Source organism: Anser brachyrhynchus (genome assembly GCF_964034855.1).
Source record: "Anser brachyrhynchus genome assembly, chromosome: 2".
NCBI classification, from domain to species: domain Eukaryota; kingdom Metazoa; phylum Chordata; class Aves; order Anseriformes; family Anatidae; genus Anser; species Anser brachyrhynchus.
Window position 1 is genome coordinate 119451551 of NC_137695.1, and position 127334 is coordinate 119578884.

The 127334-nt window shown below is 38.6% G+C and overlaps 1 protein-coding gene across 9 annotated transcripts; it reads right to left on the reverse strand.

The window, feature by feature from the left end:
* Positions 1 to 19707: 19707 nt before the first annotated feature.
* On the reverse strand, positions 19708 to 86857 carry ALKAL1 (ALK and LTK ligand 1). Of its 9 annotated transcripts, none has more exons than XM_080578731.1 (9): positions 85426 to 86857; positions 84093 to 84277; positions 67549 to 75794; positions 59672 to 66207; positions 58531 to 58835; positions 29290 to 29343; positions 25644 to 25724; positions 23288 to 23364; positions 19708 to 20344 (listed from the first exon to the last, which is right to left on the reverse strand). In XM_080578731.1, the coding sequence occupies exons 5-8, from the start codon at positions 58823 to 58825 to the stop codon at positions 23300 to 23302; spliced, it is 495 nt and encodes a 164-aa protein (XP_080434857.1). In that variant the 5' UTR covers positions 58826 to 58835; positions 59672 to 66207; positions 67549 to 75794; positions 84093 to 84277; positions 85426 to 86857; the 3' UTR covers positions 19708 to 20344; positions 23288 to 23299. The 9 variants fall into 9 exon arrangements, with proteins under 9 accessions (XP_080434857.1, XP_080434862.1, XP_080434860.1 ...); XM_080578736.1 differs by having other exon boundaries at positions 67549 to 67732; positions 84048 to 84277; XM_080578734.1 differs by having other exon boundaries at positions 67549 to 69548; positions 84048 to 84277.
* Between the last annotated feature and the right edge of the window lie 40477 nt (positions 86858 to 127334).

Here is a 127334-nt window from a genome sequence, read left to right on the forward strand (position 1 = left end):
ATCCATGCTACACTATTTTGTTCTGACTATCTACCTGTTCTTGCAGTTTTATGAGGTGTTAATAAGCTTCATAAAGCTTAGCAATCTACACTGATGACCCAGAGCACTGAAGTTATCTGTGTAACTGGAGTAACTCATTTTCAAATCACATCCATGCTACAGAATGCGTTTTCCTAAATGATTATCTATATAATTATTCTTAAGATCAAATGGTGAAGATAAATGCATTATTATTGCAGAATAAGTCTGTCACATCAAACATGGTGGACAAGAGCTGTTGAATGCCAGATGGCATAAACATAATGCTAATGAGATCTTCTGCATATAACCGTAACTTCACATTCTTTGAAGACACACACCACTGATGTGAATTAGTGCAAAACTGCCCCCTGCAGTCACAAGGCTTTTCTGAACATGGATGGTCTTTCCTCATGTCTTATATCAGCTGATCCTTGTCATGACTCAGATATACAAAGGATATATGGAGCAGATATCTGGCATTCACAGACTGAGATCTGGCCAAATGGGAAATAGGCCATGCAGGACACAGAGAGAAGGTCACTTTCATCACAAGCCAAGACTGTGGGAACTGTTCTAGACATTAGCAGACCTTTATGTAGAAATTCAGCATGGAAGAAGATGCATAGCCTATGCCATTACAGCCAAAGTAAACAGTCCTAACAGGACTCTCTTATTTCTCTATTTTTGTATGAGACATCAGAAACATTTGCCTATGTGACGGTGAAATACTTAAATTCAGCGCATAAAATACCACATCATTATTCATTTGCAATACTTTAATGTCAGCAATCCTTTCTGGTAGTGACCAGTTAGGCCAAAGACTGTTATATGTTTCTTTTTTAGGTATATAATATTAGGGGAAGGCAAGTAGAGAAAATAAAAATAATAATTAAAAAAAAAATCTAAAATACCAGAAGACCTTTCCTACTTTGTACAAGCTGGCAGTGTGCCCAGGTGGCCAAGAAGGCCAATGGATCCTGGCTTGTATCAGGAATAGGGTAGCCAGCAGGACCAGGGAGGAGATCATCCCCCTGTACTCTGTTCTGGTGAGGCCACACCTCAAGTGCTGTGTTCAGTTTTGGACCCCTCAGTACAAGAAAGACATCGAGGTCCTGCAACATGTTCAGAGAAGGGCTACGAAGCTGGTGAAGGGCCTGGAACACAAGTTCTATGAGGAGTGACTGAGGGAACTGAGGTTGTTCAGACTGAAGAGGAGGGCTCAGGGGAGACCTTATTGTTCTCTATAGCCACCTGAAAGGAAGTGGTGGGGAGCTGGGGGTCGGCCTCTTCTCACACGTAACTAATGATAGGAGAAGAAGGAATGGCCTCAAGTTGTGCCAGGGGAGGTTTAGGTTGGAAATGAGGAGACATTTCTTCTCAGAAAGAGTAGTCAGACATTGGAACGGGTTGCCCAGGGAGGTGGTGTAGTCACCGTCCCTGGGGGTGGTTAAGGAAAGGTTGGACGTGGTGCTTAGGGACATGGTTTAGTGGGTGACATTGGTGGTAGGGGGATGGTTGGACCAGATGATCTTGGAGGTCTTTTCCAACACTAGTGATTCTATGATTCTGTTGGGTTGACAGTTTTTAATCATAGCCTGGTTTCCATCCTCAGCTAATTGAATATCATAGTACAGCAAGAATTCCTGGATATTTGGTAGTTTGAATTACTCTGGAGAGACATTGCCTTTTCTGTTTCTTTTTCCTTAGCAATTGTACAGGCTTCACATAGCTGCTTACAGTCAGCCACAAAATGCACATCAAATATATCATTAAATAATGATGGGAAAGCATGGAAGTGTTTTAAATATTTTTAAACTAAATAAAAGTCACTGTGTTATTTCAACTTCAGAAAAACTTAAGTTACATAGAACAGTTTTTCCCTCTATCCGATCTATCACATAGTCAACCACTAAGAGGGAAAATCAAAATTATATATTGTGTCATTACTTATTAACTCAGTATTATATGTCATTACTTATTATATGTCATTACTTATTAACAGAGGTATTTGGCTTGTTCATGTCTATCCTGTGCCTAGAACAAAGTTGTCAAGAAAGATCATTAATTTTTAGGAAATGTAAAACTTAGGGAGTAGGAGAGGAAAAGTGTCAGTCAAAACAGTTTTTATTCTTTAACCTGGTATAATGCAGTTCCTTCAGACAGAAATGTCTTTGCGCCTGAAATTTCACATACATCAAGGTTATTTGTATAGTACAAGTACAGTATATATATAACTGCATTTTCTTGCTGAAAAGAAAATCAATCTATCATGTTTTACAAGACTGTACCTAATTATAGAGTATAGCTGTTGCTAGTCTCCTCCTAAAGTTCTATTTAGAAAGAAACAGGCAGAGAGAAAAGCATAGTATTTAAGGACAGAAAGGATTGTTAGATTATCCAATTTTTTATATTTTGGAGGCCAACACATCTTTATATGTGTAGCCTAATAATTTATGAATTAATGTAGTATATTTCTTTAGAAAAACCTCCATCCTTAATTCTTTCTTGATGTTTTCAGAGACTCCATCTGCACCGTTGATATAATTAACTTTATGAAGAGATTGTTAGTGAATTAGAGCCATTCCAAATTTGAATCTGCATAAAACCAGCTTCCAGCTTTTGGTCTGCATTGTACCTCTCCCTACAAATTTATGAAGTCCCTTTGTGTCTTTCTCTTGGGAAAGTAATTAAACATGGAAATCCATTCATTACTCTGTAGCCTTTAAAAATCAACTAGGCAGACTGAGCCATTTAATCGTCTCATTCTAGCATATATTTTCCAACTTCCAGACAATGGTATTCTTTCCCTGCACTTTCTTCATTTATGCAAAAAAACATACTTAACTTGAAGCTGTACAGATAAGACATAGTTAAGATGCAGCTATAGAGCAGTGCAGAGAAGGCACAGTTACGTGTTGCAATGCAACATGTTACAAAAGCAGCACCACTTCTGCCTATCAGTAAAATGCTTTTAAACACATCTAACAAGAACCTTGAACTCTCCTCAGAGTTTTTGGGATACAATCCTTCATTCTGTATATATCGTCTCTATTCTATACTCCTAGACGTGTAGCCCTGCTTTTGCTAATATTAAAGCAGCATGAAAAAAAGTTCTGTGTTATAAATCAGTCTGTCATCTGATAATCCACATAATGACCAGATTTCAGTGATTACTTAACAAGACTTTTATCAGCAACAACTTCATACTTCCAAATATAAATCAGAAGTATTTAATAGGCTTTAAAAACATTAATTTATGTGTAGACCCTTGTCAACAATACGCCCAGTTAGTAACAAGTCATTGCTGACAATTCCTTTAGAATCAGCTTGTTAGCTGTTTGTAACTTGTTTAAACATGCCTTTGGAAGGTACACATAGAAAACATAGAATATATAGAACATAGAAGAAAAAAAAAAGTGTGATCATTGCACTGACAAAATTAGTTAAAATGAGAAAAAGACCCCAAAATGCCACCTTCAAGAACAGATGATTGAATTCACCCAATCTATCAATCACATGCAACTTATATAGATAAATGTGTTTAGAATTAGGGAAAAAAATAGTGAAAGTTCTTCATGTTGTGCCCCTAACATAGTCCTTGCCAGGATCTTACAGACTGAGACAATGAGGTGGATAAACATGCTCTCCCACAACTTCTAATCTGTTTGTGCAGAGTGGCAATTTATTACAGAATCACAGAATCTCAGAATGATTGAGTTTGGAAAGGACCTCTGGAGGCTAGTTGGTCCAACCCCCTGCTCTAGCAGGACCACCCAGAGCAGATTGCCCAGGACCGTGTGCAGGCAGCTCTTGAAGATCTCTGCCACCTGCACAGTATGGATCTTCCTGTGTTCCACTTCGTGCCCATTGCCTTTTATCCTGTCACTGGGCACCACTGTAAAGATCCGGGCTCTGTTTTCTTTGCACCCTCCCTTCAGGTACAAAACATACTGTACTTCTCTCCTTGTTGAAATACCTGAGTTTGCACTGGGAGATGGTGAGAAGGTAAAAAGCATATGTTTTTTAGCAAAGGCTACAAATACAGAAGCACAGTGCAGTATGTTTTCCAGGATATTTGGAGGGGTTGGAATATGATGGGTAAAAGCTATGATGTTTCTGATTTGGTTGTGCCTTTTCAAGTCTTATCCCTTTTTCTCCCCATACTTCAGGTCCCTTCTTTCCTATGAATAAATGCCAGAAGATAAAAATAAATTAATATCACTTTTATCAGTGTGAGAGCTAAATCATGGAGAGAGTGAGTCAAATCTCAACATTACATCCAACTCTTTTTGTTACTGTTGGATTTTCTGTAGTTAAGAAGATACAGGAATTCTATTTAGGAATGATAGATGAAGAAAACATAGAGCTTCTTCTGCTGGAAGTTTTGACTAGATCTCATCTTCCTTGAGATATTTTGCAAATATCATGTTGCAAATTATTATTAGACCTTATGTTGTTTTAAAAATAAAAAATCCACGTGACAAGAATATTATGGTACATGTGTCTTCACTAGCTTAAAGCTATCAATCATCATGATGAAGTAGACATAAGTTATGAGATTTCCATGGAGGATAGAATACTGGACCAGTGAGAGAATGTTATAATCCAGCTGTAGCAATAATTCCAAATAGCTTTCAGACGTTGAAGTCCTAATAAACTTAAACACTTGTGTAAGCCAGATTTATTGAAACAGTTTCACATATCATGAAGTTTTTTTTCTTCTTTTTTTTTCTGTATTATTTTATTTTTTTATTATTATTATTATTTTATTATTATTTTCTGGGAATAGCACCAGATTCCTTGGAATATGTACTCCCTAGCCTACCACAGAGTCTACCAAAAACATCACATGCCTTTTCTTCTCTTCATTCCTCATGCACCACATATATTATCAGCATTAAAAAATAACATAGTTCACTATTTTATGCTGTACACATTAAAATTAAAGCAGACCAAGAAGACTGTTTTACTCACTAAAATAAGATGCATGTTACCAAGCTTACATCTGAGACAGCAGTTATCTGACAGCTCATATGTTATCTTGCCTTCAATATCTGGAAAAACTTTCACAGTCTTGTTTATTTCCCTTTTTAATTAGGAAAGAGGTAAGTTTGCTCTAATTTTTGTATCTGCATACTTCATTGATACATTTTTGGCACTCGTTCATATTATTTTAGACTAATCTGTTTTTGGCTTAATATGATTTGTCCTATATTTCTTGGTTCTCCCCCCAGTGCTCTAGGATTTCTTCGATTGAGATTTTATGTTTGAGTCATCTCCTGGAATTTCTGTCTTTTCCATGATGGCTTGTTCTTTCAAGAATATATATTTCTTTCCACATCCCTGATTTATTCAAAATAGCTCTTCCATTGGCATCTGCATTTCATTTCTGTCTACAAATTTAAAGGCAAATAATATAATTTGGGGAGTGCTAAGCACCATTCTCTCCTTTTAAGCACAAACCAGTGTGGAATTTCTCCCTCTTCTTTCCAATAATATTTTAAACACATGACAACACAGCTTACTTCTCTTTCACAGAACAGTAGTCTTCACCATGCTGTGAGGTCTTCAGGATCTCTTGAGTCCAGGGACATTCTAGTTCAGTTCTAGTGTAATCAACTAGAAGACAGGCCTGAAATACATTGTTTTGTCTCATGTTAATAAGACTACAAGTTAAATAAGCCCTGAAGGGCCATAGAGTTAAGGTATATGGAATAACTTCTTCCTTTTTTTTTTTTTTTTCAGTGCACATTTTAAAATATTGATACTAAAATTTAGTTCTTGCGTCAGTAGAAGGTGTTCAGGAACAGAAGAAAAGATAAAGAATTTCTGTATAGTAGAAAGAGAGGCTTCTATATGGAACCCTAGCTAAGAAAGAAAAACAGAATTTTGGAGTGTTAAAACTGTTTAAGATGGTGTTTACTGAAGAGCTTCCTCATTTTTATAGAATGAACTTAGCTGCTGTTCTGCATTTTTCTAAGAAAAAAAAATCAGTTCAACTCAATACTTCAAAATTCTCAATAATACTACCAAATAACTATTATGAATGCAAGTAAAGAATAATTAGGAGAGCTGACCAAAGCACTCCAGAGAAGATACATCAATTTTAGTAGAAAGGACTCCATTTTCATCCCAGTTACATTGAATGGAAAGAATCATAGAGTCATAGAATGGCTTGGGTTGGAAGAGACTAAAAAGGTCACCTACTTCCAAGCATCCTGTCATGGGAAGGGATGACACCCACTAGACCAGATTGCTAAGGGCCTCGTCCAACTTGGTCTTGAACACCAACGGGGATGGGGCATCCACAATTTCTCTTGGCAACCTGTTCCAGTGTCTCACCACCCTCTGAGTGAAGAATTTCCTCATAACTTCTAATCTAAATCTCCCCTCTTTTAGTTTAAAACTATTCCCCCTTTTTCTGTCATTGTATGCCCAAGCAAAACGTTGCTCTCCATCTTTATTATAAGTATGGGAAAGCTGAAATAAGGTCACCCTGGAGCCTTCTCTTCTCCAGTGTGAACATACTCAGCTCTCTCAGCCTGTCTTCACAGGAGAGGTGCTCCAATCCTCTGGTCAAATTCATGGCCCTCCTATGGACCTGCTCTAACAGCCCCACATCCTGCTTGTGCTGGGGCTCCCAGGCCTGGATGCACTCCAAGTGGGGCCTCATGAGGGCAGAGCAGAGGGGCACAATCACCACCCTCACCCTGCTGGCCATTCCTCTGTCGATGCAGCCCAGGATGCAGTTAGCCTTCTGGGCTGCAAGCACTCACTGCTGGTTCATGTTGAGCTTTTCATCCACCAGAACCCACAAGTCCTTCTCTGCAGGGCTGCTCTCAATGAGTTCTTGCTCATGTCTGGGATTGCCCTGGCCCAGGTGCAGCACTTTGCACTTAGACTTGTTGAACCTCATTAGGTTCACATGGGCCTACTTTTCTAGCCCTCTGAATGAAGAATTTCCTCCTAACTTCTGATTTAAATCTCCCCTCTTTTAGTTTAAAATCATTCCCCCTTGTTCTGTCATTGTATGCTCAAGCAAAATGTTGCTCTCTATCTTTATTATAAGTATTAGAAAGCCGAAATAAGGTTCTCCCTGCCCTTCACTGTGAGTTAATTTGTTTGGAAGTAGGACAAATCATCGTTCCCTTGCAAGGTGCTAAATATATCAAGTTCACAGATGTTTAGAGATACAAAAACATTAAACAGCATTTTCACATAGCACATTGAATTGCATCATCCAGTAACATGAGGAAAGACTAAAAATCTGCTTGAAGTACTTTGAGGACAACACTATAACGTAAGTTTATTGTGTCTAATGAAAGATAAGGAGATCATTAAAGACAAAACAGTAATGGTTGTAGTTGAAAAATAGTGTCTAATAAAAACTTAGAAGCAACTTACAAAGTAAGAGACAATAATTATATCAGTTTGTTGATTAAAAAGATAAACGTAAATGTTAGAGAACAATACACTATACTTAGTAGAACTTAATAGAACAACGCAATCAGATATAAGGTACCCATACATAAGCCAGTAGGTTGGTAGTTTATGTATGTAACAGATGAAAAGAAGGATGATGACACTTTGATTTAAAAATATTCTTAAGCATACACTACCCTCAAGACTGAGTCAGCTCATATAACTTTATTTGCTCAGTGGAGATTTTACTTTGAAGTGAAGTAAAATTCTCACTTTATGAAAGTTCTTTTATTCACTTCTGAAAGTATTTCCTCTCAGTATTTGGAAACAAGGTATTCATCAATCCTTAACAGAGCTATTTTGGGAAAAGCAAACAGCAAACATTAAAATAAATAAATAAATAAAACTGAAACAAGCTGTCTTATTTTTTTCTAATTAAAGTGTTATAAAACAGATATTGTCAATTTTGCTACTAAAGGATAGTTTAGGTGGAAATGACAAAATATAGGAATGGGAACAGCGTTTGTTTTACTGTGATTGGAAATAGTCTTGACTGTGAGGTAATGCTGTTGTATCCAGATAGAGATAGCTTTATCTGTCACTGTATATCAGACATATAGAAGCTCTGAGAGAGGGTTAGCTTCCAGGTGATTTTTGCAGCGTTAGGGTTGTGGTGACTGTGCACAACTGACAGATCCCCAAATGGCAGTCAGCACAGATTTATGAGGTGCAGTGAAAATTTTACCCCCACATTTGTCTGCTTCAAGCCTTTTGCTTCTTTAATTTTCAAATCCTCCTGTTAAACAAATAAATAAATAGACAATCAAATCAAATTAAACTTTGCTGTTAGGAACTGTCACAGCAGAAATTTCCACTGGATATAGGTATCAGCTTGTTTATGAGCCTTCAGGGACAAAGAGCTTTCGTCTTCAAATATTTAAATTCATAGGAACACAGGATCTTAATTGTGCAAATAACAGTTGATAATTTAAATAAGGAAAGATGAGACAGGTGCAAAAAGGATTACCAGAGGAGCCCAGTAAATCATAATCAATAAGTACACACATCTGCTGGATGGATTAGTCTCTTCACAATACAGGATGCAATGAATTGACACAAGAGGCTACTCTCATGTAGAGTGATATGAGAGGTTAAGTGATATGACAGAATTACTCATAAGCACCTACAGCTTTATGGGTGTCTTCATCTCCAAAAGGCAAAGATAGTAGCAAAATAGAATGAAGAACAGAACTGAATGGCATGCTGCTCTCTGCATAGAGCAGAGATTGTCCTCTGAGTAGTTCCCACCATGGTCAGCTGGACCATCTGTGGCTCTAGTTCTGCCCTACGCAAGTGTTTCTGTACATTACAAATTTCCTGTCTCTACTGCTCAGCAGAGTATCAGGTGCTGTAGCTCTTAGGAATCTAAATGCTTAGTTCTTGTGTCTCTTAACACCTTGCTTCTCCTCCTGTGCTATTCCCCTACACACGTTGTACATTGTCATGCAATTTTGGTAGAAACTTTGATCTTCCCATGGAATTTCCCATTTTCTCCACCTCTGAACCGGTATTCACATTAAACCTAGCCAATTCCAAATGTCCTAAAAAAAAAAAAAAAAAAAAAAAAAAAAGATCAGAGAGAGATACAACTTCCATTTCAGTGCATTGCTACTTTTTTTTTTTTTTTCTTGCACTGTCTCATTCCAGTTATCAAGAATGTTACCAAAGAGCACTGAGTATCAGTGCTACATTCCCAGGAAATAGAATTACAATAAGCAACACTGAGGTCCAGACCACCTAATTTAGGGAGGGAATGCCATAGCACTGAATCAGCTGGCACAAAGGAGCACTGCCAGCAGCATAGGTACAGCTGGTATATGTCCTGCTTAGCTCCTTATGCAGTTAGCTGCAAGCAATTGTCACAGCTCATTTTCATATTCCAGTTTTAAGGCACTGGTACAGTCCTGTCCTTTTCACACTCAATAGATACTGCAGAGTATCATAACAGTATTCCATGTCTAAACTGCCCTGTGTTGATGCTTTCAAGTGTTTGCCTGGGCACAGAATGAAGACAAATGGAACTGTGGCAGACTGAGTGCTGATCCTATTGGTTTTGAAAACTTTGGTGTACAAACATCAGCTTGTTTGATGTAGTCAAAAGCATGCTTGGATGAAAATAATATTTGTGTTCATATCTCTTCATCTGAGCAATCTCCAAGGGTACTTTATGCCTATTCAAGGTGCCATGAAGAAAATGCATGAGTTATATGGATCTTCATAACTTCCAGCAGGAGCGGGAAAAGTACCATAAGGCAGAGGCACATTTAATGAGAGAAGTAGGCTTCAAAAAGGAGAAGAAATAGAATCTGTGGTTTGTTCTCTCTGTTAGACCTCTCTTAAGACCAAATGCATAAAATGACCTTCTACTATGAAAAGATCAAAAACTGAACAGTCTTAAATGTTTTTGATGCTGATTAAAAAGTCACTTTTGGTTTCAAAAATGGAAGCTGGCCTGTAAAAGATTATCAACAGACCTTATGATACTGAGTGGCAGGGCACAACAAGAAAATTAAATTTGGTGTGCACAACCATAAAGTAATGCACATAAGAAAAGTCATATTGTTTACTTATGTACATATACAATGATAGGGTTTGAGCTAACACTTACTACCAAAGAGTGAGATCTGTAATCTAAATATTTCAGTGAAAACATCAATTCATTGCTCAACAGTAGTAAAATAGCCAACGAGAATGTTAACTAGGAAAAGAATAATAATTACATAAATTATAATCACTTAATATATATATAACAGAGACCAGAAGACTATTGAAAAAATGTGCTTTGTAAGTAAGAGTGTATGGCCATCAAGGAACATTTCAAATATAAGATACCAATTTAGCTTTTAGCAACTGATATAGTAATCATTTCTTGAACTTGTTGCTTCATATAAAAAAGTACAAAAGCGACCATATTCAGTGTAAAACTGGAGGATGGTTTCAATGAGTATTTTCAGCAAATGTCCTTAGCAGAAACATCTTTAATAAAAGGGCACTGCACAGAAATTTTCTGATACTGCAAGTAGGTCAATGGATCAAATACAATAGCTACAATAGCAAAGGGCAGAATTGTAGCACTTCCATATAATTATGGGAATTATAAGGACAAACGAACATCAAAGCTAAACTGATTGCACTCAGACATGGTAAAATCAGCCTACATGGATGGTAAATTGATGCTGGTATGATATGAACTATTGAAAACAATATAAATCCCTGGGTCAAAGAGTAAATGTCATGCTATCAAATGGCATAAACTAATCTGTCAAATTTTAGTATCATTTTCTTACAGTGAAGGTACATGAGAGCTTTGCAAAAATTTTTGCATCCTGTTTTGCCACTGGTTTCATCTCTTTTATGTCCTCATAAATATTGACATGGTGGCTTTTTAATAATGATAGCTTACATTTGATTTTTTGAACACCTGCCTGTGAGTAGGCGATAAGGCTTGCATATTCACGGAGGCAATGAAGAGGTAAGTGTCCAAGGCTGGGGTTAAGCTCAGCTGTTAAAACAGTTAATGGAGGAGAAAAGAAATGAAATGTAGGCCAGTAACAAATTGTGTAGGGAGTTCAATCCCATACTCCAGTGCAGTAGTAGTTGTGCTGTCTCTCCTTATTCCTCTTATTTGTACTTCTCCTTTATTTCTTTATTTTCCCAACTCATCTCCAGTGCAGGTAGCACCTGGCCATAGGACGAAAAGAGTGGTTGGGTTGGATTCTTGCTTCCCCAGAATCACAGCCACTCATCTTAGCCTTCCGCACCAACCAGATGTTGCAACTCACAGCCTCTCACTCTAAACCTCCCTGTGCTAGGTAGTTGTGACATATCTGGGAGAAATGTCTTCATTTTTGTTGACCAATGGAACCTTTGGACCCAAGTGAGTTAGGGATCCCATAGGTTATTAATAGGATTATGTGAGATCCAAAGGGTTCTGACTTCTTTGGCTAGATTGAAATTAGGTCTCTACATAAGGGGGGGTTCCTGTGCCTGATGTATCCATCTATCTTTTCTCCAAGTCTCTCTCTTTTTTTTTTTTTTGTCCCCTGCTGAAAATATCTATAGCCATTTATACAATCTTTATGATATGAACTGAATGTGTATTCATGTTGTTTTTTTTTTTATATCCCAGTAACTCCACCCTCACTTTTACAAGACTTCACAAAGGGTACCTTCCTGTTTGTCCAAAAAGTGAGTTAGCAAATTTTTGCTTTCTATATTTCTGCCTGTCTTCATTTTCAAAGCTTTCTGTGGTTATTTTCTTCTTAAAACTAATGTCTTGTTCTATGCTGAAAATTCTGTTTCTGACCCTTACAATTTTTTTATACTGTCACATTGCCTATTTGGTTTTGGAGGTTTTGGGTTTTGTTTTTCCAAGAATGACTTTTCTGATCACAGAACTCCGCATTGTGGGAAGAGTTCCTTAGAGAACTCTGCCAGGCTGTCTTGCTGCCTTTTTTTGAGTGATGCCTTTAGACAGCGTACAGTGGAGCCACTCTGCACCTCACTGGTCATCATGAAGTCATTCTTTCCATGTATACTTTACTAGATCTGTTTTACTCTATGGTTTAACCTCTTTGAGATGAGAATGGGGTATTTTCCTTGCATTTCTGTAGCACCCAAAACACAGCCTAGGACACCTTCCACAGCGCTGTGATAGAAAATAAAAATAGTTTCAGCAACAGAGAAAACTGAACTTTGCTTTATTGTCTCCATCCACCCAGATTCAGGTTAAATCACTGGTGGCCTTGTGAAAATATGCCAGAAGATCAATATTATTTGCCTACGGTGGTTTTCATTCAGAAGTCTTTGGTGTAAGGGTGTTTGAGAAAGGTGATCAGTTAACCAGAGTAAAAGACCAGGATGGGACATTACTATAGCTGCTGGCCCTGTCCCTACCCAATATTCTCTGTCACTATAGAAATTAGAGAAAACCTTTTGAACATGCAATGACAACATGTTTATAGGAAAAGACATAAGTAAACCTTATTTTTGAAGCCAAGCTGTTACTTAGGTTTAATGATAAGGAAAAAAAAAAAAGGGGGGGGGAAAGGAAAGCTGGAAGAGAAAACAAATCTGTGAGATTGTTTAACTTGGAAAAAAAACAAAGCTTACTTAAAAGCATACCATCGCCTCTCAGCTTCTATGGCCTGCAGATTTTTATTTATACTTATTTTATTTTTCAAATAACCACCTTCCACAATTGGTCCCTACAATCTAGGCCTATTGACAAGTTTTAAAACAAAAGAAAAACATCATATGTTTCAGGTTAAATAGTACAATGACTATGTTACACTATTTTTTATTTTCTTTACTACTAAATGTAGTAGCTTTGCATCTAGGTGCTATGGTGATAAATGGTGACAGATGTAATAATAGAGGGAGGGTACAGAAAATCTGGTTTTAATTCCAGTCATTCAGAGCATATTGAGCATCAAAAAGCCTCTAGGGCCAAAAAGAAAGAAGGAATCCATGCCACAGCTATCTCGAAGAATATCTTGCTTCCAGAAAAAAACACTTCTTCCAAAAAAACTTCTTCCAAATTAGAAGAATGGTGGGTTTGTCTTTTCTAATTCATTTCACATACTATTTTTCCCCTTTGCCAACATTTTAACTCTGTGTTTTAATCTCTGCTTAGTGTCTTATAACATCTGTTTATAAATTCCCAAAGGTAGGGAGCTGAGCACTTAATAGGAAGAAGATGTCTTTATTCTCACAAAGTAAGATGAATTTCTTGATTTAGCATATTGGATTTGAGACCCAAAACTACATTAAACAAACCAGATGAGGTTTTCTCGTTGGAATTCTCATTTCCCAAAAACTCCTTTTCAGAAAAGGGCATTTTTTCTGTTTCTCCTTTCATTATCTTCAGTCCCTTGAGGAGTGAAAGAAGGGATGAGGGACTTTTTTTTTTTTTTTTTTTTTTTTTTACTTGAGAGATTGAAATGAAAACAAATGAGAGTGGAAAATACAAACGCAAGACTTAAAACTGAAGCTTTTCTCAGAACCTCTGATCTCTATTCTGGGCTTCCCTGGCCTCATCCTTTCTCTTCTAGCTGTAGTACTTCTGAGCCACCCACAGACTTGTTTTGGCCAATGAAATATGGCCAAACTTCTATGAAATCTGTAACTCACAGAGAAACATGGTTACCTATCTCACCATTCTGACACTAGATTTCAGATACATTTCTGTATTTTCAGTATGAATATTGCCTTCAACATGGATTAGAATGTAGCTTGAAATCTTTGCTCTTATCAAAAGAATACAAAGACAACAAGTTTGAGAAATAACCATGTAAAGAATAAATAAAAACAGCAAAGGACAGCAACATTCTAGCCAGGACTACAGAGGGAGTAACTAAGCCAACAGCTGTGAGTAAGGAGCTGATTAGAAACAGCTGCTTTAATATATTATTGCCCAGCCAGAATGTAACAGTACCTGGAGAAGGTATGGGCTGGTCTGACTGGTGTGTGGTAGGACCCAGCACAGCTTTGATGCTAAAAGACAGCAATTTAGAAAGAAGAAACAAAACCCCTTTCGATGTAAGAATAAGGCAGCTGTACACTATTTGACAAGGAATCCCTGGGCAATATTTCCATGCTATTCTGTAGAGGGAGAAGTAATCACAGAATCACAGAATGGTTGAGGTTGAAAGGGACCTCTAGAGATCATCTAGCCCAAGCTCCCTGCTCAAGCAGGGTCACCTAGAGCATGTTACACAGGATCACATCCAGGTGGGTTTTGAATATCTCCAAAGAAGGAGACTCCACAACATCTCTGGGCAGCCTCTTCCAGTACTCTGTCACCTGAACCATAAAGAAGTTCTTCCTTCAACTTGCCAAGGTGATCGGCTCCGGGGCAGACATGTTTTGCAGTGGAGTGGGGGATCGAGGCAGGCAGGGCTTTTTTTCAGCATCGAGGCCACTTGAAGCAGCCGAGGGAGCCTCCAGGAGCAGGCAGCCCTCGCGAGGGAGGCTGACAAGGTGTAGGAGGAGCCAGCAGCGCCCCCTCCCCGGCCGTTCAAAAGCAGCCCCTAAGGGAGCGCGAGTGACCAGGAGTGTGGCAAACAAGATGGGCAAACTGGGCGAGGCGCATCAGAAGGTCATGGCGCAGCAGTTTGCGTGGCAGTGCATGCAGGCAGGGCAAGCGGGGAGGGCCCCTCGCCACTCTTTTGCAGCGGTCTTTCCCATCAGTACTTGTAACCTGCTTGTGAGGAACCTGGCCATGGTATTAACTAGGCAGAAAACCATGGCCTCCGCATCTCTTGCAGCCTCTCCAGCCACAGTCACCGATGTGGCTACTCAGATGGAGGGCTCAGGGAAACACGCAGCTGTCCAGGTCTTGGGCTGCAGGGTGTGCCCGAGTCTTCTGTTGGTATCCGACAGCAACAGCAAGGGTTATGCCTGTGGGAGGTATACCCAGGTTGAAGAGCTGCTCAGCCAGGTAGCAGAGCTTCAGGAGGAGGTGAGCAGGCTCAGGAGCATCAGGGAGTCAGAGAGGGAAATTGACTGGTGGAGGTGTACTCTACCCTCTCAGAGACAGACTCACGAGCTTGCCACAGCACAAGTGTCTCCTTCTACACAGAAGACAAAAGTTCCCTCATCCCGCCAGGCAGTAGGAGGAGACCTAGGCCAAGGCGGGGAATGGAGGCAGATTCCTGTTCGGGGTGGTAGGCGAGCCCCGTCCCTGCCCACCTCACCTTCCCATCTACCCTTATATAACAGGTATGAAGGTCTAGAACACGACAGTCAGAACAACGATGTAGACGAAAGCCCGCCCCAGTTGGAGAGTGTGCCTAAGGCAAGGCAACCTACCCCCCACATTGCTACATCTTCTGTCAAAAAAGAAAGAAGGGTTATTGTCATGGGGGACTCCCTTTAGAAAGGGACAGAGGGCCCAATATGCTGACCGGAACAACCCACAGGGAAGTCTGTTGCCTCCCTGGGGCTCGGGTGAGAGACTTTGCTAAGAAAGTCAAGCGCCTGGTATGGCCCACCGACTACTACCCGCTACTAGTCTTTCAGGTTGGTAATGATGAGGTAGCAATGAGAAGTCTGAGAGCGATCAAAAGGGACTTTAGGGCTTTGGGGCAACTACTTAAAGGATCAGGGGCACAAGTTGTGTTTGCCTCTGTCCTTCCGATAGGGGGGATCGATGCTGACAAAAAGACTCATCACATTAATACGTGGCTTCAGGACTGGTGCAACTGGCAGAACTTGGGGTTTTTCGGTCATGGAAAGGTCTACGTGACACTGTGCCTGCTGACACTAGATGGGATGCGCCTCTCTCAGAGAAGGATAAGGATTTTTGCTCAGGAGTTGGCAGGGCTGATAGATAGGGCTTTAAAGGGCTTTAAGGGGGAAAGGGATAAAACCAGGCATGCTGGTGATGAGCTAAGGGATGGTGTGCTAGAATCAGAGGGACTGTGTGCTAGTGAGGCCCTTCAGTCGACTCCACAAGGTGCTGCGTGTAGGAGGCACATTTGAAGTGCTTCTACACAAACGCATGCAGTATGAGGAATAAAATGGATGAGCTAGAAGTCTTGGTCCAGTCCCACAGCTATGACATCATCAGCATAAGAGAAACCTGGTGGGATTAGTCCTGTGGCTGGTGTGTTGCAATAGATGGTTACAGGCTCTTCAGGAGGGACAGGCAGGGTAGGCGAGGTGGTGGGGTGGCGATGTATGTGAAGCATGAGCTGGACTGTGTGGAACTTCAAGTTGGCGATGGCAAAGTTGAGAGCCTCTGGGTAAGGATTAAGGGACGAACAAATAAAGGCGATGTCGTTGTGGAAGTCTATTACAGACCACCTGGCCAGGACGACAACGCTGATGAGTTCTTTGCAGAACTAAGAGATGCCTCAAGATCAGCTTCCCTTGTCTTTAGGGGGGATTTCAACTTGCCAGATGTCAACTGGGATCACCACATGGCTGACACGAGCAAGTCCAGGAGGTTCATAAAGCACCTAGATGATAACTTCTTGGTGCAGGTGCTAAGGGAGCCAACTAGGAAAGGTGCCCTCCTAGATCTGTTGCTGGAGAACAGAGAGGGTCTTGTGGGAGACGTGGCAATTGGCAGCCGTCTCGGTCATAGTGACTGTGAAGTGGTTGAGTTTAGAATTTATGGTGACAGAAGGAAAACAGCCACCAAAACTTCAGCCCTGGATGTGGGGAAAGCAGACTTCAGGCTGCTCAGGGAACTAGTCAGCAATGTCCCCTGGGAAACTGCTTTTGAAGGCATTGGCATCCATCAGTGCTGGTCAATCTTTAAGCACTGCCTCCTAAAAGCACAAGATGAGGCAATTCCAAAATATCGAGATTCAGGCAGGTGGGGCAGAAGGCTGGCCTGGCTGACCAGGGATCTTCTACGGGAGCTAAGGCGAAAAAAGAAAGTGTACAGCTGCTGGAAGGAGGGTCAGGCGACGACGAAGGAATATAGGGATGCTGTTCGTGTTTGTAGGGAGAAAATTCGTGTGGCCAAAGCCCAACTAGAGTTGAAGCTGGCCATGTCTGTGGGAGACAATAAAAAAGTTTTTTTTTAGATATGTGAACAGAAAAAGGAGAACCAAAGAAAACATAGGTCTGCTACTTGATGGGGAAGGTATCCTCACAGACAATGACATATGCAAAACAGAGACGTTTAATACTTCCTTCGCCTCTGTATTCAACACTGATGATGGCTTCAGGACCCAGGGTGCCCTGAGCTGGAGGACCCTGACGGTGGGAATGATAAACTCCCAACCGACCCTGAACGTGTGCGGGATTTAATGCTCCACCTGGATCCATACAAGTCCATTGGTCCGGATGGGATTCATCCCAGGGTGCTTAAAGAGCTGTCAGACATCATCGCGGGACCTCTCTCAATTATTTTTCAATGAACTTGGGAATCTGGAGAGGTCCCAGTAGACTGGAAGCTGGCAAACATTGTGCCAATTTTCAAGAAGGGCAAGAAAGAAGACCCTAGCAATTACAGGCCTGTCAGTCTCACATCAGTGCCTGGTAAAATTATGGAGAGGATGATCCTTGAAGTTATTGAAGCGCACCTGGGGGACAATGCAGTCATTGGTCCCAGCCAACATGGGTTCATGAGGGGTAGGTCCTGCCTAACAAATTTGATTTCCTTTTATGATAAGATCACCCATCTAGTCGATCAAGGGAAACCAGCTGATGTGATCTTTTTGGACTTCAGCAAAGCTTTTGACACGGTTTCCCATAGGATCCTACTGGACAAAATGTCCAGCATACAGCTAAACAAAAACATCATACGATGGGTGAGCAATTGGCTGACGGGCAGGGCTCAAAGGGTTGTGGTAAATGGGGCCACATCAGGCTGGCGGATGGTCACCAGTGGGGTCCCTCAAGGCTCCATTTTAGGGCCAGTCCTCTTCAATGTTTTTATAAATGACTTGGATGTAGGACTAGAAGGTGTTTTGAGCAAATTTGCCAAGAACACCAAACTTGGAGGAGTTGTGGACTCGGATGAGGGTGGAAAGGCCTTGCAGAGAGATCTGGATAGATTGGAGAGCTGGGTGATCACCAATCACATGAAGTTTAACAAAAACAAGTGCTGGGTCCTGCACCTGGGATGGGGCAACCCTGGGTATATGTACAGACTGGGCAACAAGATGCTGGAGAGCAGCCCCGCAGAGAGGGATCTGGGGGTTGTGGTTGACAGCAAGTTGAATATGAGCCAGCAGTGTGCCCTGGCAGCCAGGACTGCCAACTGTATCCTGGGATGCATCAAGCATGGCATTGCTAGTCGGTCGAGGGAAGTGATTGTCCCGCTCCACTCTGCGCTGGTGCGGCCTCGCCTCGAGTACTGTGTGCAGTTCTGGGCACCACAGTACAAAAAGGACATTAAACTGTTGGAGAGTGTCCAGAGGAGGGCGACGAAGGTGGTGAAGGGTCTAGAGGGGAAGACATATGAGGAGCGGCTGAGGTCATTTGGCCTGTTCAGTCTGGAGAAGAGGAGGCTGAGGGGAGACCTCATCGCAGTCTACAACTTCCTTGCGAGAGGGAGTGGAGAGGCAGGTGACCTATTCTCCGTAATCACCAGTGACAGGACCCATTGGAACGCTGTCAAGCTGAGGCAGGGGAGGTTTAGGCTGGACATCAGGAAGAGGTTCTTCACCGAGGGGGTGGTCGCACACTGGAACAGGCTCCCCAGTGAAGTAGTCACTGCACCAAGCCTGTCTGAATTTAAGAAGCAATTGGACTGTGCACTTAGTCACATGGTCTAAACTTTTGGGCAGACCTGTGCGGTGCCAAGAGTTGGACTTGGTGATCCTTATGGGTCCCTTCCAACTCGGGATATTCTATGATTCTATGATTCTATGATTCTTATATGGCAATGAAACTTCCTGTAGTTCAGTTTATACTCATTACCCCTTGTCTTATCAGTGGACACCACTGAGAAGAGTTTGGCCTCATCCTCTTTACGTCGTCCCCAAAGGTATTTATGGAGGCTGATAAGGTCCCCTCTCAATCTCCGCTTCTCCAGGCCCAGCTCTCTTAGTCTTTCCTCATAAGGCCATAGAAGTTATCAGGATAACAAAGCCTACACTGAGGGAAAGGATAGACACAACCAATCTGGGGCAGTGGTTTTCAGTGGTCAGTTAATCACAAGAATTGTGATCTGGGCACAATGATCAACATGTGTTGTCTATGCCTCTATGCCTGACCATAAAATCTCACTTCTCACTTCATACCAGATTCTTTGTCAATCAATCAAAAATGCTTGGAATAAAAGAACTGAGACAAATGGGTGGCAACTGTTATCATCACAATTTAAGTTTAAATAAGAAATATGTAGCAATTGTGCTTTGGAATCTTCCCAAATATTTGTTTGATATGTTACCAGCCAAATACTTTCAGTATACCCTTCAGTTTATGATACTATTTTCTCTCAGTATTTTCTCTTCTACAGGGCTATTACACTCTCTTCACACTTACAGAAGGTTTCTGTTGTTCACAGTGAGTGCATGATGTGTTTTTGTTGGCACCCCATTTAGCTGAAGAATAAATGCCTGAATAAAATTTACTTCTTGAAAACAAATGCTGCAAAAAAGGTAAACCCATGAGTTTGCAGTTCTCAGTGGAAAATTATTTTGACTTCGCCAGGTAAACTAAAGATATGTATTAAATAAGTAACCCCTTAATAAATTTAAATACCCACCCTGGAAAATAGTTTCTTTTTATGTTCTTTATTCCACCAAAACTGCATTGCAGTTTTCCAGTCTTTATATTTACATTATTTGCAACTCTTTCCATAAGTGCCAGTACAAATGTAACTGATGATAATCCCAAATAGTCATACAATGTTCCTGAAAGCAAGGTGCATTTCTGAGCATTTTTTTTTTCTGATGCGCAATAATATATATGTATATATTAACAAAGCTTCATAATATAAAATATCTTCCATGGCAAGTAAAACTTCCCCACAGCTTATTCAGATTTCAGTTACATAGACTTCAGCATTTCAAGTTAGTGCAAATAATGAAAGTAAGAGCCTGAGCAAAATGATGTAAATACAATGGAACAAGAGAGACAGCAAAATTTTTACCAACTCCCTGCATGTGGTTATAACATTTAATCAGTATATTATTAGTATTCTTTATATACAATGTATTTAAATAATTGGCTTGTCTGAACTATAGGCAACAAATTTACAAATTAAAATAAAATAATGTTTCACACAAATATGGAATGTCCCAACAATATATGAAAATAAAATGCATCTAGTAACAAAATGTTGTAAATCAAAAAGGTAAAAGATGTCTTCTCTGTCTTGGAAGATTTCAAGGCACTTTCTTGGCAAATCAGAATTCTCTCCTTAGTAGAAAGTCTACAAGAGAAAAGGACATACCATTTTATAACTAGTTTCAAAACACAGAGGAAGACTGCTTAATAATTCAATATAATTCTGTTTGTAAATCAGAGTTTCCTGTGGGTTGCACAAATCTTAACTCCAGACTGCCAGTGGGTCTTGCCCTCCTGTCAACACCAAGGAATTTTGCAGTGGTGAATCACCAGAGCTGATGCTGAGATGTTTTACTCATAGCAATCCACACTGCACATCTCACCAGTTTCCCACGCATGTAGTCATGTGCATTTCTAGATTTTGGATTCCATTAAATGCTTCACTTCCATTTGCAATCAACTGAATTAAAAATAGTAATAATAATGATAATAACAACAACTCTAAAAGCCGTAGCCCTACTGTGACCTTCTCCATGGTCCTGAAACACAACCCGCAGCAGCTCCCCTTCAGCTCCCACTGCCACGCACTACCAACACCGAGGGGAAGACTGGATTCTCCCAGACAAAACTTCATTTCTAACATTAATAGACCCCATCATCTTTTTGTTCTCAGGCATTTACAGGGGAGGGAATAAAATATTTGCGTAATAGCACTGCAGTTCTTTTTATGAGGAGAATGAAGCCTATTTTAGTGCATGCAGAAGAAATGTTTAAAAATAGCTGTCAGGACTTTGAGCAAAAGACCCTCTGTCTTGGAGGCAACTGAGAATTTCCAGGATTCTCTCATATTTTAAAACAAAGGTAAATTCCTTTATGTGAAACTGTAACTAGGACCCAGTCCTCTGTAAGCTGTCATGAGGGTGGAGAGGAAAACAGATCCTCTGAGCCAAAAGGTGGAGTAGAAGCAATCACAAAGTCATGTAATATCATTTAAATATACTTTTACATCACAATCATCACAACCTTTATTTGCATGAAAAAAAAAATCCCTACACCAAAATCAACGTAACATTGTTGACTGTTATGTTGATCACAACACCAACAAAATGGACAATTTGCACACACTCCAACCCTTCACCACATTATTATAGCACATATTCTTCACAATTATTATATTGTAGATTATTCACAGTGATTCTATTCTTAAAAAATGTGCTGCTATTTTGTCAGAGGGAGGACAGAGCAGCTCTTGCTGCCCTTCATCCTTCTCAGGAGAATGTGTCCATTCCAAGAAGGTACCGGATACCTCTAGTGGAAACTAGCCACTCTGTCTACCTGGTGGAAGAACAGAGCAAGGGAGTACAGAGGCAGCTGGGAAACACTCAGATCATAGCTCTAGTTTTTCTTATAATGTTCTCCCTATTTTTAACATTGTAGGGAGTAAGTCAGCCTAGGTACAATTTTATATGAACACAGTGCACATGGCATATATTTTCTTCCCCACACATTACCTCTGAATGTATTTTTGGCGGGCCACATAGAACAGCTAGATCTGCAAATCAGGAAAAGCTTTTGATCCTTTTATATTTTAAAACTGGAAAGAGGTTATGATAGAGGCTTCTGTACTGAGGATATGGAAGTAGACCTTTGATTCAACAGCTTGAAAGGAAAAAAAGTATCAGAACTTCCAGAAATCTTTCTGGAAGGTGTATACCATGAACCCAGAGGAGTAAAGAGATACAGATGGAGGGCAAACAGAGACTAAATAGATTAAAGTGCATAAACCAAGAGATTTCTGGGATGGTTTAAAATGCTGGGATTTGAATGAGAAAACCTACAAACATGCAGGTATGTAAGGATGTAAAAAAAAAAAAAATGGCAGTCAGAAAAGGATTCCTGCTTTCAGTTACAAAAAGGATATCCTGGCAAAGTAACAACATCCCTTAGTCAGTCTCACGTTTAGTGCCCCTGATATATTCAAGAGCATCTGCAAGACCCAGAAGGCAAGAGGTCAAACAGACTGAAAATAGTTAAGAACAGAAATGAAGAGGCGAAAGAAATTGTCATTTCTTCTCAGCACTGAAATATTGTCATATTCTTCTAAGCATTTTCACACAGTCACCAGAATGAAACCCACCTCTACTTGCGAATCAAATCAGCTAACACTGACTCATATCCTACTCTTCCTTTCTTAATCTTGATTAGTATGAATTGAAGTCTTGATGCAGAAAGAAGTGACATACACTACTCCCACAAACTCCAGGCAGCACTTGTCAGAAGGAGGTGGTAAGAGGAAACCATCTTTGAAAAAAATTAAATAAATCATTTTTCACTGATTTTATATCTTAGCCCATAATAACCAGCGTGGTATTTCAAATTAGTGTGAGAACTGTAAACAATATTTGGTGATATTCAAACTGCTAGAAAAAACAGCTCAGTTGGAGATGTTACTTTTATCAGTGACACTGATGTTTAATTAGCATATTTAACATGCTAGTGAATGAGTTTGAACTGGTACCTTCCATAGCTTGTTACTGAAAGACTTCAGCTTTGTCACATCTTTATATTCAGTTTACTCCCATCACCATTTATGGTATTAACTTTAGACAAATTTTCAGGAGACAATTTGGGAATGACAAGTGATCCTGAAGATAAATAAAGTGACAGCATGTCTGTTATGATTTCAGACCTGAGACCAAGGCTCAATGTTTCTTCCATGCATGAACAGCAAACAAACAAACAAACAAACAAACAAACAAACAAAAAACCTTGTAACAAATGTATTAAGTCCTTACACACTTTTCACCTTCACCAGTTAGTCTTCTCAAAATTTTGATAGCAAGATGTGATCCAGAGCATAATTTTGCTCTATAGTACCACCTGTGACTGGGGCATGTATCAGAGACATCTGTGATTCTGTGTATTACCATGAGGTACTAGGCAGTTCTTAGAGCAATGCCAGAACTGCACGTTGATGCACTTAATATAACATTTCTGTATACACACTTGATAACAAGGTACAAATGTGAAGTAAATCATTAGACCATTAAACAAATAAAAAACACGAGTGGGAAAAAATGATACTTACATAACAAATATCCTAGGACTGTGTACACAAAGGGCTCATTGCTAATCTTGTTAGCAACCTTGCACATCTTTTATAATCTGTAAAACAAAATTACCATCAGAATAATGAATCTCAGTTGTCAGATACCCTCAAAAACTGCATCAAATTAAATGTAGAACTTGTACTAGAATTTCAGGCTGTCTACATAATGAAAACATTCTCTGATGGAAATTCATGACATCATGAGCGCAAAATGCAAATTTATACCTTATCCTAGCTGAGGCCCTAGAGGAAATGTGAGAGATGGAAGCAGTTCATTTTCTACTAGACAGTTCCCTCCTAAGATGTAGAAGACCAGGTTCAATTCCCAACTTTACCTGAAGGAACTTAACTCATTACTTGGGAGGCTATTCCTATACACAGGCTATGAGGTACTGAGGTCAGGCCCTTTCAGACTTTTTTGTTGTTCCACTTACTATTAACATTAATAGGAATCCATATTTTCCATGTCTAAATAAATCTTAACCATCAGATGAGAGGTACTAGTCTTACTTGCTCTTTCTCTAGTGTCCTCTGTTCAAATGGCCGTTTGTTTCAAGTGGTCCCTGAGCCACTGACGTCCTTTCTGATGGAAAGACCTAAGCATTTAGTAACAAGGAATACTAAATACAATCTTCTTTTCTTGTTTGATAAGTTTCTTGATAAAGCCTAACAGAAATTGTGTCATACAACAAGGGACTGAATGCTAACCTGGGATCAGTGCTTCAGGAAATGTTGTTAAAGAACTTAACTGTGTCAGTAGGATAGGAAGTAACCCATCCTCAGAAGTCCTATGGCAGCTAGGGTTTGCCTGAAACAAAACAACAAACTCCTCTAAAGACACTGGAAAAGATCCTGGCTGTGATCAGCCTTGATAACTACTCTAAACCTTGAATGCTGGACAGGTGAGTGTTCAATTCTTTTAGATCAATAGAACGTTTAAGACTGAATGAAAGTCATTGCCTGCTTTGGGTCTGATTGAAGAAAAGGATAAATAAAACCTGCTTTGGCTTTAATCACATTTTTAACTTAATATCCATGCTGCTAGTTAAACTTAAAAATCAGTTCCTCACACAGTTCAAACTGCAATCAGGTTTAGAGAAAAGTTTGATTACAAGAGAAATATTATGACTGTGTTTCTTAATACGGACAGAAGCACTCAGAGAAGATGGGGAAGTCCAAATAATATCTATGTACTGTGGATCCATATATTCAAGGTATGCAATATGCAACATGCTTGGCATTTTGTTATGCAGCATATGAGATGTATATCTAGCCTACTCATTATGTGCCTACTTACAATGCTGTATGTATAACCTTTGAGAATTAGCCTTTGACTTCTATATTTCAACTTCTGACCAGCATAAGGGCAGATAAAGATGAGGGCTGCCCTTTCTAAAGCCACATCCTCTGAGGTGCTGAGCTTTTGTGAGAAGTAAAGCCTCTCAGCTGCTCACAAAAAGTGCTCATCATCTTGCAAAGTGTGACAAGGAGTGTCATTTTTTTTTTAATGTTAAATCCTGAAAAATTTCCAAAGTGTGCCACTCCATAGTAAGTGCTTACACATCACTGAGATCCACATTTGCTAATGAAATGGCATAGCTTATTCTCCAGTTACTTTCTTTGAATTGTTCATTCGACTAGAGATTGCTAACTTAATTGTAATGGACTTTTTTGGTTTGTTTGTTTATTTGTTCAATTTTTCTTTGTTTTATCCATTTAATAAGACATTAGGATAGTTTTCTTTTTCAGTAAATCTTTCTGACACATTTGCATTCAGTCTGTCTTGCAGCAAAACTTCTGTTGATCTCATAGTGGAATACTACTTGATAAGAAATGCATGGGTCAGTAACAGAAATGATGAATAAATTGCTTTTTTGTTCTTTAACAGTGGGCATATATTAGATAATTGTCATCAGAAACTGGCACGTAGTCAAAAACAACATAAAAACATGTAATTGACAGTTAATGGAAGGTAGGGAATTTTTCAGATTTCATCTTATTGCATGAGTAGAGCTAATGAGAGTGGGAAGGAGAATATGGCTTCATATCCCACCTCTGTGTAGGCACGCCTGTTTTTTTTTTCCCCAGAGTTTTCATTTCATTTATGTTAGTCTCACTTATAAGGATCTCTATTTTATTTAGTTGACTGTAACTGCATGTACTAACAGAAATTAATTTGTGCATTGTAAGACCTTCAATGTATTCTGTAGAATATTGCTAAAGTGAAGAGAAAATGTTACAGAAGAATCAGCACATCAAACACTGAGCAGGAAAAGCAAGTTGCTTCTAACCAAGTATCACAGTCGGATTTTAATTGACTTTAGTTACAACTTACAAGCTGGCGTTGAGCAGTCCCTTGTGTTGTGATACAGCCGATGAAAGTGCTTGCTACACTCTGATGAAAATGTGACTGGCCCTGTTTGAGAGTAAGCAGGAATTAACCACAACCTTTCAATGTCACTATTTCGCAGCTTCAATGAATCATGTCAAGATATAGAATTAACTTCAAGGTGTTTTGATAAAATTATGCTTAACCTTTTGCTACACCTTAAACAACTATGACGCAACACAACTATAACAATGTCTGCTACTAAAATAACAGGAAACATTTTTATTACTACACTAGTATGCTCATGATCCAGGTAACAGAAAAATGGAAATGGTAGACTGCCTCACCTTTGAAATTCTATTAATTCCAAATAAATGGTACAGTTTGTGGTGAAAAATAGAATGTTGCGACTACAATATTTAGTTAGTTCAATAGTCAGTATTATAATGTAGGAATAATGTAGAAGGAATGCAGACATTATTTCTGAAGATAGATAAAAGCAACATTTTAAGCAAATATGAGTTTTTAAGCCCTGCAAAGATGAAGTAGTTTGATCTACTAATGCTTCTAATTTGCACATTGTTTAGAAGCTCTGTATGAATATGATGTGGGTGTTGAGGAGAAAAATACAGCCAAAAAGTATCTAAGAACCTAATCTCTTGTTGAAGCAGTCCTAGCAAGAAAGGGTGCAGACCTGCAGAGGGCAGCATGTGTTTTAAACGTTTGGATGAGGCAAATCCCTGTGTGCTCAGGGTGTTGTATGCTATGTGTCTGGTCTTCCAGTCTCTTCTTTTCCCTGGAAATTCAGTGTCATCTACCCATAACAATATTTCATAAGAATATACATCTACTGGTCTCCAAACCATGGCTGACAGGCAACACTGCTTTGACTAACTTTCCAGTCAGAGAAAAATATTATGTATTTCTGGGCAACAGTTATTTATTTCACCACTTGAAAGGTGGTTTAGCAGCCTGGTGAAATATAGGGAGCCAATACTCTCTGGATAATGGAGGCCAACTACCACAAGCTTGCAAGAAGATTTCTCCCTATGACAGTGAACTGACTTGAACATTGGATATATTTTACAGTAATGTGTGGATTTCATGAGATTTTTCAGCCACAAGTAATCTTTTGAATAAACTGACAAAGCTGCCTTTGCAACTTTGAACTGGAAGATTGCTGCTATTTTTTATCTGAGTGTGTAATTAGGCTCTAGAGAAAGTATGCAATTTGAAATTATCCAAGATATATGGAGATAACATCAGCTTAGTCACTAAATAAATTTTATGTCCCTTAAGATAATATATGGTTTTCAAACTTTCCTCCTTGCCATCAAAAATAGTCTGTTAATTTTATTTGTGCCTTATAGAGCAATCTGTGTCAGCTGGCTTTTCAAGCTGAATTGATAGATAGCTTTATGACTCACAATATTATTTATGATTTTTCCTACAGTCAAGAATTGTTACATACAGATCTTATTTGGCTTTAAAATGTCTACTATTCTTGGCAAACTACAAGCGTAAAATAATTCTCTTAACCCTGAAACTCTACAGATAATGGACTGTGAAGATAGTGTTGATTTCCCTTTCCACTCTTCTCTTCCCCAACTCCATTAATTCAGGATGTCCAAATTCTTGCACGAGCAAGGACTATATTGGAATAGTTTACTTAAATAAGGTTGATAGAAAAAGGATTATGATTTGAACAGAATAAAGAAAAACACATTTAGGTTGTATTTTAGGAAAATGACTGTGGATTACAGGATCTAATAAAGCTGTGGAAAAGACAAATCGGGCAGAAAACCCCACCACTGAAGATCCTCAAGAATAATTAAAGAGAAAAAAAAATGTAGGAAGCAATTCTGAGCCAATAATGAAATAAACTTCCAAGAATTTTGGAATAAACCTGCTTTGCTTATTAATTCCATCTATTCTTAGTCAAATAATTTCAGCAATTTTGATAGCAGATACTCATGCAGGAAAGGACTATTAATTTAACAAATGGCTCCAGAAACAAGCCTTTGAGTACTTTTTGATCTTTTTCCTTTCTGTGATTTAGTATTCTCAAAATATCTTATGTAAAACTCATGGCTGTTTTTCACTATAGTTTCTGAGTAATGAAACGTGCTATGTATTCATCATTTATCCTACTCAGATTCTTATGTTGATCTTGTTATGATGGCTGAGAAGTTTCCAAATTTAACAATGAAAAGGAAACAGATAAATTATTAATATAAACAACACTTTCTTGTCTGTCCTCCCCAGAATGGTAATTTCTAGTATTCCTGTGCTACATAGGATAACACAATTGCACCTTTCATTACTTTTTCATACGAATTGACAATAATAAGGTTCATAATTATTCTTGATTACTGTGGGAGTGAAGGGGCAGCTGGGTGTAGCATTTTTGCTGCAGATGCTGTTAGACTGGAGTTAGCTGTTGGCAGAAAGACCCTTACTGACGTGCTTATTCTGAAGATTTGAGGACTCCCCTGACATACAGAGGACACAACAAATTCTTTCCTTTCTTGCCAAGGACTGTTCAAAATTTTCAAAGAGGAAAGACATAATTATCTCAAATTCTATTTTGTTGCACCAACTGCTTTCTATTTCTCTAGGTTTTAGTTTCACTAATCCCAATAATACTTAAAATCACCAACAGATTTGCAGTATCATACTTTGAGATCTTCACTTTTCTGCATTTCAGAACATTTGGAAGAAGAAAATAAAGAATCAGCACAAGCATGTTGATGTTGCTGCTGACAGCTAATTTTGCTTATGGTCCGTACAATAATTTTCCCAGTAGTCACAAAACAAAGTATAAAAAGCAAGTGTATTATACCACTACATCTCATTTTTCAAGTAAAAGCACTTGACTGCAATCATATTAAGTTTCCATATTTAAAATAGCAAATGATTTTTCTGATTCATCTACACTTTCTTGGTTTAAATCCTTTCTTGTTCTGTTTGTTTGCTGTATTAAAATAAGCAAGCACACATATATGTCATGAGATAGAACAAAGCGTTTTGGTGATGTAGTGAAAACTTACAGTCACATGGATCTGATTCTGAAAGATATATGTAGTCCAATGAGTAGTTAAAATTGGCAGACTTAAAAATTGATATGGAAGGACTGACAAAAAATATGGAAAAATACATATACATTTAAAATTAAAAATGTACTGAGTTCTCTCATTGAAATATTGTTTGCCAGAGATAACAGATATGTGCTCACATATATTACATTTTTAACAACACATTGCAAATTGTTTGCATGTAGATATACAATACAGTATACATAGGATGCAAGCATTATATTCAGTACCTACAACTACTAATCTGTAGTGTAGCTGAAAATCAACAAGCAACAACAGGATCATAAAAATGAAACAACGGGTTTTAAATCATGAATGTTTTAACTTACCATGTTTTTAAAGGTATTTTAGCCTAGATTATTTAAAGAGAGTCCATGTGATTAGAATTCTTTAAAATGTTCTAGCCCTAAGTGATGGAAATATAACTTCAAAAATGTTAAACTTAGTGTATAACCTCAGAAAAGCTAACAGCGTGACTTTTTTTTTTTGTTCTTGTTGTTGTTGCATCTTAGAATATGCATCTGTGGATAAAATTAAGTGCAAACAACTTGCCTTACCTGTAAAATGTTTTATGAACTTGTCTTTTAGACTGGAATCTCTTGGGAAAATTTCTAAGGAGAGAAGAAAAAAATGTATCTATGTAGTATAGGAATTACAAAAAAAAAAAAAAAAGCAAAATATGAGAAGAAGTCTACTGTAATAATAGAATAACTCAATAAATATCCAAATTAATCTGGGTACTTTCACATACTTTTCCTTTTTCTTTTAATCCAAAAAGAAATGTCAAATTGTCATCATAAAAGCATACACTATCACATTTTCTGTCATTTGAACATCTTAGAAGTGAATTGAGCTGTACTTTTAGAAAGACCATAAATATTATAAATATGTTATCATGTAATGACAAGTGTTTGAGTACCTGAACAAATTATGTAAAATACTGAACCAAATACCCAAATGTTGGGTATTGAAATTACAGGAACATGAAGAGAAAAGTAGATAGGCCAAGACTATTTTTATAGTCATTATTAGTCAAAAAATAGTATTCCTCTCCTATGAATATTGCTGTGAATTTTAAAACACACCATTTTCAAATATGGTACTTTTTCCAAAAAGTACAAGAGAAAGTACCTGTCTCAGAACAGCCACAAGAAACAGGCAAAACAGAAATCTGAGCTAACACAAAAACTCTACTCACTAGGATTTATTTATTTATTTATTTATTCATTTGCAATAGGATGTTGTCTCTGGTTTACAGCAGAAGCTTTTGATACAAGTAAAAATTCTTAAAACTAGTGCATCTCCCTCAAGTCTTATTTTTTTTCAACTGAAAAACTGTATTAAAAATTGTTCAGTAGATGTAGTTATTACTGCAGACAGAAACTGTACATAACAGCTATATGCTATGTTAAATTTAAAAGAAATGCCTTTCTTAGCAGTAATGCATTTTACATTGCAATGTCTCAGCATTAGGACCTGCAGCCAAACATATTTATTCACTAAAAATATCTCCTTACCACTTATGCCATTTTAAATCTCTGTATTCTGCTACTTTTTTTTTTTTCTAATTCACAGTCTGATTTAACATTTAGCTTAGAAGAGAGCAAGCTCCCTTACATACTATAGAAAGATGTTGTTTTTCTGCCGAAATAAATTCTTAACACTGGCCTTAAGCAGTTTCTCAGAGGTCATGAGTGTATTTTTAGGCTGGGATTTTAAAATAAAATCACAGAATCACAGAATCACAGAATTGTAGGGGTTGGAAGGGGACCTCGAAAGATCATCGGGTCCAACCCCCCTGCCAAAGCAGGCTCCTTAGAGCAGGCTGCCCAGGTAGGCATCCAGACAGGCCTTGAATTTCTCTAGAGAAGGAGACTCCACAACCTCCCTAGGCAGCCTGTTCCAGTACTCTGTCACCCTCACCTTGAAGAAGTTCTTTTGCATGCTGGTGCGGAACTTCCTGTGCTCTATCTTGTGGCCATTGCCCCTTGTCCTATCCCCACAAATCACTGAAAAGAGGTTGGCCAAATCCCTCTGTCTCCCACACCTCAGATATTTATACACATTGATAAGATCCCCTCTCAGTCTTCTCTTCTCCCAGCTGAACAGACCCAGGTCTCGCAGCCCTTCCTCATAGGGAAGATGCTCCAGGCCCCGTATCATCTTTGTGGCCCTCCGCTGGACTCTTTCCAGGAGTTCCCTGTCTTTTTTGTACCGGGGAGCCCAGAACTGGACACAGTACTCCAGGTGAGGCCCGACCAGGGCAGAGTAGAGGGGGAGGATCACCTCCCTTGACCTGCTGGCCACACTCCTTTTAATGCATGCCAGGATCCCATTGGCCCTCTTGGCCATGAGGGCACACTGCCGGCTCATGGTCAACCTGTCGTCCACCAGGACCCCCAGGTCCTTCTCCTCAGAGCTCCTCTCCAGCAGGTCGTCCCCCAGCCTGTACCGATACATCTGGTTGTTCCTTCCCAGGTGCAGGACTCTACACTTGCTCTTATTAAACCTCATTTGGTTTATTCCTGCCCATCTCTCCAGCCGGTCCAGGTCTCGCTGAATGGCGGCACAACCTTCTGGTGTGTCAGCTACTCCTCCCAGCTTCGTGTCATTGGCATGCTTGCTGAGGGCAGACACTATTCCCTCATCAAGGTCGTCGATGAAGATGTTGAACAAAACTGGACCCAGCACTGACCCCTGGGAACACTGCTCGTCACAGGTCTCCAGCCGGACTCTGCGCCACCAGTCACCACCCTTTGAGCTTGGCCAGTCAGCCAGTTCTCAACCCACCTAACTGTCCACTCCTCTATCCCACACTTTCTCAGCTTTGCTATCAGGATGTCATGGGAGACAGTATCGAAAGCCTTGCTAAAGTCAAGGTAGATGACATCCACTGATCTGCCCCCATCTACCCAGCTGGTGATGTCTTCATAGAAGGCAACGAGGTTGGTCGAGCACGACTTCCCCTTGGTAAATCCATGCTGACTACTCCTCATAACATTCTTCTCTTCCAATTGCTTGGAGATGACATCCAGAACGAGCTGTTCCAACACCTTTCCAGGGACAGAGGTGAGACTGACTGGCCTTTAGTTTCCCGGATCCTCCTTCTTGCCCTTCTTGAAGACCGGAGTGACATTGGCTATCCTCCAATCTTCAGGCACCTCTCCTGTTCTCCAGGACCTTTCAAAGATGACAGAGAACGGTTCGGCGATCACCTCTGCCAACTCACTTAGCACACGTGCATGCATCCCATCGGGACCCATGGATTTGTGTGTGTTGAGTCCACTCATGTGCTCCCCAACTACCCTCAGGTCGACCACGGGGGAGCCCTCCGTTTCCCAGCCCCTTTCTCCCCCCACCAGGGTCGAGGAGTCCTGAGAGGGAGTCCTTGAAGCAAAGACTGAAGCAAAGAAAGCATTCAGTATCTCCACCTTCTCGGCATCTCCCGTTACCAGGACACCCCCCCTCATTCAGCAAGGGACCTACATTAAAAAATGTCTAAGTCTTTAGATTGTAAACTAAAATGCCTAATTAAAATGCAACTTAGCAAGATCAGGGGACCTAATTTACTTGAAAATCTCAGTTTTAACTGACATCTATTTCATTTGTTTCCTAATTTCAAATGAATATCACCCCTTAAGCTTAGAATTTTACTGATGTACTGTATGTCAAGTACGGATTTACTGATATATCAAGTACTTTAAAATTACTCAGAATGAAGCTTAAGAAGAGACAAAATAGTGAAACAATCTGGATGAGTTTTGGATGGGATGCCTCAAGTGAACCAGTACAGAGAAATAACTGAAACCTGGTGAAGGCTGGTCAAAGAAGAGACCATTCAGGCTCTGACAAAAAACTTTTAGATCCAGGCCCTTTCAAACTGTATAGAATTTGCTAGGGGAACAGTAATCTCCTTTTACCCCATAAAATCTGTTAGGAAAATCTGTAATAAAACCAGGACAGAAGATGTCCTTCTATCCTCAACCAAGGATGACAGAAGGCCAAAACCCCACCCTTAAATACACAGACAGCAAAACAGGATAAAAGATTTGATGCTCAGGAAAGGAGTTCAGGATTTCAGGCATAAACTGCAGCTGTAGCTGAGAATGAATGCTGCAGGGTATGCTTCCCACGAGCAACCTCCATTGGGTTCAGGGTTCTCCCGAGCCTGGCTATGCCTGTCCCTACAGGAATGGGTCAGCCGTGTGCAGGGCAGCAGCTGAATGACACTGACTGCATGCCCACTCCTCCCCTGACACAGCTGCCAGCCCTCCAGGCAGCAGGCAACATCTCCAGGCAACATCTTTTCAACATGTGCCTATGTTTCAGCTTTCTTGAAGCATTCTATTTCTTCCAGTACAGTGTGTTTTGTAATGCAGTCAGTGAGCCCCTAGCTCTCCGCAAAGACAACCGCAGTTCATTTGTATAAAAGGCACGGGCAGCACAGGTTACTGAAACACTTCTGTCCACTTGCTATAATGGCACAAGCAGCTCTATTAGATCTACGAACTATTAATTGCCTGACACAAGCACAGTAATTTTCTTCTGTCTTTCAGCAGCATAGCTGGACACTGGCACTGCTAATGAGAACTGGCAAACTATTTCTGCCATATGTATTTTCTATTAGCTTCCTCAACAACAGGTTTCCAGAACTATCCACGTGGAATGTAGTGAAGCCCTCCTGTCTGTGCACAACTACAAGGCTGAGGTCTCAAAGGACTTAGGATTTAAATCAAACTAATGAACATCCTTTTAGAATGGAACAGTTATCACTGACTCCTGACCAGATCACACTGCAACCAGAAGCAGGATCTCAAGTCCATACAGGGTGCTTTTATAAGGTGATAAAGACAGAACCATTACGCTAGGTTATTCTGGCTTCTAACCTGCTCCTAGTTGCTCAGTACATGCTGCATGTGGTACCTGACACCTATTAAGTCAGATCCCTTAATATCCTTTCTCGCTCATACCTTCACAGAGCAAGTGAAATTATTTTGATATATAAATTTCACAAAGAAAAAGCAGAAACATATAATAACACACAATAACAAGATAGATTGGCAAAGTATTGCTAAAATCAAAACACTGTGAAGTAACACTGGGCAAAAATACAAAAGAAACAGGAAAATGAAAGAATGAATTGTGTGAAACACATGAATGGGAAGTATTGAGTGGAGGTGGTTTATTCAATCCATTCTTGCCTCAAGACCATGCTACACAAACTAGTAAAGTACAGCCAGTATATATCCTATGGGAGAGGGTAACAGACTGTTTTTTTATCAGCTGGGAGAACATTCAGACTGTGCCATTCTTCTGCACAATCTTACAAAACCTGCATGGCTCTCCAGAGATAATGCATCTGAGTTAAAATGCACTTGTGCTATTCACCCTGAGTTCAGCCTTATAATCTCAGATTATAATCATAAATAAACTTAATTCAACGAGTTCATTTTTACCTACATGAGGACTTCTGTATGTGTCTGTAGATTATTCCTAACCTGGGCCAAAATGCTGCCCATCCTACACTGCTTCCACAGACAGCAGTGAACACGGGCAGCTATTAATGGTGCTAATACAGATCTTCTACTATCTGCTGCTTAAAATACTCAGAATATAAAACTATAAGGTGAAAATATACAGATGTGACAAATGTAGAGGGTTTTCCAGCTTCAAAGACAGAATGGCTAAGTTTATACTGCAGTTTCAATCATAAATGATCCTTGCTGTTAATTTTCTTAATCTGAGTTGTGACGCCTTGTAGAAGGACTTGGGACTTCAGGTAAAAGGCGAAAGGATGTGCCAGTTTTATCCCATGATTAAATGAATGAGATGGTGGTTAGTTATTCACAAAGCCTGCATGAGAGCTAGCAAGCTCTGAGTTAACAGGCAGTGAGCAACAGCTGTTCCGGATCTCTGCTGTAACCACGATTTTGTTGTAAACTTTCCAAAGTTGATTTAAACCACTGTTGTAAAGCTAATGACGTAGAAAATTATTCTGCACACTTTTCAGTTGCTATTCAGTGTTTGGTAGCTGAGATGAATGCTTAATTTTTCACAACTTTGGACTTGCTCATCGAGAGGTAGAAAACTAAATAAGCCACAGCCATGGGCTAGGGCATGAGCTTAACCTGCAATAAAGACATAGCTGTATCACCTTGGATGTGGATTTCCACTTTTCTGTCTCTCAGTGTTTTGTGTGTTCAAATTGCAAAGCTGTGACAGCAGGTGCCGATTTTTTACCCTGTGTTTCCACTGTCTCTAGCACCATGACAGTGCCTGAAGAATTCATGTCCTGCTGTAATATAAAAAGCAAGGAGAGAGATGCTTGCAGCACTGAAACAGGCCAAATCCCCACAACGCAGCTTGTTGGTTTGGGGCATCAAAGTCCCACGTCCTGAGGTGATATCACCTTTGCAGAAAAAAATCAAGATCTCAACTTGTTTATGTCCCCAACAGGCAGCCTTTGCTTATTTTAGCTTATTCAGGGAAGCAATTTAAGTCAACCATCAAAAATTATTCCTTCTCTTGGCCTAGTCCGGCTCTACACCAGTGGTCCTACAATGTACAGCTGAAGGCTATACTGTAGGCATGCACAGAAAATGTAAAGTGTCAGAGCTCAGGCCCTGCTTCATTTTCCAAGTCCCTTAACCCTTCTATGTAAGAAAAAGAAATCTTCACCAAGAATCATGATCTTCACTTTTTGTAAGAATATCCATGCATCTCAAAATAATAAACAATAAAACAATAAAAGATAAAAGGCACATTTTCTTCAATTGCTTAAAAAAAGAAGCAGGGGTGGGTGGTTGGGGGGGAGGGAGGGGGAAATAAACGCTAAAGCATTGTTAAAAAGTTTCTCCACAGCAGGTAAATGCTTCAGGAAAATATAAGTGTATCTAACAGAACACAAAAATAGAAATGACATTATTTGTTAGATTTAAAAACAGGTGCTAAAGTGCTCTTCAAATCACACTTCAATTAAAGTATTTAAAGCCTGGCATTTTTAGCCAGCTTTAATAATTTTCCATTTTTCAGAATAACTGTTGTTAACTCAGAATAGCCACTTTTAATTTCTACAGCATTCCTCAAAATTACATGTCAAATGATGGAACAACAGGCCTTTCTGTTTCTTATTTTCTGCACTTCAAGGAGTTACCTAAGACAGTTAGCCAGACAGTTCAAAAGACTATAACCGCACAAAAAACTTGTTTGCAAATACACATAGTCCAACATAAGGTCAATAGGAACAATAATGTATCTTATTATATCTTACAATGATTATATGATCCTGATTTGTTTTATATTATAAACATATTTTGTTTAAAGTAATTTTATAACTGTGGAATTTATAAAAAAAAATTTTATTGTGTATTTTCTTTTTTGCCTGTAAAATAGCAGGAAAAAAAATAATTAAAAAAAATGCCAGCAGTGAGATGCATCTGACTTCTATTATAAACTCAAATGCTCAAGCTTCTGAAAATGTTGTTTTGACATGAAAGTAGCATGTAATTGTTTTTCTTCTTTATAATATAACTTCAGATCAAGAAAATGGTTACAAAACAGTAGTTTTAGCAAACCTTTAATTAAAAGTGACATTTTGAAGGACAAGACTCTCCAAAGCTTCAACTTAACACAGGTTGTATTTTTTCACAGGAACTGTGCAGTGGCTGAAATATCATTGTCAGCAAAACGGTCTTGAGTACTTGTTAAAATAGACAAGTCCCATTTAATTGAATGGAGCTTTTTTTCACTGGAGACACCCCTTAGTGTCTAAAGATGGCAAGTCTTGTGTACTGTGACAATACTACAAGGTGTAACAGTTTGGATACTTGCAGCAATGCCAAGACAGATTTAATTAAAGTTAAAAAAAAAAAAAAGTGATAAAAAGTCATAGTAAAATCTTTCAAATGTAAATTCATAAAAGAAGTGGTAAGGTGTCAGAAGAACTTAAATAACAGAGATGAAAACAGACAGAAAAAAAGAGGAAAATATCCTAGTGAAGAGATATACCTAAAAGATGAATGAATGGAACAACATTGCAATGAGAGGATGAAAGCATCCTCCACATGATAACATTTTCTCTTAAAAATATTTACAAAAAACCTTTAAAAAAAAAACAGACAAACAAACAAACACAAAAGATATGCAAAAATCTTAATGATCCAAATAATCTCTCCTCTGTATGCCTTAACTATGCAATGATTTCTACAAATGGTAGGAAGCAATGCACAATCTCAGTGTAAGGAAAAAAAAATAAGGAAGAAAAAGTCTCTCAAAATCAACAAGTAACATAGAAGACAGTATAGAGATAAGGCATCCTAGTGGAGAAAAAATTGTTAACATTCATTTTAATAAGATTATGTTGTGGTGTTGAATAAATTATAGGCATTTGACTACAGTCAGTGTCACACATGGGAATCACATGGCAAAATGTCCCGTGAATAAATGGAGTGTGAAGCATGCACCTAGAGATCTGATCCAGGTATTTCTCTTAGATGTAGGCAGAAATATATGGTCACCATGGTGGGCTGCTGTCGCAGGTTGTCAATCCCATTTCCTGGCTAAGGCATTTGCCACAAGATAGCTTCATGGTTCTTGGAAGAATGGCTCCTAACTGCAGCAGATGTTAAGGAGAATTGAATTAATTAACATATACCGCTTTCTTCAGCACCCTGACCAATTAAAAAGCGTCAGTTTCCTACTTTCATTCTTATACTTCGGCAGTGAACACATTGCTCAAATCTCTTACTTCAGCTTTCATGGCTGGACAAAGTTCTATCTGCAAAACCGAGATCTTCCAGTAGCTTTGGCTATGTTGTAAATGCTGGTTTTATATACTGCTATTCCGCTGCAAGCAGAAAGGTATTGCTTTTTGTTCAGCAAAAAATAGCTATATTAATACAGATTTAAAAGTTTCTGTGGATCCTCATGTGGTGTCTGACACATCAGAGAAACACTGCTGAAAATGTAACTCCCTGTTCAGGGACCACCAATTGATTCTGGGGTCTGTCCAAGAGTGCTCCTTATCCCTAGGACAAATTTGTGGTTATGTTACATCTCACTTCACAGACTGATATTTTTAATGCATTTTCTATTGCACTTTCCCATTGGGAGGCAAGAAAAAACATTGCTTTGTTCAACAGAGATCAAATCCTTCCATCCTTAACTATCATAAATCATTAAACGTTTTTTTTTGTAGTATTAGAAATAACTGCCTTGTGAGAAAATATCTACTTAATGCAATTTAATTCTTCTCAGTCTCCTCATTCATGGGTTCTATCACATAAGCTCAATTTCTGCTTTGTTTTGCTTTTTTCCCCAATTTTTTTTCATAATTAAAATCTTTGTAATAATTTCTATTTGTCTCAGCAATTTGTTTGTTTACACACACATACACACATGCACACACACAGACTGCTTTCCCCCAATAGATTTGCAATTCATTCCTGTAGACAAGGGAAAATATCTATTTCTGTGTGCAGTTCCAAGACGTCACTGTGTTACTACTTCTGTTAAGTAACACACACAGTTCCCACTTTTATTTTGAGACTTTGATGTGTACACACTAAGTTCCTCAGGGCATAGAAGGAAAATGAGTCAATGCTCCAGACAGATGCATTCCTTTCCCTATGTAATACCATTGTTTGAAATTCAAAACTTACCAGATGCTTCCAAGTGTCGTGTAATGAAGATTACAATAAATTAACAAGGATTTTTAGCATTTTCTACTCTTGTTTGCTCCACCAGGTAAAAAAAAAAAAAAAAGTATCTTACTATTTTCTGAGAAAAAAAAAAAAAATCAAATAAACCCCCAAACAACGTTACTTGGTTTTGCAGAGATGACAGCATCTGCTCAAGAGAAAATCCTGAGTTAATCTACAACTGCATACCACTGCCATCTACTGAATATAGAATATGCTGAATGTACTCATACATACCTTTCTACTCTGAGAGATGAGTTTACGAGGTTTCCAACTTACTCAATGTAAAGGGAGCTCTTTCCATTCTTGCAATTCAAAGTTTACTCTAGAGCTTAAGGGTTGCAAATAGAGCACAATTAACAATTCATAATGAATGACTTGGTCAATTTATCTTCTGCTTCTCCAGGAGTAAACATAAACAGTATCGTAATCTCTCTGGATTCATTTGCTGTCCACAAAACCTTTGTTCAGTACTTTGACTTTATTTATAGTGAAGATTTGGAATGCACACTGTGATATTTGTTTGTACCTCATTAGTCAAGTCTTAAAATGCTAGTTCTGCTCCCAGATCAAATAAATGCTTTCACACTTATTTATTTTTTCAGGCTTGAACCTGTGCTTCTAAGGATACTTAAACCAGTGACTGAATGTTCACTTTCCCTGATATTCATTCCAGTAATATTTTTCTGATGTGAGGATGGCAAAAACTACTCCATTTACATGCTGAGTAATGGAAGTATTGAACTATATTTTCAAATTCTCCCCACTCTAGTTATGAATAAAATATCTGGTGGTACATATACTAAATTAAGTCTTTATTCTGTGACACTCATTACACTTGAGTGATGAAGTGGGTTGAGGTATCAGTCAGTTTAGATGTACAATGGCATGACTGTAAAGTGAAAACCGAACAGGGCTTGCTTTCATTGTGGTTGATCCAGTCTGCCATGTCAGTCGCCACTGGCAAGAGCACTAGATTTAAAACAAAACAACAACAACAAAAAAACAACAACAACAACAAAAAAGTGTAATTCTTAAATGTGCTAAAGGTAAAAAGAAGCACCAGCTTCTGAAGTCTCAGCCTGTCGTTTAGTCTTGATTTCTATATTTTTTTCCTTTCTTTCCTCTTTCAATCCACCACATGCAGTGCCAGTCACTTGTTCTTATCCCAGAGACTCTACTTGGCTACATTATCTATTTCTTGCTCATGCTGGTAAGTCTTAGTATATCAGTCATTCCCTTAAATCCAGGGTGATTAATATTCATAGAGAATTTGCAGGGGTATAACTATTTGGTCCTACCAAAATTATAGTATTGCAAATACTGAACATTTTCAAAAATACACAAAGTTACTGTACAATGGGTTTCCTTAAAACAGATAATAAAAACAGATGACAATTTCTACAAACCATAGTAATGTGAGAAAAGAAAAACATATAAAGAGCAAAGAAATAAATCTCTCCTAATTCAGCACGCCAATTTTTTTTTGTTTCTGTAAAACTATATGTTTATATGTCCTCAGAACATTTGTTTGAGGGATTGACATCCATGCACAGTTTGGAATACCAGTACAGTTTGGGTACTTCAGATTTGAAATACCCAATTTCTAGTTCATCTTTTGTTTGGAATGGAATAATTTTTATTTTTTTTCTTAAAGTAGTCTTGAAGTAGTTTGAAGTACTGGCTTTTTATACCGGCAAGGGTCAAATTCCACTCTCACTCACAGCTGCACAGTCCCCCTCATGCATCAATGCCCCATTAATGTAATTGCAAGGGAATTATAGAAGGGGGTTTAGACTCAAATATTTTTCATCTGTGTTGTTACTATTGAGACATTCAGGTGGATACCAAGAAAACAGATGACTAACTTTAGGCACTTGATTTCATAAAGTTAGATGTACAGACTTCATTTGAATGATGGGGTAGTAAGCTCTAACAACACTGTTATAAAGAGCATGGAAGATTCTGTGTATTGTTAAAATATAAATAGTAGCACACACACACAAAACCAAACAACAACAACATCAAAAGCAAAAAAACAACAACAACAAAACACAAGGCAAATGTGATTTGGAGCTTTCTTCAGGAAGCAAAAGGATATTTATTTATGTCTGCTAACTGATAAAACAGGCAAGAGAAGTCTTACATTAGCTAGGAAACGTCCAGTTCTTTTAAAAGTTTATGAACAAGATTCTAGAATGTGTTACCTGAAATAACAGAAGGCTGGATTAAATAAATCCCGTAGGTTCCAGCAATGATTCTAAGTGTGCAACACTAGCTTGAAGTCAACAGATATGAAGTCAACAGATACCTCACATATGTCCTGTGTGCTATTACCCCCATTAGGTAACAGCCTACAGTGCCTAAGAGGAATTTCTTCTGGAGTCCACCCTCCTACCTCTCCCCTAGAATTCCGTTTATGAAATGCTAAGTATTACATAGAAACTATGCAAGCTTGTAAATATATGATGATAAGCCACACAAACATGTCTTTTTTTACCTTGGAAAGAAAAAGCATTTGTTTCCTATAGTGTTTTATTGCTAACTCTCTCATTCTTTGTTTATTCCCAAATCAGTAAACAGGGTTAGTTTCTGAATTAATTCAGAATGTGGCTCTTTGCCACACTTCTAGCACAGGGTTAGATCACAAAGAATGTCTGTTTTCCAGCTCCTTTTTGGTAGTTTCAGGTTGTAAAAAAACTAATGGTTTCATTAAAAAAAAAAAGTGCATATAATTAAATAGATAGCATAAAGAAAGCGTGTTTTTTCAGGTTTCTTTTTCCAAAATACCAGAACTATAATTCTACTGTCTTCTGCAGTCTCAGAAGACATATGTGCTCATTTGTGTGAGAAACCATAACTCATTCTCCCTTCTACAAAGGAAAATCCGAATTCTATATTTTTTTCACTGCTGCAGATTCCTCTCCATTCATCTGAGACAGGAAGAAAATGAAAGTGAAGATTGTCTCCTTTTTGAAGAAAGAGAGGACGTTAGTCCCATAATCATTGTACACCCCTGCTGGATCTTAGAGGCCATAATGAAAGAGGTGTCCTGTCAACACTCCTGTGATATTATAGCTATCTTTGTGGTCCTCTTGCCAATGTAGACCCTCCCAAACACAATCTGTATGACAGCTGCCTTCTTTCATAGAGGTGAAAAGAGATGTAGGTGATACAAAGTCCTCTGAGACAAGTATTTGTGTCTTTTTTTTTTCTTTTTCTTTTTTTTTTTTTTTAATGCTTCAAGTGAAATCAGTCCTTCAACAGAAACTTTCACAAAATCAAAACAGGAAGAGCAAACAAATTAAATACATACAAATTTTACTCAAGTTTGCTCCTTTTCTTTTTATGATGATGTTACTTGGGAAAGATACAGAAGTACTTTCTTTTATAATCCAGCTTTCTGACTTGAATCTACAGGACCATCTTTGAGACACCACAGCTGCTCACGTTTTATCAGTTTCTCACTCCCTGTGACCAGCATCATCATAGCTTATAAAAATGAAAGCACCTGTGACAGTAGAAGGCAGGAGCAAGAACACACATCCAAAAGTAAGAGAACAAAAGTAGGAGAAATAGGAATAGAAGTATTTGGTGTTCATCTTGTGTCACTATAGCACCTACACAGTATTCAAGTCACAGGAGATGATCATCTGCTTAGGATTCCTGTCCTCACTCATATCTAAGCCACTTCTTCAGAAGTTACGTTGGAAAACTATTTTTCACTAAGTTCCTCCAGCAATCTGAACAGTGGAAAAACTTTCAGTCATGGGAAGATGATAAAGACCTGCTCACATTCACGGGAAGGATCCAACCAGCTGCTGTCCCCAGTCTTCCGTGCCCATGCCGTACTTTTGCCCAACCGTTGCACTTTGTCTTCTTCCCTCTCCACTCTCCTTTTGGCCTCCTTGCCTTGGCTGGTCTCCGCCAAGCTGTGAGTGGGAGCAGGGAGTGACAGGAATAGTTAGCAGCAATTGTTGCTATGAAGACAACTATCGGCACGAACAGTAATTCCAGGGAGGCCTTCCTACCTCGGCAGAGAGACGACTATTTACAGCCTCAAAGAGGTTGCCAGCCTCCAGTTCAACACCCTCTTAAGGGCAACAGATTATCCCTAGAGTTGGCTCCTGCGAGCCTGGGCACTGAGCTGTGGGAAGGACATAACCTGAGACTGGAGGAAGCTAACTCACTTGAGCTGCAGAAGCAGCATTTAATCACATCTGAAGGGCTAGGACAGGCAAACAGGGGATGGGCAGGACAGTTTTTCCTGCTCTGAACTGGGTTTTCAATGCTGGTAATACCATGTTTGTCCTCTCTCCAAACCCCTGCTTTGATTTTTCTTTGCTTAACTCAGGAAAGGAAAATAATTGCTAATTATGTGCTCAGAAAAAATCTTAGAAAAAGAAATCACACCCTGATGCTGGTTAAAAGACCGCACTTTTATTACTATTATTGATATTATCATCATGAACTTGGATATGTTGAACTGTGGCTGGCCAGGGGACAGAGGTGCTTGCCAGCCCCTCCCAGCCACCACCCTCTGATGCCCTCTGTGGTGTGAATGCAGAAATCAGCACCTACAAAATGTTCTAAATCAGAATATTTCTGCCAGTATCTTCTACGTATGTCCAAAAATATAATACTAAGTAATTTCTTTATACTCCATTTATAATATCATCAGTTACATGCTGTAACAACAGACATTTATCATCCACATGGAATTTGCAGAAATACATGTCAGTCTGCAAATTGGTTGCAGATCTTTTCAGGCCATTTTCAGTCACCTGTTTACCAATATTTCCCTCTTTTGGTAGAATTACATGAAAGCTTTTAGCCAGGTAATTGCTGCACATGTTGCCTTTTCCCCAAATCAGTTGCACGTGTGAAGCCTTCTCATAAAATCTTTCAGTTCTTCCTGAATGATCCTTTCAAGTTTTCAGCTTCTACTGTTTTTCTTCTGATCCTGCTAAGCCTTCATGACTGAAAAAGGGTGGTGTTTTTTTTTTGTCTCTTTGTTTAAATTTATTTAATAGAAAATGTAAAAATGTCAAAGAAAGCATCAAATACTGTAACTATGGAAGAAAAAAAGTCTTATTTCCTGTTATTCATAAAAGGTGACAAACACATGTGTTCATTAAGGAAGAAGAAAAATCCAAATTTTCACTATAAAGTTGTTAGGCTTTCAGATCAGTAGTGTTTCTCAATGGGACAGTTTGAAGATAATATCTCTCAATTGCGACATAGGTCTAATTCTGATATTGTCCGAGCTTTAATCTGAGAATGTATTAAAATGAGGAAAATACATATGTGTCTCAATGTTTCTCTTTGAAATTAGCTACTGTCAGAAACCGACATCTGAATCTGGAGTTCCAATTTCCACAGTTAGAGTCTTAGGAGCCATTGTCTGCATGTCAAATTTTGAAATAAAAACTAAAAGCAACTAAGGAAATACATTCTGTTTAAAGTCTTAGCCTATGTCATACATTCTGTTTAAAGTCTTAGCCTACGTCCACAATAATAAAACACAAATTGCATACTAGCAGCTCTCTAGGATTTCTGACTGGTACAAAAATGATTCTAGGAGCTGTCATACACTCCAGTAACAGTTCTGATGTTTGAAAGACACTGGAAGGAGAGCGTGGCCTGATTCTGTTCTCCTTGATTTCAATAGAAGCAAAAACAGGTCCTCAATCTGTGTGTAATTCACATGATCTACTTAGCTAAACAATTAAGTCACAGCTCTGACATCTGATATTTATTTTAAGTTCTTTGAGCCAGATTCTCTTCTCTGAGCTAACCCTTTTTTCTATTCTGGTGGCACAAAGGCTGTAACAACCGTGGATATTCCCAGCTGGAGATTCTCCCAGCATGAATAAGTCTTTACCTGTCTGGCAAAACCAGCTTTCATGTTATTTCCTCCTCCTTTGCACCCTCTGAACCTTAGCCATCTTATGTGAAAGAATAAGAGGCCTGACTACAACATTGGTTACCATGCTTCAAATACTTTTAGCCTGCATACTCTTCAAATTAAAGCTGTCTGCTTAATTTAAAATAATCCAGAAGCTATTGTATATAATGTGAAAACATAGTGTAGTATGATGCTCCTTTTGTGGTATTTCAGAAGACAAAATTGAAGATTTGTCTGAGGTGTGCTATCAGTGAGACACCCAGAAAGCTCTGGACCTTTAAAATATAGGTTCCTCCTATCTGTGGAGGCCATGCTTAAGAATTTGAGCATATTGTAAGGTGATCTTTAAAGAAACGGCCCTCAATCCAAGCAAGCCAAATGCTCAAACCCCTTCCCCACCCCAAGATGGCAGAGGTTGTACTGAGAGGTAGCCTGAAGAAATATTCAACTGAAAAAACACAGTTTCATCAAATTGAGTGACTGTCAACCACAGCCTGAGTGTGGAACCTTGTGGTTAAATGGCTGTTCCTTTTACATTATTTTAGGTGACATACGCAATGGCAATGGAAATATCTTCAAACAAGTGTAGCTTTTAAAGTAGATTAAAAAAATCAGGATGCAGTTTACTGCTGCTCTTTTTTGAATTTACCTGAAGTAATGTCCCACTGTGTGACTGATCTGCTGGGAAAAGTGAATCCTTACAGAAGGACTGCCCTGTATATGTGATGTGGAAAGTAGTGGAACAACACTGAACCACTGTGAAGATGTCACCAAGTATTCAAACCTACATCTCTTTAGCTATGCTTACATTGTCAAGGAATTCATCAAGGCTCTGACTCCAGTCTCAAGATGCACTCACTGTCAACATTCCAATTCCTTGTGTCTGTGCTTTTGCTTTGTCACCAAAACTCTGGAGTTCTCTGGAAGACAAAGATCAAGTCGATGCTGATGCATAGTACAGGCCCAAGCTCTTACCCAGTAGTGTGCAGTGGTTGGAATGTCACAAACAGATATTACAGTGCACACTCTGCCTTGACCAGATGAAGTTATTGAGTTCAGAAGTAACTGGAAGCAGGAAGCAAGCAGACCTCAAACTCAAACAGCAGACAGGGAAGTAAATATGGTGTGTCTAACCTAAGGAGACTCTAAGTTTCTGTTTGGGCACCCCACTTCTTTTGTTGTATTCTCTTTAGCTGCAATGAAGTTGTGCCCCATTTCTGGTCAGAATCATATTCTAAAGTGTGAGTTTGCATGAACACTCACAATGAACATTAAATCTACAAAAAAAAAAAAAAAAAGAAAGAAAGAAATCTGCATAAACCTATCACATCTGGCTTCTGGACTTGCACTGGCATATAATGGCCCAGCAGATTAGGCACACAGCTTCGTGTACTAAGATTTCTGGCCAAGGAAATGAGTCAACCTGGGAGGTAAACAACATCAAAGAGAGTAATATTCAGAATGCAACGGTCCCTTCTGATCCAATGCTTTCTAATCAGCCACTTTCCAATAATTCATTAAGACTGAACAATGTGGGGTTCTCCTAGGGCTTCAGCCAACCATAATGAAATTATAACAGGATATATTTACAAGGCTGAATATCTTGAACTCAGTTATAATGATGTTTATTAGTAATTCTTCAATAGCTGCTAAGAAAGCATATTTGTATTAGTTAATCCTTGCCTGTGGAGACCTTTATATTCGTTTCGCAAAAGAACATTAAGAAGCAAGGATTTGCTTTTCCTCTTCTCTGTAAATCCCCATTTCTATCAGAAAATACTGTAGGATCAAGAAATAAGCCAAATCTAGTGTATACGATTACTTTTCTTCTATTACGATTAGTGATCACCCTAGAAAACAAAACTGGAATGTATACAGATATAGACCTAGATTAATATAATCTGGCAACTTTTACATCTGAAAAAAATTGAAAAAAAAATAGCGACCATTGTTTGTATTGCTAGCCCTTTGACTAGCAACACACATATATAGATAAGTACTACGTGCATAATTCAAAAGCACCCCCCATTTTTTTTCTCTCCTGTCAGATGTAGACATGTAAAACATTGAAATACGTCTATTTTGAAAATCAAAAAAAAAAGTCTCAAAATAATTACAGATATGATGTTTGAGTTTATGCAGGTGGCTTTTGTTTGTTTGCTTGTTTGTTTGTTTTCCCCTAAGAGAGTCCAATCAAGAGGTTAAGATATCCCTCAAGGAATTCAAATGGCAAACATTATGAAACCCCGGCTATTTTGAATACTAAATTGTGAATAAGTACTTCACCATCTCCAAGAGGAAAGATGTATTATAATAGTAATTGTTCATTAAAATATAAAAAGACAATTAATAATAATAATAATAATAATAATGAGACATATAGGTAGGATTGGTCAAACTATTCAAGGCATTAATTTACTGAAGCTGTATTTTTCCTATTCATATCTTTTCTATAACAAACAATTTCTATTCAATTATCAGCTACTTGGAATCACTTAACTATTAAGGCAGATATTTCAGCTGAATCCACAGACTCCAAACTACGTTTGGAAAGTTATTGGAGAGCTCTTGACTGAAGGCAGTACTACTCTTAGAACGAGATACAGAGACTAGATATTGATAAATATGAAGAGGAAATTCACTTTTTGCAATTCTGCAACACTCTATGAAAGTATTCTGTTTTAGCTATCGTGGCTGCTAATAAATGTAGATTCTAGAATATTTACATGAATCAAATACATGAACAGCTGCAATACATCAAAAGAAATATATGAACTAGTTAAATAATCTGAATGAAAGCTGATGACGTGCTCAACCGCATACAAGCCAAACTCAGCACTGACAAACATAGGCAAACTCTGTTGGAGTGAAAGGAAATGGAATTGAGTTTGCCAAAGATGAATTAAGTCCCGGTCTTTTTGAAAGATGAATAGGCTCCAGGTTGATTGCTGTGTAAATGGTAATGTTTAACTGTACTTTACATTTCGTATGCTAATTTTAGAAATGTTTCTATTTCTTTCTGAATTAAAACAGATTCAGAACTATCATAGTAGATTAATAACCCATAGATTCTCACTTATTCCAAACTGCTATCTTAAAGGTGTTCCTCGTGAACGTATGCTAGATTTATACCCAGGCTACGGTCATTTTACTCTATCACATACAGGAGGAGATATCTTAGAAATGATAACTGAAATCAAAATATTTTGAGTATGAGATATAAATACATCAAGCATAGTGAGCTATTGAGCTATTTAGACACTGATATTCAAGGTCTTTTGAAGAAACATAATCAGGAGTAAAACACGTGTAAACCATACATTTCACTGGGCCAAAATTTTCCAGGCAGAAATCTTTGGCCTTTAAATAAATAAATAAATAAGAAAACACTTTCCACATCCTGAAACTGAGATAGTTTTATGCTTCTCTGGTTCTTAATACTGCTTTCCCTGTTATAATATTCTGGTACTCAGAGATGGTGAGAGTAACTGCAAAGAAAAGGAACTGGGTCAGCACAAACCATGTTACTCCCAACATTCAAGAAGTCTTCTATCTAATCTAAGGTTCCTTGCTCTACTCCTTACTCTAACAAGAAAAGAGTTGCTGCTCTAGACAGACATAAAGAAGGAGAAGCAAGGCCTTTCTGAAGGGGCTGATCTGGGTAGGCAGACTTCAGGATAAATATGCAGTTTGTATCTGTTCTAAGGATTCTGAAAGCCCTGACTGAAGCTTAGATAAGGGATCTTTAGTTCTGTGAAGTTGAATCACATATGTACACATGGAGTGATGCCACCATGCAGGTAATGTAGAATTACTCTGTTCATGAGTAGTACATCTGGGTGTAGAATTTGTTACACCTGCCCCGGTCATTTCCACACATGATTTATTTTGTAGTAATCCCTTTTCCAGAAGATCATCAATTTCCCTAACATTTGGAAAATAGCTCATAATGGTGAGAAAACCTTTGTATATTAACTTCACAGGCAAATTTGGGATTTGATCACATAATAAGGGGAAGCACAAATTGTAAGATATGTCTTGCTAAATTGGTACTAACAGGTCCATCCAAACTTTAGGCCTGTGGTATAAAATGTCTGTTATTAGCCTGCTTCAGATTGTCTTCCAAACAAGAATGTTTCAAAGGACAACACAAGAAATCTTCACATTGGTATATTTTGGCAATGAGCTTTTGTCCACGATGTAAAAGATGAGTTCTGAAAATATTTTTCCTAAATTTCCTTTACCAAATATCCCAGTTTTCCTATGGCAGGACTAGGGAAGTGATTGTCCCCATGTACTCAGTTCTGGTGAGGCCGCACCTCGAGTACCGTGTTTAGTATTGGGCCCCTCACTACAAGAAGGACACCGAGGTGTTCGAGCAAGCCCAGAGAAGGGCAACAAAGCTGGTGAGGGGTCTGGAGAACAAGTCTCATGAGGAGAGGCTGAGGGAGCTGGGGTTGTTTAGCCTGGAGAAGAGGAGGCTCAGGGGCAACCTTATCGCACTCTATAGATACCTTAAAGGAGGCTGTAGCGAGGTGGGGGTTGGTCTGTTCTCCCACGTGCCTGGTGACAGGACGAGGGGGAAGGGGCTAAAGTTGCACCAGAGGAGGTTTAATTTGGATATTAGGAAGAAATTCTTTACCAAGAGGGTTGTTAGGCGTTGGAATGGGCTGCCCAGGGAAGTGGTTGAGTCACCATCCCTGGAGGTCTTTAAAAGATGTTTAGATGTAGAGCTTAGTGATATGGTTTAGTGGAGGACTTGTTAGGATTAGGTCAGAGGTTGGACTAGGTTATCTTGGAGGTCTCTTCCAATCTAGATGATTCTGTGATTCTGTGAAAGAGGATAAAGAGGTGGACCTGAAAACTATGCTGTCTCATTTCAAAAAAATCTTAACATTAAATTTGGAAATTTTGGAATTCTAGTGTCTAAAAATATTTGTACTTTGACCACAACTGTGAAGGAAGAGATTACTTTTTTTTTTTTTTTTTTACTCTTTTTCCCTATTAACTGAACCATATAAACACACTGAATTAGGTAGTAATAAATATGAATTACATAATCACTTATATCATGATGCATCATCTTTCCACTCAAGAGAAACTAGCGCTCTAGAATGGCCATCACTTCTCTGCATCTTGATCAAGATCAACATCATGACATATACTCAATTTTTAATGATTTACCTTGCTTGGTTCTGGGAGAAGCAGCTGGAAGCTCATGTAGATGACTACAGTCTCAAGAGAACAATCTGTACATGGGGGCTGTCAGTCAGAGGTGATACAAAGCCTAAACTGGAAGCCAGCATAAACTGATGTCTACATCAGTCTGCATGAGGTGTTGTGGGTGATCAGCTCTATAGCCAAGGGACTGGCTCCATCACACAGGGACAAAGCTGTTGCTATTGATCCTTCACCAAGGTAGAAGTGAATAACTAGCTTTATGAAGACAAAATTAAAACATAATTCTTAAAAGTATGTTTCTGAGATCTTTCACACGCATAGCATATTGATCCTTCACCAAGGTAGAAGTGAATAACTAGCTTTATGAAGACAAAATTAAAACATAATTCTTAAAAGTATGTTTCTGAGATCTTTCACACGCATAGCATACAAGAATAAAGTTTATTTCCTTGTAAAATTATTATGATGATGTTCACGGAAACGTATGGGGATGTAAACATTACTGCATATGATTTAAAAACAAACAAATAAACAAAAACATTGTCAGTTATTAAAATTTCAAAAACAAATGAGAAGCATCTCATGTTAGGTATGCTATGCCAATAAAAGACAAGGAAGAAATAATTAGTCTATCACAATTACAGTAGTAACATCACAGCTATTTCCTCAACTATTTTAATTTAATGGGATTCAAGGTTTTTAATTAATCTGGGGCATATATCCAGTATTGTCCCATATACTGATAAGGATACATTTCTGAACACTTCATTTCAAATGTTCCTTCTACTGAAGCACATATAGTTTGACATCATAAACAGTAAGGGTTAAGGAAAAAAGAGTTTAATGCTTTCTAGTAGGGTTTTGCTTTTACTTCTTTCCTTTATATTGCAGGTTCAAGTCAAAAGGGGAACATAATTTAAACAAAGTCTTGATTAAATTTGTGCCGTATTCCTCCTAAAGTTGTATAAGATCGGCAAGGAACATTACAATAATTGTTTTAATGATGCAAAATTAAAAGTTTATTTTCAACCCATAGACTCCTATAGTAAGAGAACGTACTAAAATGTAATCTAGCCAACTTACTTCAATTGACAAAGACCTAATAGACTTAAATATAAATAAATAAATAAAGTGTTTAGATATTCTTTGTTCCATCGGTGTTAAACATTTTTAGGCACCGTTTCTGTAAAAACATTGGAGCAATTAGTGGCACATCAATGATTTTTTGCCCAGTAGACATAATAAAACATAGAATAATATAAATATGGCCACTAACCAATGAAATGCTTAGATCCTTCATGTGTTAAATTCTGTTTATACCCTACAGATAAAGAATTGCACCCTCAGTATATAATCAATATTCAATCAATTCTCTCACTGGAGCAAACATTTTCCATTTGACCGACATTAAATAATGCCCAAAACACAAATGACAATAGCCTGTAGAACTTCCACTGAAGTAGTAACCTCTAATTCACAAGTGACAAAATGAAGTATGCATCCTTAAATTGAATAGAAATGCCTAACCATGAATTGAGGTTAACAGAAGAAAGACTCTTTCTAGCAAAATGCTTTCCATTATATATCTTCTTCTTATCATTTTCAAATTTCATTTTTGACATATTTTCCTCACTAGAGTTAAGTTTCACTTGTGATCTCATGGGATGGACTGTATGCAGCTGCTGAAGTTTTGACAATAAAAACACAACTGCCCCAGAGAATATGCTTTTCTCTAATTAAAAAAAAAAAAATCTTGTTCTATGTAACTCTGCTTGTTTATGCATAATATACCACTGAAAATTTTAATTCTCGAGAAAACACGTGTAGCACAATATAGAGATATTCCCTCTTTCCCCCAAAACTACTTTCTGGGCACTTGGAGAGAGCATCTTTAAGAATTAATGATTGATAGTTCATGATCCCAAGGATGGCAGTGGCACTATGCATTGGAAATCAAGTCAGCCTCCCTTTTCTTTCTGCGGCCTTCCAATGGTTATTGTCCTACACAGAAAGTGTATGTGTGAGGGTGTGTGCCTATATGTTGGACATACATATATTTACACTTCTCATCTTCTTAAATCTTTCTCCATATATACATATTTATTTTAAAAGCTTAAAATAATCTCTAGATATGAAGCAGCGTATTTTCAAGGCCCATACGTATTTGCTAAACAATAAATATCCTACAAAGCCTTACACTTCCGTACTACCACTCTTTCACACCTCAGAGCCTTTCCCTAGCAGATTAACACCTGAAATAACAAACTAGTAAAACACTGAGACCTGACACTTTTTTATTTTATTTTATTTTATTTTGTGATAATCAGAACTTCATGTCTACAAGAAAGAAAAAAAAAAAAAAAAAAAAGGAAATATCTCAACTCTTTAGTTTGCTCACAGGCACAGTACCAAGTTAGTCTAATTCAAAATGAATGCCATAGTTCCTGGATTACAGACAGTTATGTACTTGGATCTACTTTGAAGTGAAACCTCTGTTTTTTTTGTTGCTCACTTCTCTGCATATTGGAGGAGTACTGGTGCACTTCAGGTATAAACCTGGCGTAATTCAGTAAGAATTCTGATATTCATTTTTCTGGGGCTAGAACTGTACATATTATTAATTGCTTATATTGTCATGCTAAATACAAGATGCATTTTTTAAATACAAAAATGGACTAAAATGAAAACCAAAAAATCTCTCCCTATTGAATAAAGAAGTCACTGTTTTTTGTTGTTGTTGTTGTTGTTGTCAATAGCAGCTCAACAAAAAGAGCTTTTGCATATGCTATCATTGTATTTTGCCCCTCATTACAGCATACTACCATCTGAAATACTTTCTGCCCAGTGTACTGCAATTCCACAGTTTCTTCCTTCAGGTGCCAGAACAGCATGCAATGTCACATAGATTCGGAAACTGTTGAGCAGCCTTGGTTTGCACTGTGTATAACGGAAGTTAGAGCAGAGGCCCTTGGAAAACCAGTGGAATCATTTCATTTGAAGGACTATTCTGATGACCTTCATTATATTTTAAATCCCAATGTACATATCAATTACAAATTGACAAGAATTAGTTTTGCTCTTGCTCACTCATTAGCTATCAGAATTCATCCATGGGCTCAAAGTTCTCCACCACGATAAAGAAGATCTCTGGCTTATCCTAGATTTCAGATATCTTCTGTTCAGCAGCCTAGTTCTATTGCCTGGTAATCATGCTTGCCAAATACACAGAATCAATATTAGAAGACATGTTGTACAATAAACCTAAGAACTTGCCTTGCAGTTGAGGCAAGAAATGCAGCAGCAGAGTTACGGGTTATAAAGTTGTCATATCCATGAAGGAGCTGGACGCAATGATAGATATCAGCCCTTAAATGGAACTGAAGGTTGAGAGAGCATAGATGTTCTGCAGCATTTGGGGCTTAATTTAAACAAGAAACTAAGAAAGCTGGCATGCAAACTAGATGCACCAAGATCATTGACATCTTAAAGTCTGGAGAACTAATACAAACGTAACATATTCTGGAAGGAAGTGATGGTGATAATTAACGACTGAATTGAATGAAAGGCAGTAAAGTCAATGATCATTCTATTAAAAATAGCAAAAATGCTGGGAAAGGTATATATTACAAATATGCACTTAGCAGAATTGTAACTTGGAGGTATGGAACTGTATATTTATTACAGGAAACAATAAGTAATGGGTCATAACGTGCCCAATATCAACTTGCTAGGAGAATTTGTCACAGAAAATTTGAGTATGACTTTGAGATAAAAATACTATCAATGTAATTAATGAACAGTAATTCTCTCTCCTCATCCAAATAAAATACTATGTAACAAAAATCTACCCTGCCTACTTGCATTTTTTGGGTAGGATTGACACCTAATCTTGGTACCAGCTGAGACAGTGGTTATTTCCACTGAACTTATTGGGACCGTTAAGATTTCTGCATCATGGTGTGGAGAGATAGATCCCCTCTGACCTTGTCTCAATAACGATTAGCCTGAGCAACATGTTGTACCATGGCATCTATACCACTTTCAATGTCCAAGTTAGTGGGTATATACAGGTGTTCTTCTGAGAGGACTTATATCCAATGATCCATTCATCTTGTTAATTCTATGAGAACAAGTTTTCTCCTAATTACTGTATTTTATATATGCAGCATTATAATTTACACACCTATCATGCCTATCCCAATAAAAATAAAGAAAACTGAGCACCATAACCATTTGGAATATCGATTATATTAAACCTACCCACCAACTTCACAGTAAAAATAATTTGAAGCTTCAAATGTAGAATCAGGAATATTTTCTATAAGCAAACAAAAAAAATAATTTATTTTTTAATGTAACTATTAATCTTTTAATACAATTTCACCCAGTATTCTGCTAATTTCTGAGGTAATGTCTGTTTTGGTAAACATGATTTTAGAGGATGCCATTTTTATTAACTCTCATTTTCTTTATCCCTTCTAAATATCCCTTTCTGTCCAGCAATTCCTATCAACACAATATACTTAAAAAAATCTAATAGGAATAATAGTTGGACAAGACATAGATATTACAAAGAACTCTGTATTACACTGTACCATACATCACAATTTCCTTGGGACGAGGTTTAGTTGTATCCTTAGTTGTATCCTTTTTTATTCCAGACCTGTAATTATATTCACTGAAGTAGTTTAGTATTAGGCACAGCGGGTCTTGCAGAATTAGGGATTTCCATCTGGAACTATCACTGGACTTTCACAAGATTTTTTTAAGTGAGTAAAAAGAACAAAAGTTTTCTTATGCCTTAAGTAAGGTTGCATGGTTATGATTCAACTGTAAACTAAAATAAACCCAAACTTATCTTTCAAATCTAACTCATTTTGAATAAGAGTTAAATTAGCACCATGTCATGGGACAACGTATAGCTTTGTTCTGCTGATGTATAAGACATTTGGCATAAAACTGAACTCTTAAGTTTAACCTTAGATTTTAAATAGTTTGGGGCCCAAATTCTCTTCTCTGATATGTTATTCTAAATCTGAAGTAGATATGCTCAGGAGGCTAATTTGAACACACTGGTAAATCGAGAGCAATATTTATCTTCATTCCTTCATGCTTGAAAAATAACTTATCAAAATGTTTTAAAATGTCTTGCTGGTCTCCCAGTACAAAGACAAATTTCAGCTCCCTACTCCTTGTAAGCTTGTATAGCTCATTTCTCCACTGTCATGGGGAATATGCATGGAAAGAACAGTTAATGCAAAGTTTTTTATTTCGCAAGACTTCTTTCAATCTAAATGCATGGAAGCTATTTTGGTTCTGTGGAAAGTGTTTGGATAAAGGTAACAAAGAAAATCTCATGAGAATGACAAACTATTCTAGTTCCCCCAATGTGATATTCAAAAATAACCTGATGTTGAATCCTGTCTTTGTGAAAATACGTATTTGGGTTCTTCATGAAAAGACGACCATGGTTACACATCAGAAACTGTGGGAGAGTTATGAAAAAGACTGCCCGTGAGGAGCTTTCATAACTACACTTGAAAACTGCATGAGGCACTTAATTTAAATAAATAATAATAAATAAAAAAACACACTTAAACACAGATTTCATAGAAATCAGGCAAAGTAAAGTATATTACGACAGAAAATTTAATACCACTAGATATAACAACTCAAAGAAACAACTTATATTTTCAGTGACATCCTACTAGAAATCCTAGCAGAAGATGAAGACAGCTTTTTGATTAGTTGGAATATATATTTCTTCTGAATATAGTCTTCAGAGTAAGTGCTCACTCTCACTAACGAAGTCACCAAGAAAAAAAAAATAATAAAAAAATGGACAGATCTGTCTGAGAAGGCCTTTGGACACGCAGGGATAAAAGGGAGAAGTAAAGTCAGCTGAATGATGGGCGAATGAGTGTCTTTACGGCAGATGTAGGTGCCATTCTTGGTCTTGTAAGACACATGATACAACTCTTCATATGGATGAGAAATACGCAACACAGGATATATCCCTGACACCTAAGGGGAAAAAGACCTAAAGAATCATTTCCAGGCAGGAGCACAACAGCTCAATGCAGGTTTGAGCATCCATCCTATTTCAGTGCTGCTGTTTCGGTCCATCCCATTTCAGTGGCTGCCTATGTGGTCATGTTCCATTGCCCCCCAATGAACCCAGAAGAAGTACAGCACAGCTGTTATTTCCCTGACACAGCTCAACACCAGAGCCTGTCCTTGAGTTGTCTGCAAGCCACTTTCACACTGGGCATCACAGACCAACCAGTCTTGTCCTACACTCTGTTTTATGTATCTACAAATGAGCAGTACCTGAGCAGGATGCCTGACAGTTAGTGTCTCACCTTTCTGTTTCCAGACTCACTGAAGACACACAATGATTGACTTTCCATTGACTTTCTTTGACTTTCCATTATGGCCTGAGCTAAGTGTACAGTCCCCACGGCAGTAAGGATGAGGTCCCATCCCCTCTTGACTCCTCATCCTTCATCCTGTGCTCCAGTCACTTGCCTCCTAGAATTCACCTGCTGGCACACCAGGCCAGCTCTCCTCACTATGCAAAAAGTTAACTAAGCCCAAAAACTGAAATCAAATACAAAGCATGTGGGGAGATTCAGGGCAGTGACCTGAATTAGCTCATCATGTGGATAGATTAAAGCTAGAACCAGTTCTCAGAGCCCAGGAGGGAAAGTGTATTTCAACCCTCCTGCTATTCAGCTCATTGATAATACGGAGTTTCTTTTCCATGGAAAAGAAAAAAGGGAAAATGCACAAAAATGGGGTTTCCTTGCATTCTTTCTTCTATATAAGGCATTGCTCTGGATGTTTTGCGTTTCAAATGCAAGAAGCAGTTGAGCTGCTCAATTCTTTTCTAAGTCAAACACGGGTCTGATTTTCTGCAATAAGAGCTGCCAATCCAAATATATAACTGATTCAAAATGATTCTAAACTCAGTATGTAGCTGAATGCAACACATTTCCTGACTGACGGGAACATTAACTGTTCTTTTCAGCTGATGCTCAGGTACTACCAGCTGTAGTATAAAGCTGCAGTTAATGTGCTGGTGACAGGAGTTATAAGAAAAGGGTTGATGACTTGCATATAAAGCCTCACAGTTTTTTGCCCCCCAAACATATCATCAAAACAGATACTAGTTTGTATCCTTGCTGTTTTTTATTCAAAGAAGGGACGAATATGAAAACTTGTCTGTTTTTTAAGCTCTAGATCTGCCCTGTCTGCACTGGAGAAAACTCACTTTGTGGCTGCCCACAGGACACTGCACCTGTGCCAGTGACGACTGGAGAAATCCTCCCTTTAAGGATGTTCAGCAATTTCACCCCTGTAGCGTACAATATATTTATTAAAACTAAAGGTTAACAGAAAATAAAGCCTTATTACGTATAATACTGATCAAGAAAATTCATTTTCAAAGCTGCATAAATATTTGGGAGCTTTATGCAACTACTAAGTTAGGAATAAACATCTTAAATGAGAGATAACTGTTGTCCACAACAGACTTTTTCCCTAAGCCACATTATACTAGCAACTATTACTCTCGAGCTGGTACTTTTCTTTTTTTCATTCTCTTGAAAAGAAGACCTATATGAGGTATTTTGTATTCTGCCTTGAAAAGGCCTTTTGCATTTTTTTTTTCTTTGAAAAGTGTACGTTGAGGGTTTGCCCACAGAACATAAAGAATTAAGCAAAAGTAAACAATCACCCATGACCAGTCACACTGAAAACCAGCAGCATATTTTTCAGTCAGGATGCAACTCTGTGGCAATCTGGTTTGGGCTGCCCGTAACCACCTGTTCTGAAAAAGCAAGAAAACCCAGAAATTCATAGGAACACTACTACCCCTTTCCATGAAACAACTAATAACGTGGGGCAGATCACACAGCAGAAGCTTCTAAGGCCAGAACTTAATTATTTTTTACTTGATTTGTCTCCTTTTTTTTTGTCCAGTTTCCTCAGACTGTACAATGATCACACTGTGCGAGTGTCTGTGCCACTCAGTTACTCACCTACTAACTTCTGAACTTGTCACCCCATTTCAAGACTTTATGAAATAAGGCGTGTAATTTTCTTCACAATAAACCACTGATCAGAGATGAGCAACCTACCATGCGACTTCTGGGTGGCTGCATCTCAACTTCACCTACTACTAGCTATTTACAGGGGCGCTCTCCAGAGAGGCAAATCCCTAAGAAACCAAACTTTCTTAGTTTCCCTCTTCTTGGTTTCTCTTCACTAGGGTCTCTGGCAGGCATCAAGTAAAAAAAAAAAAAAAAGTCAGTGGGTTACAGCCCAACAGATAGTCATTGTTTAATCTCCTTCTTGCTGAACTGCACCACCCTAACCCCCACGAATCCCTCAGGCAGTGCCACTCTATCAGGAAATGTTTTGGATGGCTTTGCATGAAAACTAGCTGTGGCAGAGGTGACCTGCTGCCAGGCCTCCTGGCCAAGCACAGTCCGTGCCCACCACCACGCAGCTGTGCTTGGATCTGAACCGTCCCCACTTGTCACGGCCAGACCTGGCCAGGGCCGGTGGCAGGGAAGGCTCCCGGCCCTGCAGGAGCATCCTCCGGGAAGGTGCAGCAAGCCCCGTGCCCAGCACGCACCGCATCCTATGCGCCCACCCCAGCGAGCCTAGAAAAAGGCATCGCACGATGAACCGTTCGAGTTGAAGAGGAAGTTTACAGGAGTATGTCGGGACATCTGCTTCCCCGATCATTTTTCCCCTTTGTTCACATCAGAGCAGCGGTTCTAAATCTGGAACGGGGCTTCCGCGGAGCCACGCTCAGAGGAGGCTGGAGGTCAGCCCGAGCGACCCTCTCTTCCCTCGGGACCCCCAGCCCCAACTTCCCTTGGGGCGCAGGGGCTCCCCCGCGGGCGCGGAGCCGAGCAGCCCTCGGCAGTGCTCGACCCCACCAAAGGCAGAAAGAAACCTCCCCGGGGGCCGGGGCTGGCAGCGCGGCGGCTCTTCCTTACCTCGTACCGCAGGGGGCTGCCGGGGGGCGGCGGCGGCGGCCGTGATGGGTCGGGGGTCGGGCGGCGGGGCGCCGCCGCTGTACCGCCGGGAGATGACCCGGTCCCGCCGCGGGGGCCGGGGGGGCAGCGGGCGGCCGTCGTCGCCCAGGGCTTGCAGGAGGAGGTCGAGGAGCGCCCCCCGCTCGGCTCCGGTGGCGGGCACGTCCCTGCCCTCGGCGCCCGGCGGCGGCGGGGCCGAGGCCAGCAGCAGGAGCACGATGGCGGGCAGCGCCTGGCGTTTCTTCGCCCCTCGCATCTCTGCGGCGCTGGGAGGAGGCAGAGAGCGAAGGCGGTCAGCTCCGGGCCCGGCCCGCAGCCCCCCCGCCCGCCCCCCATGCCGCGGCCGCCCAGGCTCCCGCACGCCGACCCCGCGGGATGGCGGCGGGATGCGGGGCCCCGACGGGACCCCCAGGGCCGGCTCCGGCAGCCCCCGGGCAGCCCCCGCCGCGTTCCGCCGGCTCCCCGGTGATGAAGAAGGATTAGGGGAAAGGCATTAGCCCCCCCGCACGGAGCGCGCTGCGGGGCTTTGCGGGGGATTTGCTCGGCCGCCGTTGCCCCCCGGGGGTCCTGCGATGGGGGCTGCCTCCGTCCTTCGCCCTCGAAGCGGGGCGGCACGGCACGGCTCGGCATGGCACGGCACGGCACGGCTCGGTACGGCTCGGCACGGCGGCTCCCGGGCGGGAGCGGACAGAAGGACAGCCGCACGGAGCTGAGTTTGTGGCGAGTCGCATCGGAAACCGCCGCGAAGCAGGGCGTAAAGGGCAAACCCAGTTACACGGGGCTGAGGCTCCGTAATGCCCCTAAGTAAGCTAGCCTAATTATAGCCAACGGTTCGGATTAAGGGGGAGGCAGGAGAATTCGGTTCTCTACCAACTGCTTTATACTTGGCCTCGCTCGCAAATCCTCTTTGGGCGAAAGAGTTAATCGGAGCCGCTGGGGAGACGGCTCTCCCCGACGGCCCGGGACCCTCTGTCCGTCCGTCCATCCGTCCGTCCGCCGCCCGGCAGAGCCGCGGGAAGAGCCGGCGCTGGAGGAGCAGGGGCGCGGGGACCCCCGGCTCCAGAAGGGCCGGGACGCCCCCTCCGAAGAGGTGGCAGCTTACCTTCCTTCAAGCACGGGCAAACCCCGGCGAGCGGCCGCGGGCCAGGGACAGACGTCCTCTGCCGTCGCCCGAGAGCCCGTGTCCCCTCGGAGGCTCCGCCGGGCGCGGAGCGGGGCGGTCGGTGCTGAGCCCGAGGAGGGGGGATGCGCCCTCCAGGGCCATGCGCTTCTCTTATATAGTCCGTACCGGAGTACTCATTCAAGTACTATCGACTTTAGGTGGGTGGCAGTCTATGGAGACACCTCTGGTAATCACTCTTGGGCTCAGAGAAGGTCTTTTCTGACAAACTCCCTCCTCCCCGTTTGTCCCCCGGTGGATGGCAACTGAAAGCTGCGCTTGAAGAGCCTCTGATCTATTCGTGAAATTAGATTTCCCCGAAGACTGGGAAACGCTTACTAATAAAGCTGCCGGCTCAAGAGATTAAAATGTGCTTTAACTTAGGGGGATTCCCTTGGGAATACAGCAGGAGAACTATTTTTTTCCCCTCTTACTGAACAAAGAAGCCATGAGCGCATACAGATTTGGTTCTGTTTGGACAGCGAGGGAAGTGGTAGACTGTCTTTGGTGGGTGAATTCACAAAAGAGACACCTTGTGAAAGTCTGTTTCTCTCCTTTTTTTTTTCTTTTCTTACTTTTGACAACTAGACTTAATGAAAAGATAGCAAAAGAAGACGCTGACCTGATGAATCTCACAAGTTAAAGTAACTTGCATCCTAGAGCCGTAAAAAAGTGAAAAAATAATTGGTGAAGGAGATCTCTGCTTTCAGAAAGCAGTGCATACAGGTGGTCTGGGAGTAGATTGTAAAGCAATACACGTTTTAAAATCATACCAGACAATATTTCACATCATGACAGAATTCGCAAGTGTAACTCTTCATCAGAAAGTACCCCGAGATATTTAATTAATAAGAGTGGAAGAAAAATAAAAAACACTTGAAATATCCTTGAATATGTGAAAATGGAGATTTTAGATTTGGAAGAAATTTGAACTGTTTGCATCTGTCTGACATATGATATTTCTCTACAAACTTTGTCTCTTTCCCAAAAGGTCATGCCTACCCTTCTCTGGTTATCTCAGGCAGAGCACACACAGGGCTGCATCTCACAGGGGCTGTTTCTGCGCTGCTGATGGGAAAACAGCTTCTTGCCCACCTCCACAGAGGGAAATACCACAGAGATTGGGGATCAAACCACATTAAACTATTCAAGGGTTACGAAGGGTTGTACCATTTTTTTAAAATTATTATTTTTTTAAGATGTCGGTGTTTTAAGAGGAAGAGTTGTACCACTTTTTTATTATCATTTTTTTTAAGAGGTCGGTGCATTGCACTAAGCAAATTGGCCTGACCTGTGGATTCCCAGGATAACGGAAGGGAAGTGGCAATCTCTCATGATTTACTGCTTCTGTCTCTTTATTGGGGGCATATAAGGATTTTTTTTCTGGTCAAGGTGACAGGCCAAGTGAAGAGAAAAAAAGGAGAGCTGTTACAAGCTGAGAAATAAAGAAGTGTGCCTATTTAACAACTCTAAAACAAATCCCAAACCTTCTCTTCTCTTGTTTGTTTTATATTGTTCTTAGAGATGTATATTGCCACCACAGAATGGGACTGAATTGTCCTGTAGAAATGATCAGAGCATTACCTTGATTTGGGCTCCTTTGCACACCTTCATAACTGGTCATAGATTAGGTTTACACCTTTTAGCACTGGAAACAGGACCCGTGGAAGTCTACATGGCACTATTAAGAGAGATTTTTTTTTTCTCACTTTAAAAAAATACAAACAACAGTCTTTATTGGATATCTTTTCAAGACAGGTAGCAGAATACTCACAGGAACTAAAAACAATATTGCAAAAAGCAAGCAAATAACACCTCTTCCCCATGCCCCCAAAAGATCTCCAAGGCCTGCAAGCTGCCATAGCTGGCTATGCAATCATGATGAACAACATCCTGAAACTGCTCATTTGGGAAGGTTTGTGAGTTCCTGAGCAAGCACTGTTAAATATACCACCTACTTTCCACGGGTTTCTAAGATACAATCCTGTTAGTGTCTTATTTTTTTTAAAAAAAAAAAAAAATGTTTTAAAACTCTATACCAGAACTCAACTAGGCCTGTTACCACAGTGAGCCACCCAGCTTTAACTTTCTCCTTTATCTCCACTGTCACTTGCTTTCAAAGTAGGGATCCTTTGGAAAAGCTGTATCTTTCTTTCCTTGGATTGACATTGTACTCATACAGAGGACAATAAACTGTTTCTTAACTACTGTTTTAAATTGAAACAAATTGACAGGGTGGGCACTTCATTTATTACCAGGATTTTCCTTTTTCTTTTTTTTTTTTCAATATTATCCTTTGTGTATTTTCAAAAGGAATAAACAAGAGGTCAAGTAAAACAAGAGAGTAGCTTTCTCTGAGAGGCAGATCTGTCAGGCCCTAAAGTTACTGCAATGATTCCCATTCACTGATGTGGGGGTTGGATCAAGCCTTAAAATGAAAAGAACCAATTAGAGCCATGCATATCTAAATCACAAGCTTTAAGTAGCTTTTTCAGATTATTTTATTCCTTAAAGAGCCTTAAAGACTTCTTAAAAACAACAACAAAAACCAAAAACATTTGTTTTCTACTATTCTGCAAAGCCTTTTTAAAATTGTCTTAATATTTGAATTCTTCAGAGAGTATTTGAAGGAATGACAGCCATAGATAAACCAAAGGAAGATGACTGCTTTACTAATCCCAGGCAATTCTGGCAGGTTGAAAACCCATTCTCAGGTCACAGTCACATTGACCCTTTTTGTTCATAGCCCTACCATGCCTCCTCCTCATTACATGGAGAAAGAACCTCAGCATGAGGTTTACATCAAAGAGAGCATCTTAAGACTGCACTCAGTGTCTTGTTTAGGAAAATGAAAGCATGTTCATAGTAAACCCAAAATAAGTCCGGTTATTTGCTTCTTTTAGCCAGTGGATTTAAACAAGTGAATCACATTTATTTCCTGTGGCATGTTCTTTTCGTTTCTGATGTGTCTTAGCCACGAGTCTATCACTGAATGAAGTTAAAAGCAAACTAGTTAAATCAAAGAATCATAGGGCTGACAGGGACTTGGAGAGATGATCTAGTGCTTTCCATTGCCCAAGGCAGAACCAACTATACCTATGTCAACAGGGCTCAGTAAGAAACTAACCTTTATTTTTTCCCATCAAGCTCAATACTTCAACCCAAATCCATTAAATGAACGATTGGTAAATGTTGGTTTAGTAGTTATTTTTTTATCTCAGGATTTATAGTGAAATATAAACATTATCTAAATGTATTCCCAAAGCACATACTCAAATAAAAGACAAGCTAAAGCAAAGATTTAAAATTTAGGTGTCTCACTGTTTCTAAATAAATCTGTCAGCCAAAGATTTCCATGGCCACTCAGCTAAAACACAATGAAAAACAGAGAGAAATCCTGGTTCTGTTGAAGTCTATGGGAATTTTCCTGTTGACTTTGTTGAGCTGGGATTTAAAGCAGGGTTGTTACTAAAGCAGAGATGAGGAAGTGAAAAATGACCACAGAAATATGAATGTATTAGCCAAGGCAGTAATTTATAGATGCCTGCTCTGATTTCTGATCAGTAACAGAGGATTCAGGCTGGTTTTTAAATCACACAATTTTTTTTTTTAATCAGAGTATTTAAATAGCCATATATATGTGCCTATTGAAGCTGATATAAAAATACTCTTTGTGTAGAGGACTTGATCAGATGATTGCTTGCATAACTTTGCCATTCTTTGTATCTATGAATCTACAGATTTATTTTTTTCCAATATTTCTTCCAGCAACTTTTAAGTCACAGGACTTGCTGATGAATTGACTGACTGTGGAAGGCCATACTGTTTAAGTAAAATAATACTGCTAAAAGAGATGTGAGAATCTGAGTGCCATATATATATCATAACTGGAAACTTACTTAATCTCTTAAATTCATGAAAAAAATGCTATAGAAATAGAGAATTGTGGTATATTCTTACTGAATTTTAGTTAGCATGTCAGCTCTGTTGTAGTGGAAATTAAACTAGAGATTTAAAAATGTATTCCACAAAATCAATATCATAGTCTTTCCACTTGAAGTATAGCAGATTAGTTTTACTATTATAAACATATCTAACTATTTTTGACTAAAGTGTTAAAATGATCTTTACTGACTTTTTCATTAAGAAATTCTGTCCTGAGGTCATCCTCATCTGGGTTTTGGAGGAGTTTTCTCCATGGAACTAAGACATAAGGAGTCATTTCTGGAGGACTTCTGGCTCCCCTGTGCTCTGGAAGGCTCAGCTGGAAACATGAATCAGCTTCTTAAAACTAAAACTAACCTGCATTTTTTTCAACAGAAATCAAAGAAGGGAGTAGGGAGAAAGAGTTTCAGTAGTGAAGGTTTTGATTGTGCCCCATCTGATTAGCTGCCTGCATCTGGGACTGTTCAGTTGAACGTGGACTGCAGGAGAAGCTAACTCCTTCAAAAGTATTGTCTAGATGTTATTTCACAAAAATCTACTTCTAATTATTTCTCCCACAGGACAATTGGTATTGGGAAGTTAAGAGCAAGAAATGCTCATAAAAATGCCTTTAAAACCGTTTCTCATAGAAGATCTTCTGCAAACCTTCCAAAAAAAAAAAAATGTGGAAAGACTTCAAACCCTGACAGATTTTTCAGGACCTCAGAGTGGTCGGTCTACTGAGAATGGGGCTCAAGGGCCAAGCAATACACAGTCTGACTAAAGGAACCTTTAGAACTGCTTTCAGTCCTTCATACTTTGTTGAGATGGGTGATATGAAATCAGTTATCTGCATTACCATGTCTCTGAAGACTGACAGTTTATCTTAGAAAAATGTCCAATAGTTGTTTTGCTTATTGTCAGCTTCTGATTTGGCCAGAATTACTTTTAAGAAGGAAACAGCAGTCCCCACAAGAGTCCTGTGGCAGGCACCTGCTCTTATGGTACCCCACCTCCAAAACAAAAATAGGTACCAAATATTCCCACTAGTTGGGGTCCTTCTCTTTTGAACCCAGTCCTGGATTCTCAGCTGTGTTGGGTGTACCCAGAAGATAACATCCTGTTTCTAAGGACATGACAGCTTTTACACCTGTCCTTATAGATGTTAGAATTAATCCACAGATGCAGTGAGCCAAGAATAAATTTACTGCCTGACACTGAAGACACCTTCATCATGTGCCATTCATGAGAGCAGACAGGAACTTACTGCCAGCACCAAAATAACTTTGTATGTGACATGGCTTCCTAGAAGAGCTCCGTCTCACCAATACGAGGGCCATCATCTAACCAAACAGATCTATTTCCTTTCAAAAAATCAAAACTAAACCATGTTTTCAGAGTTGGCAGCTAGGGAAATATCAAGCACAAGACCTTACATTCAAGTCCTGGAGTCTCTGATTTAGAAAAAAAAATATTTAATTTCCTCACTCAGTGAGAGCCTTCAATCAGGGGAACCTGAACCTAGGGATTTGGGGAGGCAAAGATGCAATGGCAGCCTTCACCACAGATGGGGAGAGTCACTGCAGGTGTGCTGCATTAGAGTGGTATAAGAGTCTAGAGCTCACTGCCCCCCTCTGCTGAGGTAATCATCTTTAAAGGAAAGAACATTTTGATAGGAAAGTCCTGCCAGGAATCCACAGTGGCAAACAAGGAGGCTTGAAAAGTTTTTTGAAAAAATGATCTATATGGACCACCCCAAATGAGAAAGTTAAGTTCATGCAACCTCCACACAGAGCAGAAGTTGAGACATGAGGTGTCATTCCCCACAGCAAAGATATTTCCTGATGATATATTACATTAAGGATAGACTTCCACAGTGGTCCCTTGTGGATGAACCCTGATTCCTCATCTGATTTCCCAGCGGGCCAGCAATTATAACACTGGAAAAGGCAAAACTAGTGAATTCACCCCAATCAGATGACAGTAGAAGCAAGCCTCAAAAGTTTCTTAACAGAAGTCCTAAATCAAGCAGGATGTGGCACAGCCTGTGCACGCCCATACATATGCAGAGATGGTCAGGTGTGCAGGACTCACTGCGTATGTGGTGCAAAGTTGCTGAACCTGCCACACACTGATGGTCATGATGCTTCAGAGCAAAAAAAAAATAAAAAAATAAAATGAGGTAACTTCATTTAGTTGAATGGCATGCATGTCACCTTTGATTTGAGAAGAGATTTTCAGCAGGAATCAATTTGTAGACTAGCAGATAACAATGGAAACTGGTCGCCATTGCCAGTGCAGGCCAATTTGGGTACTGGAAAAAGAAAGGCACCATTACTTGTGATGCAGCCAGATGCAGAGAGTGAAACTATCTCAGTGTGGACTCCAACCTGCAAAAAAACAGTTGTTCTGAAATAAAAGTTGTAACTGGCCAAAGCAGTTCTGCTTATATCCAGAAAGAGGAATCTCAACTGAAATGATTTCTCCCTGGTGAAACTGCTACTCAAGTCTTGTACTTCAGTCAACAATTCAAATCTTGGGAAGAATAATGGAATCTGGAGACAAACCAGAAACATGCTTTTAAGTTTGTGAAAAAAAACACTCAAGCTTATCAGAGAGAACCTTAAGCTTAGCCTATAAATACCTACTCAGAAAATAAAAGATATTAGGGAACTCTTTAATTTAGGAACATGAATTTGGAAAAGACCATGATGATCATTCAGTCTGTAAAACCTAAAATTACCATCAAGAATGCAATAGACACTTGCTTCAAACAGAGTACAAAACATGCACTCCACATGCCCCTACACACTTGGGATGAAACAGTTTTTAAAATAGACTAAAGCAAGCTTAAAATACCTGTAAGAGACTAAAAGACAACGTATAATGTCTGAAGGAAAATCAAGGGGAAAAAATCAAGAACAAGACAATGCCTTAAGTGCTTAGAGGAGTGGGGAATTTTTTTAATAAACTGACCCAAGGAATCAGGTCATCTACTTGCTTATGAATGTCAGAATGTTTCTGCCTACCTGACTTGGAGGAAAAAAATCATGATGACTCCAGCCCTGGTGACTGATTTATATCTGAGCCTGTGATTATGATACACTAGCTGAGCAGCTGAGAATGTAATGACTTACTAATGGATCTTTTTGACATCCTGTCTCCAGCTGTGAAAGTCTCTGGTGACTCAAAGGAAGGGAAAAAGGAAAAAAAAAAAAAATCTCTTCCTCCTCTCCCTTTCCTGAGGCAAACAAGGCGTCTAAGGGATGCTTAGGAATGGTCCCTACTTTCATCAGCTGACTAGAAAAAATGAGGTTAAAGCATCTGAAATGGAATAGGTGAGCAGCGATCCTGTGACTTCCAAATTCCCTTGGATATATCTACTGGTTATTTCTAACAGACTAGTTCTAGGTGCATCATGGTTTGTTAACAGAGGCCTGAATTTCTCTCTCTTTTTTTTTTTTTTTTTTTGGATTTCTTATTAATTCTCCAAAAATAAAATAACAAGTGTAGAGAAATAGATGATAGTAGATTTTGTCTGGTTTTAAGATGTCTATCCTTCAATAAAAATTAATTTTTAGAAGTCCTATAGCCAATGACAGAGAAAATCACTTTATAATAAATCATATCAATGTTTTTAGGTCTTAAACCAAAGAAATGCTCTGTTTAAATTGTTAACATTGGATTTGAAATCTATTTGAAGATCTTGCCATATCCTTCGTCTTAACTGAGGCCTTTGATGATTTTGAGTGGCACAAGTAAATTGCACACTATGCAAAATGCATTTCACTTTGCTTTCCCTTCTCTTGTGTTGCAAGATGGAATTTTTGAGGAACCCAGCTCCAATATTGTAGCCCAAAAAAGAAGTAGATATTCATAAGTCTTTGCAGTCATACCTCTGTCTGTCCTCTTTTCTTCTCTCTCTGCCATGGTAGTCCTAAATTTAAAATATTCGTTTTACTTCAGCTGCCTCAGTTTCTCTTTGGTATACATTGGTTGGTCCCGTCTTCTTCTTTTCTGCCATCCTTCCCCCACATTGTTCTTTTTACTTTTCATTTAAAATGGCATATAATGCTACAGCTGAAATATCAAACATGTCACTCATGAAGTTTTTTAGACATTCTTTGTGTTTTTAACAAACAGAAAGCCACACTGAAATTTTTTGTTATCTAGGAAAAGAAGAAACCATACTAAACACACACATAATTTCTGCTAAACATTAGTGTCTTGGTATCCAAATTATGACAATTTAATAAACAAGTTAAGTAATACTTTTTTACATTGTTTATGTTTTAATCTTGTTAATTTGTTTTATTGTTGGTAGTGTTTTCTTCTTTTATTCTCTATGGTTTTGTTTGTTTGTTTGTTTGTTTTTCAAATTGACTTGGGCATTTTTAAGGAATAAAGATTGACTGACAGAAAATCAAGCTGTGTTAATTACATGCTGTATTGTTGTTGGAGATTTATTTTCAGTTCAGTTGAACCCAATATTAAAACTGAAAATTGTGCTGAAGTTGTACATTCCTGATTCTGAATTATTACATCTTTTGCCACAAATCCTTGCAGTATGACCCTATGGGAGCTAAGCAATGCTTATCTCATTACTTCCACTGCATCCATTTTTGGGCACCACTGAAGAGGCTCTTCAGATCATGTAACCCATTTTACATTAGCATCATCTCTCTGTTAAAACTGGGGATCCTGTAGTGAAAAAGGAACTCTACTGGTACAGAAAAAATAAAATAAATAATTAAAAAATAATAATATATATATATATATATATCAACCATTGCCAGCCAATGACAGGATTAACATGAGGCACACCACGAGGCTGCATTAGAGGTTGTTAAAACAGCCCTAAAGGCGCTCACTCAGCTCACTGCTTGGAAGTAGCCTTGCCTACAGCACACAGCCCCTTCCAGACCCGGGGAAGTGGCTGACCTTGCTCTGACAGACAGCAAAATGCTGGTGCTGGCAAGCAGCCAGGGGATCTGATTCCCAGATGATGAATCAAAGGCACAGGGACGGGGGGGGGGGGGGCTTGCCCCTGGGGACATTCTCAGGCACTGGTGAACAGGTGTTTATTGGTTTTGGTTGATGACTTCTTTTTGGTTGATAAATGCCACAGAGAGCCTATTTGGAGAAGCTTTATGCCAAAATGGCCTTGGCAATTTTGTGCCTGAACTTAAGGACAGAAAGGACAGCGTACAAAGTCCACTTGCAGTGATTTACCCATTGCTCGGTTTTGCCTTTTAATATTACTCTGCTTTTCATAACTGAAAAGTAACATGAACATTAATTATACTTTGTTAAAATCTTTCTTTCTTTGGCTTGTTTTCCTGGGGCAATGAATTTTCACCCAATTACATTGTTTGTCTGCAGCTTCATGCATGATTTAAACCAAGATAATTTGGCATGGCTGCCAAAAAGATCAATGCCATAATCTTCATGCCTCTGGCTACCAAATGTCTGCCCCTAAGCTGGCACCTCTGTTATGCTGGCAGAGGTGTTCAGGTGTTTGCTTGCTGAACAGGGTCAGGATACTGATTCAAGCTAAAGTTACTTCCCAATGGCTCATTTCCCCATGCACCCCAGTACATACCACGTAGCTTCTCTTGTAGAAAAAGAGAAGCAGATAGTGTGAAGATATCAGTAAGGAGCTGGTATCAGACTCTGTCTTCCAGAAGCAATGCTGACTTACAGTGTTCACAGATATCCCAACAGCATTTGAGTCCACTGGCCATCGGCATAAGATTACTCTTTTATACCAGCTATAGCAATCTTGGCTGCCCTTGCTTTTGCTTTTCTCTTCAAATTTCTTATCCAAGTAAAGACGCTGGACATTGAAAGGAACTAAAAACCTTTACAAGGGATGCTCTGCTCTTCTGACTTCCATCTGAGGAGGTAAACAGAGAATTGACTCAGCAGGAAGTGGACCCAGTACTGCATTCATTACTGTTCCATCTCTCCTGCCTCATCTGTTTTCCTTCCTCCACAATTCTCTTTTCATTATCATTTCAGGAATTTAAACATGTTGCTGAGCAAACTGCACAAGCCTTCCGCAGCAGCTGTGAATCTCACCTGCTAGGCAGCACCAAGAAAAGCTAGACAAAGCCTGTATTTCCTAAGCCTCCTCTTCCCTTCTCTTCTAAATAAAAGAATATAAAACAGATTTCAGCTGCCAGGCATGATGCTGTAGAGGGTCTATAAAATGTTGTGAAAAATCTGTTACTAAAGCTAGCGGATCTAAGATAAGCAGATCTTGGCCCAGACAAAGACCCTTAGCTGTTTGAGGAGGAAGACTAAGAGTAAGGATAGCCTCTCACACTGCTTGCCTGCAACATATGGACCTTTACTAAATCTCATTTGAGCAGGTTTAACTTATTTGGATGTAAGCCCTACTAAATATTTGGAGAGTAATTCAGATTAAAAAAAATCTACAACCCATAGCCCCCTTTTTGTTCAGTGTGACACAGTGTCATCTCTGTATGGCAGAAGCATAAATACTGTAGACAATGCTGGAAAAGAAAGAATACAGATATCTTTGACAAATGACTCCAGTGACACAGTTGAAGCACTCCCACTCAGTTGTCCTAAGCAGCTACCTATCTAAAATGTACTTTGCAGCTACTTTAATCCCTAGCTCAATTTTCCCTAGTAGAAGATTACTTAAACAACAAAATGGTGGGGAACTACACAACGAGGACTTCATTGTCCCATTAGGTGCTGTTTCCTTTTTCAGTCTTATTCACCTCACCTTTGTCTCTATAATGTATTTTTATATTGAGTAGTTTATTGGCAGAGACCTTGTCTTTTGCTCCCTGTGGAAAGCTTCTTTTCTACTATTCTTAACAATAATAACACTAAATGAGTCAAGAAGAAAATTTAAGTCGGAAAGATAACAAGATGCATGGAGGAGGTAGAAAAATTGTTGATTGAGTACAGAAGCAGTAACAAAGTGAGGAGGAAAGACGCAAGGCAATGAAGGGTTAAGAGAGGAGGAGAAGAAAGTCTGAGTCAATGCAGAGTAGGAGGAGGTGATTAAGAAGGAATCAAAAATTTGAATTTTAAAAGGAAGGTTTTTGTTACAGTAAAATTGGAAGGGAAGGAAAAAAAATTGAAAGACAAAATCTTGAATAAGTAGAAGGAAGGCAATTGTACTCCACACCTTTTCTACAATGTGAAGAAACTCAAGCAAATGCAGAATAAATGAAAGCATTAGAATAGGCTAGCTAGAGAAGAAGAAAAGGATAGTGAGCTGGGGTAGGAAGGAAATTAGAACAAGTAAAAATGTTTGATGTATAGAGGGATAGAAGCTGAGGGATATGTGTATTGGTCTAAATATTATATTCAGCTTATTTTCTTGGAAAACGAACGAGTATTTCCACAGGAAGAGATACGCTGCAGTTGAGCACAGGAAAGGGAAGAAAAAGAAAACAAAATTTTATAAATTGGAAGAGAGGCATTTACAAGAGAAATACTACTTTTAAAAAGTAGTAATTTATGGACAAAACCATAATAGCCATAAGAAATCTATAAGTCAAAATTTCACTAAATATATACCTGCAACACATACAGAATGTCAGATACATTTCATACACTTCTCACACATTAATTGTCTTAAATAGATTTTGTTTGGTATGTTAGTTTGATTTCATGCTATTTACTAGCTGAAAACATTCCAAAGTAAAATATTTTCTCTGGCATAGGGCATTAGATTGGCATTTGGCATGCTACTGAGGTAAATAAAAGACCATGAACTTGACGTTGCTGTTGCGTAACCACAGATGATGTTCTTTAGCTATTATCTACTTATGAAACAATCCTCGAGCTTTTATAAAGCGACTCTGAGCATTTCTAAAGCATGAGACATTCATCGCTTTCTAATGTCTAAAACCTAAAGACATTGTCTCTTCAGGAAGAATTTCCCCCCAGATTGTCCCCATTTCTCTCAGATCCTTTGAATCATTCTCAAATGCCTTACTTCCTCTGTTTTTTGGTGTTTTGTTTTGTTTGTTTTATAATACCTGTGTGCCTTTCACTGTCATCAGCTTCCCACACCTCCATGGTTCTCTTTCCTTTTTTCTTGAGCTGTACTTGAATACTGTTCAGATACAGCTCTACATCTTGAAAGTGAGTAAGCATTAGTGCAGTGCTACCTAAACAACATATTTGGGAACAACTCTTCATTCTTCTACACAACACAGAAACATTGAAGCTCATTAGTTGTCTCTGAAGGAAAACTGCTCCATCAGAGAACACTGATTAAACAGGACATATGGATCCTACAGGAGTCCATCAAAAAATTCAGCAGAAATAATACAGGTTTCCAGGCAGTCTGCCTTGACAAAGCACTAGCCAGTTGGCTGGCAGCAGGGTGGGCAGGTTGCCAGCTCTCTGGGACCCTTGACTTCCCTGTCAGAGCAGCTGGGTCTTCAGGAAGCTAATAAGCCAGCTCAGCAGCTGGGACAAAGAGCATCCAGGAGAGCGATCGGAGAGGTGGGAAGAAAAAGAGTTTGGCAGATGGGAAAGCAAGAGAGACATTAGAGGAATCTCATTCCCGTGGAAAGAGTTGAGTTTCTGGCTTTTCATCCTGATCCAGGAACAAATATATACACATATTTATAATATACATGAAAAAAATACATGTATACATACCTGTGTATGTTTATATATATGTATACCTATTTAAAATGTTATTTCTTGTGAGAAAGGAAATCCTTCTAGCTGGCTGTAATAAATTGTTGCTGTCCTCTGCCATGAAGATTACAAGTAGGCAAATATAGGTCAAAATTAGGGAAGCTAGCTGATTAAAGTAAATGCCATGACATTGTCAGTGCACATTATTACAATTAAATATGGGATAACATGGGATAGGGTTGAACTGAGAGAGTGTATTTTTTTTAGTCCTGTGTCAAATGATCATCACTAAATAATTTTTAAGGCTTTATTAAGCATGGTAAAAATAGGATGGTGAGAAAAATAAGCATAATTAATATATTTTTACTTATAAATCATATCTTTATATTTGTAAATATAAAGATATTTACTTATAAATGTATTTACACTTATAAATACTTACCTCATAAATATAATAAGTACATTTATACTTATAAATATATTTGTAGCTGAAATAGAGCTTCTGTATCAGCAATATTTTTTCTTACCTTTCTCCTGCCTCATTCTTTATAAAAAAATACTTCCTCAGTTTGGCAATCTTCAGGGAAAAAAAAAAAAAAAGCTGAGAGGAGAGGATCTCAAGCACTTTTTGAGAACCTTCTAATCCTGGTTCTTGAAGCCAAAGAGCAAATTATGGGAAAGATTAAAGAAAACAATAGCAAAGGCAGGAACCACTCTGTTCTGTCACTAGAATGGACTCCTCTGGCATCACTGCTTCAGAGCGGTGAACAGTCTCTCTGTCCTGACAGCTCCTCAGGGAGGTGGCCAATAGAGCCACATGAATCTGCTGAGGACATTGCTTTCATCTGATCAAAAGCTGAAAGAGCATTTCAGGGGTTGCAGTTTTGGCTGACAGGACCAACCTTCCCAGTTTTGTCTGGCCAATATATGGAGTAGGGAAGAGAGGGATGACTGAGGCAGAGACACACTACTGTTGTGAAAGTGTGACTACTGGTGACTGACCAGAAGGACAAAAAATACAAAGCCACAGTTAACAATCTTTATATCTCCTTTTTTCCCCTTGTATGTATGACAAGGGGAAATTAAGAAAGAAGTGAAGTATAAAAGAAGCAGAAAATCTCATGGCTTGGATGTGGAAACCACTCCTTCCTATAGATCCTCCTCCTAATTTCTCTCACTAGCACTTTTCACCGCAGCATATGTACAAGGTACAGCTCTGCTGCTGAGTGCTCTTATGCAGGTCCCAGATAAGTTTTCACTCCTCTAAAAGAAGTTTCCTGCAAAAGATGCTAGAGATCATCTCCAGGCTAATGCTAGCTATCAACCTTGTCTCTCCTTTTCTTCCTGAGAAGTGATGATCCCTCCTTCTCTGGGTCACCAGAAGTGACTCGCCTGGCTGTCCTGCTGTTTCTGATTGCATCAACATCTACTCTCCACGGGACTTCAGAGCCGGTTCCCTCTGCCTAAGTCCACACAACAACTCACCTGTATGCCCATGGAAAGTCCTAAATCAATAGTTAAATATACCTGTCTGCTTTTATGCTATGAGAATATACACCTGTCAAATGTCTGATGCAAGGGGAGGGCCCATGAAAGTACAGTTCATCTGATTGTTTTTATTGATGAAAGTAAATAATGAATGTGAAAAACGCATTGTTATAATAGTATCTAATATAAACCAGTAGAGGAAAATGTAATATTTCGTTTTCTTGTAAAGGAATAATTTTCAGAATCTTATTTATTATATAATGCCAAATGAAAGATACTCTCCCACCCACCCCCCGCCCCCAAAAAGAAAAGAGGTCTAAACTAAAGTTAACAATATAGTATTTCTTCTTGTTTTGATAGTGAAATGTTTCTTCTCTTCTAAGTACCTAAATAATTTAATTCAGTAAACCTGTAACATAAATACAGCTTTCAATGCCTGCATGCTTTGATCTTCTTAATACTGGCAGGTCTCTGTTGCCTCCCACTCTTGATTTTGTTAACAGCAGTTTAAGCAACAATCCTTTTGAGATAAAAGGATTAAAACTTTGTTAAAATATTCTCTTATAAAACTCAAACATTCATAAAGCTTGTCAGACAGCTTTGCTTGTCTTGTACTTCCAGAGCGCAGTATGAAACCCTTGGTTTACGCCAAGCAGTGTGGCAGTCCCTGGGGACATTAAAGGCCCATTGCAAGGCAATGCCAACATTTCTTTCTCTAATAAACTGAGAGCATGACATCACCTGTCATGTTTGTTTTGCACAAATGCACTGCAAAAAGTGCAACTGTGGGCACACAAGCCCTGTTCAGCCCATAGTTCCAAGTACCCAGCAGCCCTGCTGCCTTTGTGGGGACAGTCCCTTCCCTGAGCTGCCATGGTACCTTGTTCCGAGGTAAGAGCCTAGTGCACTTCCACCTGGCCAGATTTCTCCTCTGGTCTTTTTGGTGATGGTAGGAACAAGCAGCTCATTTCATTGTACCAAACATCTTGGTACTGCACCATCTCTCTTTCCATAGCCAGAGAGCATCACTGGCTAAAATAGCCTGTGTTTAAAAAGAGGCAAAGATGCCCCAACTACATTGAAATAGCCATTTATTTTTAAAATAGAGATTTATTTTTATTAGAGATTTTCTTCTATAAAAATAATAAAAAATATTCCCTAATAGTTTTCCATATGGTATTATGACATATATTTTCTCAACCACCAGAAACAGTCTCTTTTTCTCATGACAATAATTGAGTGATCTCTCTGTCCTTACCTCAACCCTTGAGACCCTTCCATCATATTTTCTTCCCATCTCTTCCTTTGAGGAAGAGGAGTGAGTGAGTGTTTGTGGTGTTGTTTAGCTGCTTATCAGCATCCAAAATATATAATTGAAGTATAAAGCAGTAGAAATTAAGAAACTTTACTTTTGTATTAGTTATAACACAGTTGCAGTTATAGCATTACTTATAGTACATTTATGCCTTATCACCTTTCTAGCATAAATAGCTACAATTTCTAATAAAGTTAGTGACATTGAGCCATTGAAGGCTTGCTTCAAATTAGTTTTGACTGATTTTTTTATTTATGCATATGCAGATTTTCTGAACAGTCAAAATAATGATGCTAATTCCCTGGAGCTCTCCCAGCTAAGTGTTTTCTTCTGAAAACATGAGCACAGTCTAATAGTTACCATATAAATTATGAGCTGTGTTGTAACAGACAAAATCAGCCAAATAACACAAAGAAAATTAGGATAAACAGTGCACATTTCATGTGCTGTAGTATAATTTTTTCTAAAAAATCATCTTTAGACATGGTAGGCTGAGAAGATATATCATCATCTTTAACTATGTAGTATGTTAAATTTCAGGTAAATTATGTAATTTATAGTGCATTATCGTAGTAGGACACTATTGTTAGCTTATTTGTTACCAATAGATGGCAGTGATCACTCAGTTTCCTGCAGGAGTGAAAAATGTGGAACAAAAGTCAGGTGTCAGGAAATGGGTGAGTATTCAAGTAGATCTGCCTGTAAATGAAGGAGTTATTGCTGTTAGTATTGTGCTTTTAACCAGAACATTACCATATTTTCATACGTTCAAGAATAGTGTAGTCCTTGGATTAAGGAAACCTCTTTTGATGCTTACTTTGAAACCAATTCCATATCCTCATATCAACCTACTGGACTGAAGTATTACCATTGAGTTATTCATCCTTCCTGAGGAGGCACATGGATGAGTGTACATCCTTTGATAGCAAATATCACATGGTTTGTAGGCATCTCTTCTCTGCAGCCTTCCATTACTGCTTTCCACTGTGTTTCTCATGCTTAATGGGCAGCTAGCAAGGGTAACTCAGCAGGCAGTCACCTCTCTCTTTGGAAAGGTAGACTCAAAAGCAGAGGAGATGGACAATAAATTTTGGGGACAAGAATGAGAAATTTTCTGAATAATTGGTTTTGTGTTTCTGGTGATACAAACAATCCCCTCAGCTGTTGTCTAAGTTCAAAATCTCTCACTTGCTGTGAACAAAACAGAAATCCTCTTGGACTGCTACGCTATTAGCATGAAAGCAACAGAAGAGCAAAGTATATCTTTACTTAGTCTGTTTTGGTCTCTTTCTGATGCAGATGCTTCTTACTGTGCTTGAGCATTCCATAGTTCTCAGCAGTATGTGTGTGTTTTCTCCAGTGACTAAGAACATGTAAGCGTTTGTGGTCACTCCTCAGAGAGACCAGCCAACTCTTGGAAAGGCCCACAGTTACAGCTGGTGTAATATTTAACACATTTTTTTCTCTTCCAGCATTTCCATAGCTTGCTAAGACAAAAGATGACTTCAGTTCCACCCTTATCTCTAGCTGTGTCTTCATCATATTTCTGTCCATAGCTAACCCTCTCATAGCTTTGATAAAGGAATTATCTACTTTCCTTGTCTTACATGGCCACTCTCAGATATTTACTTTCCACTGTCTTAAAGGAAAATTGACCCTTCCCAACCATTTCTCAAGTCTTCTGAAGTCTTTGACTTGGCTAATCACTGTAGATCTATTAAACGGCTTAGGCATTTAACTCCTGCTTTAAACATCTAAGCCCAAACTGTAGATCCTCAAAATATCACCCTTATCTGTCACCTAATCATACTTACATCTGTAGTCTGAAAGCAATTCTGGTTTCATAGAGTCTTCTGAATATTTGATGGTCATCTAGTGATCAACACTATATTAAAGCTCCACAAAGATTCACAGATAAATACTTCCCTTGCTGAGCTGATTCTCAGAACAGTATTTATACTCATACACCCCAAAGGAGAAGTAACACTAGCAGCATATTTTTATTCATTAGCACAGTGATTATAAACATACCCGAAGTGAAGAAAAACAAAGCTAATTCCATTTTCTACCTAAGAACCTTTCAGACCACAGCTCTGAAGAGAATGGCCTAACTCCAGGCTATAAAGTGTTTTGAAATTTTCCAGCTGTTCATATCTGTATAGCTGAGCCTAACAGAGGCTGAGCCCAATCCTTACCTTCCCTAAAGACTTCCCAAGCCAATAAGTTATTTTTTCCTTCCATCCTCCTTCTTCTCTTTCCTACCACCATTTGTATTGCATGTAGGTTTTCCTAATGACAGGATAAGTGTTATGGATATGAAACTAATAAGGAAGAAATAACCTCTTTCTAACCTCAAGCTAAGTTCCTAACTGCCTAGAGGAACTAGTGATTTCTGTAGATCCATGTCAAAGCCTCACAGAATGACAAAAGGGCTCTGTCCCTATACCTCTGCAAGTACTAACCAAATTTCTGATCATTTCCATTGCTTAACAAATTTGTAACCAGGACATTTTCCCTAGAAGCAAAAGTCTCCACTATTAGAACGATCATGTTATCCAGATCTCAGCTGCAACACACTAATTAACATGGACGAATATGTGAGAATAAAAATTTATTCATTTTGGTTACAGTATCTTAGATTGGAAAAATCTTGGGTTTTTAAGAGAGATCACTGTAAGGATAAACAGGCATTCCTCATCTACCAAGCTTCTTCTGAATTATTACAAACACTTAGACAGTAATTTTCTCTAAATGCCTCAGTAATAAGTCAGTTGAGAGAGCAGGTTTTTCATTCATATCAGAAATATCACAAAAACACCTGCTCATGCTAATTTGGTGTTTCCATTCTGTGCTCATCTGGAAGCCAAAGATGTTACAGAAAGCAAAACACGCGTGGTTTATGTTTGTTGAAAGGTTTGAATGTTTCCATCTTACCTAATTTAGTGTATGAATTCATATACAAGAAAACTGTATTCCAGTAAGGATTATTATTTTTCTTAGTAGCATTGAGAAATCCCCATGCGAGACAGGAGCTCTTTAGTACTAGGCACTCTTATAGGTAACAAAACCCTGCCTGAAGGGATTCTCTGCATAAATAGACAAGACAGCCAAAACAAAGGCGGAAGTGTTTTACAGATGAGACACTGAGGTACGAACAGATTAAATGTCTTGTTCACTTATGCCTGTAGCAGCAGCAGAAACTGATCCAAGATCATTAAGTCCCACATCACCGCCTTAAGGAAAAGATAATTTGTCTTTTTCTTTCTTTTTTTTTTTTTCCCCCCACTGTGAAGATGACATCACAAGAGACACCCACTTGCAGTGAAATATCACTACCACACCCATTACCATCACATTCACTTTTCTTCTTGGAAAGAGAAGCAATATTATTCCTGCTATAAGTGAGCTGGAAATTGGAGCAAATTGATACCAAATTATCTAAGATGGAAAAAATAAGGACTAACTGTGAAGAACTGCAGAAGGACTACATGACTGGACTACAAAATGACAGATGAAGTTCAGTGTGAATAAATGGATCCTGATTCACATGGGGAAAATAATTCTAACTTTACCTATCAAATTAAGCTTTGAGCTGATCATTAGCAGTAGGAGTAAGATGTTGGGGCTGTGAATAATAGTTTCATGATACGGCAGTTTCATGCATAAAACTGCATAAAAGCAGTCAAAAAACCACTAGCCAAGTGTTAATACTTGCTAGGAATGGAATAGAGAAGAAAGATATAGAGGATAAAGCACCATTCTGCCACCTACAAATCTTCAGCCTGCCTGCACTGTGTATGTATTCCAGTTCTCCCATCTCAGAAAGGACAAAATAAAACTGAAAAAACAGAGGTGGACAACCAGGCTGGTCAAAGGTATGGAGTGGATCCTACCCTGAGGACCAAAGAAGAACTCTTTAATTTGGAAAAGAAAAGATTATGAGACACCATGCCAGAGGTCAACAAATTCATGAGTGTCACAGAGGGTTTGGATTGTTCAGTTTGTCTTCTGCTACAAGAAACTGGGGAGACTCAAATGTTTCTAGTAGGAACCAGATCAAACCAAATAAAAACAATGATTGTACAGGAGATGTATGATAATACATGATTCATCAGATATTTGAGCTATGCAACTCCTTGCCACTGAATCTTGTAGAAGGTGAAAACTAATATGAGTTAAGATGAGGGAAGACTGAACAGAAAAATTCATCCATCAAATGTCTCTAATTACACAAACAAATTTATCTTAAATTCCTCAGCACAAAATGGCAAGAAACTGGGAGAGTACTAAGGGGAAGTTTCCTACTACCTTCCTTGGTCTCATATTCTTCCCTTGGTCATCTGCTTTTAGCAGCAGCTGGAAACAATATGAGTTAGATGGACCTTTGGTGTTTTCTTATGTGCCATATAATGAATGATGATTTGAGAGAATATATCATTATTATCCCCAAAGTTTCTAAAATTCTCCTACTGCAGCCTAAAATTATTTCACTACAACAGGTACCTAAAAATCTTCAAGGTTAATTGGCTGATGCTGTTTAGCATAGTGCAATATGAAACAATTGTAAACAAGTTTGCAAAACCGAAACATCTCATTTTTTTTCTTTATATATACAGTATATTCACAGAAAAATCAGTCTATCTTTACACTGATGGTTTGGGTCAACGCCTATAAAACACATCTAACTCCCTTTGTTCGCACTGATATTTTTACCAATGAAAAGTTTATATTATTCCTCTAAAAATAATGATTAAAAAAAGAATATGTAATGTTTTGTAGACTACACCTGGTAGCAAACACCTTTTTGAACTTTCTTGCCTCCATCCTTAACTTGAAACATGAAAGTGGTGTACCTAAATACAAGGTTTCCATTCAAGAAAAACTAACTTCAGTTTGTCCTAAAAAGAAAAAGGGGAAATACACATAAAACATGCTTAATCTGTTGGTAGTTACCTTAGACATGTAATATAATGGTGGCTGGAGATCTTTCATTTACTTTGAAAAGCCATGTCGTCAATGTCATATAAATACACTGAAAGACATGCTGACTACCCAGCAACTCTGATAATCTAAAATAAGATTTAAATTCAGTCTGTGAAAGCTGTAGCCCCGTTAATAACATGCTGTTGTGGACCTTCACCATGTCACAGCAGAAGGAGATTGCAAGTGTGGTACTTAAACCTCAGAGGATAACTGCTACACACTTTGCCGTAAAAACTGCATTCATTCCATATGGCACCACCACCAACACTGTATCTCGTGCTCTCTTTAGCACTGTTTTACCAGCTTTCTGTTCTAGCTGAGGCAGCTCTATGATTGTTTAATCTCTGCCTCTTGCTTATATGCACCTTGATCCTACCTCCACTCCACACTCTGCTTTGACACCTTAATCTAAATCTTTGAAGTGTTTATTGCCTAGCCCAGTCCATCATTTCAAAGGAGAGAAGGAAGCCATTAAGAAGGTTTGAAAACTCTGGAACAGAAATACCAAGAGGGATTCTGAACACATTACCAGAGGAGGAACAGAAAGATTTTGATGTAGCCTGAATACAAAACACAGAGTATACTGCAGACAAACAGAGACCATGGACAAAGCTAGGAATATGGCCAACAACTGCAGAGAAAAAGGATGGGGACAAGATTGCAGGGACAGTTAAGATGAAGAAGCATGTTTAATCAGATAAGAGGGCTGCTAAAGAGGAGTCTGGATTTAGAACTGAATGTACAGTTAAAAGGGAAATCATAGAGATTGGTATAATAATGGTACCTAGAAATGATGTGAGCTAATGAAATGCTTTCCTTTGAAGATATCTAAAAATTCTAACTTAATTTCTAGCCTGTCTCCTGAGAGTTCCCCCAAGAACTATCAAAAGTGCCATAAATGGTGGTGGCAGTAGTTTTAGCAGGATAGTCACTACATTAGAATCACTAGTGAGTGCTTCAGTTAAGAAGGTTATGGAACAGGCAATAAGCCATGAAAAAATGGGCAAATCCACGAGCTAGCAGAACATAAATATCCAAGGGGAGGGAGACTAATTGAGGAGGGTCACAAATGACCTTCTAGAAAGACCATTTAAGTGACTTCCTCTTTGCAAGGGAAAGCACAATTTAGGATCTGTCTCATTCTTGTATTGAAGTGGGTGGACTGGGTGGGAGGGAAGAGAAATCTCTTCTGCAGAGACTAGCAAACCTCAAGCCACCACACAGGCAGGTTTGGGTACCTACGGTTTGTTTTACTTGTTTGTTTCACATAGCTGTCTGAGAGCACGCAAAGATGATGAGCCAGAATTCCCTGAAATGTTTCCACTAAAAGAGAGGATGTAGAAAAACTGCTGCAGCACTGACTGGGGCAAGTCATGTTCTCTGCATCTGTCTCTATGGAGCTCCCAGTGATGACAGCACTAAGGCTATCCTCAGTTTAAATCTAAGCTTCATGAAGTTTTAGGTATACACGGTTTTCTGATCATTAATTATGGAAAAAAAAATATATATATATGTATATTTAAGCAAAGAAAATAATATCTTCTGTAAAGCCAACAGTGTGTGACTAGTAGTTTGTGGCCCTGTAGAGGGGCAAGTGGGACAGAGAGTAAGGGATACTCAACTCTACCTAGTACTCAGAACTTGTTGACTGAAGAGGGTTTTTTTTTGCTACGGGAAATCACTGACTGAAAGCAGTTTGACTAGAGGTAGTTCCCTTAGTCAAGGATAGGAAGCAAAGATGGGAACATGTGTTTACAAGTCATTTTATTTTGGTCTTAACCCAGCTAGGTTGTGTCTGTTCAAAAGTGATGTTGTCCTAGGTCATCAAAAGTTTTAGCTTTAGAGGTGCTAGGAAACATGCAGTGGACTTCAACTGACTACTGTTCTCATTTCAATAGTGAATATAGTGAAGTGCATTACATTAAATTTACTGCCTTCTGACAAATTCTCACATTTTTTGACACATCATAAAATACACTAAAAGTTATTCATAGGATCTCCCCAGCTCAGAGAAACTGAGACAAACCCCATTTTAACCTTTTCCTTACTATATCCCCAGTCATGAAATGATTTCTGTGTGGAGGTAGAAACTGTGATACAGAGCTGAAAAACTTCAAAGGAGACCTCCCTAAGTCTGTTTTTAAGAAGAAACAGACATAATCTGATAGTCCAGATGTTCTTACTGGTCCTTGATGTCTGCCTATAACTCAAAAAGAAAGGTGACCTCCATACAGTGCAAGGAGGTGGCTTCAGCAGAGGGTAAAATACAAGACAACAACAGCTTTTTTGTCTGGTAATACAATACCATAATGGTGGAGGAAAGAGAGCTACCACAGGAATGCCCATATGCTACATGAGGTGAGGCTTTAATAAGGTGATTTTCTTTGTTTATCAATCTGTATATAACACGATATCTTGTAAACACAATATTTGATTAAAGATGTCAGGGAATGTTCAGTAAATACTGGAAAAGGAGATGGTGGGGAGAAACAGAACTCCTGTTCTCATGTTCATAATGTTTAAACAAATCTGTAATTATTTATAGATGAAACAATGAGCTTACATCTGTCATAACTATCTTCCAGGAAAATAAAAGCTCTTGGCTCAATTCTGACTGCTTTCCAGTGGAGCTAAAAATTCTAGATTTCAAGAAGTAAATCTTAATCTTAACAGTAAGGAGCATTTAAGTACAAGCAGGTACGTAAAAGTCACTGCACAATAACTTAGCATATGTTACAGTTAGACAAATAAAGAGGAATGCTTTGGAATATGAAGGAATAGACAAATGGCAATCTTCTGTATTTGAAAAACAATTTGCAAATTATTGCATCTGAAAGCTAACATTAAGTAAGCAAGTGAATATAGAGTATTTGTAACAGATATAAATAATGGAGCAACCACTGTTGTAGTTTTATTATTCTGACTATAAATTAATTGATTACATGAAAATCAGCTTAAAATATTACTTTGGTGTGGTTGCAACATTTACTTACACAATCCACTTAGATCCTAGATATACTTTTTTTTTTTTTTTAATATTATTTCCCATGTAAGCTAGTCTAGCCTGGGTATGCTCAGCGGAACTAATAATCACTATGGCAAAAATAAAACACATAAGACAAACAGAAAATGGCAGATAATTTTTTGTCTTTCTCCTTAAGTTGCCTCCAACATGAGGTGCACAGCTGAATTAACCAAAGCATGAACCCAAAACAGAGAACTTGCAGCCAGTGTCCCTTGTAACACCTCATTCCTCTGTTGTACCTGTTTAGTCATTGATATCAATTACATCCCATCCAACATTATTCCCATTTCAATATTAGTCAAAAGGAGAAAAGGGTGGGAAAAAAAGGGTAGAATGTGAAACCAAAGAGACAAAGAAAACTTTTCACTGCCTTGCTGATTTATCTTACAAAACTAATCAGCTGGAAAGCTTTTAAAAATGAACATTTATATATTGCCTTGTTTCTTTTCATATATAAATCTATGTTTAATTTGGCATTAGATTTGTTTTCTGCTTTGAGTCTGAAGAATCATCCCAGACTCCAGAGGAATAGATCATGTATTTTTTGGCATGTATTTCACTAGATTTTATTCCAGTGTAAAATTTTAAGTCATCTGTGGCCCACACTTCCATAGCTGACTCAGTGCATGACATTCATAAATAATGTAATTTATGACACAGAACTTAATACCACTAAGACAGGAAGGCGGGAAGTTTTCCCAGATCAGAACACCTTTTTTTTTTTCATATGAGCCTTGATAAGTGTTAACAATTTCTCTTTGACCTTTTTAGACAGGAGTTCAGACTTCTCACTCCTGGACTGCAGCTACAGAATGTCTTGATGATTTCTTGAGTCTCCAGTCAGTGCCAGACAAGAGCTTAGTTTAACAAACTTACTGCTGTTTATTTGTGACTCATTGGTCTCTCATTCACTTCTGAATAAATCCAGAGACATTGCTGCTTACCTTAAGTCTGCATGCATTTTGCATTTCAGAAACGTGAGAAAGTACCTCTTTTTCCATCTGTTACAGAAGCTCTGAAACATTTAAGCTCCTCATGTATTTGGCCTGAGAGGAATTTTTATGGTTGTAATGACTTTTGGGTCACAATGCCAGATTCATTGCTATCCTCAAGCGTAAGTACAAAAGGAATAGCTGTCATTAAGAGCCTGAAAATACCCGTTGATTTTGAATTCCTGGAAAAGCAAGAAAACATTATTAGATGTTTAATTCCACACTAAGACTTACAACAAGCATATTTGGTAATGCAAGTGATACATTAGAACCAATCTGTGCATAATAAATAATAATAAACAAAGATTATTTGTTAAGCTCAGGTGTCAAAAAATACCTTTCTTGATTCAGTGAGAGACCCACAGAGAGGACACAACAGCAATTCAATAATAGTATAATCTATATTTAGATTAGGAACAGTCTCCTAATTAGTGAGGCCACATGCATAACAGACCTTTAAAAAATAAAATCAGCTCTGAATAGTCACTGTCAGAAATGTATTTTAGCTGGGGCTAGCACCACTTGGCAGGTCACCAGTTGGGATCATTTCCAGGCCACACAGAGAAGTTGCAGTAGATGCTGATGCTGATAACTCTGTGTGGTTTTGCTCCTCCAGTAGCTTTATTAATATTCCTTATCTTTAGTCACTGACACAACTAGAGGAACATCTATAGAAGATTTTGGGGTGGGTATAAAACTACTCATTTCAAATGCAAGAAGGCTATGCTAATGTCAAAAATCTCATTCAACATGCTAAAAAAAAACAGCAAATGCATTTTAATTTTACCGATAATTTGCAACTTTTGTATAGGTTCTATTCTGGAACAGTTATCTTAGTAGTAACGTAGATTTGTTGAATCATGACAGATATATAATACTCTCCTGGATTCTGGCTAACTTGTTATGATGCTGGTTAGAAAAATCTCATTTGTAAAACCCAAACATTTCATATTAACAGATAAGTATTAAAATACAATATGATCTCTCAGTAAAATCTAAGAAAAATAAGCATGCTCTAAGGCATATAAATCAGGGTTACAGACTCAAAATGCTTTATATTAAAACACTGTACAGAGTTCTAACCTACAAAATTTAGAAGGGGTAAATGTTATAAAGTACAAACAACCAAGGCAAGATTCTCAGCTGAGAAAAATAATTGATCACCAGCTCTAACTAAATTTTTAAATGACTATAGCTAGAGTTAACCAAGCTATTAAGAGTATTAGCTGCTGCAAGGAGATAAAATATGACCAAAACAGTAATGTTACAAATACAGATCTCAGATATACAACTTGATGGTGAAAAAGAAAGGTTTACATCGCTCACATACCAGCATTCACTTGAGAATCCAAATGCCCTAAATAGGACGTTGGGAGAAAAAGTAGTTCCCTAGTAGGCAATATGTGTATTCTCTTTGAGACACAACATCCCTGATTCACTTCCTTTTGAAGTCTGTCTCCATCCAATCAAGAGGACTATCAAGTCAGATGATCTTTGTTTCAGGAAAGAGATGCTGGGAAAATAATCTTCACAACCCACCCTTCCCTCTGAGTCACTTCTCTTGCCACTTTTATTTCTTTCAAATGGATCTGTATCCTGTAAAGACACACACACACACTAAAAAAAAAAAAAAAGAGAGAGCAGGAAAGGTTTTCCACCCATTTAGCTACCTGTTGCACTGACTGTATGGCACAGATATAGCAAAAATAGATTCTATGTAATGAAGCAAAGGTGTGATCTACCTCATAAAGGAAGGGGTGCACAGTTCCTTTTTTCCAAGGAAAAAATGTAATTTATGTCAATTGAAACTTTAATTTTAATTTGGATTCACATAGGGAACTTTTTAATAAACCTCTTATTTTAAATGTTATCAAAAGCTTTTATCGTAGCTCTAGCTTTAAGGTGACATTAACCCTAATTTGCACATCTTTAACTGGATGAAGTCTACCACAGTTATGGTAAATTACTCCTTCCTCGTGTGGAAGAAAGCAGTGAGGGACCAATGAATTATAAAAGGGAGAGAAGCCTTTTTGTGAAACATATATACACAAATTTAATCTCTCAAAATTATAGCAGCACCAATTTATTGTACTCTGAACTTATTAAAATAAAATCATCCATTTTCTCTGACTTTAATATAGCTCCACTGCAAGTTTAAATGTGTCTTGAAAGAATCCTATTATGGCAGTATTTTGTTTAGCAATACAATTAAACTTGGACAGTGTTTCTGTCTAGATTAACCTCAATAACATTCCAGCCAACATGATCCTTGACATGACGTAGCAAGTGAACACATATGTATAGGGTTGAAAATGGGCTTACACTTATCTGCAAGTGAAATGGCAAGAGAGATGTCCAGTTAGTCAAATGGAAATTATTTAAACAGCTATGATGTCTTCTGAGTTCTTTAATCTCTGTCTCAGAAGACAAAACAAACTTATCTTTCAAAAGTATACTGGCATCTGTTGAGTTTCACTCATTAAGGGAATCAAAATGAGAACAGAATCCATGGACGGCTTTCCACCTGTTGTCATGAATATCAATAGTCTGAATAGACCAAATTCTTTTCTTCTTCTCATTAAATCTGTATAACTCCACTGGGTCCAATTACTTCACATCATTACTGAACTCAGCTCCATAAAGATACTAATTTAATTTATTAAGTTGTTCATCCCTTGCTAATCATAAAGTTAATATGTGTATACATATATACACAAGTATAACTGCCTTCCTTCCTCCTCCTCCTCCTCCTGCATCCTTTCATTTTCAATGTCATCTTGGCCAGAGATGAGAAGCACAACAGGTGTGTTGGACAAAAAATACCTACCATGAACAAAAGTGAGCAGTACAAAAATCCTTCATGTTGACCGAGGAGGAATAAAAAGATGTCATCAGAGAGACTAAAAGCATCCATGCACGTATTGTAAGGAAGATAATAGGAAAAAAAGAAAATCCATTCCAATAACTCAACATTTTCCACCCTCTGTGGCTGAATACAGTTTCAGAAACTGCTAATTTACTAAAAATTTGGGATTAAAACCAGAAATATTTACTGCTATAATTATCCTTTAAAGAATGTGTAAAGAAAGTTTTACTTAGCTGTTTTTGCTCTATCACTAAAGAAAGTGTATACCACTGTAATGTATCACAGATCCATGAATAAGTGAAGCAACTTCTATTTGATGATCATGACTAATTACTTATGTACAAACTTTTCTACTGTGTTTCTACCTACAGAATATTCGTAAGACTTTATGACATTCCTGTTCCCAGGTTATACTCTCTGATCCTGCAGATCCTCATAGGATAAATATATTATCAAGACAAATAAAGCTCTCCTTAAGGATATTTGTGTGATTTAAAGAAGCCTTGCAAGATAAGCTTGGAATATTTGCTATGTAGTTATAACTCACTCAATGATGATTTTTACTTTTTTTTTTTTTAATTTTCTAAAAAGGGGTTGAAATCATCACTGCTTCTGTTAGCTACTACACTCTGGGATGAATACTCAACTTTTCACCTTTGTCATATTCTTCCTTGATCACGTATTTGTGAATGATTTGCTGTTCCTCAGATTTACTCCTGGTGACATGAAATCAAAAATGTTTCTACTAAGGTATTTATTTCCAGTGTTTCCGGGTTGCTTTAGTGCTATTCTGGCATGTCACCAACCAGACTGAGATACAAAACATGGAATAAGGAGGCAAAGTCAGTGGATTTTAGTAAGTAGAATCTAGGTTTCACTAGAGTTGGCCTGTGTTTGTTAGTATGAAAGTAAGAGAGAAGATAGCAAATGCAAGGCCCTTTAGCTGTACACTCTAGCATGACTCCTGTTCCAGACAGGGTATCTCTCTCTCCCTAAGTTTATGAGAACTCTTTTCAATGCTTTGAATTTATGAGGATTAAAATTAATCAGCCAGTCTGAGGAACACTCAGACTTGAAGAAGTTTCTAAGTTTTTCTTTGAGGGTCTCCTGGGAATACAATACCTGTCCACTCAGCGGTAAGGATGACTGCATGCTTCATTCAGCTACTGAGCAAACTCTTGTGTTTCATCTAAGGTTGACAAGGAGTTCTGAGTTTTGTGTGATCTTGAACTGCCACTCAGACACTCCGTGACCCATTTTCTTCATCTGTAAAATGGTGTAGAATTGCTCAAGTAGAATCCTGAGATCCTCGGATGAGAGACATTATATAAGTGCAGCTCCTGTATGCTCCTGCAAGACAGTAACTGCTGAGAGCCCAGAGGAACAGCTGAGCTCTCAGAGTCTAAGACCTGTAGGAATCACACTGTGTGAGAGAAAATTGTGCCATTGTCACCTCTGGAGTTAAGCTGTAGCTAGTAAATGATTGCTCTTCCATTAGTAAAGATGAAAGCAGAGTGAACATATGCCCTTCAGGTACAGCAGAGAAATGGCACTGCCTTCCTCATCACCCTTCCATTATTGGCCATAGTGTTGTTCTCAGTCTTGCATTATGTGGGTTGATTCTCCAGCATTAGCACAATGGGAAGCAGTCTGCAGTGTCTGCTTTTAGAGGAGATCAATGTTGCTCTTTCTGCATGAAGTTCCAAGTTCCATCTTCTCACGGGAATATAAAGCTGGAAGTGATCACAGAACATCTAGTTTTACACCCTTCTTCAAAACACACCACTGTCATTTCTGACAGATGCATGCCCAGTGTATTCTGAAGAGCCTACAGTGGTGATAATCCACCACCTCCATAAGGAGACTACTTCAATGCTGTAAGAAATTTTTCTTCCAATATAATCTATTGTCACTTATTATAATTTAAACACATTATCCCTAGTCCTACTTAAATCAGGACAAGTGTATTTATTCTTTTTATGTCTATCTTTCACATAATTGGAGACTACAATCAAATTTTCCTCAAACCTTCACTTCCTTGAAATAACACCCATCTTTGGGAAAGCTTAGTGACAGTACTTTTCATTTGTTTTCTGAGGCTCCAAGAGAAGCTTTCTGCTTTTTTATTGCTTTTTTATGTCCTGCAAAAGAATTGCCTTGACCGTTGCTCCAGACTTGTTTCTGGGAGTGGCTGGTACAATAACACAGCCTGCACCAGCTCCTCAGATATATCATTATTTTAGATTTTAAAGGCAAAAGTTATTGTCTGGAAATATTAAATCATATCACTAAGAATTACCTAACCCTTGAACCAGGTTTTAAACTGTGATTCACTGCAGACATCAATCAATAGTAGAAATAAGCATTTTTCCAGGAAGGCAGAAACTCCTTAATAGAAGACTAAAGCTAATAAAAGAAGATCTGTCTCTTAAATCATAGTCCACCTTACAGAAAAGCCAAGAATCTATAACATTGTTGCATTACTGAAATTGCCTATTAGAGTCCTTGGAGAATTTCCCTTAAGACCTTTGAAACATTTAGACCAAGAAAGGAACAGAAGGGAAACTACTTTTGATTTTCATCTTGTGTTATTTAACTTGAAAGCAAAGATAAAGCAAGGCAGTGAATTCAGCTGGAGGCGTCATTTTCTGGAGGATGTATTTGCTTAAAATATTCTGACACCAGCAGTTAGGGGGAAAAAATGGAATTCTGCTGTAAAAGCATCAGCATTTTCACAGACCTGGGGCTCTTCTCAATGTTGCTTTGCCTTACTTTAGCAAGTCTGACTCTAGCTTCATAAAAAGACACACTGAAAAGGTTCATCTGAAAAGTAGGTTTCCCAAAATCAAGTTATTTTTCCTTCCCTTTTCTGCCCAGATTGTATTAGAAGTCACTCCCAAGCATGACACTTTCAGTAAATGCCCACCTACAAACAATATACTTGAGTAAGGAGAAAAAGAGTCACTAGTTAGTGACCAAAAAACCATTCTTCTATATCCTGAAAAACAGCAGACTAAAAGCAGAGTGCTCTCTCCAGAGAGCGCAAAATAAGACAATCTATCATTGTAAATGGAAAGGGATTGACTTTTTCAATGGAAATGGTATCTCCCAGTTCATGTAAGCCAAAGTGAAATGAAAAATTGCCATTACTGTGCAGATGATGTACTACCTACCTAAGATGGATTTTCTCTCTTTTACTTACTAAATACTCAGAAGTCCACAGAGAAAGGTGATGTGATCATGATAATAAATTTTACATCTCTTTTACTCTGATTTGCTGTCTGGGAATTGTAACTCACTTTCAAAATAGAAGCTTAACAGAGAAGAAAAGTCAGTTCCCCGTTGGTACCTCTCTGCAAACTGACAGATTATGAAATAGACTCAAGTAACAAATTGTGTAATCTCTCTGTAAATGGCATTTTGTTGCATGGCATAGATTTATACCAGGTAATCTGTAAGAAAGGCTAAAACACCTTCATTCCTCAGTGAAATTCTTAAGCCTACTTAAGAAAAAGCACTGGGCAAGCAGGAAGGAGGTGCAATTTTCCTCCTCCATCATCTTACTGTGCTTATGAAACCTCCTAAATTCTTTAAAAAGATCATCTCAGTCAACCAGGCTTCTTCATCTTTCTTCCTGAGACTGAGCACTGAAGTAACTGGTCTTTCTAAGCTTTACTAGGAAGCAGAACCATACCTTGTTCTTCACGGGCAGTGAAAGAGTTAGCACAGCAACATGCTCAGCAAACATAATAGCCCTACTACCTGTACAGATACTTGCTACAACAGGCATCTTCATCTTCAGTATGTTACTTATTTGCCCTGTCAACCTAAAATAGTTGGTCCAGAAATGAAAGGGGAAAAAATGTGTAAGATTAAAAAATGGAATAAAGTATGACAATATGCCAATGACATTATGACATTTTTAATGAGATGAATAAATATATTCAGAAATATTCTTACTCAGTGGATTTGTATTGAGTTATTAGTCTGCTTTTGAATCTATTAGATCTATTAATATCAGTACATTGTGAAAAAACATTCTGAAACTCTTCTTAATCATCTAAGAACTGGAAAAGAACTGGAAATGTGTTTTCTTACAAGCTTGTTTATATCACCATGCACTGCCTGGGAAAAACAGGAAAGGTGCAACTAGAATCAATTTAAAAAAAATAAAAAATAAACGGTGGTCAAATAAGCCAAATTCTCTCTTCTAGTCTTACCTGCCTAAAGCCTGATTTTTTCAACAAATCTTGAAAGAGAAAAAGAATTGAAGTCAGTATTTAGGTACCCAAGTTTGCAGATTTCAGGCTTTAACAGTTACACCTTACAGTCAGTGAAAATAATAATATGCTTACCTAATTTCTCCTCAAAATAATTAAAGTATCAATCACTAAAAGTTCTGAAACATTTTCTGATATTTGGTATTTGTTAGATAATATCCAATATATAATGAACAAGATGACTTTTTTTATTTTTTCTTTAAGTCATAAATGTATCAACTCCAACAGGCAGAAACAGGTATGGCAGACATTATTCAGACACCCATAATATGTAATCCCCTTCCTTAAAATGTTCACATGCTGCATTTACACAATGAAATATAATTTCCTTTCAAAAAAAGAAAGCATTTTAATTCATATAAATGAAAAATTTGCCAGTGCAAGAACCAAGGTGTAAATACACTCAAAGCTGTAATGCAGATTATATCCTCATAATGTTTACTGGTTTTGAAGGATAAACCTGATATTACTAAAATTCTTGCCCAAGGATAGGTTTATAAAAAACTTTTTTCAAACAAGAACACTCATTTTTAAGCAGCAGTGTTCCCTTTCTGAGTGGCAGATTCTATTTTCTGTGACTAACAAGTTAATTCAGTTACAAAGACTCATTCAGAATTACAAAATATTACAACTCAGATTGCAAAAATGAGCCATAAAGAAACACTTCCATGTGACAGCAAGAAGTTTTAAGCCCATCATCAAAAATTCAATTGTGTAACATAGGGACAGAAGCTGGTTGCAGGTGTAGCTCTGTCATTGGATGACTCATTTCATTGACTCATTTTAATTATTTTAATGACTCATTGTGATGATTCCAGCAACATAAATTCAGTTTGTTTTGTCAGCAACACACAGATATCAGCTAAATGCTCCAGAGAGAATCAAATAACATAATCAGTTAAAATTAAATAAAAAACAAATCTTATTTTTTCAGGGTATTAGCATTGATGTCACATGCATGCAAACATTTTTCTTTACAGTACTCCTTATTTGCTTGTGGCATTCCTCCCAGAAGACTGGCTGTTGACCTGTTAAATGATGTTTCGCAGACCATACTTCTGCATATCTGTTGACCTTGATTTATGAAGGCAAAGCTCACAAAGCCCTTGGCCATCACCGTTTAGCTACTACAACTCTCAGCATGTAATGTCAAAGCATTTGTTACAACTGGTGTGTTTATGCTAGTAAACTTGTTCCTTGACTGAATGCACTAATCAACCTCTCTCTTTGGGAGGGGGGTGGTGAGACAAAGCGGAAGAAGAAATTGTCACCCATCTCCTCCCTTCTGCAGACTTGCCATGGAAGCCGACAGATACGCACAATTTTCTTGAACTACCTGGGTCTGCAGCATCTAGTCTCCATAATGGGTTAGTAAAACCTCAAACCAAGCTGTGTCATCATTTCATGATGGAGCTGAGAACTTCTAAGACAGGAAGTATTACAGTCATGTACCAGTTTAATGCAGCTTTTTGAGTGGCATAGCAGGAGGACACAAACCTTGTTCCCTCAACTGCTGGTGCTTGCAAAGGTTCCCCATAAGAGAGGTCCCCCCGACTGCCAGAAGAAAGATGGTTCCCATGCTTAAGACACAAAGAACTATTTCCTAAATAACATGTGGGCTACCAGGCAAGTTGGGCATCTACACAATTTCAGCCATAGCTACCAATAAGCTACAACTTTACAAATAAAATAATTAACCACATTAAACCTTCTATTTAGCTCAGAGGCAAAAAGAAATGTGCCCCAAATGCCTTCAACTAAGTGGGTCTTATGGCCCTCAGCCATATACCGTCCTCTTTTAAATTTTCAGCACCCAAAGTTTCAGCAAATATCACTTTTAATTATGCCATTACAAAGTAGGACAGTTGGTGTATTCTTAGACATGCATCATGCCAGAGATTATCTGTTATCCATTTTACCAAAATCACTGATGAGGATGATATGCTTATTCTAATTTATTATTATGATATCTGAAACAATATGCAAAACCTTTTATCATATCAAAAAGTCATTATGTTTACGGTACTGGTGAAGAAAACAGTAATCTGTGAAACATATCTCTTGTTTTTGTTTTTCCCCATGACATTTAACAATTCTAGAGTTCTTATGCTGTTAATGTGAACTACTTCTTTTTTCAAATTGCTTTTTTTTTTTTTTTTTTGGTCAGATGGTGATTCTTGCTATTCCTCATTAACTTTTTTCCATCTCAGGGGAGAAAATATTTAACAGTAAAGCAGGCTTCCTCAATAAATAACTGACTATTTGAGTACTAACTTTTTGGTCTGATCTGTTTTCCTTTACTTTCAATATTTTTACATAGTAGTTTTACTGCAGGTCTGTGGGTAACACATCTAAAGAGTATCACATAGCAGTTTGTGGTAGAGACAAGAATCCGAGCAAAAAGAAAAACTCTTCAGGCCAGCACACTGCAAACTGTCATGCAAAATGGTGTGTTGCAAAGACAGTTCTGGAAAATCAGATCAAAATGCATGACACAGTTTCACTGCTGAAACCCCATCACTTTGATGTGAAAGCAATTCCCAGTCTGATGAGGAGGAGTTACAGGAAATAAAAGTAACAAAACACACACGGCTCTGAAAGTTAGTATGAGAGGTGCTGGTTTTTTTTCCTAGTACTAAACACATTGATGCCTGACTCTGCTAAAACCATTACTGTCCAGACTGCTTTAGTATACATCACAGTAATTTCATTTAAACAGCAATTCAATTGCATGATCTATTAATTTTAGTTCAAACATTGCACCCCCAATTCCTGACACCAGCTGTCCCATGTGCCCTACTCAGTAGATAGAAAGAAAGAAAAAATAAAAAAAAAGGCATCAGAAGGACAGGACACTCCACCTTTGTCCAGTAACAAAAAAAAACCAACTGTTTCCAAGGGATAGAAATTATTTTCAGTATTACTGGTATAGTATTGATTGATTGATCTATGAAGATTTTATCTTTCATTACCATTGGGGTGCATGGGGTCTACTTGGACCTACAAATACCTTATTGATTTGCTACTCAGTCACTAAGTTGTCATATCACTAATTTAACTTCTACTTATATGGGCAGCAGAGTACTACGAAAGCCAAAGGCTCTGCCATAAAATGCTTTTGTAAAACTTCTTTTCCCTTTTTTAATTGTAAATTGAAAAAGGCATAGCCATCACATGAGGATTAAATGCTGTGAGTGCACTGGGAACACTATCCAGATAGATTTCTTTTCCCATCTTTTCATCATTACAGTCACAAAGCTACTGAAAAGTTGCATACAATTCAAGATGAGTCCACATCTTCCAGGAATGGAATGAATCAGTGTAAAAAATTTCATGACTGACCTTAAACCTCATTACCGCCAGCTATTCTTGGCAAACAATTTCTTGATGGATTCATGTGCACTCTGGATTTTTAGTCAGATTTCCTTGATAAAAATGCATCTCTGCATTTTCTGTGCTTGTCTGTCCATAAAAATATGTCAGATGACCAAAAGTATTTAAATATAAATTTGTTGATATCAGACACTTTAGAATCTTCATGGTCTTGTTATATGTAGAAAATAAAATTATATCTCACATCCAAGTCAAACTATCTTTTGTTTTATATTCTCTGTTTTCTTCCGTTGCCAGATCGGGTTAATAACATTAAATGTTTCATTTCACCAAATAAACAGTGTCCTAGCCCTATTACAGAAAACATTCTGATGCCTCCTCCCAACTCCACTAAGAGGGACAATACAAAGATGTCCTCCCAGGAGAACCCTGAAAGCAACTGCACAGTTAGTCACATCCAGCTTCTTTAGTACTGTTCACCGGGTGCACTTTTCACATCTTCAGTATGGAGCTCTACATCAGCAGAGGAGTCTCTAAGGAGCAGCAGAGGAGGTAACACCCTGGTCTAATCCAGTTTTTGCAACAACAAGGCAAAATAAACCTTTGGTCTTTCTGATTTGGTACCATGATGGGTTTTATAGACAGAGAATTTCCAATACTTTGTTTTGGTTTTTGTTTTTCTTGAATATACATGTATGGTTAGGAAGATAATTTTTGTGAAGGATTTATCATTCTTAGAACCTCTTGCTTTGTGTACATTTACCACAGCATGAGACCAGAGCGCTGTTGGTATGGGGTAACAACGTTATGAATGGTAGCTAGACTTTAAAAATAAAGGTTTAGCTTACCATGAATAAGCAGTCTGGGTTGCTGGGCATATAAACCACATAGTCTCCCACCAACTTTAAGAATTGCATCCTTTGAAATAAAAGAATTTATTCTATTTTGCAATACCCTTAGCTGAGGTCAGCACTTTCACCTGCTGCTGCAGTAGGCTGAACATTATGACAGTATGTGGTGAGATTGCAGGTGATTTTATTTATTTATTTATTTATTTATTTATTTTGGTGGTTGTGTTGTGTTTTTTGTTTGTTTGTGTGTTTAAGCTCTGGCCTTGCCCACTGATACTTGCTGTCGAGGACTGTACTATAGTGCAGAGGTAGGTTTTTAATGAATAAGACCAGACCTGGCATGTTTGACTTCAGGAGGGAAATATTTGCTAACTTCAAAGCATGAAGTAGGAGCAATTCATATCTGCTTTCTAAATTTACAGCTAACAATTCTGATGTAGGACATTATTCTGGGGACAAGAAATCAACACAATTGCAATGAGAGCAGAACAAATGATTTAGAAACCCTAAACTTTTTTTACTTCATCAGTCAAATAAAAGTAAAGCACGTTTATGTGCATTAATGACAGCAAAATGCTTAAGTTTTCAAAGCACGAAATGCACTGAAAAGTTGCAGTCCTATTGCTTGTGCTGTATCTACTGATGACCTCTAGCAATCACCAAACTGGGGTTAGGGGGAGGCCTTCAGAAACAAGACACTTTTTTAAAACTTCTTTGAGATTACGTTTAAACTTAAAGAGAATTAAAACAAAACTTTAAAGTGGTTTCATCGGAAAGAATTTTGAACAAGCCCTTCAGAAAGAGCAAATCATGTGTAAACTAACATATTTATGTCCTAAAGATCATGAGTAAGTCCAGCCCATATTAGCACTGGCCAAAAAACATAATGGTATGGGAAATTTGATGTTCAATTCATTTTCCAAGAAACATAGCAGAGAAATGGTGTAGATTTTGGCACAGACAGTAGAAAGTCAAAGAGGAAACAGTTCCTACAGTCCTTTGAGGCCAAGAGCTGATGGCATTGTGTCAGCCTTCACCCATGCTCCTCCGATAATGTGGAGGAAGCCTGCAAAATTCTACCATGCTCACTAAGTAGACAGCAGCCTCCAGAATTCAGAGCTTCCTTTTTGTTATTTTTTCCACATCAGAGTTAAAATATATTTTTACATTGAACACAGGGAGTAGTAGAGCAAGGTGTGTGTGGACTCAATTTGGAAGAGACTGGTTTGCTTTGCAAACACTGAAAAAGCTCAGACATTGAGGTATACTTACCTACAAAAGCTAAGAAAAGGTCATCAACCTGTAGACAATTTCCTGGAGATTTTACAACAATCAGGTCAGGTAAGATCATTTTCTCAATTTAACATTTGGAAAACTGAGGCAGAAGATACCCTACAAATCTCTCTGATTTATATAATATACATCTCTACTGGGAAATTTTGCTCTCTTATTTCCAAGCTGACTTCATCATCCAACAAATTATTTGAAAAGGCAACAAGAAGTTAAACTAAAAAATATTGAGAATAAAATTTAATTTATTGATGAGGTAACCAATACAGAAGTTTCACCAAAAGAATAAATATTCAAAGAATATTTGAATAGTAGTTTTAAAACAAGAGTCCACTGGCATACAGTAAACAGATTTTTGCAGTACCAAGCCAAATAGCATTAGAGATAGCAGTTAAAACCCACTCTATTCTGTTCATTTTTAGTCTATGGAAAAGGAGTTTTTCCAAAACTGCAAAAAATGTAGTATTTTTGCACATTTCTGTTCTATTACTACTTTTTCTAGCAATTAGGATAAGGAAAGTCTTTAAAGAGTGCAATCTTAAGAATTTCCTTATGATAAATAACTGAAAGCCTCCCATACAGAAGGAAACACTTTTTATATGTCAATTTAGTCAGTTCAGCCATTAATCTGAAGTGTGTAATTGCTTCAGCCAGAGAACTAAGAAGCTTCTACCAATGAAGACTATGGCAGCAAATTACCCAGTTTATTATGATTTGTAGGGGAGATAAAGAAATTGAAATACTGAAGGATTGCCTGGTAAAGGCTATCTTTTCAACCAAGTGCAAGAACAAAATCTCAGCTGGAATCACTCTGTCTAAACTTCCTTTAATCATTCACACTGCATTTTTTTTTTTCTCTAAATCATAATTTCCTGTTTGTTTTTTGTTTTTTTTTTTCACTTGTACATAAAAAACAGACAGTATTTCTGAAGATTAGCCCTGCCTCCAAAGCAACAATTCTGGATTACAGTGTCAACAAATATTCAAATTTCCTTAAAAGAACAGGTTAAGGTGGTTAGGAGTGGGAGGATTATGTTTCCAACAGCAACCAAAAAAAAAAATATCCAATAACAAAAGAAAAGTGTTTCTCATTCAATTAAGGTTATGTAACTGAATTTTAAACTGATCTGTGTGCTACTACTATAACTGAAAAACATTTCAATCAGAACTAACTGAGGCTTAATTTTAGCCTTTGTATAAACATAAGGAAGTCTTAAATCACTGTCTATTTAAAGGTAAACCACAAACCCATGAGCTTCTGGAAAGCCATCTGCAGTGCCCAGAAGGTAATAATTAGTTCGACTCTTGCTGTTTTGTCAGTCCATTTGTAAATCACAAGACTTAAGCATCAGATCTGCATTACATGTACAGAAGAGTACAGTCCCACAGAAATACTTTATCACAGTAAGAAAACAGGCCGACAGCTAAGAAAGGATATTAAACACTTCATTCAACAGCAGTGTAGGCTGTATTTTAGGTCTCAAACAATTATACAATTATTTACACTTTTTTTTTTTTAAGTTAAGCTTAATTTGCTAGTAGTTTTGCTACTATTTTTGGAACAGGTTGCTCTGTGTTAATGGTTGGAGGCAGTTTAAAAGAATTTCTCTGAGCATTTTTATGTATATCATTAAGTCCTTTAGATTTTTCATAGCCACTAACCCATATTGATTCATCAGTGCATTTTATTTGTATAACCTTGTCTAACATCTAGGTAGAATTACACCTATGTGGAAAAAAAAAAAAAAAAAGTCCATTTAGATGTTTTGCCTTACAAGACTCTTGTGGTCTAAAAGACATTGTAGTAGAATACACAGAGAAACCAGAACATCACTGCCACACACCCACATTTTAACAGCGCCACTGGTACTGTTACACTGTTACACTGGTACACAGCAGTAGCTTGTGTGAATGACAGAAGCCACCTGTAACTTCATCAAAACAAAAGAATACTGATTGTGCAGAAGTAAAATCTTCAAGTTACTTCAAGTTTTTACTTGAAGTAAAGTAAAGTGCCAATTGTAAGCACCACTGGTCAGATTATATCCACCCTGGAGAAAAGCTTACAGGAATGGGGAAAATGATGCTTAAACCTTCTTAGGATTTTTTCATGGTCTTTTCTCCAAAAGTTCCCCTGAATGCACATTACTGTAAGGGATGAAGCTTCCCCAATCCAGCTCAATTATCTTCACCTGTAATAGCAGCTAATCCCAAGGCTACCCACAAGTCCTCGCCCACAGCTTTCTCAGCTTGACTCACACTATCCCATCAGCCTGAGCTGGGCTGCTGGTTGCAAACCAATGCCTGGTTGCAAGTCTTGCAGTTTTCCTCTCCCTTTCTCGACTGATGATCTGAGAACATTTGGCTTATGTCAGTTCACTGGGTAGAAATAAACTTAACCTATGTCATTACTGCCTGGAACCTTACAGAATCAAACCTGCGTTTGCCTGAAAGTACTGAATATACCACTACTGATGTACCATTACTCTAGCTGGCCCAAGACTGACTCTGAAGTCAAAACAATACATTTGATGAACATGTAGTTGCTGTAATTTTCACACAAAGTCATTTCAAAATGCCGTAAGAGCTAGGGGAAAGGAAAGGAAAGGAAAGGAAAGGAAAGGAAAGGAAAGGAAAGGAAAGGAAAGGAAAGGAAAGGAAAGGAAAGGAAAGGAAAGGAAAGGAAAGGAAAGGAAAGGAAAGGAAAGGAAAGGAAAGGAAAGGAAAAGGAAAGGAAAGGAAGGAAAGGAAAGGAAAAGGAAAGGAAAGGAAAGGAAAAGGAAAGGAAAGGAAAGGAAAGGAAAGGAAAGGAAAGGAAAGGAAAGGAAAGGAAAGGAAAGGAAAGGAAAGGGAAAGGGAAAGGAAAGGAAAGGAAAGGAAAGGAAAGGAAAGGAAAGGAAAGGAAAGGAAAGGAAAGGAAAGGAAAGGAAGGAAAGGAAAGGAAAGGAAAGGAAAACATCTGTTTTAATTTACTCTTTTAAACTATTTCCTTTTTTTTTTTTTTTTTTTTTAAGGATGCTAAAAGGAGAAAATAGTTTCCTCTATAAAATGTTTCATACTGAACTGTTTCCAAAGAAAATGTGGCACATGTTTGGATACCTGAGAAAAAATATGTTTCCACCTCTATTTTTTTTTCAGATGTTTTCACACTTTTAAAACACCGCTAGACCTCATACTTCCAGATGACCAGTTGCTTTTGTGGCCACAGTATCACTGTAACACAAGCAAGAAAAAGCTCTATAATGTACTGTTGCAACTGCAGGTTTGGAGGCCAGACTTTGCCCAGTTTCCAGCACTCTAAGGTTTAAAGATTTCCTGATCCAGATATTATATTGATATCTTCATATAAAGATTTATCTTATTGAAGTAAGCAACGCAATTTTACTATGCTTTTGGGAAAAAAAATAAAAATAAAAATGTTACTATCTTTTGTTTTGCATTTGCTGCCTAGTAATTCCACTTGGTTGTCTTTTTTGTATTAATCAAGACAAACGGTGAGTAATCACTCCCTGTATATAACTGTATGTATGACTCATGTTTCAGACACAGAACATGGATTGCTGAGAACAGCTTTCTCCTACAGTGAAATAATGAAGAAATAATTTAAAACAACCTGATGTATTCTAAAAAAAAAATACACATCAGACACCTCAGATACACATATTAGATATACACATATCAGATACACGTATACACAGATACTTTGAAAGAGGAGGAAAACACTGCCAGACACATACCCGATCCCTCCACTGCAACTATTAAACAAAAATAAGCAGTATAGGCTGAACTGTCATTGGAAATAGATATCACAGCCCCGGGGCATGAGGGATGGTGTGCAGTTGTGCTGTGGCAGTGACAGAACTTCTGCCCATCCCAGCTGGGACCTCATCTAGCCTCCATTTCAGCTGCCTTGAGGTCATAAAGGGGATCGTCAACTGGTGTCATTGCTTGCCAGGTGTCACACCAGCTTCAAGTAGCTCTTGCTTCTGGGCACCTGAGCCCCTGGTCATACACTGCAGCTTCACCTAAGGAAATAAGATCTCATCCACTTTACAATTTTTTTCACTCCTTTGCTGTCCAGGTCTCATTTCCTCTTTTTGAATCCAAAACTCTGCTTGGCACCGTGAATTTTGTCCTTGAACTTCTCTCCCCAAGCCCTAGGCCCTCCCATGGACCTGGCCACCTTGGCAAGTGTCTGAATTTCAGGAAAAAAATCAAAGTTAACTCACTGGGACAAAATGATAGAAAAATCATGAATTAATATATGGTTGCAGACTGCAATCAGTAGGGCTGCAGGCTGGACCAGGAACCTGTAATCACTGTGGATGTTAACACTGCTCTGAAAAATATTGGTTTTGATTGATGGTTGTTTTTTTTTTTCAAAAGAAAACATGAATCTCATAACCAACTAGCAGCATGGCAAGTCTGTGGGTGTGCTGTAACACAGAAATGGAGCTGGCGGCACTAGAGTGAAGCACTGACCAGCAACGTACTAGCCACCAGGCAACATGTAGTTCATCAATGACCAGTAGGAAGTGAAGGAGGAGGAGAGCAAGAATTGTCAACTATCGTGAGAGTCCTCTGTAGTCCCAAAGTTCAGAAAACATGAGATTGGGTTCTCATGTAAAAATTGTCAGACTTGGCCCAACTAGGATGGACCCCTGACAGCTTATGACTCTGTTGTGCTTGGACATTCAGGCTATCAGGGTTTCAGAGCAAGTAAATTAAGTCTTTGTATGCCTTTGCATTCAGTTGAAACAACTCTCTAAAAGCTTTGCAAAACAGACAGTGCAGGTACACTGTAGGATATCTAGAGTGAGGGATATGATTTCCTACTTCCAAGACCTGTATCTCCAGACAGCAATTCATAATCCTACAACAGCTGGAGCAGTCCAAGGCCTCTCGATCTCCTGAGGAGCACAAAAAGATAGCTCTGTTTAGTCTCCAAGGCAGTCACAATCCCTTCATGGTTTTACTTAACTGCTGTTTATATTTTAAAGCAAATAATAAAAGCTCTTTTATACAACCTCGTCAACAGGGATAAACTCTGACGCAGAACAATGAACAAGCACTCCCTGACACGCCACTGTATTTCGTAATAAAGATACTATTTACCATTTCCTGAATTGGAGGCCTCCAGATCAACAACAAGGTGATTGTAGCTTCTCAATACCATATTTAATAACTATGGAAGTAAAGGTCATGCAATAGTTTTATAACTGGTTTTCCCGTAACTGGTGATCTGTAGTCATCTAACACTACATTGATAATATAACGTGTGACACTATTTATAGTGTTTATCAGATGTTGGGAAACTAGGGGGCAAATTTTCCTTACAGAATTTAAAACAGTTATAGGAGGAGGAAAGAGTATGAAAATTTATTTCTGCATCACATTTTATAATAGTTTCTTCTCAGAAACACGAGTGTTTCATTCATGATGGAGGCCTGCAAACTCTCCTGCTTGCTTTGTCCCTCTTAGCACCACAAGTATCCTTTCTCTGAGTTCTTCTTGCTAAGTTTGTCAGTGATGAAATAGAGATTACCTCACACCTCTGTTCTACTCAAGGCTGTGTGTTGCTCATAACCCCAATTAAAGAGAATGCTCTTACTCTGCCTTAGAAGTTTCTACAAATTTACTAATTTTCAGTGTACTGTTTACATGTTCCTCCTGCCATAGACAGTCCTGAATGTCAGTGACAAAAAGAGACGGACAAACATAGGCAGTCTCAGAGAAACACTGAAGATAATCAAACTTGAAAATAAAACTTGATCATATGAAGTGAGACTGCAAAAAATAGCCTTAAAAAGGAGGAGAACAGTTGGTGTTGTGATGAAAACATACAAAGTAACTGTTATGGAAATAACCAGTGCTCCAGAAATTGTAGACAAATTTCTGTGCTCCTTCCCTGTTAACACAGGAACAAAGTAGACTTCAATAGCTGCTTCAGTCCATGTACAATTAAAGCATAGATATGCTGCCACAAAAAGCTGTCAGAAAATCTGCAAAGTTTGCTGAAAGAACAGTCATTTCTGTGGATGACAAGAACATCCACAGAATCATAATTCATTGCAACTGATTCACTGCAAGAGACATTAAATCCCAGTCCTTGGGATTTAAGATAATTTCAAATGATTACAACTCAGTATAAGCCTACAAATGTCTGTGGAGGAACAAAGGCCATGTAATCCCATTTTCTTCTGAAGTATACAACGCTAATCATTACTGAAGAAATGGTATGGGGTTAGGTGGATTTGGGACGTAAACCAGGATGGCATTTCCTATATGCCTGCTCAGTGCTACTTTTAGCTTTTCTGTTAACCCACTTCAAGGTGGCCAGAAGAAAAGCAGCTTTTGCACACTGCCTGCATTTGAGTTCACAAGATGTTCACAAAAACCTCCCAAAGTTGCAGTACCTCAGATAAGGGTCAGGAAATAAATCTTTCTCCCTGAGGAAGAACATGCTATTAAAATGCCCCCTAATTTCCGTAATTTTGAACAATGCCAAGGGAGAAGCCAACACTCAGGGAAAACTGTTGTTTCTGTGTTGTTTCCCCATCTTTTTCATGCTGGACTTGGAGGGCAAGGGCACAGATCCCTAGCCAACTCTGGCAGAGTCAGGAAGCTTAGTCTTGAAATCCATCAGGATTTGAGAAACCTAGGGAGAACCACAACTGGCTATTCCTAGCATTTCGGTACTTTAGAACAGATCTCAAAGCATCACATGATAGGTTTAGAAAGATAAGAATTAAATAAATAAATAAATAAAATAAAATAAAATAAAAGACAATTAACATTCAATTTATTTCTCTTATGAAATTAAAAGATTTAGTCAAGCTGCTTTTTCAAATTTATGCATACACATAAAGCTTTAAATTCCATAGTTCAAGATTTAGGAAAAAAAAAAAATCACAAGATTAAAAAGGTTGGGAGTTCTCAGTTCTAATGCCACTATAAAACACCCAGCATACCATTTTTTTTCCCTTTTCTTCTCTGCTCTGATCAAGCTGTGAAAAAAAAAAAAATGAAAAACCAGGGTAAACTCCTGATATCAAATAAAAAATTCCTATTTGATCTCCTGGAGACAGACTTTCATCTCATGAATTGCTATAATACAGCTAAGAATTATACCCAGACATTGTCCAACTAATCCAACATCTACTTGATAGCAAACCTATGAGATCCAGTGTAAATCATCATCTAGAGCTATGAAAGGATTCTTGGAAAACCCTTAAGTCATCAACTCCATCAACTCTGTTACAAATAAAGAATGTGATTAAAGAGAACAAAAACATAAACATAATATCGTACATTTCTTCCTGGAGCTTTTTCTTTATTGTTCCAAATAAAACGATTTACTTGATGCTTTTTTTTTTCCTGTTTTGCACTCCCTGTTTGCAAGCACATATTGCATCTGTTGTCTCTTCCAATTTCCTTGCTGCCTCTGGAGCCGCTGAAGATTCATCTTGGTCTCTGATATTTCTTGACTACTGGTATACTTCACAAGTGATTTTTTTGCAATAACAGATGTTGTTGCTTGAGGAAGACAACAGTCTGCATGCTTAGGCTAGTAAGTGCAGAAAAAGCAGTTAGAGCTAGTTTCTGCTTTTTCTCAGTAGGTGTTTCAAAAATATCAGTTCCCTAAATAAAATATATTTTCAGTGCATATGTTCAAAGTTTACAAAGCATAGAGAACTGCAGTGGGTCTAGATCAGTTTTGCTGCTCAAGAAGGCAAAAGGCAGCATCTTCTTCATATATATATATATATATATATATATATATATATACACGTATATAAAAGGCTTTAGCCCTGAAGGTGTCGTTAATTGCATTCAATTAACTTCAAAACAATTATTTGATTTTGAACAAGATATTAATATGTGATGCATCAAAAGAATATCAAAAGAAGATATTAATATATGATGCAGTGCTTGTTGGGCTACAGACACTGTATCAAAAGAAGTGTGTCCAGCAGGACAAGGGAGGTGATACTCCCTCTACTCTGCTCTTGTGAGACCCCAGCTGGAGTGATGTGTTCAGCTCTGGGGCCCCCAGCACAAGAAGGACGTGGACCTGTCAGAATGAGTCCAGAAGAGGGCCACGAGGATGAACAGAGAGCTGGAGCACCTCTCCTGTGAAGACAGGCTGAGAGAGTTGGGGTTGTTCAGCCCAGAGAAAAGAAGGCTACAGGGTCACCTTTCAGTGGCCTCCCAGTACCTAAAGAGGGCCTACAGGAAAGCTGGGGAGCAACTCTTTGTCAGGAAGTGTAGTGATAGGACAAGGAGGAATGGCTTTAAATTAAAAGAGGGGTAGATTTAAATTAGACATTAGGAAGCAATTCTTTAGGTGGTGAAACATTGGAACAGGTTGCTCAGAGAAGCTGTGGATGTCCCATCCCTGGAGGTGTTCAAGGCCAGGTTGGATGGGGCTTTGGGCAACGTGGTCTAGTAGAAAGTGTCTGGGGGGGTGGAACTAGGTGATCTTTAATATCCCTTCCAACTGAAACCATTCTATGATTCTTATGTATTGATGCTTACTGATTTAATTAATGCAATTCTGCTCTATTCTTTTATATTCTGTTTTTGTGCCTTCTTGCTCACTAGCCTACTGCATCATTTAGCAACAAAATATTTCAGAACAGAGACAGAGAGAGGTTTCAACAGACTTTCAGCAATCCTGCCAGAAGCACTCAGAGATTGCCATTCTGCTCATAATCATTATTTTAATGTATTAAATGGGTGTGTTTCCTTTCCTGAATTTCATATGCCATTGTAACACAATCCATATATTTTTCTTCAACAAAACCACAGGTTTGTCCTATATGAAGTCATAAGTGCTGCTAAAGTGACATGACCATGCTAGAAGCTGGCACACACATTTCAGTTCAGTCAGGAAGCGAGGGCTCTGAGCGGGCCTGCAGTTTCCCTCACACATTCAAAAATGTGCATCTGATACACATCATGTCTGCAGACATGTATGTCTTGAACCAGGGGACCCAGAAGAGGACATGCTATCACAGCCTCAGCTATGCCAAGGATGCAAAACAAAACCTTTTTGACAGCCATGCTTCTCTTAAAGTAAACCAGCATAGGGTTTACCTTACTAGTGATGAGAGACCACTGTTGCCTCATATTTAGTTTGGTGTCTGCTGTAATGTCTGTTCTTTTTTAGCAGAGCTGCTGTTCAGCTTGTTGTGCTACAAACGCTACTGATACTTGGGGTTATATCTCTGGGGGAGCAGATTTTGCATGTCTCCCTGCTGAAACTCATTAGGTTTCTATTAGCTCGAGCTTCGCTTTTCTCAAGATCCCTCCTCATTCAGCGTCACTTACAAATTTATTGAGGGTGTGCTCTGCCTCAGCACATAGGTCCATCACCTTCCCAGGAAAGGAGGTGAAGCAGCCTGTAGCTCCCCTAATTCTGCGTTTGCCCTTCCCATCCAAGTTCCCTGGTGCATCACTGGATGGTTCTCAAACCTGTAAAATGTTTTCCTTATGCCCCTTACTACTCTTAGCTCCAGTGGGGCTTTGGTCTTTCCAATTTCACATCTACACGTCCAAGCAATGTTTTTATGCAACACCTCTGCAGCCTGTTGTTGTTTCTCCGTTTTATTTTCTCTCCTTTTTCATTCTAGTTGATTGAAAAGCTCATCTCTTAGCCAAGTAGACCTTTTGCCAGAATTATCAATCATCTTTTATAACTGGTTTATGTACTCCCAAGCTTTCAGAGCATTTTCTTTGAAAATCAGCTACTTGCCTAGGTGCTATAGCAGCTTCTCATTAGTTTTGCCTGGCCATCCCCTAAACAAGCCAAAGATTGCTGAGGCTCATCTGGCTGTCATTCTAACACCCCTTTAAGAGAGCAAAGAACTGCCCCTGCCTTTGCGATATCACGAAGTATATTATATGCCCTTTCATAACATTAGATTTCCTGAGTTTTATGTTGACACAAGAGAAGTTCCTCACATACCACTGTGCTCCATTTGCTGCTTTATGTTTGTATCTTTCCCTTTATGTATCTTCTTTCCAAAATAGACATCCCATTTTTCTTTTCCATTCTTGTTGACCCACCTCAAAAACACTAATACCTTTTCCTCCTGTAGCCTTGATCATCCTCACAATGCTATGTGGAACTGCCCTCATATCCTACAGAAAAGTACAAAAAACTGCTCTTTATCCAACTATTTCCCCACTGGCACCTTATATAATGATTGTTGGCAAAATACTAGGAAGTGTATTACCGGGAGAGATGTGGCATTTCTTGTAGTGACCACCATGCAGCATTTCCTGATATTCAGCCTGTGTGGATCAGGGGCAGAGCTGCCCGTGCTACAATGCACTGCCCAGTGCAGTCGTACCATACCTGCTGCCGAGGGTTTGCTCTGCAGTGCAGTGCAGGGGAGCACTGAATCCTTGCTCTCCCCAGGTATGCTTTTGGCTGTTGGAAGACATTGTTCAGTCTCCTGCTCCAGATACACCCCGGCTGCTTCTTGGATGGCTCTGCACATTAAACAGAAGATTTTATTACATGGCCCACAGACAAAGGCCATCTGTCTCTTAAGTAGGGATGTTAAAATAATATAAACAATAGAAATGTAGTAAAATACTTTTTAAGACTTCCTTAGAAGTAAATGTCTGTAATCCTTTGGCTTTATTATCTCATTTTCTTAGAACTTTGCTGTTTGCCACTAGAACTTGGGTGCACTTGGAAAAAACTAACTGTTTGCCCACTTGTGTTTATTCAACAGCTATAATAAGAACTTCCTGAATTTCTGTACTCCTTATGTGGAAAAGGTGTCACAGCACTCAACTGAAAATATTTTTAGATGGTTGTGATTTTTTTCCCTTTATAGAGTCTTGCTGATTTTCTAATCTATCACATTTTGAAGGCTGAAAGTTGTTTCCCATAATACATTTTGCAAGATATTCCCCCCCATCCATGACTTCTCTAACTCATTCTGCTAACTATGCATTTTTAAGAACATTGTTTCAGCTTTATCCTCACTGGTCTCCTCTGTTTACTATTAAGCCTACTTTCTCCTATGTGTTAATTCTTGCTGTTCTGCTGCAGCACTTTTTTTTTTTTTTTTTTTTTTATTGCCCACGTTTGGGTAATAATCCTTCCAATGTCATTTGCTTATCCCTTCCAACTTCAGGAAGAAAGGATAAAAAAACTGGGAAAGATACAAGAGAATGACTAAAGTTATGCACACAGTTCTTCTTGGCAGAAGGTAATTTGTCTCCAAACTCTTGATATTACTATTTTAAATCTGCTCAGTGCATACTATATTTACACAACGCCTTAAAGTCAGATCATATCTATTTTGTATTCACTTATGAGGACTATCATTTTTCTAGGAGATAATTGTTTTTGAGTTGTTAAACAAGGCCAATAATTTTCATGATAAACATATACAAAATGTATAATCAATATATATTTATGTTGTATCCACTTGCTACTTACTCATTTGTAATTTAGTCTTACATTTTTTGAACAATCCTGAAAGTCAGACAGTGAATCCATAAAAAAACATTATGCCATCCACTGAAAACACATCCTCACTCTCGTAGCACTGGAAAAGCTGCATCTTTCGCCTTAAAATGGTAACGCAATAGAAACACAATACTGCTCTCTGTTGCCAAACTCTCATTGCTCTCAGCAGAGCCCAGACCTGTTCTCAGTTACAATATAGCACAGATATCTAATACAACAAAATCCTATATTAGTCAAATATTTTATAAATACAGGTCACATCTGTGCTATGATGAACTTCTCTAATGCACTGTGATGCACTTGTCTCTAATGTGATAAAACTATCAAAGTTTCTTGCAGACAGTTTACATTTTGTGATGACGTTCTTTTGAATCTTAAGCATGGCAGCATTTCTTGTTTGTGGGCTTAGAGCTCTCCTCTGGGAATGGAAACATTAGCTACTGATGAAAATATTCATGAACTCTTTGTCATGCTATTTTTATGGAAGGAAATTCCATCTATATCATGATCATGAACTGACAAGTAAACTAATCTTTGCTCTTATGTATTAGTCATATTTTCCCTCTTGTTCTTTGCAGAACAAGTGGCACGTGCGTATTTAATTTAATTTGTGCATACATATTCAACAGGGCCTTTATCATATCACCTTGATAGCTCCTTTGGGCTAGTAGATTTTTAGCCTTGAAGTCAGAAAAAGAATCAATTTTTTACAATTAATACAACAGCATGTGATGCTTAACAGCACTCAGCCTTGCAGAAGCGGGTCCTGAATTAAGAATAAAAAATCCTAAATATGAATGTCTTATTAAGGAACTGATCGATGACAATTGGAAACTCCACTTTATTGTTAACTTTCTGCTACGGTATTCATTGATTTATTGGCAGTTTTTCCTCATTACTGAGTGTAACCATTATTCAAAGAAGCTTTCAAGAGATGATACACAAATACATTGAATTCTCCAGTTAGCATGGCAATTGTTTTTCTGTACATTGCTGAATGGTTGACAGGGTAGCATATACAGTATGGATATATCCTGTATATGATGGTGACAATTATTTAATATTCAGAACAACTTTTTTGTGACATAAGGAAAATGGAACAAAACCTATTAGGTTCACAACCATATTACCTACAGACCAGTCTCTGCAACTTTCTTAAGGGACGTGTGTTTCCTGCTCACCAGAGACCTGTGGGAAATTTTCATATCTGTTTTGCCTTTTATATATTGCAGAAGGAGCTCTCCATACTCTTCATCAGTGGAACACATTTGTGCACCACAACGAACATTACATTTGCTGTTAACAGTGCAGGGCAAACACCTTCACTGCATGTAGCTGCACAGCCTTCCTAGGAAGGGATGGCGGGGGGGGGGAAGCTTCCTACCTAGCTCGGCTCTTCTTTACAGGATTACCCCAGCTAGTGCTCTGCCCCCTCGAAATGCAATACCTAACAGGCCTGGAAGGGGACGTAGTCATGACCATGCAGCTACACTAACTGCATGTTGGATGGGGCACAGAGAAGCAGCCTAGAAGCTCTGTGCATGAAGCTGAAATCCCTGGCTCTGCTCCTGCTTACCATTGCCAATATTACATCATTCCACAATGAAAGCCAAACCAGTATTCAGACTGCCATTGAACTGGAAGAAAACGGGATTTATCTTTTCCACCTGTGCTGTTTATATTCAAGATTTTTAGCAGAAAGTATATTACACACCAATCTATTTCTGACCCAAACATATGCTGAAAGGCAGCCTACAGTTATGTACAGACTAGATATACAGTGGGATGTAGGAAGGAAAATATTCTTACGTGAGCTCCAGCATCACTTACACTGTAATACCAATTGAATTTGCCCTACAAGCCAATGCTGGGTAGTTCAGAGTTATCAAAAGTGAGTTCAGCCATCTGAGGAATGCGCCTGGGCAGTCGATTTCTGTGATTCTGCTCCCCGATGCCTTTCTTACGTGGGAAGATGCTCTAGCTGTTTAACTTCATCTCACTGGAATGTGTTTTGCAAATGTTTTAATAAGTTATGACCCTACTTGTCTATGTAATGCAGTTCCTCAAATACTTCAGCTGTGCTCTTCTCCTCTCAGCTGTTTAAGCTGCAAATTCCTTAATGCCTGGGATGTTTAGGAAAAAGGGAAGTTTATACCTTGCTAAATAGGGTTGTTGTTGCCCCAATGATAAATTCTCTGGCAAGATGAATATCTAAGACGACTTAAAAAAAATAAAATCCATATGTTTATTATCCTTTACGACTCCTGGGAACCCTTCAGGCTGTGTTGGATGTTTCCCACCTCCTACAGTGCGACTGTCTCAGGAGATGTAACCTGCCTGCAGATCTCTCCAAGTCTGGCAGCTGGAGCAGCTGCAGACATGCAGATGGAGAAGAGCACAGGATCTCCCCTTTAGCTGCTCCTTCCCAGCACTGGCTTTACACCCTGCTTAGGAACAAAACCCAAGGCATGGGAAGCCCTGCCCTTTGTCAGCTATCAAGGTGCCTCTCCTTCTGCAGTAGCTGTCAGAAGTGTACCAAGTGTGTTTGAGACCTGATGTTGCCATATGTGGTAGTTTTACTCGGGTGGGCAGCTGAGTTCCACCATGGCCGCTTTCTCACTCCCCCTTCTCAATGGGGAAGTGAGAGAAAATATGATGCAAAGGGCTCAAGGGCTGTGATAAGGACAGGGAGATTGCTCAACAATTATCGTGATGGGCAAAACAGACTCAGAGTACAGAGACAGTAAGATTTATTCCCTACTAGTAGCAAGCTAGAGAAGTGAGAAACAAAGGAAAGAAACCAAAATCAACTTCCCTTCATTCACGCCCTTCCACCTCCTCCCCCCAAGTGGGGAAGGGAACAGGGAACAGGGGCTGCGGTCAGTCCCTGATGCTTCGTCTCCGCCGCTCCCTCACGGTCACTCTCTGCCTCTGCTCCGCGTGGGGTCCCTCCCACGGGATGCCGTCCTTCCCAAACTGAGCCTGTGGTGACGTGCGGAAAACGGACTCCACAATCAGCAAGATTGTAAAGTAGGTATGTTTATTCAGCGCTGGGCAGCACGGGGGGGGGTAGCCCCTCCAATGGCAATTTGCCATGGTTATATGCAGCAAAGAGTTACATATGCATGAAGTTTCACAATACACCTATACATATTCATAACCTGTCCCCGCTTCATATTAAAATTAGTTCCAATGAGTCATTTCCATAAACTCCTCCCATCTGCGCTTGCGCAGTGTATTCTGGTGGTGGTCTTCGGGGGCCGTGGGGAGGAAGATTGATGACTCTTCCTCGTCACCGCTAGTTGACCTCTTGTCTCTGCATAGACTCAGTTGCTTCTTGGATCTTGTCCATCCGCAGGACCAGTTTCTACCAGTTTCTTAAGATAGGCTCACACTCTTATTAAGAGACTGACCTTGGTAAAGGGGCCCAAGGCTTCTTGCTTTAATTAATTTGCACAAGCACCATAGTTAGTAAAGACACTAAGTAGGATCCTAGTTTCATGTCGTCAGCACTCTCTGCTCGATAAGATTCCCCTAACTCCCTCTCTCAGTCCCCCCTTTTCCAAAAGGTTAGTAAATAATTTTCTAAAAAGTTAGTAAGTTCTTTTCTAAAAAGTTAGTAAATTATTGTATTCTCCTAACTCCCTCTCTCAGCGGGGGCTGCCCACAGGCAGCAGCTCTTCAAGAACTGCTCCCACACGGCTCCGTACCATGGGGGTCCATCCCCCAGGAGCAAACTGCTCCAGCACGGGTCCCCCCACGGGCGGCAGCTCCCCCCAGACCCCCTGCTCCTGCGTGGGCTCCTCTCCACGGGCTGCAGCTCCGGCCCGGGGCCTGCTCCTGCGGGGGCTCTCCATGGGCCGCAGCCTCCTCCAGGCCACATCCACCTGCTCCACCGGGGGCTCCTCCACGGGCTGCAGTGTGGAGATCTGCTCCGTGTGGGACCCATGGGCTGCAGGGGGACAGCCTGCTCCGCCAGGGGCCTCTCCACAGGCCGCAGGGGACGTCTGCTCCAGCGCCTGGAGCACCTCTCCCCCTCCTTCTTCACTGACCTTGGCGCCTGCAAGGCTGTTTCTCATTTCCTCTCTCTCTCTCTCTCCCAGCTGCTGTTCCCTAGCAGTTTTTTTTGTTTGTTTTTGTTTTTGTTTTTCCCTTTCTTAAATCTGCTCTCCCAGAGGTGCAAACAATGTCACTTATTGGCTCGGCTCTGGCCAGCGGTGGGGCCCTTGTCTTACATGGGGCAGCTTCTGGATTCTTCTCACACAAGCCACCCCTATGGCCCCCCCCCACTACCAAAACTGTGCCGCTACACCATACTGTCAAAATGCTTGGGTAATCATTTTGTTTTAACAAATGCAGAGCAGATAAAGATCAAAAGCTAAAAGGGGCTTCATACCAACTTAAGGAAAAACAAATTAAAAAAAAAAAAATATGCCCATCTCATTTTGAGAAGGCCAGCCTGAAGACAACATCAAATACTATTTTGAAGGAGCCTGCAAAGAGGAAATCAAATCAGATTTTGGTTGCTGAGCCAACAGTAACAAATGGCTTTGAAGACCTATTATGATGACTTGAATACTAAGAGTATAAGTTGAGAAGTGATACTTTTCACTACCTATTACTGCCTTGATTGTTTTGATCCTGCTTACCCCTTGGTTAGGCAATGAGAATCTTCATGAACTGCTTTTTATATGATTTTATAATTTATATTACCATCTCTTTCAACGAGAGTAAGCCAGGACCTCATGACCATAAAGAAAGGCTGAACTTTGGTCTTTGCAGCTTTTGGGTAGCAGAAGTCAGTCCACCCAGTTAGTGGAGACCTGATTTTCACAGTGCTTCACTGAATAGAAACATCAGCACGGGACATGGAAGCAAGATTTGTCAGTAGGAGCTAGATTCTCAAAATTATTTTGTTCATGCTAAGCATCTGGCAACCTGAATAATACTAAGGACAGCCAAAGAGGTAGGTATAAGATAAAATAAATTCACTGAAGCCAGCTCATGGGGTTAAGATCCAAACACATCCAGAAAGAGAAGTGGAGGAAAAGCATGAGGAGTCTTGGGGAACTAGGTTTTCTTTAGGCAACACACAGCTGGGCAAACCTGGGGTCCCTCCTAATGACTCACATAACCAACTAGTCATCCTGACACCCACAGAACTGGGACTAAAACAAATAACTGTTCATAAAACAGCTGTGAAAGGAAATGCCACTTACCTTCTTCCTGTATAGAGGTTTATATCACAGGCCTGAGTAACAGGAGATGTGAAGTCAGCTCCTTCTGGGCCTGAGGAGACCTGAGCAACGTTTCTGATAAAATGCTTATTTACTGAAAATAACCTAGCATTTCTTTGAGAAGGAAGGCCATCACAGGCCTGCAGCTGACAGAATAGAAAGGAGATTGCGTCCATGAACAAGCCTGGAGATAAATCAAACTGTTGGCCAATTTAGGCTATGAAAAATACAATTTAATATAAAAATTCAGGTCCAAAGTCCTGTTTTATAACAATTAGACTCCAAAACAAATGGGAAAACTGAATTTCTGTCCCTGCTTGAGGGGATCTGACTCCACCTCTTCCACCATTTAGAGCATGTTTTGCTATTACATCTAACTGATGTCTCCTGGGAGGTTTGTCAATCACCTTTGTATATCCCTGTGTACTGACAACCACAGCACTTCATTCAATCATGTAAAATATTACCTTTCTCATGAAAAGTGCTGCTGTATGAGGCAACAGCTCTCTGTGAAATCTTGTCCCTGATACCAGGCCCACAGATTACTGCAAAAAGACAAAGTCTACCTATTGCCTCTTATAAAGTACAGGTTTTTACGGAGAATAGGAAACAGATTAAGTGTCAATTCAAGCTGAGGCTTACAGTCCTCGAGAGGAAATTTGTTCCATGGATCAATAACAGAGCTCTAATCTTGTTAGTTTATAGTTGGCTGTTCTGCAGCTGTTTTAATAGCAATTTCTATAGTAACAAAGAGAACTCTGCAGAGATCAGCAGTGCCTAATACCAGATATCAGGTTTAGGAAAGCAGAACTTTTTTTTTTTTTTTTTTTTTTTTTCCCCCAAACTGTCAAGGAGATAGGAGAGATTTTCTTTGGGACAGTATGCTACTTCAACAATACATGTATGACATGCAATGTCTAGCTTATTGTCAAAAGTTAGCTCACTGTATACCTCATACAAAACAGCAAGGATACGTACTAAGAAGAAAAGTGCAATTTAATTAATTAAATTGTAAAATATGGGTGGGGAAAATAAAAAAAAAAAAAAGAAAAGAAAAGAAAACTACTAAAAAAAAACAGAAAATGCATAGCTGATCTGAATGGAGATATAGGCCGTTTTTGTTCTTGTTTTTTAAAGAGATCACAGTTGTCATTTTGGACCTAATAGTGCCATATTAAATAAGTTGCTGTACAACCTATATTAGCAAAGCTAGGAAAAAATCATTTGTATAGGACAGGTATTGTTACAGCCAGCAGAGCTTTTTTTCAGTCTTCTGAAATGTGTCCCTTGTAAATTGGTATTTAACTTGCACAACACACTGGTTTTGGTTTACACTTTTATGTTTATTAGGGACTAATTCTAAACATTTGACATATTGACATATTTCTAAATACATATTTCAGTGTAACATCTACACTTCCAACACAAGAGAGCACCTTCAGCTATTTCCTCCCCTGGCACTGAGCCAATGCAAAGATGTCCTACAGACAATGAAATATCCACCCTCAGGTTGTCAGTCTGCTCTGGGATTTCTAGTCACAGAGCTAGAGGCTGGACAAACACCAAGAAACACATTCACAGATCTACACAGCAGACACAGTAACAGGACCATGCGCTCCCTCATTAGCGATGTGGAGTCTTTGCCCTTGGAGGTAGCCCTGATTAGGGCTGTCAGTCTGAGTGGTAGCTATTCACAAAGAATCACAGAATTGTAGGGGTTGGAAGGGACCTCAAGAGATCATCGGGTCCAACCCCCTGCCAAAGCAGGTTCCTTAGAGCAGGCTGCCCAGGTAGGTGTCCAGACGGGTCTTGAATATCTCCAGAGAAGGAGACTCCACAACCTCCCTGGGTAGCCCGTTCCAGTGCTCCGTCACCCTCACCGTGAAGAAGTTCTTTCGCATGGTGGTGTGGAACTTCCTGTGATCCATTTTGTGGCCACTGCCCCTTGTCCTGTCCCCACAAACCACTGAAAAATGTACCTCAGATCCCTCCCTGCTGCTCTCCCAGTTAGAAAAAAGAACCTCATAAAGACCTGTTGTGGTTTAACCCGGCCGGCAGCCAGGACAAGACTTCAAGAGGTCAATCTATGTGGTCAGTCAAGAAGAAGAAGAAGATGTAAGCATCTTCAAGAGGGAAGATGCTTTTCTGCTTCACATAGCCCAACAAACACAGCGTGGTCACTCAAATAATTCTGCATACTACAACTCCCCTTGGACACTGTCTAACGTGCCCTGGGCCACAGACCAGCAGAGCTAGACAAAGGGCTGGAAACTGAATTCAGGCCCATCATTTTTGTTCTTATTTTTAGAAAGCAATTTTAATCACTGTAACAAATAGTGAGGTGTTACTTACAGTCTTGACACCAAGATCAAGTGTCATTGTGGAAGACAGGTTCATGATTTAAGTCATTGTTATTTAGGCAGGTTATTATGTTTGATTCAGTCCAAATGAGGAAAAATATGATGATCTTTAATATGCCAAAGTAAGGTCAAACTAAGCAATCTAATCATCTGACTTAAGAACTTTAAAATCAGAAAAACAAACAAACAAACATGAAAACACTCATTAGGACAACAGCAGGAAAAGTCATCACCAGAATTTCTGGCAGATGGAGGAATTGATTATACTGGCTCAATGTCCACTCATTTTAAAGCCTTCAGCACTGTAAAAACAGATCAGATGGTCTAAACAAAAGTTATTTACTTTTTAAAGAGGATCATCTAATGAATCATGTAAAATAAATCCATATTTGTCCATGAACAACATACTTCATCACCATGAAATTACTCTAAGAACATACTTTCTAGTTAAAGTTTATAGCTTAAAAGAACTTCAAGCTATTTAGCTTGGAGTGAACGACCACTCTAAAGCAGTAACTTCCCAGAATACTTACCTAGATGGATAAGTTTATTATAATTAACATACATTTGTTTAGTCTCAGTACAATGCCGAGAGATTTACAATATGTTCATTTGAGTTTTCCCAAGATAAATCAAAAACAGACAAACAACAACAACAACAAACTTATGCTTTCTTCAAGAATACTTGTACTTTCCTCAGTCATTGGAGGTGTAGAGGAAATGTTTGGCTTAAACCTGTGGGGGGGGGGGAAGTTTAGGTGAGATTAGATGTTTTTGTTTGTTTGTTTTTGGTTTTGAAAAAAAGAAAAAAGAAAAAACAAGCATTAAATTAGATAGAACAGATATTGGGAGCTCTATCTCATACATGATTAAAAACATTCCTTTAAACTGGTATACCTCTAATAGAATCCCAGAAGGCAGCCCTTCTCATGAACTGTTATTTTATTTTGGCACATGCATTTTCTTGCAGATGGTTGCTGGCTACTTTATTATTTTTAAAGAAAAATGCTAGAGAGAGGCAACAACTATATTTTTCTGACCAAGCTAACCACTGCATGATCCCGCAACATCTCCCACAGTGTGCTTTATATCAAGAACTGTTTGAATTCTTGCAGAACACTCCATATTAGTTAACAGAATACCTTGTTCATGGCATTGCATGTGTTAGAGGAGTCAAAGGTTCCTCTCAGCAAGATGCTATTAAAAAACATTCTTACTAAAGATAAGGCTTCTAGTGAATAACGGAAAAAGAAATCAAAGGAGAATTCATCAGTTGTCTTTTGGTTTATATTTCCTGTCACAGATGACTTTTTCCTAGTCTGGGAAAGAAAAAAAGGAAAGAAAGAATACTTCAAAGCAACAGTAGGTTTTTGATTATTTTGATAACTTCATAGGAATTTACCACTCTTATAGCTGTGATAATCAAGGATTCAAAGTACTGAAAGATATCTGCTTTGCTCACTGATACCCATCCAATTACCATTGCTTTCACTAGCAGAAAAATCTCTATCCTGTTCTTCTGCCAATGGAGAAACTCAGTTACAAATTCCATCGTGGCTTTCTGCTACAGGAAAAACAAACAAAACAAACTCTGCCTCCTAAAATTTGGCAAAAATAGTTCAAAATTCCAAATGGTTAGAGTCCACTAAATTAAGTTTATAGGTGATTTGTTGTTGTCTGGACTTGTGGGTCTTCCTTTAAATAGAAGTGCTCTGCTATCAGGAGGCATTACATTCATTTCATCCAGCACCACATGACCTCAGAGAGAAGGAAAAAAAAAAAAAAAAGTTGCTTTTCTCCACCAGGATGGAAGACTGGCATTTTTAATTCACTGCTCTGTGTATCTTGAAGTAACGTAATCCTCCTACTTGCCTCTCTCTGAAGATAACTTTATTTTCTTAAAAGGTTATCTTGTTTGTAAACACAGTTATCAGAAAGCACCACCTTTCTCCCTGCACACACAAAGCATCATTCTTCTGCCGCATCATCAGATGCTGGCATCCTAAAGAACCACGGATTTTTTCCTGTTGATGTTTTTAATCAGTCTGTTTTGATATTTGTACCTGTCTGTATTCCTTTAACACTGGTTTCTAACATGGTTATTCTGGGTTCTCTGTTAAACACAAAGTTAGCCTGTAACATTACAGCAAAGCCTTAACAAGAAGAATGTTTTAAGAAATCAAGGGTAAAGGTGTAAGGCAAGTGCCTGTTTTTCCCCCGTGCAACACAAACTAGTCAAGCTAACTTTGATCTGTCTTTAGCCACCAGCTTGGGCTCTTTTGCTTGTCTGTATTTTTAGCATATACAACAAAGCCTTGAGTGTTTCCTGACAGGAGTACATCTAGCCAAGTCTTTATGAAAACGCCTTCTCAAATTTTTGAACTGGTCAGACGCTTATGTATTTTTTCATGAATATGTTAATGTAACGTGAGGGATCATCGTTCCGGTCCAGAATGAAATAGGCATGAAGGATCAGATGTCTTTCATTAAATACTTCACATATTTACATAATTAACTGTGAGGATTATGGAAACTTTTTTTTTTTTTTTCATGCTAGAAAACTAAGATACTGGGAAAAACAGGATCCATAGACGTCTTTAGTGAAGCACACAGTAGCCTTCAGAAAACATCCATAATCTTCAGCAGAAGCCAAGAAGCACAACGGAACCTGGAACTCAGGAGGCTCCATCTGAACACCAGGAGGCACTTATTTACTCTGTAGGTGGCGGAGCACTGGCACAGGCTGCCGAGAGAGGCTATGGATCTCCCTCCTTGGAGATCTTCAAAAGCCACCTGGACACGGTCCTGGGCAGCCTGCTCAGGGTGGCCTCTGCCTGAGCAGGGGTTTGGACCAGATGGTCTCCAGAGGTCCTTTCCCACCTCTGATAGTTATTCATTGAACTTGCACTGAGCCATTATAGGGCTGTGTATTTAGCTGATGGTACCAGCACATAATTCTCTCACCAGGGTGGAATGACACATTAGCAGATCTCTCTGGCGATGTCACACCAGCAGGACGTTGTCTTCAGGAGCTTGATGGCTTTCCTCAGGGTTGCAGTCACTGCTCCACTGCTAGGCTTGCTCCTCCCAGAGGTCTCAGCCAGCAGTCCTGCATCCTTTTGGCTGAGGCAATAGCTAGAAATTGCCTTCCCCCATTCAAAGCCAACAGCTGTTTCTATTATGAGACCATGAACTTTTGGTATTATTCTAGGAACTATGTTGCATTTCTAGTTTCCACCTCAAAAATGAATTACATCATTTTCACTCAGTTATTACTTACAGGCACTGAACCTTTTTCAAGCAGCTAATACCACGAATAATCAATTTTCACTCTTACCCTGAGGACAGCAGAATTTTTCTTGCCTCTTCGTAGCTTTAATATCTTCCTGAAATGGAGCAGCCATTTCCTCCTTAAAATTGCCTTAAAACTTAAAAGAGTCACTCAGAAGTTGTGAAGTCTTCAGGTCAGAAGCAAGCTATTGAGAGCTCAATTGAGAGTAGTCAGATGAGCTTCAGCTGTCTGGTGTCACCCTGCTCCTTCTGTTCTTCCATAGTTCAAGACTTTTGAGAAGTAAATGATATAATCTCAAGAGAAAAAAAATCTATACGTTGTCCCACAGTACCTAATAATGGAGATCAGAAATCAGGAGACAAGGAAAGGAAGGAGGGCTAGATGTACAATGGAAACTGGAAAACCTTACAGATGGGACAAAAAGAATAAGATGTAGAGCAGCTGGAGGTTGTAAGGCTTAGTCTATGTGAAACATGGACCTGGAGAAGCAGCTCAGCCAAGATGTTTATTTCCATCTACCAAAGTGTTATACAGAGAAGTGAATAGAATTACAAGTAACCACTAATGCTAAGAATCAGTGGCACTACAATATAGTAATATTATTTATAAATATTATTTATTATTATTTATAAAATTATTAAGAATACAAGTTCTCCACCAAGTTACTTTTTAGTCCAATAGTCAGGAAGTTAATTTATCCATTAGCTGTAGCCCTTCTTTTCTTTATGATTTGTTCTAGATCTACATTATTTTCTTCTATTTTCTTCCTCCAAAGCATAAATGTAGTCTGTATAGTCCCATGCTTCTTTGATACATATATATATTTTTTAAAACGGGAGATACATTCATTCACAAAACAGAAGTAGAACTTGGTGGAAAGACAGGAAACAGGCTATTTAAACTAATGCTTTGCAGGATTTTATTTTTTGATGTCTTTCTTCAAAATGTGCAACTTTTTAAAAGCAGTCCTAGAGGAAGTTCTTCTAGTGAAAAGTCTAATCTTGAATCGGACAAACAGGCGGCAGAACTACCAGCTTTACGTTATGCCCATTCAGAAATGTCACACATGTATAGCTACACACACAGCAACACTGCTTTCATGCTACATAACCTCTACACAAACATAGGCTAGAAGCAGGGTGTGAACACATCTCAGGTTTACTGCCTTAGTCACAACAATTTCCTAAAGGATGAAACACGGCAGGAAGAAAGCAAGTAATTTCATTGTAGCTGTTAGCATATTGTTTATTGCCTGCTTTTATTGTTCATGAAATAAACACACATGAAAAGGGTCTAAAAACCAGAAAAGACCTGTTTAAATATCCTGCATACATAATAACATGCGGTTCAATAAGAAAACTGTAATTTAATTCCGGTTTTAAAATATGAAAGCATCTAATTCTTTTTCTTTAAAAATAGATTTAAACATTACTTATGTCAAAAAATTGTATGAGACTAATAGTTTGCTTTCTTTCTCTTCATTGAAGTAACCCACGGATTTTGTGTTATAAAAAGGCTCCTGAATTACAGGGACACACTTGAAATAGCAACTTATCGAGAGCCATTTTATGACTTAGAAAACCTAATAATAGTCCTCTTCTGCACTGGAATTTCAGCAGGTGTTTTTTTTTTTTTTTTTTTTTTTTTTTTCTCATTTTAAATCTATTCTGTATGTGAAAATACGAACCAAATCAACTAGTTTGACTTTCATATTCTAATCATATGCTTGTTTTAACAGGAACAACTATGCATGCAGAAATGGAAGTGCTACTATTGTTCTGTCATTTACCTAATAACTGTGTTCATAGACTTAAAAATATTCCCTCAGAAAGAACCCAAAGGAGGTTATGCAACAGAGACATCATCACCCTGTAGAAAATATTTGTTCATTTGTAAGAAGCTAGAAGTGTGGAGAGCAGTTTCTGGAGATGTATTAAAGACACGTAAATGCCACATCTGCAAGTAGGTGGGACTCGGTGAGTAGTAACAGATTTTTTTTGTTTGTTTTTAATTTTTGCAGGTTAGTGAATCACTACCTCTTGCAGCACCACACTGTATAGGAAAGGACATAAGTTTCAAACACTGTCCTGTTGTGGCTTTTTTTGTTGGTGGTGTTTTGTTTGTTTGGTTTGGAGAACAACAGTGCAAGAACTGCTTTACCATTGATTCTATAGACTGCAACCCACAGCGCAGATCTACCTGGAGCACTCAGTTGAAGGATGAAATTAAACTTCAAGAAAAGTTCCAGAAACTCTGCCTTCTGTTCCTTGCACATACATTCAGAGGTCAGTGCAACCACAGCAACCTGCCTCACAGCATCCTGAAGCCCCTGCCTGTTGATCCTGCATCAGATGCATGGTCAGAGGCCAATGACACGGCTCTGGTCTCTGCACAGCCTGTCGCTCTGCAGCACATACTCAAATACCTGCTCCCCACTTTGCTCCTTTAAACTGGCTCAGTCGTCCGAAAGAGCTTACAATGACATGGATGGGACTCATAGTATAGAAACAAAACAAATTCCAGAAGCAATGAAGCAGGATTTGGTAAGCAGGTCAGAGGGCTAAAGAATCATATGGGAAAGAGCATTTCATTAGAAACAAATATTTAATTCACCACAATGCTAACAAAAGTGATAGGATAATTGCAGCATGAAACAGGCAACCTTAATATTAAACTTATAACCTTCTGTGAAAACACATCAAACAAGTTACTTGGGCAGCAGAACTGGCCATGAAAGGCACGTGCATTGCTCCTGGGGATGTGTACAAGGTGCCTTTGATGAGGAAAACTAAAGCACTTTAAAACCAGTGCAGAGCAGCAAGAGAGCTGAGAACATTCTGCTGGCGCTTTTCATTACAACCCAGCCCAAAGCCATTGCACTTGGTCTGCAGCAAAACAGTGCTGCCATTAGCTTGCCATCTGTAAATTCAACAAGAGGATTACAGTACTGAAGATAAAAAAGGTATGAGCATAAAAGAAAATAGCATACAGCCTGTAGCAAAATGATTTCAATTTCTTCTGCAGAAAACCCCTATAGCAAACTCAAAATCCCACCAACCCACAGAAATAATGAAAATAAAGTTAAATATAACAAATATGGAGCAACTGAAAACATGAAGGGAGGGTGAAGAATATTTATGGAGCCTGGTGGAAAGTCTGCAACATGTAGAAAGGAAAAGGCCATTCCTTGGGCCATTTCTTCCCTAGTTTTCCCTTTTTGTTGTTGTTGTAGTAGCACTGCATACACATGGATACTGAACAAAGTCATTTTAACCTCTTTTCCTTCTCGTAATTTCTTGATATAGCTATTAAAATAGTTGGTTATGAGAATGCCTTGTAGGTAGGAGAGGAACTGGGGGCACTGATAAGTCTGGCTAATAAACAGCTATTCCATTTCATTGATGGTGTTGCAGTTTTTGTGTTTAATTCTTGTAATCAGCTCAGGGAAAAAAAAAAAAAGAAGTGTGGGTCCCCTCCAGAGGTCTATTTAATCAATGGCCTAGTAGAAACACAACAAGGTGGCTTAACAGCAAACCCCTCCCTCCATGCCATATTACACTGTGGCATATCTGCTCCAATGTTAATAAGAAAAGTTTCCTAAATGTTAGATGTACTTCTATGGGACATTTCAAGTATGGAGAAGTTGGCATTTTACAAAAAAAAAAAAAAAAAAAAAAAAAAAAAAAAAAAAAAACCTGCTAAAAACTTACAACTAGAGCCAGTGTACAAAAGCTTACGTGCTATTCTTTGTCACCATAGGATAGGTTAAGCTACATACATACAATGGAAATTATGATTCATCTACACGAGGCAAAAACATTTGCTTCATTCTGCCATACAGGGATAAAGACAACGAACTTCGGTTATGAACAATTAAGTTTCTCTTTCCAAACTCATTGAAGAAGAGGAGAGTGAAGAGACTAAAAACAAAACAAAAAAAGATAATCGTAAAGAGTCAAAAGGTACCATTTAAAAATTAAGGCTTATCCTAAGTTTCCTATGCAGTAAGGAGTCAGAAGTTCAACATTTTACAAGATTATTGCAAAGGAACTATATCCATAGAAAGACTAAAGTTTCAAAATTACTCTTGTAGATTAGGAAAAAAATAATTAATTTGGCAGATGGAGAAGTACTGAGATGAAAAAAGATAAAGAAGGAAAAAAAAACAGAAAAATGCACAAGATTCCAGTAGGCAGAAATTGAAACCTACAAAACTCAGCTGAAAATAAATTACAGATCTTTAATCAACCATTCTAAAATTGAATTTCCTCCTGCGTGTATAATCTCAGAGAAATTCTAAGCAAGTTTTGTGTGATTTGCTACAAAACATCAGGGTACAACCGCATGGCTCCCATTGTACTGGATTAGAGCAAGAACTGGCTCTCAACATGCAGGCTTTCAACACAACAGCTTGCAGGGGTTCCTGACAGCAGAGTCAGAAACATCAGAGGGCACAGATTCACAGCTGCAGTTTTTTGTCCTGGTACTTTGTTCCTTTGCACACATTGTTTTACCTTCTAATCGCATTTTCTCTCTTACATAACAAAGCACAAACAGCAAGAACACGGTATTTTGAAGCTATAAACTACAATGCTCTGAAACAGTCCACGTGCCTCAATTTGGTCACCTTGGTTTTCAGGTACCAGGTATAAATGGAAACTAAGAAAACTGGAGACTCTCATTTCTTACCTACGAGGCACATAGCAAGTATTCTACTTGAAAATTGTCAACATAAGAAGGACAGGAATGTAATCATACACTTAAGACAAGGTTTTAATGTAGAACTGTGAGAAAAGATGTGAAAGAGAAGAGCAGGAAAATAAGAACTAATTAAAATGTGCATCCTCACGCATATGAAAGGAGTTTAAAAGTTTGTCAAGCAGTCAAATTGAAATTTCCTAATTTTTCAGAGCTTTAAAACTAACATTGCAAAAATCTAAGTGCATTCCATCAGACTACATGCACACAAGGCAAACATACATAAGTCTAACGAGATCTGGTATTCTGGACTGCGGTCACAAATCAAGCGTGTAACTATATGCACTTACATTTTAATGTCATTTAACAATTTTTACAAACTCTACAGTACGTTGTTAGAAGGTCAACACAAGCATATTTAACTGCATGCATCATGTTTGGATAATTATTTGTGCTTACAGAAGTTCACTTATATCCAAGAGCTACAAACAAAAATTATAAATACAATGAGCATGACAGGGTCTAAACTTAAAAGAGGGCATTTTACTTCTTATCCATTTTCTTAAATACTTTTACAGGTACAATCTCTGAAAAAGTTATTTTAGCTTGATTCAAGAAAGATTAGTATTAAACCAAGAAAGGTTATTTCCAGTTTAAAGCCTTTTAGGCATGTTCAATTTAAACAATCCTTTTTCTTTTTCTTTTTTTCCTGTGTAATTACACAAAATAAAGCTCTATCACAAAGTTTAAAAAAAAAACCAAAGTCTTCTACAGCAATATAAGAAACTTCTTTGCCAAATTTAGTATTCATCATAAACTGTTTCTACAATTTCAGTCCGAAAATACCCCCCCTCATGAGAGTCATGGCAGTCAATTTATGCTGAACAGTCCCCTGTGAGAGGCAACACTCAGCAGTCTTCTGATTACCATTGCAATTACATTAGATATTTTATATGCTTATGTTTCAGTTGCTTAAATTAATACAGGCTCAGAGATGAAATGGTTATTCAAATACTTTAAATCAACTTATTCTCCTTAAGTGTCCAGGATCTTTAGGTCACCTTTGTTCTTCCTCAATATTTTCTCTGCAGAGACTGTTGAAAGGATGAGCTGCCAAGTGGTAAACTCCAACAGAACAGAAATCCTTCAGCAATAGAAACACATAGGTCCTATTTCTGTAGTTAATCTTCGCACAAAAATCTTGAGAGGATATATTTTTATTTTTTTTTTTTCCTCCAGACCTCTGATACTCCCCATGCAGGTAAACGGGACCAAAATATAGCAAGTAGGTCAGTATCACTCAAGCATTTGTTGCACACATGTTCAGAGTAGATAGATCTCACGCAGAGATCTGGGGCAGAAACAGGTTTTATTACTTTATACGAATGTGTCAACCTAACTTCTAACACCCCCGTGGTGAACTTTACAAGTTCTTGATTATAAGACACCTTCAAAACTGCTCCTATTACAGAAACATCAGCTTCTTACACAATATTTTTCCTATTTTTTCTTTTCCAGTACAAGTTTTTCAGTACAAGGTGAAAGCAGTGCCTTAGGAAAAGTCCCAAGATAAATAGGTAAAAGGCAAAATTTAAGTCCAACAAGCAAAAGGTCAGGAAGGAAAAGAAAAGCAAGGCTGCCACCCAGGAGCAGTTTCACAGGATTAAAACAAGAATACGGAGCAGAATATTCAGCATATTCAGACTATTCAGCACTGCAGTGGCAAGCCATATGTTTATGGCTTGAAATATACTACAACTATGAAACAGAATTAACATATAGGGCAAAAAATTATTGTATTTGCTGGGAGCAGCCGTAGAAATATTAATTGGCAGCCAAGTTTGTTTTACTTAAGAAAAAAATATTGTAAAACAAAAACATGCTAAAAACCAGTATTTACCTATGATGATTTTCTTTTTTTTGAGGGGAAACATAGAAAACTTTAAAATTACCCAAATTATACCATCAGTTTCAATCCAGCTTTCAAAACAAAGGAAATAAATTGAACATTTTGAGTTTGTTCGATTGAACAAATTAGTTTCAATCTCAAATCCTCTGGTGAAAATGTCCCTGCAATTCTGCCTGAGCAGGGGTTTGGACAGGCTGACCTTGAGAGATCCCTTCCAAACCTTAACTGTCCTGCGATTCTGACACCACTTGAGCATGTTAACACTGAATTGAATTCTTTGCCAGTAGCTACTTGGAATACAGGACTAGACTTTCCCTTACTCCTCAGTATTATATATGGATGTTGTTAATACAAGTGATTTAATTACACTGAGTGCTAAAGGAAGTAACTGTTTAACATTTCTAATTTATCATCATTGCTTTAGGACTGTGGAATGGCTTGTAAAGTGATATTAAGACACTGTGACCTTAAAACACAGCACCGAGATAGCTTACTGAAGTTTAATAGCCAAATCTAACTTGAAAAGGGAACAGGTCTTGTGTGGTGAATGCTCCATTTCTAAAATTACTAAAATTAACCTTTGTACAATATGAAAAAGTAACTCCCTGTATTACAGCTTATTAATGAAAAATCTACCAGAATGAGTAAGCACTACAAACTACTATTCAATTTTTGCTGTTTACAGCCAACGTGGTTTCCAGCTGAAACTCCACAGAAAAAGAAGGGCTGGAATATTGGGTATGGAGGAAGTCTTGTACTACAAAACAGCACAGAATAATTTTGCAGAGCGAAGGGCATACTTTCCAGTCCTGCTATACAACATATGTAACGGCAGCTATATTTAGGGAAACACGTATACTTCTGTGTATGCTTAATCAGTCTTACTCATGCTTAATCAGTCTTACTCATTGGCCATCTTAAGATTCAAATGAACCACAAATGAATTCTTAACAGCACAAGCGCCTGACTGGAGACGTACAGCAGCAGAGGTGCAAAAGCCACGTAACTCTCAGAGCACTCAAACAGATACAGACTTCCAAGATTTTTTTTTTTAAAGCCATTTTAAATTATCACCTCCTTTCTGTTTAAGTCTACAGGATAAGATTTGCTCTTAATCAACTTTATCCACTCTTCATGTTACTTTTTGCACTTCAAAATATAGTTGCTATTGTTGAAAGCCAGACTTACAGACTAAATATATATTAGCAGTAGCACAAGAGGGTTTGTTTTTAAAAAAGTCAAATACATTTCCAACACACAGCCACACACAAAACAATGAAAGAAATCTCTCATGACCTAACTAATTCCCGGCCTTCCCCTACCACTTCTGAATATGCTGTTCCTCCAAATTATATAGCTATATACAAAGTTTTATTATGGAGCAAGATGAAACACATAGGTGGTGCATAACAAGCATAGTTTCAAGAACCAGTAAGGCTGTGACATACAAAAAATATGTAAACTAAATTTTTTTCAATGACTGTTCAGAATCATTACTGAATATGTTAGGAGTTTGTTTGACAGACTTTCCATTTTGAATATACATAGATTATAAAATGAAACACATGACAAATATTCCCAAAAACCAAAGCCATTGCTAGTTATTTATATTTTAGAAGTATGATGTCA

Coding starts and splice junctions, on each gene's coding strand:
- ALKAL1 (XM_080578731.1), bottom strand. CDS start 58,825: ATGCGAGGGGCGAAGAAACGCCAGGCGCTGCCCGCCATCGTGCTCCTG. Junction 29,344..58,530: donor GCAGCCCCCTGCGGTACGAG/GTAAGGAAGAGC, acceptor TTCTCTCCTTAG/AAATTTTCCCAAGAGATTCC. Junction 25,725..29,289: donor GTTCATAAAACATTTTACAG/GTAAGGCAAGTT, acceptor ACTCTCAAACAG/GGCCAGTCACATTTTCATCA.